At 30.3% G+C, this 144,179-nt stretch overlaps 2 protein-coding genes, 1 long non-coding RNA gene and 1 pseudogene across 5 annotated transcripts in view; 3 read left to right on the forward strand and 1 right to left on the reverse strand.

The window, feature by feature from the left end:
- The first annotated feature begins 14,569 nt into the window (after positions 1–14,569).
- On the forward strand, positions 14,570–70,612 carry LOC107436628 (constitutive coactivator of PPAR-gamma-like protein 1 homolog). 3 transcript variants are annotated; one of them, XM_087154695.1, is made up of 16 exons: positions 14,570–15,424; positions 18,206–18,370; positions 24,735–24,927; positions 28,820–29,041; positions 32,710–32,843; positions 36,380–36,512; positions 46,339–46,436; positions 51,084–51,227; positions 51,723–51,888; positions 52,398–52,650; positions 53,266–53,380; positions 53,672–53,878; positions 56,730–56,889; positions 58,267–58,411; positions 59,691–59,871; positions 68,039–70,612. In XM_087154695.1, exons 1-16 carry the CDS (start codon positions 14,768–14,770, stop codon positions 68,051–68,053), a joined length of 2,988 nt encoding a protein of 995 aa, XP_087010821.1. In that variant the 5' UTR covers positions 14,570–14,767; the 3' UTR covers positions 68,054–70,612. The 3 variants fall into 3 exon arrangements, with proteins under 3 accessions (XP_087010821.1, XP_087010822.1, XP_087010823.1); XM_087154696.1 differs by having other exon boundaries at positions 28,820–28,939; XM_087154697.1 differs by lacking the exon at positions 14,570–15,424 and adding an exon at positions 18,026–18,046.
- On the forward strand, positions 37,742–41,384 carry LOC139427117 (uncharacterized). Its single transcript, XM_071187800.2, has 2 exons — positions 37,742–37,820; positions 40,249–41,384. The coding sequence occupies exon 2, from the start codon at positions 40,268–40,270 to the stop codon at positions 41,195–41,197; it is 930 nt and encodes a 309-aa protein (XP_071043901.2). The 5' UTR covers positions 37,742–37,820; positions 40,249–40,267; the 3' UTR covers positions 41,198–41,384.
- Positions 65,586–67,604, forward strand: LOC147801861 (uncharacterized; annotated as a pseudogene).
- A 29,934-nt stretch (positions 70,613–100,546) lies between the features above and the next one.
- LOC107445981 (uncharacterized) overlaps positions 100,547–144,179 on the reverse strand; it is a 63,470-nt gene continuing 19,837 nt past the window's right edge. Inside the window, exons 3-9 of the long non-coding RNA XR_015430267.1 lie at positions 143,473–143,516; positions 134,638–134,689; positions 117,969–118,024; positions 109,961–110,095; positions 109,441–109,501; positions 108,641–108,700; positions 100,547–100,969 (exon numbers count right to left, since the gene is read on the reverse strand). This is a non-coding gene — a long non-coding RNA (uncharacterized LOC107445981). The remainder of the gene's footprint in view (positions 100,970–108,640; positions 108,701–109,440; positions 109,502–109,960; positions 110,096–117,968; positions 118,025–134,637; positions 134,690–143,472; positions 143,517–144,179) is intronic.

Below are 144,179 nucleotides of genomic sequence, written 5' to 3' on the forward strand. Positions count from 1 at the left end.
CTCCGGAGATACACACACGACTCACTACGTAACTCCCTTTCATATTAACTTATAATTTTCAAACTCTGCCAGAAATTAGAGTTTTATATACCAAACAATCGTAATAAAGGAAATTTTTATACACTAATTAGGGGGCACATAGTGGGCCAAAATAGATTTTGTTAATTAACGGGAAGGAAGTTCTTTAAGCTATATATTCGTGGAAGCAACGTGTGAGTCGTGGTGTGGTTGTTAGCGCCATGGGTAAAGAATTTTGTTGAATCGGTGATCAGGGGTTCGGTCCTGGTCACGTATTAATTTTTAATTTTTTTTGTCTATTTACCTTATTTTTCGTTTTAAAATTTATTTTTCGAAATTTCAACGTGAATAAAGTGTTATATATATAAAAGTAATTATTTTTCTTTGGAAAAGAGGGAATAATAGCTGAAAAACGGATAAATTTCGACTCCGGAGCTACGGACACTACTCACTCCGTAACTTCCTTTAATATTAACTTATAATTTTCAAACTCTGCAGGAAATTAGAGTTTTATATACCAAACAATCGCTATAAATGAAATTTTTATACACTAACCAGGGGGCACATAGTGGGCCAAAATTGATTTTGTTAATTAACGGGAAGGAAGTTCTTTAAGCTGTATATTCGTGGAAGAAACGTGTGAGACGTGGTGTGGTTGTTAGCGTTATGGGTAAAGAAGTTTGTTGACTCGGTGGTCAGGGGTTCGGCCCTGGTCACGGATTAATTTTTAATTTTTTTTTCTATTTATTTTCTTTTTTTTTTTTAAATTTATTTTTCGAAATTTCAACGTGAATAAAGTGTTATATATATAAAAGTAATTATTTTTCTTTGGAAAAGAGGGAATAATAGCTGAAAAACGGATAAATTTCGACTCCGGAGCTACGGACACTACTCACTCCGTAACTTCCTTTAATATTAACTTATAATTTTCAAACTCTGCAGGAAATTAGAGTTTTATATACCAAACAATCGTAATAAATGACATTTTTATACACTATATAGGGGGCACATAGTGGGCCAAAATAGATTTTGTTAATTAACGGGAAGGAAGTTCTTTAAGCTATATATTCGTGGAAGAAACGTGTTACTCGTGGTGTGGTTGTTAGCGCTATGGGTAAAGAAGTTTGTTGACTCGGTGGTCAGGGGTTCGGTCCTGGTCACGGATTAATTTTTAATTTTTTCTTTCTATTTACTTTATTTTATTTTTTAAAATTTATTTTTTGATATTTCAGCGTGAATAAAGTGTTATATATATAAAAATAATTATCTTTCTTTGGGAAAGAAGGAATAATAGCTGAAAAACGGATAAATTTCGACTCCGGAGATACACACACGATTCACTACGTAACTCCCTTTAATATTAACTTATAATTTTCAAACTCAGGTAGAAATTAGAGTTTTATATACCAAACAATCGTACTAAAGAAAATTTTTATACACTAATTAGGGGGCACATAGTGGGCCAAAATAGATTTTGTTAATTAACGGGAAGGAAGTTCTTTAAGCTATATATTCGTGGAAGCAACGTGTGAGTCGTGGTGTGGTTGTTAGCGCCATGGGTAAAGAATTTTGTTGAATCGGTGATCAGGGGTTCGGTCCTGGTCACGTATTAATTTTTAATTTTTTTTGTCTATTTACCTTATTTTTCGTTTTAAAATTTATTTTTCGAAATTTCAACGTGAATAAAGTGTTATATATATAAAAGTAATTATTTTTCTTTGGAAAAGAGGGAATAATAGCTGAAAAACGGATAAATTTCGACTCCGGAGCTACGGACACTACTCACTCCGTAACTTCCTTTAATATTAACTTATAATTTTCAAACTCTGCTGGAAATTAGAGTTTTATATACCAAACAATCGTACTAAAGGAAATTTTTATACACTAATTAGGGGGCACATAGTGGGCCAAAATAGATTCTGTTAATTAACGGGAAGGAAGTTCTTTAAGCTATATATTCGTGGCAGCAACGTATGAGATGAGTCGTGGTGTGGTTGTTAGCGCCATGGGTAAAGAATTTTGTTGAATCGGTGATCAGGGGTTCGGTCCTGGTCACGTATTAATTTTTAATTTTTTTTGTCTATTTACCTTATTTTTCGTTTTAAAATTTATTTTTCGAAATTTCAACGTGAATAAAGTGGTATATATATAAAAGTAATTATTTTTCTTTGGGAAAGAGGGAATATTTTGCTGAAAAACGGATACATTTCGACTCCGGAGTTTTGCACACGACTCACTACGCTACTCCCTTTAATATTAACTTATAATTTTCAAACTCTGCCAGAAATTAGAGTTTTATATACCAAACAATCGTAATAAAGGAAATTTTTATACACTAATTAGGGGGCACATAGTGGACCAAAATAGATTTTGTTAATTAACGGGAAGGAAGTCCTTTAAGCTATATATTCGTGGAAGCAACGTGTGAGTCGTCGTGTGGTTGTTAGCGCTATGGGCAATGAAGTTTCTTGACTCGGTGGTCAGGGGTTCGGTCCTGGTCACAGATTAATTTTAAATTTTTTTTTCTATTTACTTTATTTTTCTTTTTAAAATTTATTTTTCGAAATTTAAACGTGAATAAATTGTTATATATATAAAAATAATTATTTTTCTTTGGGAAAGCGGGAATAATAGCTGAAAAACGGATAAATTTCGACTCCGGAGTTTCGCACACGACTCACTACGTAACTCCCTTTAATATTAACTTATAATTTTCAAACTCTTCTAGAAATTAGAGTTTTATATACCAAACAATCGCTATAAATGAAATTTTTATACACTAACCAGGGGGCACATAGTGGGCCAAAATTGATTTTGTTAATTAACGGGAAGGAAGTTCTTTAAGCTGTATATTCGTGGAAGAAACGTGTGAGACGTGGTGTGGTTGTTAGCGTTATGGGTAAAGAAGTTTGTTGACTCGGTGGTCAGGGGTTCGGCCCTGGTCACGGATTAATTTTTAATTTTTTTTTCTATTTATTTTCTTTTTTTTTTTTAAACTTATTTTTCGAAATTTCAAAGTGAATAAAGTGCTATATATATAAAAATAATTATTTTTCTTTGGGAAAGAGGGAATAATAGCTGAAAAACGGATAAATTTCGACTCCGGAGTTACGCACACGACTCACTACGTAACTCCCTTTAATATTCACTTATAATTTTCAAACTCCTCCAGAAATTAGAGTTTTATATACCAAACAATCGTAATAAATGAAATTTTTATACACTAATTAGGGGGCACATAGTGGGCCAAAATAGATTTTGTTAATTAACGGGAAGGAAGTTCTTTAAGCTATATATTCGTGGAAGCAGCGTGAGAGTCGTGGTGTGGTTGTCAGCGCCATGGGTAAAGAAGTTTGTTGAATCGGTGATCAGGGGTTCGGTCCTGGTCACGGATTAATTTTTAATTTTTTTATATTTTCTTTATTTTACTTTTTAAAATTTATTTTTCGATAATTCAACGAGAATTAAGTGTTATATATGTAAAAGTAATTATTTTTCTTTGGGAAAGTGGGAATAATAGCTGAAAAACGGATAAATTTCGACTCCGGAGTTACGCACACGACTCATTACGTAACTCCCTTTAATATTAACTTATAATTTTCAAAATGTGCCAGAAATTAGAGTTTTATATACCAAACAATCGTAATAAAGGAAATTTTTATACACTAATTAGGGGGCACATAGTGGGCCAAAATAGATTTTGTTAATTAACGAGAAAGAAGTTCTTTAAGCTATATATTCGTGGGAGCACCGTGTGAGTCGTGTTGTGGTTGTTAGCGCCATGGGTAAAGAAGTTTGTTGAATCGGTGATCAGGGGCTCGGTCCTCGTCACGGATAAATTTTTAATTTTTTTTTTCTAATTACTTTATTATACATTTTAAAATTTATTTTTCGAAATTTCAACGAGAATAAAGTGTTATATATATAAAAATAATTGTTTTTCTTTGGGAAAGAGGGAATAATAGCTGAAAAACGGATAAATTTCGACTCCGGAGTTACGCACACGACTCACTACGTAACGCCCTTTAATATTCACTTATAATTTTCAAACTCCTCCAGAAATTAGAGTTTTATATACCAAACAATCGTTCTAAAGGAAATTTTTATACACTAATTAGGGGGCACATAGTGGGCCAAAATAGATTTTGTTAATTAGCAGGAAGGAAGTTCTTTAAGCTATATATTCGTGAAAGCAGCGTGAGAGTCGTGGTGTGGTTGTCAGCGCCATGGGTAAAGAAGTTTGTTGAATCGGTGATAAGGGGTTCGGTCCTGGTCACGGATTAATTTTTAATTTTTTTCTATTTTCTTTATTTTACTTTTTAAAATTTATTTTTCGATATTTCAACGAGAATTAAGTGTTATATATGTAAAAGTAATTATTTTTCTTTGGGAAAGTGGGAATAATAGCTGAAAAACGGATAAATTTCGACTCCGGAGTTACGCTCACGACTCATTACGTAACTCCCTTTAATATTAACTTATAATTTTCAAAATCTGCCAGAAATTAGAGTTTTATATACCAAACAGTCGTACTAAAGGAAATTTTTATACACTAATTAGGGGGCACATAGTGGGCGAAAATAGATTTTGTTAATTAACGAGAAGGAAGTTCTTTAAGCTATATATTCATGGAAGCTTCGTGTGAGTCTTGGTGTGGTTGTTAGCGCCATGGGTAAAGAAGTTTGTTGAATCGGGGATCAGGGGTTTGGTCCTGGTCACGGATTAATTTTTAATTTCTTTTTCTATTTACTTTATTTTTCTTTTTAAAATTTATTTTTCGATATTTCAGTGAGAATAAAGTGGTATATATATAAAAGTAATTATTTTTCTTTGGGAAAGAGGGAATAATAGCTGAAAAACGGATACATTTCGACTCCGGAGTTACGCACACGACTCACTACGCTACTCCCTTTAATATTAACTTATAATTTTCAAACTCTGCCAGAAATTAGAGTTTTATATACCAAACAATCGTAATAAAGGAAATTTTTATACACTAATTAGGGGGCACATAGTGGACCAAAATAGATTTTGTTAATTAACGGGAAGGAAGTTCTTTAAGCTATATATTCGTGGAAGCAACGTGTGAGTCGTCGTGTGGTTGTTAGCGCTATGGGCAATGAAGTTTCTTGACTCGGTGGTCAGGGGTTCGGTCCTGGTCACGGATTAATTTTAAATTTTTTTTTCTATTTACTTTATTTTTCTTTTTAAAATTTATTTTTCGAAATTTCAACGTGAATAAAGTGTTATATATATAAAAATAATTATTTTTCTTTGGGAAAGAGGGAATAATAGCTGAAAAACGGATAAATTTCGACTCCGGAGTTACGCACACGACTCAGTACGTAACTCCCTTTAATATTCACTTATAATTTTCAAACTCCTCCAGAAATTAGAGTTTTATATACCAAACAATCGTACTAAAGGAAATTTTTATACACTAATTAGGGGGCACATAGTGGGCCAAAATAGATTTTGTTAATTAGCGGGAAGGAAGTTCTTTAAGCTATATATTCGTGGAAGCAGCGTGAGAGTCGTGGTGTGGTTGTCAGCGCCATTGGTAAAGAAGTTTGTTGAATCGGTGATAAGGGGTTCGGTCCTGGTCACGGATTAATTTTTAATTTTTTTCTATTTTCTTTATTTTACTTTTTAAAATTTATTTTTCGATATTTCAACGAGAATTAAGTGTTATATATGTAAAAGTAATTATTTTTCTTTGGGAAAGTGGGAATAATAGCTGAAAAACGGATAAATTTCGACTCCGGAGTTACGCTCACGACTCATTACTTAACTCCCTTTAATATTAACTTATAATTTTCAAAATCTGCCAGAAATTAGAGTTTTATATACCAAACAATCGTAATAAAGGAAATTTTTATACACTAATTAGGGGGCACATAGTGGGCCTAAATAGATTTTGTTAATTAACGAGAAAGAAGTTCTTTAAGCTATATATTCGTGGGAGCAACGTGTGAGTCGTGTTGTGGTTGTTAGCGCCATGGGTAAAGAAGTTTGTTGAATCGGTGATCAGGGGTTCGGTTCTGGTCACGGATAATTTTAAATTTTTTTTTCTATTTACTTTATTTTACTTTTTAATATTTATTTTTCGAAATTTCAACGTGAATAAAGTGTTATATATATAAAAATAATTGCTTTTCTTTGGGAAAGAGGGAATAATAGCTGAAAAACGGATAAATTTCGACTCCGGAGTTACGCACACGACTCACTACGTAAATCCCCTTAATATTAACTTATAATTTTCAAACTCTGCCAGAAATTAGAGTTTTATATACCAAACAATCGTACTAAAGGAAATTTTTATACACTAATTAGGGGGCACATAGTGGGCCAAAATAGATTTTGTTAATTAACGGGAAGGAAGTTCTTTAAGCTATATATTCGTGGAAGCAACGTGAGAGTCGTGTTGTGGTTGCTAGCGCTATGGGAAAAGACGTTTGTAGACTCGGTGGTCACGAGTTCGGTCCTGGTCACGGTTTAAGTTTTAATTTAGTGACTCAAATATGTGATCTCAAATATGCTAATTAGTTAGTGCTGGCGATTTTTTAATTTTCGAAATTAAACACAAAAATGTGTTTTCTGAATAAACATACCTTTTTTCCGACGGATTCAGATTTTGAACCCCCAAAATAAAGGGGGTAGCCACAATCTGGGGAATATTGTGCCTATAGCTTGATCATGAGGGGGATCCAAAGTTTGGAATCCTCTATCTTAATTTTACATTTTGCTTACTTCACCATACATAGAGACCTTTTTAAGCGAGTTTAAAAAAATTTGAACATAATTTTAAAATTCGTTTATTCAAAGATATTGGCATGCAGAAAATAAACTTTAGTAAATATTTATTATTTTTTATTACGCTGTTAAATAATAGCTGGAAAATTTTTGAATTATAAGGCAGGCAACTTTTTATACAATTTTTATGTACGTAATTTTACATGGCAAAATACAAAATCGAGCTAAATCTATCGAATTGTTCCTGTGTATATTTAAAATTCGATTTCTCAGAAACTATTCAACCGATTATGCTCAAATTTTGCATTTTGTCTTGTGAATTTACACATTTTAAAAGGATGTTAAAATTTTATACCTCTCAATTTAAATTTTGTCACTGCTGTAATAGATTTTCTCGAAAAAGTTCGTAAGTAAGCAGGTATATTAATGTTCATTCATTCCTGAAATTTTGCAGCAGTTTTTTCGTGTCCCGAATTTTTTCTATACATTATCGGCAAAACATTTTTGAAAATAAAAATTTAAAATAAAAAAAAATGTAAAAGGAACTAATAAAAAGAAAAACAAGTTTTTCTAAAGGTCTGTTTAATATAAGTGTTTAATATTCGTCTGTTTAATATAAGTCTGTTTAATATACAAATATACGTCTAAAATACATAAAATTAAAATTGAAATGCGATAAATAAAATTTTAAACGAAGTTCTTTTAAAAACTAGAAAAACTTCTATTAGCCTTATTGTACCGAAACTTTGAGGCAATGCTTAATGTTCAAACTTCAATATTCTTATTCAATTAAAAATAATAATAAAAATAAAAGAAAATAAAAAAATAAAAGAAAATAAAAAAATAAAAGAAAAGAAAATAATAATCTCACTAAATTTAACTTTTGAAAATTATTGTAAACCACAGATTCTCCTCTCTCTCAAAATACTGTCTTAAAAATTGCTGCTTACGTCATGCGCAACTTTGCACTAATATTACGGCTTCTGATCATTTACACTTTTAGAGTTTACTTGCTTGATAATAGTTTAAAATTGAAATTTCTTAATGATATTCTGTTTTATTGTTCCACGTTTAAGATATTTCCTTGTTTTGATATAGAAAGTAGGTGCACGGTTTAATTGCATTTCATTTGCCTTATTAAGTATTTAATTTACGCATTGTTATTTGTTTTTTAAGATTATCAATTAATATTAACTCAATTTAAAACTTAAATTTATGCTTGGAACGGCCTTACCCAAAGGACATTAAACGGTTATTATGCTCCCTTCTTAATTTCAGTAAGTAAATTTTTTCTTCTCCGATGGATTTGAATTTTTGATCCTCAACATATGGAAGGTAGTCAATATTTTAAAAGTTTTCCAGCCTGAAAATATTGCCAAAGTTGTTGAGGCAGGAGAGCGATTGAATGTTTGGATCTCTTAAAGTTAACAAAACTTTTTGAGCATTTCGCTAGATTTGAAACACTTTTTTAAGCGAATCATGAAGTTTTTACACACTATTATAAGATTCGTTCATCCAAAGATAATTCTATGCAGAAAATAACCTTAAATAAATATTATTTTTTATTTTATTTGCTAATTGTCGAAAACACTTTTCATTGCAAAATATAGAAAAAAATTTCACAATTTTTAAGAAAGTAATTTTAAAGGCAAAATGAGAAATTTGAATGAAATCGGACTACTAGTTTCAAATTAGTCCAATTTAAAAAAAAAGTTATTTATGTAAAATTCGATTTCTGAAGAACTCTTCGATTGATTTCATTCAAATTTTAAATTTGCTTTAAAAGTTATACAAGGCGAACTTTGCAAAAAGGAATTTTAACATTAAGTGATTCAAACTTTCTACCGTTCTCCTTCATAAACTGTTGATACCATATTTTGCAGATGGCAGGTGCTTCTCCTGTTTTAAGGGTCTAGGAGCTGAATTCCTCATAAAGTTAGACATTCAAACAACTAAGATCGAGTTGTAGTATATACATTGAAGTCCAATCAATAGATAAAATATTTTCAGGGGTTTCCCTTTCTTGCGCCCTGTTTATACATAAATGCATACATCGTTATTACATAGCACATGAATACATGCGTACATATATTGAACATAAATTGTGTATATACGTACAAACATACGGGAATACAAATATACCCACATTTACATAGATACATACATTATACAGTATATTCATATAAAGTATATGTGTCCCGCAGTGGACTGATCGTTAAGACACGGTTCCCAGCAGATCACCGAAGTCGAGCATCACTGGTTACGGTCAGTGTGCGGATGGGTGACCACTTGGATCAGACTGCGTAGGGCCCGAGAGTGTGCGGTATTGGTCCTCGTTATACTGCTCTACCGTAAAGTGCTCGACTTCGAGTGCAGGTCGTCGGGTTACCGAAGCGGGGGTGCCATCCCCTCTGCAGAGGATCAAAATTGTGATGGCATGTCTTCGGATCATCCTCAGGGGTGTTTCCCAGATCGTCTCCAATAGCCCATCTTGCAGCTCTAGTGCGACGTTAATTAACTACAACTACAACAACAACAATAAAGTATGTGTGTATCTACATATATGTGAATTAACGTACATAAGATTATACATACTTATATGTACTACTTAAAGTATATATACGTATGTACGATACGCATAAAATAAATGGTCCATTCTAAATAATTTTTCATCTAATGATCGTATCTTCACATTTAAGGACTCAATCTTAAAGGTGCGAGTGGATGACATATATGCTAATTGATTTGTGCCCACGATATTTTAAGTTATGAAATCAGACACAAAAACATACTTTCTCTGAACAGACATACCTGTTTTATGGTGTTTCTTGGGTTTTTGTCTCTCAAATTATAGGGATGGCCGCAATCTGGAAAAATATAATCCCAATAGTTGTAGTCAGAAGAGCGGTTAAAAGTTTGTACCCCTTAATGTTAATATTTTTTACGTATGAGACCACATCTTGAGAGCATCTTATGTGAATTGAAAAAATTTTTGCACTCAATTAAAAAATTCGTTTGTCAAAAGCTAATTCCATGCAAAATATAAATTTTAGTCAAAATAATCATTTTTTATCATTTTATTCAATGATAGTCTAAAAAATTTTGAATTTAAGTTAAAGAATTTTAAATGACAAAGCGCAAAATTTGAACGAAATCAATCGAATAGCTCTTAAAAATACGACTTTTTCAAAATTCAATTTTTCAGGAACTATTCGATCCATTTTACTCAAATGTTGTATTTTGCCATTTAAAATTTCCTTCTTTAAAATGTTATAAAAAATTATATACTTAATAATCAAAAAATTTCGGCTATTACAAAATAAAATTTAAAAACAGTAAATATTTACTGAAAGTTATATTTTGCAAAGAATTATCTTTGGATAAACAAAATTTATATTCGTATGCAAAATTACTTTAATTCGTTTTAAAAGTTCTCAGGACATGGTGAAATACGCAAAAAGTAAAATTAACATTAAGGAGTCTAAGCTTTGGACTCAGACCTCACTATTGGGACGATTTATTTCGGATTGCGAATACCCGTTGGACGGCTCTTTTGATCAACCTATTATTACGACCATATTTCCCACAGTGCGGCTATCCCCTATATTTTGTGGGTCAGAAATGTGCATCCGTCGAGAAAAGGTATGTTTTTCAGAGAAAGTACGTTTTATTTTTGTCTAATTTCATAACTTAAAATATGGTTTGCATTAATTAATTAACATATTTGAGGTCCTTTTAACCCTTAAGATTAAGTTCAAAAACGTAAATATCCGATCATTAGATCAACTCGCAGTAGAGTGAACTTCAAGATACGGTTCCCAGTAGAACACCGAAGTCAAGGATCACTTGCTACGGTCAGTGTGTGGATGGGTGATCACTTTGATCAACCTACAAAGGAACCAAAGGTGTGCGGTATCTATCCTAATTAAGCTTTTCCACCATTAAGAGCTCGACTTCACGCGCAGGTCGTCAAGGAGAAGATCCATCCCCTCTGCAGAGGATCAAAATTGTGTTGACATGTCTTCGGATCATCCTCAAGAATGTTTCCCAACTCTACACCAATAGCCCATTGTTCATCGTTAGTACGACATAGACCAACAAAAATAACCGATCATTAGATCAAAAAATTTTCAGAGTAGTCTGCTTTTTGTTTTCAACAAGTAATTTATTCATTTTACGTCCATATGACATACAATGTACTCACGTGTGCAAGTACTATATGCATGTACTGTCTAATAACAATGTTATTCATACAACGATAGTTAAAGTAACCATAGATATATAATTATATACTGCGTGTGTATTCATGTATTTTTATTTATATGTGTGCATGCACCTGTATACATATAATGTAGGCATGTATTCCTGTACGTACAATATGTATGTACATACAATTCATATGCATATGCATAAAATTTCATTCAATATACGCAAGTACGCACACAAAAATTTCCTCTTATTTTTCAGAGAAAGGAGCATATCTGACGAGGAAGTCATTTATTTGAATGAAGATTGTTTCGCTAATTCCTTTATGTTGAATATGTTACGTATTCACTGGTGGTTATTATACCTATAATATCATTTGTTTATGTATTGACGAAATAGTTGATTTAATTATGGTACATCTGTTTTGTATTATTCAATAATGGTTATTATACAGATAATATTTTTATATATTAACAAAATACCTAATATAATTATGGCATATCTGATTTGTACAAATGCACTTGTCATATACTAATTGTTATGATAATCATAATATTTATTTGTTGATATGCATTAAAAAATATGTTTGGAATTTCTACATTCATTAAACGATTTTTTAAAAAAAAAATATTTTGTTATCATTAAATTTCCTACATTTATCATATCATGCATATTAAGTAAGAGATAATTAATCAGTTGCATTTTATTTATTTTGACAAAAGAAGATATTTCATATTAATTTTCTTTGATATACAAAAAACTGAACACTTTTGACTCATCAAAATTTCTCACACCGCATAAATTTCTGAATAAGAAAGAAGAAAATGCGCAGACCCTCTTTGAGTATTACATTGTTTGTTTGTTTGTTTTGTTCATTTACGTCGAATTAGAGCTGCGCAATGGGCTATTGGCGACGGTCTGGGAAACATCCCTGAGGATGATCCGAAGACATACCATAACAATTTTGATCCTCTGCAGAGGGGATGGCACCCCCGCTTCGGTAGCCCAACGACCTGCACGCGAAGTCGAGCACTTTACGGTAGCACAGTTTAGCGAGGACCAATACCGCACACCCTCGGTCCCTATGCAGACTGATCCAAGTGGGTCACCCATCCGCACACTGACCGCAGCCAGTGATGCTTGACTTCGGTGATCTGCTGGGAACCGTGTCTTAACGATCAGTCCACTGCGGGACTTGAGTATTACATATACTCTATTTATTTTGTGTTTTTATCAATCAAATCATTAAATAAAATAAAAAATTTCATATTAAACGATATTTTAACTTGTAAATCAATTTTCCTACATCAAAGTAAGTCAGACTGATAAAAAACGACTATTTCCCCCAAAATCAAGCAAAATTGATGGAAAGGAGAATTTTCCTCGGACTGGGAAAGCTATAAGAAGTAAAATATAAAACAAATAATGAAACGCGCCGTCATGCAATCGTGGGAGAGATGACATCAAAGATGACATCAGAATGACGTTTTACCCAACGTACACTAGCAATAGCATTAAATTGCATTGTCAATGAAAATCTTATGACAGGGTAGATTTTAGCTGAGCATACGAAAACGCTGCAAACGGAAACCTTATAATTATGTAGATTTAAGATGATTTTCATGTTAGAACTAGCTTTATTCAAGGTTTTTTTTTCCCGCTTGAGAACCCTAAGACAACCTCGTTTTAAGGTTGTTATGTTGAAGGTTGTTTTCCAAGGTTTTGGATTAGGGTAATGTGCGTAGAATAGAGCAAATTGTCGCAGACCTCGTTTTAAGGTTAGAAGGTTTACACGTAAACCGTGTAAAAAACCCTTTTTAGGTTTGCATGAAAAGATTTTTGTTGTGTTGAAAAAACCTTATATTGATATCTGGGTTGGTAGCCCAACATCTGTCAAAGCCAGGGCTAAAGAGAATAGAAGGGCTGGTTCACTCCTTTGAAGTATCTCTTGCCGCGCCGATCCTCCGACGTCACTCTAGTGACGTCACTTTGGCGCAAAGCTCGCACTTTTACTTCAAGAACGGAGCGTTTGGCCTTACTAGCTCTAACTAATATTGGATCATTTCTTTTTGCGAGATATTCTAAGACATTTGTTATTTTCTATAATGACTTTCGTCAGTTTTTGCAGTAAATTTACAAGAATTTAAAACTATTATCGAAATGCCAGTTTGCGCGATTGCAACTTGCAAAAATTCTGATATAAACACAAAAGGAAAAAGTATAATTTTTCTCGTGTTCCCTAAAGTAAATGAACAACTATGTAAAGAATGGATTCTGAAATGACACAGTTAATATAAAACCGCAATACGTTTATTCTGTCGTAAAGAACTTTTATAAAAATTAATTATCTAAATAGAAACCGCCTCGCTACTTCATAAAGAAAGGCAGGTGAAAAGAATTAAAAAATAGATAAAGTCAAAGAAAATTAAAATGTAAGTAAAAAGTATAAATAAAATATATAGTATATAGTTGAAATTCTCCTAATTTCATAACATATTTTTTAATGTAGTTATTCTAAATATTTATGATTTTTTTAAAAAATTATATTCTCTTCAATTTAAATATCTATATATTATATCATCGTAAATTTAAATGTCTATAAACAATTGTAAAATTTCTGATGTCATTATGAACCTAAATTATTATTTTGTTTCAGTAATTAGCGTTTAAGGTTGATGTTTCCTAATGATTAAGTATGAACAAATTGCTATTAACGACATATTTTAAAATCAGGGATTCTAAATTTAACTTAACTTATCTTTATAAAAGAATATGTAGATAAAAAAAGTGTCGATATATGCCTTCATTTTTCTTAATAGTTAAAGTTAAAACTGAACTTTTTAAAATAAAGTATTTATCGTGTCATTTTCACCAACTAGCAAAACATTTTTATAAGTTTAAAATGGTATTTTTTTAATATAATAACCAAGAAAGTTTTTTTTGAACTATGTTTATGAACGGAAATAATGTGTTAATTACGTAAAGTTTGAAGGCTAATAACCAGAAAAAGTCTAACTTATTTTTACAAGAGAAAGATGCAAAGTTATCATATCTTTGCTTGCAATCTCCGAGATCTGTAGACACAGTGACGTCATGAGGAGGGAAATCGTAGCTTCAGCTCTAAGAGCGGAGTGAACTAGCCCTTGTATTCTCTTTAGCCCTGTGTTACCTACACGTTCACTAGAGACCGTAGATATCAAGTTGGAATAAAATACTACACCAGTGATGTTAAAGCTCACAGTGATGTCTCCTTGCTCAAGTGATTTTGTTTTATGTTGCTCCTCTATTGGGGGTGTGGGGGGGGGGGTGAAATATATTCCTTCGCAAAAAAACTAGCCAGTTTCTACTTTCTCGGAGGTGCGTGAAACACATCCAGAGAGAACAGTCTCTGGATGCAATTCGTCAATTCGACGCAATTAAACTTCGATATGCAACTTTTTAACAAATTATTAAATAAAGCACAACTTATTTTTTCATAATACAAATTTAAAAAAACTCAATAGTTCCTGAAATTTTAAGTGTTCGGCATGTTCTTGTCTGCTCTTATTTTTAAAACAAACCGAAACTACGACTTACTTCTTTTTGGGGTGGCATTGGCGCTGCAGACGCAAGCGCTTTTCTTACCAATTTTTTTGCGGTGACAAAACACATGGAGTAATGGGTTGTATAGTGAAAAAGTTAAACAATAAATTTACATATTTTTTAACGTATTCAGCTAACAGAAGTTTTTACTTATGCGTATAACATTTAAATTTGTTTTTGACAATTAATTTCTAAATATTTTACAATCATGACAATTGAATCATTTCAAAGATTTATTGAGACTTTCTGCCCAAGTGCCTGTGTGCCGGTGGATTTAGTAAAAATAGCTAGAAATGTTATGTTGTCAAATATAGGCCCTAGAGTTGAACATGATTTTAGATACCAACCCCATGAAGTTATACCCAGTCCATTATGTCTTGTAATGGATGGTGAATGTTGTTTAGATAGACTTTATGGTGGTTATTTTGGTGATTGGGTGTGCGGGGGACAGTGGAATAGAATGGTAGATTTTCTTAGAACATTCTTTCAAGTAGTCAACAAACGTAATATTGAAATAACAGTTTTTTTTAATGGAACATCAGACCCACAAAGAATGACCAAGTGGGTTGAAAAACAAAAAGTTGAAAAGGAGAAAATAACTCAAGTTCTTAGACATGCCGCTTGTAAAGGTACGCCTCCTCCTAAAGTCTGGTGGGTTGCGCCAAACGCTCTTCGTACTTGTTTGAGAATATTATTACGACATTTGAAAGTTAATGTTGTTTTAACTACTACTGATCATCACCAAGAGGTAATCTCATATTTAAAAAAATATAACTATCATGGATTGCTAGCTGATGACCCAGAATACATCATTTTCGATCCTCATCGATATTTTTCATCAGTACAATTGAAACTGACCTTTAAGGTAAGTATTCAAAGCATGATAAGTGTACAAAACAATTTAAATTCATAGCTTCTCATGCTGTCATTCCTTCATTTTATATGAATTTTGAGGACATATTTTATTTGTTTACTTTGTTTATTTGTATTCATTAGTCAATCTTCTCTAGAATTTGAACCTAGATATCCTATTTTTTTTTTATGTGAAATGTCCGATTATTATTTCCGAACTGTGAAACTAAACAAAAAATTTCTCATTAGAGTTTATATTATAATAAGCTATTAATTTAAACTGTCAAGGTGCCATGAATGTAGTTATATAATATATATAGATTGTTTATATAATATTTAATAAATTGTTCCAGGTTTTAAACTTATGACCAGTTTGGCTAGTAGTGTTCTAATTCATATAAATTATGCTTTCATGAAAAAATAGCTTCAAAATAACAAGTTTAAATTGTATGACATATGTCACCAATTTTTCCTGTCAATGACATACATGATCAATTTAAATAAATTGAGAAATCAAATTGAAGTAAATAATTGTGTATGTCAAACACTTTTTGTGGTAGGGAAGTTTTTATTAATTTCCTTTTACTTTATTCGTAAAAGAGTAAAAAATGTAAATTTAAAAAACATTTAGTAGCCTGTGAGATCCGAAATAAAAAATATCACAGAAGAGCACAGTCTTAAAGGGTAAAACTTGTTGCCACCTCCGGGCAAAGCTCTAAATTTAAAAAAATATATATATATAGGGTCCGACTATCACAGAGATAAGAAAGTAACCTCTCCTAGAGAGAGAGAGCAATGAAGTGTATTATTTTTTAACTTAGACCTGTTAGGTTATATATCCATCGGTGAACAGGGTTTTTCAAAGATTCAAGTCTCTTTATTCTCCAAGATTAAAATTCATTTAGTGATTGTAGTTGACACAACACGAAAATATCCCCAAGCTTGTATTGGATTTTTAAATTTGTTTTAAAAAATGTTTATATTTATGCAGTTTAAAAAAGCTAAATTGTTTATAATCCTGACTCCTTGGTCACACATTAATTCATGAAACATTTTTTGATTGAAATTTTATTTGTTCCAAAAATATTGGAAGTATCTTTATCAATATCTATTTGCACACAATACAATCTCCAAGGTACCAAAAAGTTTTCTGAACTTGCAAAATTTTATAAAGAAATAGGTAGCCATGTATCGGTACTTATGCCAAGAAATTTTCCTTTGTGAATTTACAAGTAGAATTCTTCTGAATTAATGTTTTTTTTTGCAGTGCAGACACTAAATCAACACATAACCTTGACCTTAATCTACAGCATAGAGGATATGTTTGCAAACTGTATTTTATGTCCAATGTTCTGATATCATGAGCACTCTAGGGTATCATTCACTATAATTTTTTCGTAATTTTTAGTTTGGGGATATTTCTGTATCATGATCTGTCGCATTAACTACAATCGCCAAAATGCCAAATCTATTTTAAATTTGGATTTTTTTTAAGAAAAAAAACAAAAAAAAAACAAGTAGAAGTTTTCCCGGGGGTGGCTATGAATTATATAATTCAAGTTAGTTAGTTTCTGAGATATTTTTTTGAGATTTTGTCAGACAATTACACAGAAGTTGTTAAGACTTTGCCATTATTTTGCCATAAATCAGGAGGTGGAAATCTTCCTTTTTATTTTTAATTATGTAATTTATATGTTTTAATGTGTAACTCTTATTAGGTGTTTATTGTTTTTAGTACTTTTGGTATTTCAAGTCAGTTCTGTTTGTACCTATATTCTCTATTTTTCTTTTGTGAGTGCCTTGATGTAATGGATAAAGGTCCAGTTTTGCATTTATGTAGCAAACAATATTTAACATGCAAAAACACCCCGTGGCAGAATCACTGTGACATTGTCACAGAACGTTGCAGAGTTCTTGCAGAAAGATTTTTCTTTTGAAATGTAAAAAAAATTACTTTTCTCCTCTGCAAAAATTTACTGGTAATATTTAAATCTCTATTTTCGGCATTTATTAATATTGATTTTCACATAGTTTTTTAAATATTTCGATATTCGAATATTCCGAAATATTTCGATATATATAGAAAATTGGAATCGTGCTTTTGAGTATTTACTTTTTAAGGCAATAATTCTATCAAATTTTTGGTAGTTGTTGCTATTGATTTCACCATAGTTTTTAAATCTGATATTTTTTATACAATATTATTTATGACAACTACATCATCTCAAAAGGAAAAACTCATTTGAAGAATCCGATTCGCGTGATTTCGTCGTCGATCTTTTTTTCGACAATAACTACTGATTTTTTATTGTGTTGATTATTTACAAAATGCGAAGAAAGAAGCAATTTGTGCTTTCCTCCCAAGCAAAATGCAAGGATATCTCCCATACTATTAGACTAAAAAATTATGACATTTTCAATTCAAAACAATTATATATATTATTTTGTAAACACAGCGCTTTTGTTATTTTAAATGAGTAACATATATGCTTGTTATTATTGAAAGTATCTTGCAGAAAGATATTAGTGCTAGAGAGTTTTGTTGCAGATAGCTCTAAGAAATTCTGCCACAGGGTGAAAACATATTTTCTAAGTGTCTGTAAACTTGCAAACCAATGATTATTTGAAAATGCAGGTACGATTTTTTTCTCCCTTCAATTCTTGCCAAAATAGCTCAATCAAACTTTGTTTTTCTCTTTTAGGAGTTGTGAAAACTATTTTTCTTTTCTATCTATTATGTATTACAGCATCAATATTTAATTATAAAGTAATTAAATATAAATTTTATATGTAGGGTTGTTTGGAAACAAAAGAGTACATTTTAAATGAAGTTACCAGGTGCTTGAATCTTCATCCTAGTAGAATATGTGTAGTTGCAGCTCTTCTTGGTAATCATATTCTTGGAGATTCAGATTTATCAGTTTTTCATCGCTCCTTATGTCCTGATGCAAAAGGAAAAGTAATAAACTTTTATTGTACTTGTACTTCTTAAATATATATATATAATTATAATTAATTGTGATGTGTATAGTAAAAAATTTATTTTAGAGATAGATTTGTAGACTAATCTGTAGAGTTCACATGTCTTTTTTGGGATTTTTTTGTTTTGTTTCCTGACCAAAGTTTGAGGGAGTTTAAGAAAATATTAATTTTAATAGCAAAATTACATGCAGCTAATGTAATGTAAAAATATATATATGGGTCATTCTCACAAAAACAGTCATTTTCATGTCCCCAGTATATTTTATGTTTGTTTTACAACTTACGAAAAAAAAAATTTCAGGGAAAGTGTCCTTCAGAATGCAAGCTAACAAAAGAATAAAAATAAAATTATCAATTTTTATTTTTTATTAATTTTAGGTAATAAAAATATCCCCCGTGTGGTGTCCGGGGTAGAATTGCACCAACGTATTCCCGGCGTGTCGTAAAAGGCGACTAAATGGGTTGAGCGCAAGGCCAATCCCCTTGCCTCATTAAAAAAATCTACCGATTCAGAAAACTCAAAGAAAAACTTCCGGACCGGCACTTCGTAGACGACCTGGCACGAAATCGGACATGATTTTTGGAACATGGAATGTTAGAACATTATATAGAGGAGGTGCAGTGAAAAAACTAACTGATGTTTTCTTGGAGTACAAATTAGATGTACTGGCTGTTCAGGAAATGAGGTGGACTGGAAGTGGAGTAATGGACAAGCGAAATTGCAGTATCTACTATAGCTGCCACGACAGACTACACCAATTTGGAACAGGTTTCATCGTCAACAAAAGAATCAGAGACAAAGTGATTGAATTTAAGCCAGTGAATGAAAGAATTTGCAGAATACGAATCAAAGGAAGAACGCATAATATCTCAATTATTTGTGCCCATGCCCCCACGGAGGACAAGGCGGATGAAGTTAAGGATGGATTCTATGACCTTCTAGAAAAGACACAAAGTGAATGCTGTTCAAATGATGTGAAACTGCTCATGGGCGATTTCAACGCGAAGATTGGCCACGATACAAACATGGACAGATTTGCTGGAAATGAAAGCCTACATGAAGAGACAAGCAAAAATGGCATCCGACTTATTAACTTTGCCATTTCTACAAACATGGTAATAGGGAGTACAACTTTTAAACACAAAAACATACATAAAGCCACCTGGAGATCCCCAGATGGATTAACCCAAAATCAAATAGATCACATACTTATTGATTTAAGACATAGAAGCACTCTTCAAGACGTTCGGACATACCGCGGTGCAAATGTGGACTCCGATCACTTTTTGGTAGCCTCAAAAATACGTCACAAGGTAAATAGATATTATCATAAAGGGAGAGATAATAACGACAAAAAGATTGACATTGAGCAGCTAAAGAAGACAGAGGTAATGAAAGAGTACCGAAAAGAACTAAAAAGCAAGATTGAATCGAGTGTCGAAACTGAGACTGTGGAGACTGCGTGGCAGTCTCTTAAACAAACCATAATTAATGCGTCTGAAAAAACAATACCAGAAATGCAAGGAAAGAAAACCACCTCTTGGTTTGATGAAGAATGCTGTGCAATTACGAAAAAGAAGAATGAAGCGTATAAATTCATGATCCAGAAACGCTACACTAGGAGCGCAGAAGAAACATATAAAAAAGAATTCATAAGATGAAGAAACGAGAATATATGGAAGAGGTATATAAAGACATTGAAAACTTAAAAACTCAAAAGGAAGCAAGAAAATTTTACCAACTGATAAACAATGTCAGAGCAGACTTCAACCCCAGAACAATAACCTGTAAGAAGAAAAACGGAGAACTTACTCGAGACCCGGATGAAGTTCTAGCCCGTTGGCGTGAGCACTTCGTAGATCTACTAATGGGGAGAGATAGAGAAGATCTAAACACTTGTAACATGCTGCCAACCATGAGTACTGAAGGTGAAGCCATAGAACATAATACACCTACTCCTTACGACGTGGAAATAGCGTTGAGGAGGCTAAACAATAATAAATCAGCTGGACCTGATGGCTTAAAAGCCGAACTCTTTAAAATTGACGAAACGAAGCTAAGCAAAGCTATATATAGCTTGATTTGTTGTATATGGACAAAGGAACAAATGCCCACTGAGTGGGATGAAGGATCTATTTGCCCTATATACAAGAAAAGTGATAAACTCGAATGTGGAAACTACAGGGGAATTACCCTTCTAAATATTGCGTACAAGATCTTCTCCATTATTTTATGCAAGCGATTGGAGACCTACACCTCGGGAATCATTGGAAATTACCAATGCGGATTCCAGAAAGGAAAAACAACGACTGACCAATTGCATACTATCAGGCAGATCTTGGAGAAAACCAAAGAGTATAACATTGACACATACCACTTATTTATTGACTTTAAAGCTGCCTACGACAGCATCAACCGAAGAAAACTACTTGAGGCTATGTTGGAGTTTAACATCCCAAAGAAGCTAATCAGCCTCACAAGAATGACGCTCAAAAGAGTTTCGTGCAGAATAAAAATCTCGTCAAGTCTCTCTGAACCATTCTTCACCGAAAAAGGCCTCAGACAGGGTGATTCCCTTTCTTGCCTGCTATTTAACATAGCTTTGGAAAAGGCCATTAGAGACTCTGGTATCAACACAAATGGAACAATCTTACAAAGAACTGTCCAACTACTCTCTTTTGCTGATGATATCGACATAGTTGGAAGAACAAAACGCTCAGTCATTGACGCTTTTGTAGCGCTTGAGAGTGCGGCGAAGGAGATGGGACTAGTTATAAATGCAGACAAAACCAAGTTTTTGATCGCAACAAATAAAACTCCTGGTCGATCTCCTCTGGAGATAATGACTTACTCTTTTGAAACTGTTAACCAGTTCAAGTACCTAGGAACCTTGATCTCTAGCCACAACAACCTGAAAATCGAAATAAATAACAGAATTTCCATGGAAGTTTTTACGGCCTCAGAAACCAACTGAAATCCAAGTTCATCAGTGTGAAGACAAAGTTAAACATCTACAAAACTTTAATCAGGCCTATAGCTACGTATGGAAGTGAGTGCTGGACCCTAAGCAAAACAGAGGAGGAAAAACTGCTAATTTTTGAAAGAAAAATTTTGAGGAAAATCTTTGGATCTCTTCAAGAGAATAACGTATGGAGAATTCTTTACAACCACGAAATTTACAAAAAATATGACAAATTCGGTGGGACCGACATTGTGAGAACTATTAAAAAATCACGCATTAGGTGGCTGGGCCACCTCTTCAGAAATTCTGATGCCGTCCCTGCCAAAAAAGTGACTTTTTCCACAATTGAAGGGACGAGACGTAGGGGACGACCACCTACAAGATGGATAGACGACGTTGAAAAGGACCTCAAGCTATTGGGAGTCAACCGATGGCGGGCCGTCGCACCGGACAGGGCCAGATGGAGGAAAATCTGCGAGTCAGCCTTGGCCTGTGAAAGGCTGTTGCGCTTATGAAGAAGAAGAATAAAAATATACCAATATGTCATTCCCTCACTTGTCCCCACTGCTGATTTAAAAAAAGAAAAAAATTGTTTCTGAAAAATATTTTTTTTTTTTACAAATTTGTGTTTTTTATTTGAGAATATTGAAATATAGAATTCAGAAAATAAATTTTAAATTTAATTTCTGATAAAAATATTAACACAGCACTATTTTAAACTTTGTCCCCAGTGTTTCGCGTCATTCCCTCACAACAATGTTCTTATCATCTGCAATCATCTTAGAATAAAAATATTTTAATAAAAACTTCAGAAGTTAACAACTGGCATCATAGAACAAAATTGCAGTATGTTTCCATCTTCAACTTAAACAAACTTTGCTGTGGAATAAATTTGAATGAATCAAACCAGGTAAAATTTTTTACATTTGTCATTCCCTCGTGTCGTTTTTTAGAGTAAAATAAAATACAACTTCATCGAGAAAGTGGATAATTATATGTTGCTTTCTTGTATGAATATAATTGTATGTGATTGACTTCAGAAATTAATAAAGCCTAACTGTTATTTTTAAATTTTATTGAATTCGTCATTCCCTCACTAGTGTATAAAGTGAGGGAATGACGCTGAAGTGAGGGAATGATTCAAGATGAGTATATTATTAAATTTTTTTTTTGTTCAATCGTGCCAGCCAATTTTATTTCCCAAACCTGTAAAAACTATTAAATATATAAGACTAAATTATAATAAATATTAGATATACTTAGTATGTTATCATTTTCAAACTTTAGGTAGATGTAACTTAGATAAAAACATGTATTAAAATAAAATATCATTCCCTCACTATTAGTGTCAGTCCCTCACTTTTTAAATAGTGAAAATAATTAATTTACTTATTAATTAATTTGAAAAATAAATTAATAAATTGATTTATTAAACTAATTAATTTATTTATTAAATTAATTAATTAATTATTAATTATTATAAATTAATAATTATAAATTAATTATTAAAAAAATTAGTTAATTTAAATATTAAGTATAATTTATAGGATATATACTTTCTTTATAATTCCATTACATATTTCTATTAATATAGAAAGTTTCAGAGCTTTTTATTCACTTTACTTTTTTGGGATTTTATGAACTGAAAAATGACAGTTTTCGTGAGAATGACCCATATATATATATGTACATATATTTTTTTTTCTGTTACTAATTTGAAAATGTTAGTATATTTTGTCAAGATCTTGTATTTCATTTGTTCTTTTCTAAGTTTGATATTCATGGCATGCAAAAGCTTATATACTTAGCAATAGCTTACATCTTATGTAAATTAATAAAATTTGTCATTACAACGTGCAAGTATCACTTTCTGAGTGCATGATAAACTTGAATCAATGCTAAAAAAGTTCAACCTTTAGATCTGCAATCTGTTAATGAATGTATTGGTTCTCTCAGAAAATGTGTATTAGAAACTTTTAGTAACTTTTCATTGCTATATTCCTAATAGATGTAATCAATTCTTATCAAAGAATTCAGATACATAAACTTGCAATCTTGCTATAATTTTTTTTTCAAAAAATATACATTAATCATGATTACAGATCTCTCTTAACTTTATTTAAAAATGCAAAGCTATTTGAGTTGACTATTGATGGTTCTCAAAAAGCTAAAGAGCTTTTTTTAATTGACTTCTGCTTTTTAATAAGTATACTGTTAGGTCAAACTGAATGAAATGTAAGTATTGCATTATTTTTTTTCCTGTAATATATCTTAAATTTAACCTAAACTTATCTAAAAAATAAAGGGCACTCCCATGATACAAAGGACAATATAACTTTAAAATAAACACTTTTAACTGTTTATTAAAATGGCATTCCACCATTAACAAAAATCTTAGTTTTTTTGTTAACTGCTTCAGATATAAAATTAAAAATTTTAGTTTTTTATGTATTTTGTAATAATAGTAAAGGATACTTATTAAAATATTAATATAGTTTGTAACATCTGTCGCAAGAGCTTTAACTCTGTTTGCCACTTTCTATTTGTCATTTCGTATGTATTTTCAATGTTTCCTATTAATTTAATGTTTTTTTTAAATAAATTTTAAAAAATAATCTGATTTTTGCGTGTAGGAGAAGATGAATTTCAAAATAAAATATTTTTACTCTATTTCATATTTTATACTTATTTTTATTATTCTAAATAAAATGTTTATATTTTTCAACTTTTTTTCTTAGGTGCACAATGATATTAAGCTATTAAAAACATTTTATGTAATTTTTTAAAAAAAAATTATTAAATATTTATAAATGAAATAAAAGTTTACAAATGTAGAAACCATTTGAAACATAATGTCCGTCAGTAAGCAGGAAATTGCTTCAAAATGCAGAACCTGATCTGAGATTAGAACTGTCAAGAGTTTTTACTCTCATCATGCAATCGCAAACATCCCAATTAAGAGTAGTTTTTTTTTTCCAATTTAAAATATACACCTACTAAATACCAGTTGGTTTGTTAAATTTTTATTTGAGCTATTATTTTAATTGTAAAAAAGTTATAGTAAGATTTTTTTTTTCTTCTATGTTTTTATCTGTATAAATTTTTGTTTTTGGAAGGAAAACACATTCTCTACCAAATTTATTTTCTTTTTACCTGATCCTTCTGAATCTCTTATGTATTTTAGAAAGGATGTTTCAAGGAGAATTGAAAGCCACTGTTTTAAATTTTGTCATTGAAAGTATGTATTATCAAGCATTATGTCAATAAGCTGGGGTCATGAGGACTAATCCTTCCCTATATATCGCTTTTTGAAAAAGAAATAATGTTTTTAATAACTGAGTATGTTAATTTGAAATTTAACTTAAGTTTTTATTCTAGGTCATTCCCAATAATTTAATCAAAGCTGTTGTTGACTATGTTAGAAATTTACAGTCTGTTGATGATCTCGATGATGTAGCGTTACAAGTGTTTGGAAGCCACTCTGATGAGAGGTGTGAAAAATTCAAACAATCAGTTCTATACTATTGTAAAGGCAACAAAAATTTTGGCTCTCACCTCCCAAGTGTTATTGGTATGATAGTGTAGTATTTTTGTAAAATTTTTCTTTTCATTTTTAACTACTTATTATACTGTTTTCTTTACTGTTTCTTGAAAACTATTTTTTTTTAATTCTGAGTTTTTTATTTTTTTATTGTGGTATTACTTTCAAAATTTTTAGTGGTCTTATTTTGTTTTTGGAAAAAACTTAATATTTAGAGGCAAGATTTTAACTAAATATGAAGAAAGGGGCTTTCAGAATTTTTAAAGCAGCAAAAAGATCTTATGTTTTTCAGATTTGTCATTCAAAAATACTTTAATTCATCTCTTAATGATTTGATTTAAAACAATTGATATAAAATTTTTTAATTACCACAGATTTGTTAAATATTATGAGTGTAGGGACAATATAATAATTTACTTCTCGCAAAATTTTTTTAGCTTCAATACTCATTTTATTTGTATTTAAAAATTATAAAAAATTTTTTAATCATTTCATTAATGAAATACTGTAACAGGTAACCAATTTTAATTAAAAAAATTTAGGGGCCATCCACTAATTTGCATTTGTAATATAAATATTAAAGTTAGCTTAATTCTTTACATATTTTCATAAATTCGGTATGATCAATATTAATCTAGTTAATGTTTTGTTGAATACACTGTTACAAAAAACATTTATTTAAATTTTAAGAAAATTACCCTCAATAACCTTAAATAATAGTTAAATTAATTAGAGTTTTAAATTACCTTTTACAGAATTAAATAAAGTAATTATTAATTTAAAAAATAGTATGAGCCACTCAATATTGAATTTATTTAAATTGCTTTTGCCAAAAGCTCATTTTTAAGAAATATTTCGGCTATATTAAATAAGTTTTTAGGTCTTTTCCAAACTGAGACACCATTGATTCACTTGCTGTATGATGAAATTTTGTCTCTAGTTTAAGCATTGTTAGGGCGTTTTTTAAAGAGTTCTGCTTTTCTTAGTTTGACAGGAAAGGACTTGAAATCTTTGGATGTAGAAAACGCAGATATTTGGCAAAATTCAAATTTAATAGATGTTGGACTAGATACCACAAATGCGATGACATCCTTATCTTCTTCAGAAAAAAATTCTATGTATTTAGGTGCCAGGTCTATGGCATGTGCAAAAAAGTTGCCTTTTGAAAATATGTTACTATACCATCTTAAAGTGTTGCATCCTGTAATGAGAATGGAAGACACTTCTATTAAGTCAATAAGATATCTGGCAACAGTAATCCCATCCATTATAAATCCTGAAGAGGCATCTTTGTTACTGTTACATGGAGAACTGGAAGGTTATTCTTCTGACTCAAATGAATCTGAACCAAATATGTGTTTTGGAACTATATTGTGACTTGTGAATTGATGTGTTTTTGTGTGTACTTTAACTATTTTGTGAAGAAAGATAATTTGGGAAATATCAAATATCTTCTTATAACAAAGCTTTTTAAAGCTCTTTTGTGCATACCACATGGGAATGCCGATGTTGAAAGAGGTTTTAGTACTAGAGAGGTTTTAGTTTTGATCATATGTGTGAATAAAAAGCTACTTGACAATAGGGCAAGTTTAAATTTGCATAGTGTTAATGGTTTGCAACAAGTTGTGTATCATATCAGCTGGGGGTTTAAATGACTTTAAAGTTGACAAAGATATGATTAAAGGGACTCGTGCAGCATTTAAAATTTATTCTGCTTGATTAGAGGTTGAGAAAAAAGAATGTTTAAACACTGAAACTGAGGAAAGCAAATTGAAAGCTGCTGAAATTGATTTGCTAAAAAAATTGAAGGCTTCTCAAGATCTCTTAGACACAGCTGAAAAAATTATTAAAGATGGGTTAAATAATAAAGACATGTCGATTATAGAAAGCGGACTGATCCTCTTATCTGAGGCTAAGTCGAAGATAGCAGATTATTTAACAGCATTGGAAGATACCAGAAAGAAACTTATTTTGTTTATGCAAGGACCTTCGAAAAAGTGTAAAAAATAAGATGTCATTAATGAACAAAATTAAAAACTCTTTTTATTAAATTCTTGTTTTAATTCTTTTTATTAAATATGCTCCAAATCTTTGTTTCGCTGCTCCAAAATTGCTTTTTTTGTTGCTCCAAAGATACACCAAAACCATGTTTTGCTCCCTTCCCCCCAAATTTCATCCTGTTTCAAATATCTGAATTCCTAACAAAATCACCACTCAGGCATATTTTATTAGAATATAAAATTATTTTATCATGTTCTTTGAAAATGATGGTATTCTTTCAAGAAATGAAAGAAAAAACATCATTTCTAGTGAGAATTATCTTTTAAATTCTGTGATTTAAGAATTTTTATTATTTATTTTTTTAAATTCCGAAATGAGAACAGAAAAATCAGAAGTATTTCTTTCCTTTCAGATGAACAAGAAAAGTATCTTTAGAATATAATTCTACGGAAAAAAAAATTTTTGTTTTGCATTTTTTTCAGCTATTTTATTGTTTTAACTCTTTCTTTACTCTGTTTATTAAATTTAAAATCTATAAATATGAAGATGCAGAGAATAGCAGTTTTGGTTGTACCTATCATTTCAATTAATGTTATTATAATGCTTTTTTTAATTTATTGTTGCTTTCTTGTCGGAGAAAATAATAACTTCGTTAAGTCATGAAAACTTCTTGGAATTAGTCATGGAAAATCATGAATTTGAAAATCTAAAATGTAGCAGATACCCTGTTTTTCCCAACATTCAATAAATTGCATAGTAATTTGCGTAGTAGCTGAAATTAAGAAACAGAAAGCTGTTACAAAATTAAACAGTTATTTGACAACTATAAAACAAGAATTAAATTACTAATTTTTACAGTTAACTAATGATTATATTTTAATGGCTGCACATAACCGAGGCCGGTACCGAAGCACGCACTCCAATTCCTGAAAAATCTTACATGACTGTAGCTTTAAGAAAACAAAGAACGAGCAAGTATTCTGGTCAAGTCTCGGTCTTTAAACATCGAGATTAGGCGTCATTCATAATTACAAACTACCGAGTAATAACTGACTTTTCCCAGGAGGAAAACATTATCTAACGAGCGTTGTTTTGTTACTACTCCCTATGAACACCAGACATTGAACTTTTATGACGCCATCGAGACCAAACCAAAATTGACTGGCAAATCAAAATTGATTTATTTTTTCTTTGTTGCTAGCTCTAATAGTCTAGAAAATTTCAATTTTTTTTCCTGTTAATAGGGAACATTTAAGTGCATCTTTGGGTTTTTAAGTATTTGTATTTGAAAATTAATTTAAAAATGTTTAAAGATTGATCTGTTCCTGATTATTAGCCCATGTTTTAAAAAAGTGTGAAATATCTGTATTACAAGAATTCTATAAAATGCAAAGTCTCACATTTTAAAGTGCTCATTACAACGATCTTTTTAAAGAGAAGCGTCATAAATTAAGTAAAAACTTTTAAAATTTGGTAAATAGGTTCTGTAAAATACAATTCTATGAATAAAATTAATTAAAATATTATATGCTCAATGAGTAAGAAATCTGCAGCCATATGATTCGTCATGGGTTAACATGAGAGGCACGAGAAGTAGGATCCAACTCCTTGCATGTTTTTCATGTTCTCTCAATCTCGGGGCTGTTAATGTGTTAAGGCATTTCAGTTACTACAACTGTAAAAATTCTTATGTATTAATTAATGTATTCAAGGCATAAACTATACCTAAATAATTCAATTTGTTTAATATTAATAAATGCCATAAAAATTTTGAATATATTTTCAAAAACATGTGTTGCATTCATTGTCAAAAAACATGCAAACATTTATTTCTTTATTTGATTTTTTTATTGTATAATTACTTGTCTTTTTATTTATTTATTATTTATTTATTTTTGACATTTATTACTCTTTTATACAGGTAATTTAAAGTGTTCAGACACAGATAATCAAGATGCTACCAGTAACTCTAGTTTAAAAGGAGGAAAAATAGGCAAATCCCCTTTGCTTCCCACTCCAGGATCTGTTGTGGGCATGAAATGTAAGTGTATCCACCACATGCGAAAAACTCTCCAATCAGGTTCTTGTTCACATCTCCGAATACACATGCGTGATTTTTCACATCCAGTCTGGCTGCCTTCAGGTCTCGTTGTGCTCCTATATTTCCTATAAATTGTGAAAAGTTCCTTTACATCCTGTATTTTCATCCCACCTCCAATTCATTTGCAAATTTTCCTATTTTCCCCTGACCTTCATACTCACAATTTTCTCAAGTTTGATGTTCATCACTTAAACCACTAACATAAAATTCCTCCCAGAATTGTTATGTCAGTGGTTCCATTAATGTGCTCATTTTTTTTCCAACTTCTGTTTTAATGGGAGACTATTTTGTTACAAATATTGATTTGTAACAAAACAAATGTCTAAATAATGTAGTATATTGTTTTCCTTTTTTTAATTAGCTATAATTAGATCATATTAATATTTTTAGCATATTACTGCATGAAAATTTTGCATTGACTAATCACTCTAATGTGCTTGATTCCATATCCATATACCTTTAAACCGTAAATCCATATACCTTTTTTTTGGCAGTTATTGCCATTGAATTTTCTTATGGTTTTTAACACCCTGATATTATGATACTCGAAATTCGAATCCAGCATTTGAATCATCATCTTTTGACACGTCTGAATTGCACCTATACCATGTAAATCCTTGCATTGTTTTGGTCGTTTTTATCGTCAGTCATTGCTATGAATATTCAAAAAGTTTTTTAAAATCCTTTTTTTTCTTCATGCAATGTTACTAGGATAGGCAAACTCAAATAATTAATTTGTTTTGCCTATTTTTGAAGCACCTGATTATGGTTGAATTTATGTGAAATTATGATAATTTTTCGTCAGTTATTGCTGTTGATTTTAACATTATATTTTAAAATCCTGATATTTTCCACATGATATTTTTATAACAACAGAAATTAGAATAGCACATCTTAGTATTCAGTATGTGATGAGATGTTTTGAATGCTTTTTTGGCATTTATCGCTATTGATTTTTTAATGTTTTTTTTATTTAAAATCCTGATGTTATATTTATTACAACATGCGAATCTCAGAACGTACATTTGCTTAACTTCGTTTTCATGGTTTCCAGTTTGCAGGATGTGATCGTAAATATACATGGTTTTGTCAATACTTTTCCGCTGTTATTTCCATAAATTTCACTACTTTAAAAATACCTTTTATTTTGAAATTATTGCTATAGGGTTTTTAATATCATGAAGTTTTAAATTGTCATTTATGTTTAAAAAAAAATTTTTTCTTTCAAAATCTGACTTTTTTTGAAGTTTAAAATACTTTAATTATCTTTGCAAACTTTCATTTTTAGTTAAAGTTTTGTGTGAAAATGGTTTTTGCATAATACAGTACAGAACACCCGTTATCCGGAAACCAGAAAACCAAGAAACCAGAACGAAATTCGGTAAATTTTCCGCCATTTTTAAAAAAAAAAATTTTCCCTCATAAGATTTTAGGATTTTTTTTTTTTTTTAAAAGATGTTTATCATACCATCATTTTGGAAATAATAATTAGTGTATTACTTCATCGTTTTTTCTTCTTTTTAAGATTATTTCCAAATATTTTTTTTTTTCAGTTGGGTTTAACAATAAAAAAAACGGCTTTTTGTAGCGATTCAGAAAACCGCAAAAATCAGTTATCCGGAATAGCGATGATCCCGATCGTTCCGGATAAACGGTTCCCTACTGTATTAGTTTTTAATAATATCTATGTATTAAAATAGTACGTGTACAGTAGGGAACCGATTATCCGGAACGATCGGGACCATCGCTATTCCGGATAACTGATTTTTCCGGTTTTCTGAATCGCTGCAAAAAGCCGTTTTTTTTATTGTTAAACCCAACAAAAAAAAAATTGGAAATAATTTTAAAAAGAAGAAAAAACGATGAAGTAATACACTAATGATTATTACCAAAGTGATGGTAAGGTAAACATCTTTAAAAAAAGAACGAAAAATCCTAAAATCTTATGAGGAAAAAATTTTTTTTTTTAAAAAGTAGCGGGAAAATTTGTCGTATTTCGTTCCGGTTTTTTGGTTTTCTGATTTCCGGATAACGGGTTCTGTACTGTATTATAAAAAAATTGATTATTGTTATAAGAAAATTAGATCTATAATTTAAAATATTTTCCTTACACATTTCTATAATTTCTCAAAATAATTTCTATATTTCCTGTTATATTTCTGCAGGGTATCCATGCACCTGGAAAGTCATGGATTTTGGAATAGAACAAAATTTGTCATAAAATGTCATGATTTCAAGTGTTTTTTAAAATAATCATGAAAAGTCATGGATTTAGGTTGCCGAAAAATCTAATTTTTAAAATGGAACTTACCTTCCTCCCCCGAATTTTATGGTGTTCCGAATATCTGAATTTGTAACAAAATCCCCACTCACAGTCATATTTGATTAAGATAGAAATTGTTTTTATCGTGTTCTTTAAGAATTATTCTGAAATGAGAACAGAAAAATCAGGCATATTTCTTTCTTCTCCGAAGAACAAGAAAAGTATCTTCAGGATGTAATTCTGCTGAAAAAAGGAAAAACAATTATTTGCTTTTGTATTTTTTTCAGCTATTTCATTGCTTCAACTCTTTCTTTACACTGTTTTTTAAATTTAAAATCTATAAATATGAAAATGCAGAGTATGACAGTTTTTGGTTATACCTATCATTTCAATGAATGTTATAATAATGCTTTTTTAAATTTATTGTATTTTGTCAGAGAAAATAGTAACTTCGTTAAGTCATGGAAAGTCATGAATTTGAAAATCTAAAATGTAACAGATACCCTGTTTATGCAAAATGTCTCTTCTAGACCTGTGACACATAAACAAGCACCAAAAAAAATTTAGAAGACTAGATGCAGCCCAAAAATGCAAATTCAACTGTTGCTGGACATTAAACTTAATTTTAAGACCATTATGGAAAGGCAATGAAACATTTCATTCTTGATATTAGATATTTTCAAAATAATTATAAGCTTATTAATTAATATATTTACAATTGCTAATCAACTTCATTTATAAAGTCAAGGGTTTGTCAAAAGGAGATAGATTATTTAGAGTTCCATGATTATAAAAAATTGGGAATTGCTGCATTAGAGCATTGTTTTTAAACTGGTAGTTTGTGAAAACATTATTGTAATGACTGAATTTCAATTTGATAATGTAAACAAAAAGTTAAATAGTAAATTTGCAAGCATACATTTACAGCTCTATTGTTAATTCAAAAAGATTGTGTGCTTAGCAATAGTTTTATTAATATTTCCTTAAATATCCTTTTTCAATTAAAAAAATATTGCTAAAAGGCTGTGTGCATGATAAATTTGAAGCCATGCTTTAAGAAAAAATCATTTTGGATTAAATGTCAGCAGCTTGTTTTAAAATTCAATTAAACCTTGTAAACACAAAAAATATATTTTAACATCTGAAACTTAATAGACACAATATGTACCTACCTATAAAACGATTATATAAAAATCTTTTTTATGGGGTGTAAGTTTAGAGAATTCTCTAATTTACTGGAAAAAGAAAAACTCATTCAGCTATCCTATAAAATTTCTTTAAAAGTTATTTTTGAGATTTACTTTTTAAATTCTGGTTCTCTTTTACAATGTTTTTTTTTTTTCTTTAAATCCACTTCAATTTTTATTACTTAGTGCACAATATATAAGAACTTGCCTGAATGATAAATGATTACTATGAACTTACCTGAAAGATAAATGCTTTACAGCTTCTTCACCTTTACATGATTCAGAATGCGGAAAAAATTCTTCATTAGAAGATCAATATTCAAATAATTTGCAAATGAAAGATGATGACATTTCTTGTAGATCCAAGTTTGCCTCAGAGACTGATGAAAATGAAGTAATTATCCTTCTTGATATTGATATTCAATATAAATCTATGTTTGTTTTAAACTGCATTGTTTTTAAGCTTGTGTAAAAAAAAAAAAATTTTTTTTTTTTTTTTTTTTAACATTGCCTTGATTTTTAATGAATTTGAAAACAATTTAATGAACAAATTTACTTACCATATGAATAAAGTTCTTTTTTTTTTTTAATCTTAGTGACATGAAGCACTGTATTTTATCTCATGCTATCCCTATATACAGTACACAAAACAAAACCCCACCCTGTATGACTTTCGATCTAATGATCAGATCTGCCCTTATTAAGACTCAGTCCTAATGGTTCAAGGAAGTGACCTTAAATATGCTAAAAAGTTAGTGCAGTCAGTATTTTAAGTTATAAAGTTCGACTCAAAAACATATTTTCTCTAAATAAACTTACCTTTTTCTTGACAAATTTGGATTTCTGACCTCCAAAATATAGAGTGTAGTCATAATTTTGGCCCCTTAATGTTGATTTCACTTTTTTTACATAATTATAAAATTCGTTTATCTAACTATAAATCAAAAAATAATTTTCAATATTTTTTTTTATTTATTTAATAAAAATCTTAATGTTTTCGAATAATTATAAGTTATCCAAATTTTTGTTTCATTTTTAAGAATGTAATTTTAAATGGCAAAATACAAAATTTAAATGAAAGTGGACCAAATGGTTTTTAAGGAATCAAATTTTAAAAAAATGATAACTTTAAAATCAATTTCTCAAAAACCAATTACATTCAAATTTGATGTTTCTTTATTAAATTACATTCTTAAAAATGATGCAAAAATTTGTGTACCTTACAATTCAGAAATTTTTCAACTATGATTGAACTAAATAATAATAAATAATTATTATAAATGATTTTTTGTGTGGAATTATATTTGTGTTCAGAAATTTTTCAATTCGCTCAAAAATTTCTGGAAATTAACATTAAGCGGTCCAAACTTTCAGCTACTTTCCTGACCAAGATATTGAGACCATATTTCCCAGTTTATGGCTACCTCCTTTACTTTTGCGGTCAGAAATTCAAATTTGTCATAAAGGTATGTTCATTTAAAAAATACTATGTTTTTGTGTCTGACTTCATAACTTAAAATATTGTCTGCACTAACTAAGCATATTTAAGATCAGCCCTTCGAACCAATAAGATCTGGTTATTAGATCAAAAGTTATTCACAATTTTTTTTCTCACACTGCATATTTAATTATGTGTTAATTGGTAGTGCCATTTTTACTACTAATAGTTTTAAATTATAGTTATATATTCATGTATTTTTATTGCAGCTTTGTTGTGAAATAGTGTTATGACTAGGGCTCACACCAACAATGAAAATTCAGTGGTCCATTAGCACCACTTAGGTATTCATTTTGTGGTCTCAAAACTTATTATGGTAGACAAAATTGAACTTTTCAATTACATAATTCATGTTATTGTACACATCAAAAGTTATTAATTGCCATTTATAACATTCTAAAACTAATTAGGTTCATTAGCCATAAAGATTGAAGATTATTATTTATTAAAATTTAGTGTAAAAAAGCTAAAATAATATTAGTAAATAGAGTCAACATAGAGATTAGTATGCTGAGACCAAATATATAAATAACTGAGGAAAAGAGTAAGAACTGACAAAATATTACATTAAAAATTAATTATCTAGAAATTATAAAATTTTAAATAAACTCAATTCTAAAAGAACAAAATATGTAATTTTATTAATGAACAGTATCATGAATCCAAAGCACAGCATAACATGTAAATTTGAAATTTTGCTGTTTAAATTAAAAAAATTTGTATATGCACTCTCTGTTATTCCATTTTAATACCACACAATATGAATTCCATACCATGTGTAGAATAAAAAAATTAGTACAATAATTCTTTTTTAAATGCATGCAAAATCGTTGCAAAAAAATTCCTTTTCATAGCTATTTTGTATTCCAAAAATATTTCAAGGTGACAAATTTGTCTCCCATGTTTATGATTTTAACGACAATCCCTTTTTACAACATACATTTTTAGCGAGAGTTACCTAAGCATTCTAACATTAAATAAAAGCCGCTAATTGGCTTTAAGAGGTGCTAATTCCCAATATAAGTATTCCAGCTTTCTTTCTTTTCCCAACTTTTTGAGCTCTTCAAGAGTATTCAAAAATTTTTTCATTAGTTTACATAATAAGAGCATAAAATAATGCTATACCTTGAATAACCTAATCAAGCATAATTATCACTATAGAGATTTGAGTGTTCTACTTTAAAAATAGCCCACTCTTTCTCGTTCATTGATATTTATATTTTGGTGCAGATGCCCGACTAGATCAACTTTGTACAAGTTCATTTTCTGTAAAAAGGTATGCCTCCAGTTTACTTTTACTTGCCAAACTCCAAGAAATGTGTGCATATTTTATTTCAAATTTCTTGTAAACTATCCTATAGATGGTAAATTTGCATTTCCTTCTAAAAAATGGTAAAATTTTGTGAAAAACCCCTTTATTTTGTGTAACCCCCAGGAAAAGCTTAGAACAATCAATTAGCAGCTGTTGCCCAGTTAAATATTTTGCAAATTCATTCCATTTAAGTAAGCTTGATAAATTTGGATTAAAATGTTGGCCAGCTTAGAAATTTGAGACCAAATATTTTAATGATGGTTTTTTAATGGTTAAATATGTGTCGAGGTAAAGATGAAAGATAGCTATGTTTTTCAAAAGTTATGATGCCCTTGTTTTAATATTGTACTGTTAAAAACATTGAAATTTTTATAAATCCTTATAGCATTTACTGTAAAAAAATCATCTATACTATCATGTGAACCTGTGGTCTTATTCTGATGAAATAATCGCGAATGAAGTGCCACTTTAAAAAGTAATTGCTCAAAGGTAGAATTCTAAATTCAGCTTTTGTAATAGTGTATTAAAATATTGTATAACTGCTGGAAAAAAAAATACTGAAATGTATGCTTAAATTGAGCGTGTCAAAAAGCAATTACTTGAATGTGCAATGCAAAATTTACATGCTTTAATAATAGTTGTCTATGAAAATATCAAGATTTTAAAAACATAGTAGAAATGCATTCTATAAATATTGAAAAATAAACTACAAGAATGTGAAAAATTACAATGTTATCACCCATTGAGCATATATTTTTTTTACAAAAAATGAGACTCCAAATTTGCTTGTTGTAATATTTTAAAAAGCTTAGATTTTTGAAACCATGGGGAAATTCATTAAGTAACTGCCAAAGAAAAATGAGCAAAAAAAATTTTTTGAGTTTACTATAAATCAAGTACGTTTTTTTAATAATAGTTTTGAGTCCATAACTTTTACATCCCCACTGGCTTAGGTAAAATATTTAAAATCCAAAATTTTCCGAGTTCTGGACCTTCCCAGATTTTCAATGATACACAGTATTACTGAAATCAGGTTCTATGTCTTAAAATTACCTTGAAATATTAATGTTTTTTTATGATTTTGTTCGTTACTTATGCACATGTTATTATTGCATTTTAGCTCTCAAGTCTTCAGTCAATACGCCAAGTTCTAGGTAAAGCAAAACATGGAGCTTTTTATCAATTGCTTGCCAATCAAGAGGACTCAAACTGTGACATCACAGCAAACTTCACTAGAAACTTCAATTTATCAGGTAGTTTTTTCTAGTTATTTTCTGAAGTTGTAGAAATTAAGTTACATACAAATAATAGTAAAATATACTCTAGTGTCCAAAAGTTAAGAATAATTCATGTTCATGTGATTATTTAAAGAAATTTAAGTCAAAATGGTGGAAGATGTTATATCTAAATATTATACCATAAGTAAACAATAAAATTTATCAGGTAGTTTTTTCTAGTTATTTTCTGAAGTTGTAGAAATTAAGTTACATACAAATAGTAGTAAAATATACTCTAGTGTCCAAAAGTTAAAAATAATTCATGTTCGTGTGATTATTTAAAGAAATTTAAGTCAAAATGGTGGAAGATGTTATATCTAAATATTATACCATAAGAAAACAATACAAAAGATTATCAATGACTAATTTAAGAAAATGGTGTAAACTCATTGTTAATAATACTTAAGTGCGGAAAATTCATAAAAAGCTATTTTTTGGGGAGCAGTTTCATAAAGTATATGGTCACTTCTAGTAGACACATAGGCTGTACAATGGTTGCCCATAAGTGCTATGAGAGTGTAGCTGAGTTGTGGTCTCCAAGAGTTCCAAGCACTACATAGAGTTCTGGAACAGAATTTGGCAGGTGTAGAAGAGATGCTATTTATCTCCCGAGCATATCCCATTCATGCTTAGTAGGATTAAGACTAGGGAAAGAGAACTGTTGCTGCATGCACTCGATATTTTAAATTTCGGGAAGTCGTTGGTCAGGAACTCTGCCATTATCTTGTAACCACACTCTATAGTTTATTCAGAGTTAAGACAATTCAATATAAGATCACCCATATTCTATCATTCCAATATTTCTTCCTTTCAAAAAAGCATGTCTATTTGGAGTTTTTGTGGTGTCCATCAGCCTTTTTGCTCTTTACCTTGCTCCTCTGCATAGCAATTGACAGGGTGCGCACAGACTCCTTATACTCCTTAGAAACTCCTTGGAAATAAAAAAGTCCCCAAATAGTACTTGGAACTACTTAGATTTCCAAACTAGTCCTTAGAAACTCCTTAGATTATTGCGATAAGATTCAACCCTACCCAAGCTTTTAGACACGTGAATTATTATGGGGAGGGAGGGGAATTACTTCCTGTTGCTGGTGAAGGGTAGTATTTCAGGCGCCTCATTCATCTCTATGAGCATTGCAGTGATTGGCTTAGATTGATCGACTGTGCACCAATAGAAATGCGATCAACAAGATTTTCAAAAACAAGTTGCAGAGAGAGTGAGTGACATAGCAACGAAAGTCGGTCTGTTCAACGGAAGTGGGACGAAAGTTTTGCGTGTTACTGGTAAGTACATTTTTCTCTATTTTACAAGCCTTAAGTAGCACATGGACGAAGTTTCGTCTCCAAGATAATTTAATAAATTTCGCTAATAAAGTTTAATTAGCAAGTGTTTCAGAAATAAACAACAAACTAATTGATTAAGATGTTAATTTTTTTTTAAATTCAGGTTTTTTTTTTTTTTTTGTTAAAATTTTTGAGTTTTTTAAAAATGTTTGTTAAGTTATTCTTTTTTAGTAGAATAAATGTATTATATTTATCTTTTTCAACTCGTAATACTTGTTAAAATGTCTTTTTTTTTTTTTTTTTAATTTATTATTTTATATTTATTTATTTATTTTTAAAGTAAGACATAAATCTTATCCTTTTCTATTGAACGCGTTGAGTTTGATACACGTTTGGTATGTTCTGTCAAATTTTCAAATATTCTTTCGTTTGTTAAATATAACTTTTAATTACTTATTATTTGTGTTTGATTTGTTGAACACTTAGATTAAATAAAAGTTTATTTTTTGTGATATAATCGTTTGGTCTGTTTTATACTCATGCTCGCAATTTTGTTTTATGACTTCAATAAGTGGAGGGAAATTAGAAGCCGCAGAACAGAAATCTATATTAATCCGTTTCCCCCCCCCTTTTTTTTTCTTTCAATTCTTTACATTTTTGGGATCTTAGGTCATTAAGGTATGAAATTTTTTTTCGTTCCACGCTTCGCTCTTCATCTTTTTTTTATTCCCCCTTTTTTTTCTTCGTTAACTGCTTCATGTAGATTTACTTTAATCGTTCGATATATTTTCTTTTTGTTTTTAATAGATTTAATAATAGTTTTAAATTGAAAATAGATTTGATAATCTTAATAAAACAATTATTTGTTGGGAGGAAGAAACATAAAAAGGCACTATTCTATTTATTCTCTGTTAGTTTATCTTTGTTATCTGGAATAATTATAAATTTTATTTTTCAATTTATTGATAAATTTTATATAATTACCCCCCCTCCCGATCAGCTTAGTATTTTTTTCTATCTAACGTGTTACGTATGTGATACATTTTTAACGTTTTATTTATTTTTTAAATATTTCGTTTGTTAAATATAGTATAGCTTTTACTTACTTTAAACTTATTATTTTTGTTAATTTTGTTTTGCTCTCGAATGGCATGTACACCTAGATAAAATAATTTTTCAGTAAATAATTTTTTTTTTTTGTTAAAAAAATAGTAATGGTTATTGGTCCGTTTACCTATCCAGTGTTCATTTTTACAATTTTCCGAATTTAAGGGTACAGAGGACCTTCAAATTTGAAAAAAAGTGACCAAAATTTCGATTTTGAGATTTTTATTAATTCAAAAAAAAAAACGTTATAAGCAAGCAAACAAACAAAAAATGTTTGGAAATCAACCATTTTTTTACTGAGTTATGCGGATTTTAATTAGGCTATGCCCCTTTGTTTACATTCAGAAAACAGAAGTCGGTAGCTTGAAGCAGCCGATTTTTTTAGTTTCGTTTTGAGCTAAAAGCTAAAAGAGCTTTATATTATTCAAAATACAAGAAAATTAGTGTTGATCAATTTGTTTATAGTAAAAAAGTTTTAAGATTTTTAAAAATTTTCATGAAATACATAAAAAATGTGATTTTTGAGCTAGAGCAATATAATTAGCCACTGAATGGTGCTAACTTTTAGTTGGAAATCAAAAAGGAGTCATATAAAAAAAAATATGATTCTGCGGTGAATTTTAAGCCGCCTGGAGTGTTTTGACTTTATCGGATTTTATGCTATTTTAAAAGTTCAAAAACTATTAAAATTATAATTCTATTAAAGTTCAATAACAATAAAAATTATTAATCAAATTACTTGAAATTTTGTGTACAGCTTTTTAAAGATATTATAAGTAAATTCTGTGAGTTTCATAAATGTAGCATAAGAACTCTGAAAGTTGGTTTTTAAGGTGCCCTGTACCCTTAAAGGTTCGTAGTTGATTGGTTTAGGATACAATGGAAATAAAATAATCTTTTAAGTTCGTGGTGTTTGTTGAACGGTTTGGTGTTTTAGTATAACTACAATTAAAATTGTTTTGTGATCATTAATTTAGACTTTGTTTATGAAATAAAATGAAGTAAGCAAATTATGAAGTAAGCAAATAGGAAAACAATGGAAACAAATATAAATTACCTTAAACATTCATTCCGTTTCCAATGAGTTTTTTCTTTTTCTTTTTAAGTACTGAAATATTAAATAGTTGATCGGTGTTTATTAATTTTTAGGATAAATAATTAACAAGATTTGTAAGGTATCTAATCTTTGTAACACAAATATTTAGGGGGGTAATTTCCATTGTTCATAAAAAATTTATAAATATTAAATGATTTTTTACTTTCTACCATTTAAAAAGTGACTGGTAGTGTTTAGAAATTAATGGTTTTGTTTGTTTTTTAGGAGTATTGTCTCTGTGATAATGGCTCCACGTGGCAGATGTGTTTTCAACACTAAATGGTTAGAAGATGAAAAGTACAAGAAATGGCTCTTAGCTGATGGACAGGATAAGCACTCAGCCAGATGCAGGTCTTGTAATAAGACTTTTTCAATTGCCAGCATGGGGGAATCTGCTCTGAAGTCACACATGGGTTACAAAAGCCATTTAGAGTCATTGAGGGCACTACAACTTACAAAGAAAATTTCTTTTCCAAAAGAGTCAACTTCATCCCAGCAAAGGGATTCATCTTCAAATGAAGTTGGAAAGAATTTAGAAAGTTATTTTCAAAGTTCAAAAACACTAGATGCCGAGATACTCTGGGTTTTAAGGACTGTGAAGTGCCACCATTCATATAGGTCAAATACTAACATTGACCAAGTCTTTAAGCTTATGTTTCCTGATAGTGCCATTGCAGCTGACTTTTCATGCAGTGAAAAGAAAACTTCGTATATAGCTGTTTTTGGGCTTGCCCCATATTTCAAGGATCTTCTTCTGAAAGACTTGGAGGGGGAAAATTTTATCCTTCTTTTTGATGAAACCCTCAATTCTAAAAATTTAAAGAAGCAAATGGATATTTATGCAAAATTTTGGCTTGGTAATCACATTAAAACCTGCTTTTTAACATCGGTCTTCCTCGGGCATGCAACTGCTAATGACATGTTTACGAATCTTATAAATTCAGTTTCACCATTGAGTTTAAAAAATGCCTTGCAGCTATCCATGGATGGACCAAATGTTAATTTGAAATTGCATGGACTGTTGGATGAACATATTCGTAATGAGTTCAGCAAACAACTGATAAATATAGGGACATGTTCATTACATGTTGTACATAATGCCTTCCTTAAAGGTTTTGAAGCTTTAGATTGGGAAATAGAATTGTTTTTGTTTAATATATATCACTTTTTTTAAATATTCTCCTGCTAGGAGAGAGGATTTTGCGTCAATATCTGGGTCTCTTTATCCCTTGAAATTCGTTTCCCATAGATGGGTTGAGAATATAATAGTATGTGAAAGAGCATTGGACATTTTCTCTGCATTACATACTTATGTGAAAGACATGGAAAAGGGGAAATTTCAAGAGCCACCAACGAAATCATTTCAAAACATACGAAAAAATGTTAAAGATGTTTTATTTCCCGTGAAATTGAACATATTTTTAAGTGTAGCGAAAACCGTAGAGCCTTTTTTAAAAACCTATCAGTCGGACAAACCTTTGATCCCATTTATGGCTGAAGATCTCAAGAAACTTTTGGTTAGATTAATGCAAAGGTTTTTGAATCCTAAGCTTTTTAACGGCGTATCTGTTCTTAAGTTGCTACAGATAGAGCATGATAATCCCAAAACCCATATTCCTATTGAAAAAATTGATATTGGTTTTGTGGCCGAAAAACAAGTAATAGAGTTATATTCGGCGAAAAAAATTTCTGATGGCCAAATCTTATCCTTACGTAAAGATTTAAAGTCTGCTCTTGTAAAGATGGTATCTGTCATTATATCAAAGTCGCCAGCTAAGTTTAGTATTGTTCAAAACATGTTGTGTCTCACTCCAAAAAAATTAGCTGAAGATAAACAAGGGTGTTTGACGAAAATGAGAAGTCTTCTGCATAGCCTAGCAGATATAAATATTATAAAAATCTATGATTGTGATGAAATTCATGATGATTTTTCTGATTTCATCAATGAAACAGTTAGTCAAAATATTGCAGATTTTTTAAATTTTGATCAAGAAAAGATGAGGTTGGATGAATTTTTTTCTCATTATTTGGAAGAGAAACATTCGAAAGTTTGGCCATGCATCCAAAAGCTTCTTTTGTTGAGTCATGGACAAGCAACTGTTGAAAGAGGCTTCAGTGTAAATAAGAAAATAGAAGTGGAAAATTTGAAAGAGAACTCATATAACGCTCTGCAAACTATTTGTGATCAAATCAATGGTTTGGGTGGTGATATAACAAAGGTTATCATCAATAAAGACCTGAGAAAATCTGTTATGATGGCAAGGCAACGTACAACGAGTATCTTGAAGAAAATAAAAAAATTGAAAATTTAAAAAAAAGGAAATTTGATGACCAGGATTCTTTAAATGAAGTAAACAAAAAGAGGAAATATTTACAGCGATGTATTGATGAACTCACAAAATCCGCTGATGAATTTGCTGAGAAAGCAGAGAGACTGAACGACATGACTTTGCTGACGAAGTCTAATAGTTTGAGAAAAACTTGAAAGGAAAAAAAATATAGAATTGCTAGAGTTGGAAGAAATAAATAAAAAAAAATTAATTTTCCATGTTACAAGCAAACTTTGTTAATGATTTGTTATTTGTTTATTTATAATTTTTTGTACAAAATGTATATATTTTCTTATGTATTCAGATTGATTTCAAAACATGTGTTTGGTCAGATTTTTATGCTAATCTAAATCTTTAATTTCTCTTTATACACTTACTCTAGATTTATTAAAATATTTGAAATTGGAAAATTTATGAAGGTGTTGATTTTATTTATTTTTCTTGGTGAAGTTTGACAAAGTCTAAATTTGAGAGGGTGGGAAAAAAGTATCTTGTGCAAAATAAGAATTTTTATTTATTTTCTTCATAATAACTGCTTTTTAATTACAAAAAAATCTAGCTATCTTTTAAGTGAAATTTTTTAAATTATGACAAGTCCTTAATATTTTGGACTCCTTGGATTTTTTCTTCTGATCTCTGTATGAACCCTGAATTGAACATAATGTAATGATCTCCTTATGACACGTGAACCAATTTTATACTTTTTCTGATATACACACATGTTTTATGCATGTTGACCTGGACTAGGTTATTTTGCATATGCATACTGTTTCACCAGTGATTATGCGTAATTGGAACGATAATTTACGAATTAAGCTTAACTTTAAGACACCATTATTAAGTATTTTAGGGCTTATCTCAAAAGGGTATTGTGCGCATATATAAATGAAAATGTTTTTGTTCTTAGAGTTTTTTTAACTAAATTTTTAAAAGAAGTTTTTGATATTTGGGATGAATGTTAAGATGTAGAATAATTAACATAAGTTTTTGCTGTGAAGTGGGGACTTGAACTAATAGTGGATAATATTTAATTTCCCATTTCTTTTACTAAAATTGTCTATAGCATTTATTAATGTAGCTTCTGTTAAATGTACAATATTTTAAAAATATTTCTATAAACTGACAGTATATTGAATGAAAAATTATTTAACTATCAGGGTTTAATTTTTAATCTTTTGATAACTACACAATTTACATGAAATCAGATTTAGTTTTGTGCTATCTTTTAAGCTCCTTGATGCTTGGGGAGGAATTTTATCATATAACCAATGTTGAACAGAAGATATTGTTGAGAAATGTTGATGTTGAAGAAGACCGTATAGTTGTTTTGCAATCCTTAATGTTACGTTTCTATCTCTGTATCATAACACTTTTAAACCTCTAAAGTAACTTCTCGATCATGCAACAAACAAGGGGCAAATTTGCTTCCATGAAAAAAAAATTTCTGTGGATCTATCACCCATTTGCTTTTTACACTGAAAGAAAAACTACATAAAACCTCAAATGGTGATACCAACAGTAAGAAAACTTTAACCAAACTGTTTGGAAATTAAATTTATTGAATAGGTAAATAAGATACATGCTTTCTTGTAAAACTTAAGTTTAATATTACCAATAGCCAATTTTTATTCATGCCTGTTTCTTTTCATTGTAAATGTAAATCGACTTATACTGAAAATGCAATAAAATGCTTTCAAATAAATGTTTTGTTGAGTTATATAAAAGAAGAAAGGTTTTTGTATTTTTAAAATTAAAACTACCTTAAAAAAAATTTTTTTTAAATAATTATTTGATTTTATTGCTATGTGCTATTATTTACAAAAAAAAAAAAAAAAATAATAATAATCTTCAATAATGTCGAAATTATGAATAGCATTACAGTAATTATTGCATTTTTTGTAAGAAATTGTTTTCTTTCCAACTGTTATCCATTAAACTTTAATAAAATACTAAACCTACAAACACAAATATTAACATAATTTATTTATTCATTTGCTAAAAGCGAATTTTATATGAAAGTAATGCATATATATATCATATTTTTTTAGTTATTTTTTAATTTTATTCATTAAGATTTTATCAACTTTTAATAAATATCTATGCAACTCCATATTTCTAATTTCTCACTTTAGCAAACATGTCCTATAGGTGTCCACTTTATTGAGGTTTCCTTGAATTAAAATTCTGTACTTGTTGAAACTGATAGAAGACGTAGATTTCCAAAACTACAATTATTTTTATGAATAGCTTTAATATAGCTGTAAATATGAATAAGACTGCTTCAAACATAAAGTAGTGTAACCCAGTAAAATTGGCCTGGAACCCGGTAATGATTCATGAGACGAAAAACCAGTACAGTATGGGACCCTTAATCCGGCATCCCGAAATTCGGCACATAATCCGATCTAATTTTTTTTTTTTTTTTAAGGAAATTTTTATTAATAAGAGAAAAAAAATCAGTTATATTCTCTTTCTACTTGAAATTTTATTCTGTTGAAGTAAGTAACTTTATTTTATCTTTCTAAAAAAAAATTTCTCTAAAGCAGTTTAAAACATCTAAAGTGAAAGGGAAAAGTAAAAACACCTGCATTTTCAATGAACAAAATAAAGAAAAGCAAGTTGGAAGAAACTGATCAATCAATCTTGACAGCTGTGCAAGTGCTCTATTGTTTTTCCCCCCCTTCTTACTCCTTGGTTCCCACATTTCCCTCTCCAGTTTGACCATAAATTAGCCACACCCTTTTGATAATGAAGCTACCACTTGGGATACAAACTGAATTCTATCCCTTTTGTTGCTTTTCTTATTTGATGTAAATTATACTCTTTTGTTTTTTTATTAGTTATTAACTGCACGTTTTTCTTTTCTTTTTTTTTTTTTTTTTTTTTTTTTGTTAATTGATAGCTAGTTTTTTTTTATCATTATTTGTTGCTAGCTTATAAAAAATATATATTGTTAATTCTATTCTATAGATTATATTTTAATGAGATTTCTTAAGATGAGACAGTTTTAAATTCACCTACCACGATCAAAACTTAACTAAATTTATTGGAATGAATTAATTTTCTGAAATTAGCAGTATAATTGAATTTTGTAATATATGGGTGCCATATTGGAATTTCCGAAAGAGATCCGAAATTCGGCAAATTCCGAAATACGGAATTTCGTCGGTCCCGTGAGTGCCGGTTTTGGGGTCCTATACTGTAATGAAATTCTTTTGCCCCCGATCTGGGTAATGAAAATCTGGCAACAGTCCCTCATTGCCAACTATACATCCCTCATTGAAATTTGCACTATTATGAAATATAAATTCTTACACATAACTATAGCATACCGTAGCACATAAAACATTAATAAAGTATTAGGATCTAGTGTTGGTTGTTTTTGGTGTTTTTTGAATGAAGATAAGATTTGGTATTTGTTGAACGACACCAAAACTTACTTCAAGTGTAATATTCACCCGAAAAAGCTGATGGTTAGTATTTGCTTGTTCTAGTGCCAGTGTGATCCTTTAGGCTTTTATGAAACCTGACTATAGGTCACAATAAGAATATATACCAACTGACTAGACAAAGTGATGAAAAAACTTAAAGAAAAAAAAAACCTGGATTGGTTAACTGAGTGTCTCTCGTTGCCAGGGTTTTATCCCATTTGCTGGAACAACCTATCACTTACATAGCAAAGATGTCGAGAAAATATAGGTGCATACTTTGATGATTAAAATAGTTCCATATATCTCTAAGCAATCAACCAACTTTATCTTTTTTCTAAAAATTTCATTCTTGATGACCTAATAGGAGACCTATAAAGTGTGTTTGACAGGGTTACATTCTTGGAAATTTCATCTTCATAAATTTATTTTTTTTCTTTCCAAGTATTGCATCATGCTTGCTTATTTCTATCTTTTTGAAGTAAAAATTGTATATAAGGCAAATTACTTTCAATTTCTAAATTATTTTTTCTCATTATTTAATTTTTAATTTTCAGGTAACACGGAAAATGTTTCGAATCATCAAGATAGTACATTTAGAGTAGAATCTTTGGATAATGCTAATATTGAATCGGGGATGGATACATTGTCATTGGTGAGGAACCATCTATCTCTAATTCAGTGTTATTCTTTATTTACAGGCTTTAGCTTTCTTGCTTAAGCTGATAAAATTAAATTATTTTTGGTAAAAAAATTAAGTGTCCTCATTTGTTTCAAAGGTAAATCTTTAAAATAAACCTTCCAAAATGATTTTATAAGATATGTCCAATTTTATTTTTTCTCATACTAAAGACTTTAGTTGTGAGAAGAAAGTGCGTACATGCGTAACTCCATATATAGAGTAGTCTCATAATGTAGCTATATCTACTATAATTTTAAACTTATTATCTGCAATTACCTATTAAAATCTTGATGAGTTTGATTGTGGGGATTATAGGCCAGTGTAGACAATGCACCAAAAACTTTTCAGGGGACTACAAAAATTAGACATCTGTTCTTAACAATTGATAGCACCATATCAAATTCTTGTTTCCTTACAATGAAATGTAATTGGGTAGTAATAATTTGAAAATGAAAGTTGCATAAAAAAACAGGATTGGTTGGTTTAAACCAATGTCGTTTATAAACCATCGCTAAAACAAAGTAAAAATTTTTTAATAATTTGATTTTCCAATATCTATTTACACTACCCTGCAATAATAGAAGAGATATTTTCAGTTTTGAACATTTAAATTTCTTAAGAAATACTAAAGGATTATTTTGTAATTTTCGAGGTGTTTAGTTTATGTAATTTTTCATACTTACCAGTAAGATTTAGAGGTTTTGAAGACCTAATATAAATTACGAAAGAAAAGAACTATTTTTAAACTCCCTATACCAGAAAATCAAGCTTGATTTGATTACTTTAGTTACTTTTAATAACTGCTTAAAGATTCGAAAACCTAAAGTAAATATGTATGGAGATATTATTTTTTTCTTTTTTTTCTAACGGCAGGCACTGAACTTTTATGTTCTTTGCCTAGGAAGATGCCGGAAGTGTTACTCATTTAGCGTTACCCAGTGGGCACCTGTGAACCTAGGTCGCGAAGGCGAGCAACATTACCCACGCTACACTGCCACAGATACCCGTTTTACAGGATGGGCCACATTCACACATCACACAATAGAGAACAGCACACAGAGAGAAACCTCCATGCCCAGAGCGGTACTTGAACCTGCAGCCACTGGCTTCGCAGTCGGGCACGCTAACCACTCGACCTTCGGCCGGCGTGTGGAGATATGGACATTTATATAAAAAAAAATTAATTTTTTCGCCTTATGTTTTTTTGCTATAACTTCATAAATATTGAATGGAATAAAAAAAAATTTGGGGGGTAAATTTAAGATTTAATTACAAAATTGTTGATTTAAAATTTTAAAAAACTGCGCATGATATGAGTATTTAAGCTAGTTCTGTTATGCTATGCATGAGCAGAAAAAATTTTCATAATTTTGTTTTGAATCGTATTTGGCAATTAATGAAAAAAGCTTCATTTGAATATCATAAAAATTTCCAGCAATTTTCTAATTAGTTTTTTTTTTTTACTTTTTAATAGAAAACTCAAAACAATAAGAGGTTATCCACAAATTTAATCTTGTACTTATAAACAAGATTTATTAAAAATGAGACCGGCATTATAGGGATCACCCCTCATAAAAGTTTGTTTTGTTTTGTATGTTTTCTTTCTCTATACCATCAAAGTTTAGTTTCCGGACTATTATTGTAAGGTATTATCATTTGTTATTAAATGTTGTCTTATGATACTGAATAAAATTTGTGAAAACCCCCAGACCGTTTTGAGCTTTGTTTTGAAAAATACAAAAACTTCTTGAAACTTTTTAAATTTTTAAGATATTCTAATAAAAATAAATTTATTAGTTGCCAAATGTGACTCACTGCAAAACTATGAAAAAACTTTTTAAAATTTTTTCAGTGCATGCGCAGTATGAAAAAGTTAGCTTAAATGCTCATAACTTGCACAGTTTTTAGCAATTTTTTTTTAAATTTTATATCTATAATTTTTCAATTAGTCTTAAATTGCTAAAAAAATTTGTTTAATTCCATTGAATGTCTGTAAAGTTATAATGAAAAGAACATAAGGCGAAAAAAATGAATTTTTTATAAAAATAACAACTAAAGTAATTGATACAAGTTACCAGCTTATTGCAAGATTTGTAGGCATAGAGTGTTCAAAAACACTCGTTTCCTTTGGTAATTTGTTTTACATTTATTGCTAAGTATTAAAAACTGCGTGAGCTAAACATCTCTAAAGTTAAATAATCCTTTTGGTGTTTCTTGAGAAATTTCAAAAATTTAAAGTGTCTCTTCCATTTTTTAGGGTAGTGTATAAATATTTTTTATTTGTATCAAATGAAAAGGGAAGAAAATCAGTTTTCCTGTTAAAAATTTTCTGTTTTATGGAATCTATTTGCTAATTTGAATAACTGCAAATAAACATGAATATTTAATGTACCATGCCGTTTTTGCAAAAATATATACAGTGTAAAGTCGCGTATCCGGAATCGGTGGGACTTCCAGAAGTCCGTATAATAGATTTTTCCGTATAATACACCCCAAGGTAAACAAAGCTTAAAATGATTTAATAAACGATCTGAATCTAAGAAGCAAAAAATAAATAAACACTATTTTTAAGGGGAATAATATTTTAGCATTAAAATATCTAATCAATCAAATATAAAATATTAGAAAAAAATATTATTGCTGAAAATATGGAAAACGAAAAAAATTTAACAGTTACGAAAATATTAATCCGCCATTTTGAACTAGAACGATTCAAGCAGGAAGGGGAAATTCTGGAACAAAGCTTAAAATGATCTAAATCTAAAAAGCAAAAAATAAACATTATTTTTAAGGGGAATAATGTTTTAGTATTAGAATATCTAATCAATAAAATAGGAAATATTAGAAAAAAATATTATTGCTTAAAATATAGAAAACTAAAAAAAATTGACATATGAAAATAATAATCCGCCATTTTTAACTAGAATGATTCAAGCAAGAAAGGGAAATTCCCGTCATTCATTAAGGTGGGTAGATGGAGGAGAAAAATTCATTTCCTCCTTATTTGTGAAAGAAAATAAGTGTAAAGAGATCATTTAAGTTGACGGTGGGGAAGTAACAAATTATTGTTTTCTCTCCAATCATTGGCTATCAATCAAGCATAAAGACGGGTCACGCTGATCGGGTTCTCTTTATTTTTTCTTTTATGACTGAAAGAATCTGCTAAAGAAAGAATGTTACCCCCTTTTCCTCCCCGCCTCCTTAATATTACATGGTATGGGGAAGAACGAATGTTTTGTTTCTCAAGGACGTGTATCCTTTTAGACCTATTCAAATTTTCCGTTCTGACTCCCCCCACCTTAACGCTTGCCCCGTTTACCCTTTTCCACAGTATTTCTTCTTTCAATACAAAGGTTCCAGGAAATGCCTCTTTTACTAGCCACCTGCATGGGAAAGGAGAGGGGGAGGGGACTCAGTTGCCGTCTTTTGAAAACAAATCTCCCTCTTTTTCCTACATTCCAAGGGAGGAGCGTTACTGACGGTCACTCAATGGTCTTGGTAGATCTTCACTTCCCCTTTCTGGTGATTTATGGGTTCGATGCATAAATCAGAGGTTCAGTGCAAGCTAGAAAAAGAGAAAATGTGTCAAAAGATCTTTTTTTTTTTTTTTTTTTTTTTTTTTTTTTTTTTTTTTTAAAGGAAAGGGGAAGATGGAGAGATGTTTGTTTATTTTGATTGCTAAAAAGTGTCCGGGAAATCGACCCTTCCGGGAAAGGGACGTCCGGATATGGTACGTTACACTGTATATAAAAAAAAATTCATCTAAATTAACTATTCCCAATTCTATGCTTATAATTTTAGCGATTAGTCAAATAATGTAACTTGTGAATGAGTTAAGATCAAAGATTTCTCTTTTTTTTCTTTTTTTGGTCTTATTACTATCCTAGAATGGTAGGGCATTATGCTCTCATGCCACAAGTCCTGGGTTCTGTCCTCAGGCCAGGCAAGGTTGACTAAGCCTTTCATCCCTTCAGTAGGTCAATAAAATGAATACCAAGCATGACTAAAACTAAACACTAGGGCTTTCGTGTTCTGCTGACCACCCAACTGAAATACCTGTTCCTGCACTCCAGAGCCCAAGGTCAAGAAAACTTAGATGGGCACACTATACCTTATGGGCTGCCACACTACTAAGTTCAGCTTAAAAGCGACGGCATACTCACTACAATCAAATTGAATAAATCGGAATTAAATGCTCTTTTAAATGTTTTAATTTTTTCTTCATTTTTTTATTTATTTGGTTAACCATGTAAACGAATTTTTATTAAACCTATGCAGTATGTTCTTATTAATTAGTGTAATATTTTAAAAATAAATTTTTGTCTTTGAAAGGGAAATTTAACTAAAATCCTAGTATATTTGAAATATTTTGAAAGTATTATTTTATGTAATGCTCCATTATATTAATAAGCATATTGTTGTACTTAAAGCTTCATTATCTTAAAAAATTTGACAATATTTTATTCCTTATTTATTATTAAATCATTAGCCTTTACTATTTTTACATATAAGTTTACAAGGCCTATTTGCTATTTTTATAATTCAAGAAAGTTGAGAGCTCAGTTTTGAACTAAATGGTTATAATATAATATGTTATGGATGATCATGTGCTCTTTTTAGAAACAAGGGGAAAAAGCGAAGAAGATGCTAAAGTCTTCAGATGTGTCTCCATTGCCTAAAGTTTCGATAGAAGTAATGCGTATTTCTCGTGAAAGGCACCAAAAAGGTCTCATGCATCCATATATATTCCAAATTCTTTCTCAGGTAAAAAAAGTTATTTTTTTAGTATGTGTTTTTTTTTTTTTAAATTAAAAAAAGATCTATGATATATGAAAACTTTTTATACATTTCTATCAATAAATTCCATCTGTGCCTTAATATTCTAACCATTGACATGAAATTATTTAGGTTTATTAACTTCATTCATTGAAAATTAAAAACTGTAGGCTATTGCAAGCATCAGTAAGAAAATTTCATTAAATTCCTGGAAAAATATAATTTAAACATTAGTTGTTACATAACTTTTAAAAATGCAAAAAATCCTTTTCCAGTAGTTTCTGTTATTTTTTTTTTAAAAAAAAAGAAAACTCTAGAAATATTAAATTTTTTAAACATTAAATCACGTAACTTAAAAAATTATTTTGAAAGCATATGTTTAAAAAAAACTTCTGTAAAACATTAAACATTGTCAAAACTAATTTTATTGTATAATCTACCATTAAATTAATCAATAACGTTTTTTTTTTTTTTTCTTAATAGGGAGAAATAAAAATCCCTGTTACTTTTGAAGACGAGTCTGGACGTGAACTTCCATCACCTTCTTTGTTGTATCGACCTCTGCGCCAAATGATCTATGCTTTATTATTTAATCATCATCATCTTCAATACTTATCAGAATTAAAGAAGGAAAAAGAAGGCATTGATGGTTAGTGCATAACTTTAAAAAATAATTTTGTTTTCCTAATTTCATGTTTAAAGTCTGTTTTAGAATAATTTAAATAATAACTTTAAAGCAGTACTACCGGCCATATATGTCATTGAGTTCTTTTGTCATTACCTTTTAACTGTTGATCCTGAATGCAATTAGAAATAGGATATAGCTGCAATTCAATTTTTCTCTATTATTTAGTGAATAAGTGTAAATTTGCTTTAGCATTTCTGTATGACTTTGCATAAAGTAGTCAATAGCTAATGAGTAAATGATTCTATATTAATTTTTCTTAGCAATTTCTACCATTCTGTTATTATAAATAGAACCATGATATATCTTAAATCTAAAAATAAAACCATTCATCAAAGTTATTTTCTGTTAGAGTATTGTTTGTTAGGTACTTATTTTTTAGCATCTTTCTCCATTAGTTTTTAAACGTTATCTATGGTGAATATGCTTGCTGAACTTATACATTAAACTCAAATTTTGTGTTTTTATTACAGCAAAACCACCTGAAATATTAGTTAAAGAATGGATTTTTTCAAAATCAAACAAATACCATAAACCTGAAATTGTGCCTTCTCTACCTCTGGGATGGCCAGTTCCTACTATTACAAGATTGTGGTTCGGTTCTGGTCCAGATAATAATAAAAAACGGCTTCAAGCATTCCTGACATGTATGCGTAGTAATTCCACTTTAATGTGTGATCCTCTCGTTGTACCTCAACATCTCATTTTATTATGTTGTGTTTTAAGGTAAGTATTCAATATTAATCATATATCTTTAAGTTGTAATACCATTTTCTTGAAAACTTCAATACTGAGTATTTATCTTTAAGCTGCTTTAAATAATCTCAAAATTTAGCAATTTATGTCATTTCTTGTAGAAATATTCAGATCAAGTTTTTTTAGGAATGAGATAGGCTTTTATAGTTGTTTTTTTTGATTTTGTCAAAATTTTACTTCGCCAAAACTTATTGTAAACCATGTAAGGGAATCATGGCATTTGACAATTATTTTGTGTTCTACCTCTGCACTAACTATTGGGACATAAAAACTTATGGTTGGCTCAGAGGTCTTTTAAAATTCTAAAGTAGTAAAGTTTGATTTCTGAAAGCCCCAAAAAAATTTATAACTCGAATCAATGAACTTTAATGATGTAATGGCCAATTATTTTTATACTGTATTCGAATTTGATATGTGCTACACAGCATTTTTTTCGCCATGAACACATTAACGGGACATGAGGATTTCAGTTATTGCTGTATCTATGATGTGAAATATTAGGTCAAATTTGTTTCTTTTTAATTTCTGTATTTTAGAATTTAATTTATTTAATATGATTTCAATTTTTTGATTTGTCACTTACAGGTATTTGATAACCAGTTCTGAAATGCCTTTTCTGTACAAACATGAACTAGATGCATTTCTTGTACAGGCTGTTGATCCTCATTTAATGGATACTGAATACACTCAAAAGTTAGAAGTATGTGTACTAGAGATTTTTTAACTCTTTTTATTTATTTATTTATTTTTTGTTGATAAAATTGTATGTACTGTACGAAGAAAGTTTATTTTAGCTGATCTTTATAAAAAAATTATGTATATGCATCAACTTTGTATACTTTAAAATGTCCTTTTACAAAATTATGTTTGAAGGCATCTGCAAAAAATAAATTAAATGTTATTTAAATATTTTTAGATGCTCAAAGTAATTTCATTACTATTTTTATTTTTGATAATTTTCATAAACCCTAATGAACTTTTCTATTTTTAGATTCCAATTGTTTCTCCCCGTGGAGTAATGCTTGCAGCTCTATTTATGCAAGGTGTTGATCATGCTATTATGGCAAATGATGCTTGTGGTGCCCCAATCTCATGGCTTATGTGTTGCCCATGGTTATTTTTTGATGGTAAAATATTTCATCGTAAGTTACTTAAAGCTAATACAGCCAAGAATCTTCTTGATCTCTGTGATAATCGAGTAAGTAATAGAACTGAAAAGTAAAGTTTGTATGTTAAATTCAAAATGTTTAAAACTGCACTATCCATACATAGTTAGTCAAAAGTCTAAAATATAAAAATAACCTTTTAACTTAATAAGGACTGAATTAAGGTCTGTGAATTCTTTGTTGGGATAATTATTTGGTAATTTTCATTATGATTATAAATATGCATGGTTATATACTTAGTTATAAAAGGTAATTGAAAATTTCCTCTATAATACCTTCATTTTTTTAAGCAATAAGCATACAACTTATTTAAAATGACCCTTATTACTCTATCTTTGCTTGAGTGTCTAATAAGGTTATTGAATTCAAAAGTCTGCATTTCATAGATTAATTTGTTATAATATAAAATTTTTGCAAAGCTAACAAATGATTTAAAAAATATTGCAAATACGGGGGGGGGGGAGAGTAAAACCCTGCTATGATGAACTCAGAATATAGTAAACTGTCGATTGAACGTTTTTAGGGGTTCCTTCTGAGATCCCAATTAACTTATACTATTTCATAATTGACAATTGGGAAATTAGTAGTTTGTTTATAAGGAACTCGAGGTTCATTTCCACAGATTTATTTTCAGTTCTCCCTCTTAAAACTTGCATGAGTTCTGATTGCAAGTGCTGAACATTGTATGAAATTTCATACTTATTGTCTTAAACTAGGACAAACAAGTTGTTTAACAGCACATTCTTTTAGCCCTCAGTTGTAGGGGGGCTCCTCTCTTTTAATTCTACTGGTCAATTCTTTGTACTTCCTTCTGATTCTACAAATGCAATTATCTCTACAAGCCCTCATTTACATATTACCCTTTGAATGTCAGAAAATTGATCAGTTGAAGAATTTCTTTCATTTTACTCGGGTTCCTTTTATATTTTTATCTATTTAAGGATAGCAGATATTTTTCAACAAGCAGTAAAGGTGGCAGTTTTTTTTTAATGAGAGCATTTTTATTTGAAGATAAGGTTGAAACTATCGAAATTATTGAAGCTGGAACCACAATTGGCACTTTGTAGAACCTTTTCCCTCTCAAAATCTACTGTTTCAAATATTTAGGAAAATCAAAGTGGGACTCCAGGCGAAAAAAGTATGAATTTCCAAAGAAAACACGCTGAACTGAAGGAGAAAATTTGAAATAACCTCTTAAAATGTTTCACTATTCAGTGGGATAGAAATCTGCTTCTGCCTGGACCCATACTTCAAACTTAAGCAAATGAAGATGCCTAACTATTCAACAAAAAAGGTTTTGTGTGTTCTAAATAACTAGATAGATTTATAAGACAGAACAATATTTTTGGTAGAAAGATTATTTGTAAAGTAGTAATTGTTTGTGTGTTAGCTGAAGAAAGCTGAAGTGTGATTGGATATAATCCAAGATGGTAGTAAAACTACTTCTAGTCAAACTTTAAAATTTAAGGGAGAAAAATGCAACAAAGGTAAGCTCTCCAAAGTAAAAATACTTGTTCTTGCATATGCAAATATGAATGGTTCAAGAAAGCAAACATTAGTTGTAAGTAAATTTTAAAAGCCGCGGTGTTTTTTGAGAAAAAAAAACTGATCATCAAAGCCAGTTAAAAAGCATTTGAGGACGTTTTTGCAGTGGATGTTTTGCAAAGCAATGTTTTTGAAGAGGAACTTTAACAATGGGACACTTATTTGTTAAAACAAATATGTAAAAATGTTCTTATCAACAGTTTTAGAGCTCATCCCAACTTAAATTTGGAGTGCAATGAAATAGTTTTTTGCTTCTAAATATGACTGTCACAGCCCTTAAACCAAGACATTATCCTCTGCCTGAAGTCTGACTTTAGGAAATAATTGGTGATGTGTGTTTTAGTGAATAACACAAAATATAACATCTCTCTTTCAGAAGCAATAGTTTTCTTCGAAAAATCCTGGAGACAGGTGACATCAGCAATAATTTTAAATTGTTTCAAACTAATAAGTCTTTCAAAGTATGTGTTGTTGGAAGGAAAGAATTCCTCTCTGAAAGACAAAGACTACAAAAAAAAAAAAATTAAATAAATAACTCTGAATCTGGAAAAGCATGATGTGGACATTTTATGTAATGGAAGTTACTGAACACTTCAAATCTTGCGTTTAGGAAGTGGGTACTTTTAGAACCCGTACAAGCACTGTGCCTGAAGTTATACGAAAGAATGATGCTGACGAAAATTTAGAAGTCAATGTCAAAGCAGAATATGAAATTTCAGCTCCTTCTATCTGAGAAGTGACATTAGGGCTGAACATTTCCCTAGGAAATATAGACCAGAAATGTTCAATTCCTTACTAATTATTGATAATAAAAAATTTCGCCTTACTTATCAACTTGTGTTCAATCTAAAATCACTCTTTTCTTCAATTGAACAATAATAAATTAAGTTTTAGTTATTAAGATATTTTTCTTTTTTTAAACTTGTTAATTTATTTAATTTATAAGCAATATGATGTATTGATATATATATATACTATTTCAATTAGTATTTCTAACAATGCCATGTGCAAAAAAAAATTTGGACATTTTGAACATTTGTTTACTTTTTGCTGGATCTGCAAAAGAATCACTATAGCTGGATTTGATTGTATCACAAAAAAATATAAAGTGCTAAGAATAAAAATTTATTGTTCTTATGTTTCTTAATGTTAGAAAGTAAGTACATTGCGTAAATTGTGTGTTAAAATTCTTTAATGATTATGTTTTAATAACACCACAGTTTTCTCCTGTATCTACATTGCTCATTTTTCAGTAAAAATATTTATTTTTACCTTCGTGGATTTATAAGTTGAATAACTTTTTCTGAAATAATTTAATATGTTTATTTCTTTGAGTAGTATGATGAAGTGAGTGCTGTTGAGCATATGAAAAGTGCTATTGTTGAAGGATTATCAGTAAAATTCTTAACGCCCTCAATAACAGCACCAACTAGACCTCCTCATCCTTTTCCGAATTTTCCAGTCCCTGTTCAACCTCTTCCTCAAGGACGTGGTAGAGGTAAGTACTGACTTTTCTACACAGAGATACTAGGATTATTCATTTTATTAGCAAATAATGTGTTTGTCAAGAGAGTTGATAAAACTGACAAAAAATATTTACTCAACATAGCAACTGAATAATAATCTTTTATATATTCAGAAAACAGATTAACACTTTACTTATGCCTGGAACTATTCATAGACCAGTATAACAAGCCCGTGGCAGAATTGCAGCATTGTCACAGTACGGAGTTCTTGCAGGAAGATTTTTCACTTGAAAAGTTTTTTAAAATGTTGCTTTTCTTTTCTACTGAAATTTTCATGTAATATTTGAATCATGCATTTAAATAATAACTTTTTGACGTGCTCGTTTTACGCCTATAGTATCGTAAATTGATGTAATGTTTCGATTGTATTTTTGGCAGTTATTGATTTCACACGGATTTAAAATATCCCAATATATTTCAAACAATATGAAAAATTCAAATCATGCATTTGAGTATTTTTTTTAAGGCAATAATTTATCAAATTTTTAGCAGCTATTGATTTGATAGTTTTTAAATCTGATATTTTTTATACGATATTATTTATAATAACCTAATCTAGAAATGAAACAAGCATTTCAGGAGTCCAATTTGCGTGATTTCGTTGTCTATCTTTTTTTTTCGGCAATTTCTACTACGGATTTCATGATTTTTAATTTTCTTTATTGTGATTATTTACAAAATGTGAAGAAGGAAATAATTGTGCATCTCCCCCCCCCCAACAAAATGGGAGAATATCAACCACAATCGAATAAAAATTATTACATGGTTGATTAAAAATATATATAGTTTTTTTTTCTTTTTGTAAACACGGCACTTTTTTTATTTTGAATTACTAACATATATGTTATTATTAAAGGTATCATGCAGAAAGATAATAGTGTGCTAGAGATTTTTGTCCCAGATAGCTCGAAAAAATTCTGCCATAGGGAAAACAGGTATCACGATGTTTTTCACCAAAAGCAAAAGGTTGAAAACATCAATGCAATAACAATTTTTATTATAATATATATAAATAAATTTAAAAATACTTCTACTGATTAAATTTAGATCATGCATAAATCAGATTTTGTGCAGAGTAACTCAGATTTATACTGAGTAGGGATTTTTAGAACCATCGTAATTAATTTCAGTGTTCTATTTTGTTATATTGAAAGCTAGAAAGCAAAACAAATTTTCTCTGTTGTCTGAAGCATGTGAAAATAACTTGTTATCAAAGGCTGTTTACACATTTAGTTGGGCCTTTACTTTCAAAGATTTTGTATGAATTCTTTACTTTCATAAATATTTTAAAAAATGCCAAGAAACAAAAGTTTCCATTGTTTAAAATGTATAACTCTTATCATTAACAGGTCACCAACGTGTTGTTCCACGGGGTGGACAATTAGAAGTCGCTGGTGTAGTTGTTGGAAGTTGGGGCCCTAATTATGGCCAGGGACCTAGATCACCTAGTCGTAACATACCACCTCAAATTGTTTCTGTAGGGGGAGCAGGAAGGTAAATTGTACTCTCTTGATTTTAATTGTACAGGTTGCAAGTGTTAATTAAATTAAAATTTTACATTGTTATTTGATATTTTACAATTATTGATAGAATGTTTGCTTGCTTGAAGGTTTTTATATTTGGATTTCATTTCCAAGGACTCTTAAATCAATATATTCATCAGGTAAGAACTGTTTAAAATCTGATGATGCAAAACGCTGATGTGCCACCTTTTCTTCATTTTGTACGACATTAATTTTCTGACTTCATCTCAAACCCTACAGAAATAGAGTTAAAAATCCTGTTATTTCTGCCAATTTTGTTAACCAAATTTTTTTCCCAAAAGAAAATTTTATTTTCCGGATAATTTCTTCACTAGTGACGTTCCAACCTTAACCTTTACTTTGAATTATATTATTTACTTTGAAATAATTAATTTACTTTGAACCGAACCAACATTCTTTAGTCATCACCCCACTCATTGATGATGTAACATTGTCTTTGACTGATCAAAAATTAGCTTTATCACATTATATTTTAATATATAAATAGGAAAAAAAAGAATATTAGAGTTAGCAATTTTTTGATTTATTCATGATTTAAAATAATTTTAAAACTAAAGTTTATATCATCAGATAAGTGGAATTCACCCATAAATTGCACTTAGTAGTAAATTAACTTTCATATACCAATTATAGTGCTATAACTTATTCACTGGAACACAGTTTTTCATATTTGATTACAGATAACAGATGATCAAGGTATTAATTTTAAGCATTCAGGGTTTTTTTTTTCTTTTTGTATGAGATGAAACTAAAATTGTTTTGTAACTATGTATTTTGTATTAAAATAAAATTACTGATTGAAATAATTGTAGGGGTATGCCATAATTTATTTCTTATGTAAATTCACTTTAGAATTTGCAACAGCATGAAATTCTGTATTTTAAAAAAAAAATCTGAAGTTTTATTGTAAATCTTAAAAATTTTAGATAATATCTTCTGAAATTTTTTACCTTTGATTGGTATACTGTGGGCGATTCGCTAATTTTGCTAAACATTTAAATTGACTTGTTGCATTTGTGAATTTTATAAATTTTCAGTGCTCTTGCTTTTAATGTAAAAAGTCATCTGTTCTTGCTTAGCTAAGGAAATTTTTTAGCTGCAATTTTCATTTTAGTTCTATTGGAATTCATCCAGAAAAATTAAATTACTTGGACTGACATTTCTTTTCAAACAAATTGTGAAAAAAACATTATTTTATTTTGCAACATCTTGTGCCATTTCTTATTTAGAGGACGTGGTGTTTTAGCCAATCCTGTTGTTGGAAGAGGTATCACTGCTACTAGAACAGTTTCTCCTCCTGGTAGACCACGAGTTCAGTCTCCTCCTACTGGAAATAGAAATCCTGCTCGTTTGGGTGTGGGGCGAGGAGCTATGCTTCTGCATGATACAAAAACAAATTCTCATAGTATGGTGAGTTTATTACTAACTATTTAACAGTAAAAAACTATCCAGAATACTCAATATTTAGCAAATTTCAGGTATGGAAACTAAAAATATCTATATTTTAATGTTACCTTGTTTTACGGAAAACGATACCAGGCCTTAATAAAATCAAAAAAATATCACAATCGAAGCTTATTAAAAAAAAAAATGTGGAAAAAATGCAATAAACATAAAGTTAAAATAACTCTTATAATTTTTCGCTTTACAGCTGAAAATCCAAGTTTTTCATTTAATCGAAAAGTGCTGCACCACAATAAATGAAGACAATTGATATATAAAAATATAGGAATAAAAAAACATCCATTATAGTTGCTGAAAAAATAATCTCTTTTTAATAATAAAAAAACGCTTTTGAAACTTGACCATTAATGAAAAAATATAAAAATGTAAAAAAGCTGTTTCATTGCCTTAAAATATTTAGAAATGAAAGAAGATTATTAGAAACACCTTCAAATTTTATCACTCGATTGAACTGGTTTTGTCATTTTCAATATCACCTATTTTAATAATATTTCATCAGAGTATAATAGCTTTTTGATTTTCCTTGCTGAAATATCAAATTAAAACCTACATTCTGGGTTTTCTGACTTCATGTTTAAAAAAAAAATTCTAAAAAATATGCATTAAAGGTATTGATTGCAGAGCACCCTATATAAGAAATAATCTTTTAAATTAGTCGACACATTGAAGCTTGCAGATTAGGGCCCTGAACTCATAGTTAACACGTAAACTCTTGCAAGCAAATCATATAAAAGCTCTTTAAATTAAATAAAACAGGATAAACTAAGCCTGAAGTACAATTTAGACTAATTTTAATCAGTCAATTTTTCATTTTTATAATTTATTATTTTACAATAGTGTGAAAGCAAATTATTTTTTTAGTTAGATATTTGTTATTTCTAATTTTCTTAAAAATATTTTAAAATTATAATATACTACTATATATTAATGATTTAAAAAATTATTAACACTAAATTCCATTTTCTCTCCCTTTTTTTTCTTTTTTATATATCAGAAAAAACATAAAAAGAAAATACAGTGGAACCTGTATAAGTGACCACCTGGGTAAAGTGATCACCTGAGTATGGGGACCATTTTCTATAAGTTTTATTTAAAGAGTCTTCATAAAGTGACCACTTCTATATAGTGACCATTTGACTTGGTCCCGAGGGTGGTCAATTTAGACAGGTATTTTATCTACAATTGTATTTTATCTTTCAAACGGTACCATTTTAAGAACTACCATGAGCACCGCTTTCTGCAGATACGTCTCTGTTAGTTTTTTAGACCCTGGACTTCTTAATTTTATCTAAAAACAATATTACTATAATAGTTAGTATTTCTAATTGTTAAAATTTACAAATTAATCATGGAATAAGAAAAAAACTAATTTTTATTCCAACTCAACATTATCCTGAATTTGTAAAGTCAGAGACACAATTTTTCAGCAAATTGTTAAATGCTAAATAAATTGCTTTAGATCAGGAAGAAAAAAAAATTATTCTAAATTATTTTGGCCATATCTTTTAATTATCTACACAAATTTATTTGAATAAGCGTAAAATAAAATGAATAAAGTATGTGTGGCAAACTGCTAATTATTTTACATACCATTACATTTTTAGTCTATTTTATTTCTTTTATCAGTTTATTTGAACATCAAATAATTAATTTTTTAAATTAAATGACAAAACTTTTAGATAAAGGGAAAAGCTATAATATTTTTTTATTAAGTATATTAAAGGAGAATAAAAAGCTGATTTAATAGCAAAATAATATTCAAACAAAACAATTAAAATTTTAATTTTTATATTTCCATTAAAATAAATTTTGGGTAAACAATGAGTGAGTTAAGTCACAAGAAGAACATGTTCTGAATTGTTGAAACTATTACCTTACGTAAACGGTTCAATCTGCTTGAACGCCAGATATGGAAAAAATCCCCTTTCTGTATTACGTACAAAAACTATTAGGTTTTTAATAAAATATTTTTTTAAATATGAATCATTTATATTGAAAATTACAGTAGAGCGCCGATTATCTAAACATCTAATTATCCGAACTATGTCCAAATTCATTTTTCTTTTAAGTTTAGAATACTTTTTAACTTATCGGCAATTTTTTTAAATTTAGAAGAATAAATAATATCCACTACATCTGAAGACCATATTTAATTTGCAACCTTTTTAGCAGTTTACTTATAGTAGCCATACATACAAGTATTGTTATACAGTTAAACCTACTTACCCCTTTAGCCCTCTTCAACTGAAAATTATCTTCCAAGAATGCAAGCTTCATTTTGACAATTTACAATGGTTGGAATGCGGAAGGAGTTTATGAATAGATAAGTGCTGAAGTTCTACAATTGGGGGATGGGTAGTTGTCACTTATGGTTAATGATTAGTGATTACAGTGCACTTCTCAGAGCTGTTTACTTTTTGATGTTGCTGTAGACCAGTAGAATGACTATGTTTTTATGATGTCACTTCCAAAATGCATTCTTGAACAACAGGTTTTCTGCTGTCAAGATTACAATCAGTTGAAAAGTTGAGTTACCTGAGTAAAGTGCTTTTCATAAGAATCTAGAAAGATGTCATGTGAACGTAAGAGAATCGTTCTTTCCTTAAGTGATGAAACGAAAATTTGAAAATATTAGCTTCAGAATATGGCGTAAGAAAATCGACAGTATTGGAATTGAAAAAAAGTGAAGAATCAGTTATGAATTATGTTTCAGTAATGGACAAAAACAATGGATATTTAATAGAAAATGCATGAAAAAGGCAAGCAATCATGAAGTGGACAAAGCATTTTATTTGTGGTTCCTGCAAAAAAGATCATTAGGCCAACCAATATCTGGCCACTTATTATGTTTAACTCCATAGTCTTGTAATTTTGAACCAATCCAGAAGACAAGAAAACTCCTGGATCAGTACCCCCAGAGGTATTGATTTGTTATAGGAACATGAAGGACTTTGCAACTCGACAGATTTAATGTGCATCAGTCACCATTTTACTACACGGGGAGTCTTCGACCGGCCTGGGATGGAACCCACAAACTCTTGCACATAGGCCCAGTGCCCTACCGACCAGGCTATACCCGTCCATCATGAGAAATTTGGTGGAAAAGGTACTTTTCAGGCTAGTTTGGGATGGTTAAGCATACCCTCCAACTTATGAAGATTTTGAAAATAATTCTTTCTAGTGGTAGCGAACCAAAGTAGAAATTTTTAAAGCAAATGGATCTCTCATAAAACTTTTATTAGAACTTAAGAATCTAGCCATATGGCCTGCACTTTTATAAGTAATAGTGAACAAGTTACGCTAAAATTAATTTCTTTTAAATATTAAGACATTAATTTTGCTACCGTCTGAAAAGAAGCTTTCTGAAACTACGGAAATTCCGTAGCAGTTGGAGGGTGTGGTTAAGGAACTTTAAACATCGACATGGAATACGCGAGTTAGAAATTCATGGCGAAAAACTTTCCGCTTCCAACGAAGCCGCTTCAAATTTTGTAAAGGAATTCGAAAGCATTATTGAAACTGAAGGATATGAAGAAGAATTTATTTATAATGCTGATGAAAGTGGACTGAATTAGAAATCTCTACCGCGAAAAACTTTGGCTTCGGGGAGCAAGATAATTAAAGAGTCATAAATAACTTATGCGCAAATGCAACTGGAAATAATCGAATGCCTTTAATGATCATTGGAAAATCCAGAAATTCAAGAGCCTTCAAAAATATTAAAACATTGCCTGTCATTTATGCACCTCAAAACAAAGAGTGGATGAACACCAAAATTTTTATTGAGCGGTACGATAAGACTCATTCCAAATTTGAAGAAACATCAAAAGAATTTGGGAAAAACAGGAAAAGTGTTACTCCTCTTGGACAATTCTCCGCCACGCCAAATCCTGATTTCTTATATCGGGAGAATGGAAAGTTTCATGTTGTTTTCCTGCCACCTAATGTGACACCTTTGATTCAGCCGATGGATCCAAGTGTCATTGAAACCGTAAAATGTCTTTATAGAAAGCAACTTTTAAGGAAGATTTTATTATCGGATGAACAAAATGAGGAGGATTTCTGAGACTCGATCAAAGCTAAAAAGTGTGAAGGGAAGTTACTGCATAAATAATAATCATTTAAACTAGATTTTAAATAACTTTCCAATTATCTGAACCACGCTCGGTACCGAGCAGTTCGGATAATCGGCGTTCTACTGTATATATAAGCTATGTATTGTAATGAGTAGACTTTTTTATTTTAACTTTTCCAGGGGTGTTTGTGCTCCGGGATAACCCCGGAATTCCGGGGATTTTGAACTTCGATACCCGGAAATTCCGGGGATCGTCGTTCAAAAGGAAGTAGGAATAATAATGAATTATTTATTTTGATCTGGGTAATTTTGTTTGCTTTGAAAGCAGAAAACGCAAGGTCAGTGTGTGTGGTGAAAACTTTTCCTTTCTTTCTCCAAAGGCAGTGATAATGCGTGAAAAGGGGGGGGGGACTTCTTTTTGTTCTTTCCTTATTGCGAGTTATGACTCATTCCCCCTTTTCTCGGACATTCTCTTCTGGATTCTTTTCGGCAAGTAGGCGCGGCAGAAAAAAAAGGAGAGACTTCGTTCAACCAGATGTGCGATCACGGGACTCTGGGTTCAAAGGTCTTATCTCTCCTGGCGTGGCGCCAATAAGTAGAGAAGGGGGATTTTTTGCCGTATTAGCTATTTGTCATTGATCGCTTCGCAACTTTTTTTCTCCGCTGTGTAAAACTTTCGTTTCATTTATTGATGCACGTGTAAATTTTTCGTTTCGTTTATTGAAATATTTTTTTTATTTATGTACGCAAGAGAATTTCACTATGAAATTTCTCGATATAAGTAGTGATATTATACAATTAGAAGAAGGTGTCCGGAATGCATTTAGGTGGAATTGGATTGAACGGAGAGATGGTAATGGGGATACCATCGGCACATAGTGCAAGAAAATAAATGTTGCTGGACAAGCATATTGTGTTTTTTGTAACTCATTGCTGAAGTATGGTGGGGAAGGATTCAAGGCTTTCACAAATCATTCTAAAACTGTGACGCACATAAAATATTCAAAGTGCATTAGACATTCAATGACTTTAAGTAATTATGCTAATTCAAGAAATACTGATGACTTACTGGAGGCTGATGCTCGGCCATTGGATATAGTGACAAGAAAAGCACGCCAAGAGGTATTAATAATTTCGTTTATCGCCGAGAATTCTCTTTCTTTCAATGTAGCTCCCAACTTAACTGAACTCTGCAAACAGTTGAGCCACGATCAGACGGCACTAAACTCGTTGGCTATGTCCAGGACTACTGCATGTTATAAGATGAAATATGGGGTCGCAAAAACTATTAAGGAAAATATCATTAAAACTTTAAAGGAGACTCCATTTTCTCTAAATTTGGATGAAAGTACTAGCAATGCTCAAGAAAGTATACTGGCAATATTGGTGCAGTTTTATGACAACAATCAAAATGAAGTTGTAGTTCATCATTTTGCATCTCTAAAGATGGAATCTTGCAATTCAGAAGCTGTTTTTAAAGCAGTTGTTAATACTATTGAAGATAATAATATTCCATGGGCAAACTTAATTAGTGTATTAATGGACTCATGTAACACCATGCGTGGAAAAAAAAAAGGGTGTCGAAACCAGACTACGATCAAACAAAGCACCCCACTTATTAGATATTGATGGTGACACATGTCACACAGCTAATAACTGTGCAAAAAAATTTGCGTCATGTTTTAATAGATACTTAGAATATTTGTTTGATGACATCTATTTTGACATGAAAAGCTGCAGTAAAAGAGAATATTTTTTCAAAATCTGTGAATCCCTTGCCATTAAAAAACTTAAGCCCTTGAGGAGACCAGACCATAGGTGGGTGTACATTTTATGTGTTTTAGAAAGAATCAAAGATCTGTGGGATGCTCTTATTGCATTTTATTTTCACTACTTGGATAAAACTGATAAAGGGGATTATTTTTCTTATGTTGAAACTGTATACAATAAAAGAAATATTTCTGCAGCTCAGAAAAAAATTGTTGAAGGGGTGTATTCTTGCTTGCATTCCCAACAACTCAAAAAGGATGATTTAGCTCGGAAAAAAAGAATACTAAATGGGTTATTTGCTATGCAAAACAAAACTTTATTGCATATGGCATTATATTCAGCAGTATTACCAGAGTTCAACACATATATTAAATTATTTGAAACAAAAAAACCAATGCTTCATTTAATACATTCCAGTATTTATAAATTGATGGCAAGATTTTTCTCTTTTTTTATGAAGCCAGAAAATATCGAGTGCACATCTTATAATGATTTATTAAAGGTTGATGTCACAAATCCAGAATTTCATCTACCTAGCAAAGTAATATTTACTGGGGCAGAAGCTTCCACTCTCCTGAAGAAATTATCAAAAAATCATCCAATAGCAAAAGAATTCCAAATTTCTCTGATGAAAGCTTATACTAATACTGCACAGCATATGAAACAGAAATTACCCCTTAAAAATTCATATCTAATTAGTTTTACAGCATTAGATCCAGAGCTAAGAGGTAAAACCAGTACAATATTAGCTTTTGAAAAATTATCATCTTTTATGTCCCATATTTTTAGTGATAATGAAAAGTCAAAAGTAGAAGCTGAAATAAGGTTATACCAGAGAGATATTGATATCACCAAAGAAATGCTCTACACATCTGATGAAAGTGGAAATCAAGTCAAGTGTACAATTGATAAATATTGGTCTAAAGTTTTTAATTTAAAAGATGATTTCACAAATGATTATAAGTATCCAACATTGGCTAAATTGGTCAAAGCCTGCCTTAGCTGCTTCCATGGTCCATTAGTGGAAAGTGCATTCAACTTAATGGATACAGTTGTCACTGACTATAGAACCTCTCTTAAGATTGATTCCCTAGATGCAGTGCAGACTATTAAATATGATTTAATGGCTTCTAAAGAAACCTCTTGTGAAAAATATGGCTCAAAAAATCCAATGACTGATCCAATTCACAAAGATCTCTTACTGAATATGAACAGAAGTTGGAAAACATATCAAGAGGACTGAAAAACATGTATTTCAGATGAGTCACCTATAAAAGTCTCTGAAAAACCTTCTACATTAGCAGAAAAGCAAGCTGCTTCTACCTCTGCATGTGCAGTTCTCGAGGAAATTTCTTCAACTTTAAATGAGGAAAATAAATGTCAACCTTCCTGCAATTATGAAGTTCACCACAAAAGAAAGACAAGCCCGCAAACATCAGAAAATAAAAAAAAGCAGCAGAAATTAGATAATTTTTTTTTTAAAGAATTAATTCAGGTAATTTAAAATATTTACATAAAATGTAGTAGTTTATATGTTTGAAAATTTGTGGTTATTAATTTTGCAAAAAAAGTAATTCATTTACTCACATCTTCAAACTTTTATAATTAGGTCATTCAATACTTCATAATTGTAATTTTTCATTTCTCCCCCCCCCCTTCTCGAAACTCCAAAATGTCGGTAGTAAGTCCGTAAAAGTTTCAGGGGATTTTTTGGGGTCCCACAAACACCCCTGCTTTTCACCTTGAAGAAAATATTTTTATGAAATATGTATTGGGAAAGTGAGAGTCTGAATGATCCAGTTTAGGTAGACTGGTTAAATCAGATGCAATGAAAATGGGCCCTAAAATTCAGAAAATAAATAATCATTATTATACCTTTGTTAGATTTTTAATCTGTAATATTTGTTTCTTTTTAGCGAATTATTTGAATTATCGAATAAATATTACCAGATAAATAATTTTAAGTAATTTGAAAACTATGAAATGATTTGGATAGACAACAGATGTTTTGCATTTTGTGATATAGCAAAGTTGACTGCTTACTGCCTCAGTCTGTTTCAAAATCAAAGCATAATTTACTCTGTTGAGGGATTAGAATGAGGTTGCTAATTGAACTTGTTTTGTAGTGAAAATAGTTCAAAATTTTTCCTAGGTATCAAGAATGTACCTATTTATTAATTGAACCTACACAAAATTGAAGTCTTGTTTACCAAACTTGCCCATTGTAACATGATGTATAATTTATTTTTAATTTTAAAATTTTTTTAGGGATTTGAACTTTGATTATGATACTTCTTACACAAAAGGAATTTGTTGGTAATCTACTATGCTGTGGTATGCAGGACAACTGACAGCAGATGTTTGATGAAACTAGGTGTTATGTGAAGTCATATTATGAATGACTTAAGCAAGTAGCTTGACTGTAAAGCAGTGCTTCTTTTTTGTTAGATAAAATCATGGTGGCTAGCATGAATACACTGAAAACTTATAGCTTATTTTATTTTTCGAAAACATTCAAAATGACTTATTTTGTTATTGTAAAGTAGTTTGGTTTTTCATCCAAGCTAAGAAATGAATTCATTCTGCATATTAAAAGGTGTTTTTATATGCATGGTATTAGGTTCAATTGTATTTTAGTTCATTCAATTTTAAAAATTCTGGTCTTGTAAGATTAATTTGTCGCATTTAAGTGTGTGTTTAAAATTCAATGATTATAGCTTATTTTATTTTTCGAAAACATTCAAAATGATTTATTTTGTTATTGTAAAGTAGTTTGGTTTTTCATCCAAGCTAAGAAATGAATTCATTCTGCATATTAAAAGGTGTTTTTATATGCATGGTATTAGGTTCAATTGTATTTTAGTTCATTCAATTTTAAAAATTCTGGTCTTGTAAGATTAATTTGTCGCATTTAAGTGTGTGTTTAAAATTCAAAGATAACAAAAAGTTATTTCTGTAGTTTAATATTATAAAAAAAGTATTTTTATGTTAATATATATTTATAGTGTAAGGACAAGTTAGAATTCCAGATGGTCTTTTTTTATTTAAAATAAAGATATAAATAAAGATACTGTTAGTATTTAATTTTATACAAAAATTTAAAAGTGCAAGAATCAAATTATTGCTTACAAAATAATTAAATTTCATTTGTTGAGTTATAGATTTGCAGTATAATTTCATTTTAAAATAATTGTGTACAAAAGTACTGTATTTCTATTTTGATGTTGCAGCATTTGTTTCAAGTTAAGAGTCACCAAAAAGTTTCGATTTGGGGAAAAAATGCATTTTTGTTCTCAATGTAAGATAATACAGTCTATGCTCTTCAGTACAACCCTCAGACCCTTCTATTATAACGACCATACACATGATTGCTGTTCTTTAAATGCATTGTATTTTAATGTCCAACAGAACCATTCATTTCAGTATAGCAATCAAAAAAATTTTCAAATCTTGGAAAATCACTCCAAATACAGATAAAAAGTTTTGCACTTTCCTACTACAACAGCAAATATTTCCCCACAAACAATCATAGGTCATACACAAAAATTGGATTGTAAAAGGTTCAAACATATGATTTAAACCACTATTTCTTCTGATGTAAGCACTCAATAGACATGAAACAATTTGTATTCTCTATAAGTGTGACTGGCAGGACCACCCATTCTTATTAAACATGGTCCTGGGATAAGAATAGGTTTATAATTAAATATCTATTTTCACTATTGAGAATAAGAAGTGTCTTACAGCCTTCTTTAGAAATAGGAGTCGCCTGTATCCACTTATATTCTTTGTTAAATTTCTTTTCAAAGAGTTAAATCATCATCCAGGGCATCAATCTTATTTTTCTTGTTTGAAAGCTGTATTCAGTCTTTTTAGGAAGAGGTTTAATAGATAGTTTATTCTAGAGATACTTTATTTAATTTTTGCTGGATGTTATTCAGTAGAATTGGCACTCTTTAATCGGTGTCACACCATAAGCTTAAAACAGAAATTAAAAGTTTTGTAGGAAGAGGCTAGAAGAATTATGTTTTTGTCAAAATAAGTCCAGTGTCGCGACAATACAACCTCACATTATAACACCCATTTTTGTTTGAACCACAAAAGTTGTTATATCGAGTGTCGACTGTAGTATATTACGACCAATTAGAATAAATAAGTCTAACAATATTTTTAGAAATTTATTTTGGGCATAAATTTAAAAATTTAAGTAAAAAGATTCTTGTGTATAAAAAATATTGTACTACTAAATTGATGTTATTTAAACTGTCTCTAAAAATTAGACATGTTAAGCATTTTTTCGTGCTGTTTTCTACTTAATTAATGTCTCTTGTATTGTATTACTTAAATTTACTTGAAAATTTGTTAACGTACTCTTGAAAATAGTAATTGTATTGATTAATATAAAATTTTGTTTGTTTCTATGTACAAAGACTATGGTGGTGTTAGTGTATCACAGTGGTTTAACTTCAATAATGTGTATGTTTTTTCCCCTCACAAAAATTGGCTTTCTGCTGAAAAAAAATTTTTTTTTTTAATTTAATCAAGTGGCTGTTTACATTGTTATAAATTTATACTTTTTTAAAAATTTCTGTTCTTTTTATTAATCTTTACTGTGTAGTCTTAGAACATTGTTAATTAAAGTAAAACTCATGTTATGGGTAAAGCTTTTAATTTAAAATTCCGGAAAGTGCGGTAGTGTATTTTTAATATAGTAAGTCTGAAAATTAATATTGCACTTTTTAAAAAATTTTTTATCATAGTATTGATATCCTCTTCATTTTTGCTACGTGTCATTGAAGATAATTTGTTTTTAAATAAATTCATATTATTTTTAGAAAAAAAGTATTTAAAAATTTCTTCACATTATTTATTAAAATAATGGTTAGGTTAATTTAGTTTCCCTTTTAAATGTATTCTGTATATTTTATGTTAATTCCGTTGTAGGAAGAAAAAAAAAAAAAGCTATTTCATGTGAAAATACTGTTCATTATAATCCTATTAAAATAGAGATATTAAATAACATTTGTACTTTTTTGCTTTTAATGTAAGATTTAAAATAGATCTTAAGTAAGGGGAATTAGTTATAGTGTACTACAATTGTTTTACTATTGCACTATTTGTTTTATTAGAATAATTACTCACATGTATTTGGGAAAGCTATTGATAATATTGCGGTATTTATTTTGAAGCACACTTGTTTTTTTACTGTCATAGATTTAATCTGCAATGTTTTTGTTAATTTCAGTTCATCAATAAATAATGTATTATAAAAGAAACTAATTTATATCTGTGTGAATATACAAATGTAATAAAACTAGTATAGCAAAATTTAACATTTTAGCGAAAGGTACTAAGCTGTTGCATTCCCTTTTCTTTGACAACTGTCATTTACTGAATTACTGATTTAAATTGATATATATATATATATATATATATATATATATATATATATATATATATATATATATATATATATATATATATATATATATATATATCTTTTATTATAGTTAAAACTTCCTGTCATATAAGTGCTTAAAAATTTGCACTTGTCTTTCTTCTCAAATATATAAACTTCATTTAACTAATAATTGTAAATTTTTTTTTTATCTCATTTAGAATATTTGTTAGCAAAATTTTTTAATAAAAAGTACCTCTAAAATTATCACTCCACAACACTTGATCTATATGAGCAAATAGCTATTGTGATTTTATGTAAAATATACTCTAAACCAGGACTCTTCAAGCTCTAAACATTTTGACACATTCTTTGGAATGTGAATCTATAGTGATCTGTTTCATAGTCTGCACATCGAATTTTTTCAGAGATGAAAACAAACATTATTTTCAAAAAAAGGTTTGAAAACTGAAAAAAGTTATCTGAATAACTACAAACTTAAATAATTCATTTTATGCCTTTTCTTGTTTTTTTTTTCCATTTGTTAAATGTATTTGAATGAACAAATTTATAAAACATTTTAACATAATATGAAGTACACTCACAAATGTAATTTGTTGCATCCCTAATAATATTGACTCACAATCCAGTTTAGGGAACATACCATTCAAACACTTTTTCTTTCTTTCTTTTTTTTTTTTTTTTTTTTTTTTAATATTTCAACATCATATGCATAATTTTTCATTCAAAGCAGGATTTTTTAAATTCTTGTAAGTAGTTTACCTTAATTTCTTTTTATCTTTCATTTATATTTATTACCTGAGAAATTAAGTTTATATTTTATAGTATTTAACTTTTAGCTTCTCAAAATAAAAGTTTTATTTACTTTGTCTGCCAAGAAATCCTATGTTTTGTTAGGTTTTAATGAGTTTTAATATATTTCAATAAACTAGAATATTCACAATTTATTATGAGTTCTGAAACTTTAGTCTGCCTTCTTGCCTCTTAAAAATAGTATGTGTTGTATAATTTTCAAGTTGGTGAAAAAAATTGTTTTAGTTTTTTGAATTGCTCCTGAGCCTCTTTAATTGTTACCACTGCAGACGAAAAAATTGTAGCTTTTTAATGCAAAAATTTAGGTAAAGGATTATCTAAGATTTCTATAAAAAATAGCTTATGTTTTACCTCAAACTTAATTATAATCATTAAAAATCTAATAATAAATGGGCTTTATTAAATAAAAAAGTTTACTACCAAATTTGACAATGTTTGAAAAATTATAAAATGAAACAGGTAGAAATTTTACAAAAATAACTATTGCATTCAGTTGAATTAATCTTTAGTCATTTTTATTTTTGATCGTCTAGAATCTAAATGTATTCTTTTTATTTACAAAGTTAAGAATAATATTTCAGTTAACTCAGCCAACTTTGTTAAGTATGTGATTCTTGAGAATATAATGTACTTATTAGGGATTACTGAAGTTAAATTATAATAGGTGTTAACATTGTATTTAGCTTATTTCTTTGTGTCTAAATGCTTAAGATTCATGTAAGAATATATAGTATTAAAACTATGTATTTATGCATTATGCACTTATGTAATTTTAACATTTATTGCGTTTCTTTGTTCTTTTTTATAAAATAAAAATAAAATCTGTATCATTTGAAAAAATATTTTTATTCAAACCTTAAAGGCTGTCTATAAATGTGTATATTAGAATTACTGTTGTAAATTAGAAATTTATCAAATGGAAACAGATTTTTTTTTTATAATTATAAAATATACTTCTCATGTATCAAACTTTTTAAAGCTTTGCATAATTTGTCTAACTTTTTACAACTAAATAAAATATTAACTATAAGTAATTCAAGATATTTAAGTTTATTTCTGGTATTGTATTTATATTTTTTGCATGTAGTTGCTCCATTGTTTAAGGTGTATTACCAGTAGCTTATTATTTATTTTTTAAAAGAAGAATGACAGACTTATTTTATTTACCTTGAACAAACAAATAAATTTACCAATTTCATTAGAAATTGTATATTCTATGGTGAATTTTTTGTAAGTTGTTAATACCTTACTGCTTATATTGTAAAACCTATAATAAAAAGTGTTTCTTAATCCCAAAATTAGTTCATTTGTTGCTGTCATCACATTTCAATCATATTAAGTATACATTTAATAAAGAATAAATTCTTTGTTATTGTTTACACGAATAAAGAATTATACAAAAATATTTTTACATCAATTTAACCAAGTGCTCAGCATTCGTGCTGGAGCTATATAGCTTTTTCATTCAGGGGACTTGGTTTGTTTAGAAGAACCATACCTTAAAAATTTGCAGTGACTTAATACCAATTGGTATTATGCAGAGGCATGTAAAATTACCAAAGCGTTTGGTCTGCTAACATTTAAAAATTGTGCATGTTGTCTGTATAAGAGCTAGTTTTATTTAAGAATAAAGCAGGGTTTTGTTCTTAATATTTTTAATTTTGTTAAAATTTTCAGGGCATATTTTTTATGTGAAACTATTAAGAAACTTATAGTTACTTAACTAAATTGTGTACTATTATATGTAAACTTATACTGTTATAATTTTTAGTTTTGCAGAAGGTCAAAACTGACAATCCCCTGGAATTTTGAAAAATATTCGTCAATTTACGTAAGGTAAAATATTTTGTGAAACAAATAGACCACAGCGCAGACAATTATATTTTATTTTTTGCCATGAAGGTTAAAGGTAATTTAAAAATCTTTGAAATAAAGCTACTTTCTTCGTATGCCAAAAGCTACTTCTACAAGTAACCACAATAGTATATGTTGGTGAATATCTTAGAATAATATCATCATAATACATATTTAGATCCTCAAAAATTCTCTTTTCGAAAAATTTAATTCCTATTGGATAAAGAGTAGGTCAGTCATCATGGGTATGCATATGTTTACCTTGATAATCTCAAAATATTTGCTCTAATACCTCAGACAATTAAAAAAAAATATGAATTATCATTGATTTGAATTTAGTTTACTTAAAAAAAAAAAAAAAAAACTTTTAAAAAATGAATAATTTCGAAAAAAATTTAGCTGATGAAAAAACTTTTCTGTTAGCCGGGTGCAAAGAAATTCAACTATTTTTATTTTTTAAATTTTATTTAATTTTTTTTTATGCTGTTTAATTTTTTCGTTATTAAAATATAAATGAAAAAAATATATAAGTTGTCGGAGTTCTTCATTTTTTGCCGATTTCACACTTTATTCCGGCGTGCCAAATTTTTACAATTTCTTTTCAAGTGTGAAGCCTTTAGAGATACTGTAACTGCATGATTATTTCGTCAACCTCAAAAATCGGATGATGATAATAAAATCATAATAAAAATATATAAGCCATAAATAAAAATATAATAAACTCTGAATATTTCGTGAGTTGAATGTATTTTTATTGTCATACAGAATGATAAGATTCTTGCAACCGTATAAAGATTGTCATATAACAAAACAAAAGTACTGTTCCATTTCTCTGGTGCAGTGGCGTACGCAGATTTTTTTCAAGGGTTCGTAATTTTCAGAAATTACTAAAAGAAATTCGAGTATGTAATAAATCACTATTACTTCCCTAATTTAGACAGCTAGACAATTTTGACTCTTTATTTCGACAACATTGTTTAGTTAAATTTTGTTTTTATTTTTTAAATTTAAGAGTATAATTTTTTTTATAATAAGAGGTAAAATATTTTATTTTTATTAAAAAGTAGGAATAAATCAGGCCAGAAAAAACTACTCGTACTGTAACAGCTACCTAAATAATAACCATATAAATGTGAATATTCCATAGAAAACCAATAAATTTAACTAAAAAATGACTTACCAACAAATAGGGAATTAAACCAGTATACAAACACGCTAAAAATTTATTGATTTATACTGTAATATCCAAACGACGGTTTTTTTTTGCAAGTTCGTTTAAAATATCTTCGACAGCTGGGGTAAATTTTCTATGAATGCTTAAGAGCGCCAATCCATTCATTCTATTATTTCCCGTTGAGTTGCGTAAATAAATCTTCAAACGGCGCAAAGTCGAAAAGGATCTTTCGTTTGAACTCGTTGAAACAGGTAGAACGACCAATATTTCTAGGAGTTTGAAAATGTTTGGTGTTATATCTTTATTGCACATTCCAAGAGCATCCGCCGTAGTTTTTGGAACACTACCTCCGTCTTCACTAATCCTTTTTAATCTTTTATACCAGAGTTTTAGTTAAGACTTAAGGCTTTCTTTACAGGTATCCAAATCTCCAGCGTAAAATTCCTCTAATGCTTCAAAAGCCTTTATGTTTGAAGGTTGGCAAATGAAAGGATCGGCAGGTAGAAGACACTGAAATCCTTTCAAAATGTCACGATGCGATACAAATCTTAAGTTTAATTGTGTTATAAAATTTTGTATAAATGGAATAAAAACACTAACTCTGAAATATGTTTCCGGTGTCGATGAGGGAAAATTATCGCGATTTTTCTGTCTTCCTGTTATTCTAGGGATTTGCATGGAAGTGGAAGATCCAATGCTTGTTAGCATAAGAGAAGAAGAGCTGAATATTTCAGAGAATGTTTCAGTGGCATTTTCACGCATTAATTTTAGATCTTTAATGACATCTTCTGCAAGACTCACTGCCTCTATCAAATCTATGCTTGTTTTTTGTAGGTATCTACAGAGATGGATTATTATGGTGAAAACTTTGTAAATGCACAAAAGAGATATTACGAACTGGCAATTAGATACTGTGCACAGTAAAGAATTAGCCTGGGTAGCTGATTCCTTATCCTTCCATTCTGATATTTTTTGTAGTGTTTCGGCGATAGGCTCGAAAAGTTCCACCACAGCGGTTACTGAGTCGTATCTTTCCATCCAACGGGTTGCACATAGCTGTTTAATTTTCTCCCTCTTAGAGCTGGTTTCCATCTCCTCTATTGCTGAAGATAGGACATACTGTCTTTTTGGCGTATTTAAAAAGTCGTATAATGTTTTAATTGTCCCTAAGCAATTTCTAATGCCAGTTATTTCGCATGCATTTGATACAGACAAATTGAGGCTATGAGCAGAGCAATGTGCATAGAGTGCTGATGGGACAATACTTCTTACGTGGGCTTGTTCACCATTAATTTTTCCACTCATTGTCCCAGCAGTTTCGATCGATTTTTTGTGATAAAGACATTTCTCGTGTTCAGAAAATCGCTCTACAGCATTTTTCCAGCTGTCAAATTTTACATTGCACAGTTGGCCTAAAGGTTGCTTTCCAGAACCGGCACCACTTGGGGCGAAAAGTACACAAAATTTGCAAAAAGCACCACCCTTCACCTCTGAATATGCAAGCCATTTCCAGCGATAAAGCCATTTGTACTGAAATTTCAATTTTCTTTTTCCTTCTTCAGGAGAAACAAATACTGGATTGGGTTCCCAAACATTTTTAAGTATATCCAGTTTTTTATCCTCGCATGTATTATCTTCTGAAAAAAGTCCAATGTCATATGGGTGGGAAGTAACACTTTGAGGGCCGCTTTCACATTCATCAGATTCTGTTACGCTAGAAACGTTTTCTTCAACGGAAGTATCACATTTCTGTTCAACAGAAAAACTTACATTGGTACTAGATGCTGTCACCTCACTAATTTCAGGTCGTGATTTTTTCTCAAAGTAATTAAAAATTGTTAAATTCTTGCGTTTAGACATCCTAAAGATCCAAGAACAGCAAAAATATATACATATATATTGGCCCAGAAATATCCACTAAGCTACGATCTCAAAGTTTCGAGCTGGAATGAATAACTTCAACGAGCACAGAGTCTCCAAAACAAAACAGATTTAGAAACAAGCTCCGAAGGACAAGCGGCAGAGATAACTCTTAGTCTGACTAAAATCGAAAATAAATGTAACCCCCTTTCATATAATTTTTTTAACCGCATCTACAAAATTCTCGAATTGTCTCAAAGGCGACAGAACGTCTAGGATTCCAGACCTCGCGAATGCCAGCCAGTCTCGAAAACTATCGCGACTGGCAGGTCAGAAAGGAACCAGTGATCGGGGCTCGCCCGTAACAGTATCACGTGAATTTGGTTTCAAAAATACAACCCTATTATAGTAAATGTTTTATCAGTATTCTGAGAAATACCGTGAGAAAAAAAAAGTAGGCATAAGGCAAATAAAAATATATAGTCTTAAAAAATACTAACCCGCATAATTTCTACTAAAATTTTTATTTTTGTCTGTATTATTTTGTAAATTCACTTTGTCTGAGCTCAAGGGGGGGGGGGTTAAACCCCTAAACCCCCCCCCTTGCGTACGCCCCTGCTCTGGTGATAGAGATAAAGTTGCAAATGAAAATCACCGAATTAATTTAAATTCAAGTTTGCTTTTTTATTTTTTGGTAATGTCTATTGAAAAAGCTGAATTTACTTGCATCAGCCAAATGGTAGAGTACCAACAAAAATGGCAAAACTCACTAAAAAAAAGCAATACATTTGCTCACAAAAAAATTATTTTATAGCAATGATTAATCTATATTTAATGTTTCAAATTCTTTCATGAAAGTTTCTCAATGTTTAAATTTTTCGTACATCAAGAGTTTCTATTATCGAACAAGAAAGAAAAAATACATATAAATATCGAAATTTTAAATAAAGTTTTGATTTACTCTTACACAATCTTTGAGATCCACTTCAGCATTTTATTTGATTTGAATCAATGATTAGATGTTTAAAAATATATCAAAAAGTTATGAAAACTTTTTCACTTCTCTAATATCAAATTACACACTAAAAATTGATCGAACACAGAGTTGAGTTGTTAGTGAGAAGTCACTTCTTTAAAATGACGTCATAGTAGTTATTTTTTTATTAAGCTGGTATTTGTTTGTAATTGCTGTTGCGAGCCAGTTTAAAATGACTTAAAAATAGAAACATATTTATACATTGATACGACTTTGTTTATTGGTACCGGATAGAAGAGTTTAGTATGTTTGAAAATCCAATGGGGTATTTTTAGATAATCCTTATTATTAAGTGCATTCATTTCATAACAAAATTTGAAAATAAAATCTCACAACAATTTGAAATAACTGCAAAGACTAAAATAAAATGTTATGAACGAAACTTTTTAAGTGGACTACAAAATGGGAAAATATTATATTTTTGTCAGACCAATAATGCGGCATTTTCGGAAGATCTGAGGGAGTTAAGCAAGTTATAGAAAATTATTTCGAAAGTAAAACAAGTAATACTACACTTTCTACTTTTGATCTTACAAAAGGAGAATTACTCTCCGCCTTCCGGTACGTTTGTTAATGGAAATCAGTTTTTTATTGACATCATTCTAGACCGTGTTTTGTGTTTACTATTGTATGGTTTGGAGACAGTATTTGCAGATGTTTCAACTTCCTGTAGGAGATTCACTTGCATTGACTTATAAATTATTTTTTTTTTTCGTTTTATTTGTTTCCGATGGCGAAAATTCCGATCTTCGTTCGTTCTGCTTTTGGGTGCACTGTGCGTCGAAGCTCTAATTTGTTCTCCTGCAATTTTTAATTAAATTATCTTTTACCAATAATGAATGTTTTTAATTTTATAAAAATAAATTGTAAATATGACATTGAATAACTTTTTTTTAATGGCGGGCACTGGGAACTATTGTCCATTGGCCACAGAAAGTGCCAGAACTGCTAACTCTCTTTTCGTTACCCAGTGGGCACCTATGGCGAAGCCACGGCGGTGGAGCAGCGTCGCCCACGTCACACTACCACAACTCGCTTATAGGGCGGGTCACATTCACACACAAAGGAGAAAGGACATCGAACACAGATAGAGAGAAAGAAACATCCATGCCTTGCCCGGGATTCGAACCCAGAACCTTTCTGATGCAAGGACAGTTCCATATGACATTGAAAATTGTCTTATATTTAAAAAAAAATTACAAGAAATTGGAAAAAATAATTTTCATAAAATTCCTGATATGCAATGTGTAGATCAGGGTCCCTAAGGGGTCATATTTTGCGGGTCTGCCAACTTCTCCTAATTTTTAAAACATTTGGATCAATAATATTTAAATAACATTGATTTTTTTTCTGAAAAGTTAAAATACATATTTGAAACTAGGTGATCGAGATACCCCAAATTCAGTGCGGACTGCACACAGTCCTCTAATATCCCTGTCATATTTTTAACAAAATCCAATCACCGACTTTCAGTTTGCACCATCAGGGGCAACCCCTTGATCACTGTGCTATTTTTATTTATTATTTTTATAAATGCTACGTACATTTGACACCTTGTCCAGGTTACTATATCCAGAATTTTTCACTAAGAAGAAAGCCCAGTTTTTGAAATCTGGAACATTAAACAAACTTGCATTTGGTACTCCACAAAAACCTCTGTTTGAGTCAGCTCTCAAAGTTGCATATCGTAATGCCAAAAGCAAGAAACCGTTTATTATTAGAGAGACGTTAATTCAGCCATGTGTGCTGGAAATGGTTGAATTAGTTTGTGAACTGAAACAGAGAAAAAAACTTGAGGCTATTCCAATGTCAAATGATGTGATACATTCAAGAATAGTTTAAATTTCTTGCAATATCTTGAAACAGATCATCGATAAATTGAAAGCATCGACATTTCCCTTTAGTATGCAACTGGAATAAACTGCAGGCATCTCGAATTGTAGTCAACTTCTTGTTTTTGTTCGTTACGTGTCTCTTGATACCATCAAAGAAGAATTTTTATTTTGTAAGTCTCTTTTGCGAACTACAAAGTCAGTTGATACAGGGCCGTCTTAATAGCAAGCAGGGCCCCCGGGCACAGAAATGCTTTGGGCCCCTATTACATTTCATACTGTTTAAAATAGAACTAAAAAACTTTACATGCATAAAATTAAGCATTTTTTAGATATGCAATAATTTTGACAAAGATAAAACACATTTTTATAGCCCCAAAAACTCAATGCACATAAAATAAAGCATTTTTAAACTAGGCATAATTTTTCTTAAAAAAATGAGATGCTAACAAATTGAAATCCTCAAATAGTAAGTAATTTTCAAAACGAAGAAGCTAATTAAAATAAGTAAATTAAAAAGCATAGGGGTATAGAAAAAATTTCTTGTATTTTATTTTGTAACCGTCGCTGAACAGCCGACCCAACTTTTGGGTTTACGACTACTAATGTTCAATTACGCAGCCTTGCAATTTTGAATCAATCCAGAAGATAAGGAAACTCCTGGATCAGTACCCCCTGAGGTATGACTTGTTAGGGGAACATGGAGGACTTTGTGACTCGACAGACTTAGCGTGTATCAGTCACCATTTACTACACGGGGAATTTTCGGTCGGCGGAGATCGAACCCACGAACTCTGGCCCAGTGCCCTACCAACCAGGCTATCCCGGCCAAGGGTTAAACAATTTCTTCATTTTTTATTATAACCGTCATTGAACAGCCGACCCAATTTTTGGGTTTACGACTTCTAATGTTCAACTCTGTAGCCTTTTCCTTTTGAACTCAATATAGAAAACAAAGGAGCTCTTGTATCAAGTATCGGGAGAAATTTTGCATTCGTGGAGTACTTTTTCAGTGGAACTAACCCACATTTACATTACAAGGAGATGAAGACCACGAGAGCCTCCCACGGTTAGTCTGACGACAAAGGAACTCTAACCCATGATCCGTCTGCCAGTGAGGATATTTCACGTCAGCACTGTGGTCTGTGCAAGCCGGATGCAGATTCGTATCGACCAGCCATCATTGAATTCGTACCCGGTTCACCTCATTGGAAGGCGAACGCTCTATCCCCTGAGCCATCGCGGCTAGGGTATAGTAATTAAAAAAATTCAAAAGGTATGAATTGTTTCGTCAAACTATTAAAAAATCAGTTATTATAATATTAATATTTAAGCAATGCACATCAGACATAACCAGTTTAAAAGTTGCTGTCGTATGATTCGAAACATTTTCAATTATTACTTTAATTAACTATAAATACTAAACAGAGTTGGTTGCGAAGCATATTTAGTTGTTGTTGTAGTTCATTTACGCCACACTGGAGCTGCACAACAGGCTATTGGCGACGGTCTGGGAAACATCCCTGAGAATGATCCGAAGACATGCCATCACAATTTTGATCCTCTGATGAGGGGATGGCACCCCCACTTCGGTAGCCCAATAACCTGCACGCGAAGTCGAGCACTTTACGGTAGAACAGTTTAGCGAGGACCCATATCGCACATCCTCGGTCCCTACGCAGACTGATCCAAGTGATTACCCACCCTCACACTGACCGTAGCCAGTGATGCTTGACTTCGGTGATCTCAAGCATATTCAGGGACATTATCACTTAGGGAGTTGAGCACCTAAAAACTTCATTTTAACGAATAAAAATAGATTTCGGCTGACTTTTTATTTTTCCTAGTGATAAACTATTCAAACTATTGGTGTTTGCATGGTAATCAATCACTATTCTTAGAAAAAAAAATGCGCACTTTTTACACTAGTATATATCTCAGAAAGCATGCAACCTTACGGCTACCTTCTGTCAGAATTTTCTTCTTATTGTCAAACGAAAGTGTTTGTACTAAAAACCTTTTTTTAATAAGGCAAAAATATTGCAGTTTTTAAACCTTTCACCCTAAAAGGATGACAAATTATTTTTTAAGACCTTTTTTTAAAATAAATGCTGTCTCTTAAGTAAAATGGTCACTTAGGTCCATAATGACGTTTCAGCTGACGTCACACACTAACGATAGGATCAAACTGCATTGCTCATTAAAATTTCATGACAAGGTGGATTATAGCTGAGCATGCAAGACTTAGTGAAAAGAAACCTTATACTAATTACCTAGGTTTAAGAGTATTTTCACCTTGAGACTAGCTTTATTAAAGGATTTGTTTCACGCTTAAAAACTCTAAGTCAACCTCGATTTAAGGTTTTTATATAGAAGGTTGTTTTTCAAGGTTTTGGACTAGGGTAATGTGCGTAGAATAGAGCAGATTGTCACAGATCTCCTTTTAAGGTTAGAAGATTTACACGTAAGCCGCATAACCAACCTTTTTAGGTTTACATTAAAAGGTTTTTGCAGAGTGAAAATAAACCATATTTTGCTATCTGGGATTTATTTTAAAAATTATATGATGCAAAGTTGTTAATTCTTAGTTGCTGTTTTTTTAATACAATTTATAAAAAGTAAGATTCTCGAGGGCCCCCTGAGTGCCTGGGGCCCCTGGGCACTGCCCGGGTGTGCCCATGCGTAAAGACGGTACTGAGTTGATATTTTACCAATGTTAAATGTTTTCTTTATCGCTCATTATCCTGTTGAAGTATGGTTGTGGGCAAGCTCTGAAGGTAAGGAAGGACAACTGGCTCCATCACCTCGGAGATGTAGTGCTGGCTGTTTAAAGTACTTGCAATACGTACTAGAGGAGTGCGAGAGTGATATCCAATACCGCCCCATAACATAATACCCGGTGCAGGACCAGTGTGGTGGTGCATAACGCAGCTGTTCAGCGTCCTCTCTCCACGGTGTCTTCAGACTCGAATGCGACCATCTTGGTGTTGGTTGCAGACAGAAGCGTGACTCGTCAGTAAAGGCAATTTGATTCCATTCTGTCGTCCACATCCTTCTTTCATCGCACCATTGGCTGCGGAGACGTCTATGGTTCTGCGTCAAGGGTAGACGAAGCAATGGACGTCTTGCGGACAGACCACTCTGCTGTAAACGCCGTCGAATGTTACGCTCAGACACTGGATGACTCGTTACAGACTGAATGTGCTGTGCTGTGGTTTGTGTTGTGATCAGTCATTGTCATGCGCACAATTTGTCTATCATCACGTGAAGTGGTGCACTGAGGTGGATGCAATCGAACACGTCGGTCCGTCGTACCCTCCTGTATCCAACGATCACATATCCGCATTACAGTTGTTTGGTTTCGTCCAACACGACTACTGATTTCCCTGAAAGATAATCCACGATCTCGGTAGGCCACTATCCTTCCTCGGTCGAACTCGGATACTAGATCAACAATTGATCGTTTTTTGAAAAAACCACAATTGCCACACAATTTTGAAAAACACAATTGCCAACTTGAAATCGTCAAAATCTTCAAGCCTTAAATAGCGCTTTGAAGTGGTGCCACAGGCGCGAAATGTGCGTCTAAGCAGAAATTCTAATTATTTGCATATCTCACCTCCGCTAATGCATGTGGTAAATTTCCTGTTATTTACATGCTTCCTTCAGATTGTTGCATTTACGGTGGCCAGCAGTGTATTATCAATAGTTATTAAAACTGTGAATTTTATTCCAAGTAGAGCTCTAAATAATCGTCTTTTTAAGACACTGTGTCAAGAAATGGACGCAGAACATGAGGTACTTCACGGAAGTGCGCTGGCTGTCACGAAGGTAGGTTTTGAAACGAATTTTCATGTAGACGACAGAAGTATAAAAAGAAAATAGTTTAAATAATGTCTAAAACTTTTACTTTTTTACTACATAATGTTGAAGATATTTCATCATAATTTTTTTTTGTATATTTATATTTTTTTTTCATAATTACTCTTTTGAGATTTCATGACTGATGCTTTAAACCAGACACTCTTGCTTGCCGACTTCAATATTTATATTTGATACTTGAATATTCTTAACTCTTTTGTGTGTGTGTGTTTTTTTTTAAGTGTGTGTTTACTTTTTTATTTGTCAGTCTCATTTCTATACTTATCTAGATACTCGAAAGTGACTCGTTCAATTAATTCTGCTTTTTTCCCCTTTGTATCGTATTGCATAGTCTTGAATAAAAGTTTTTGGAATTAATTAAAAAACAAACTTGAAATTTTTTTTTTTATTATTCGTCACTCTTTAACGAAAATGTCAAAATATTATGCCGTTCTTTTAACATTTTTCTTACATTTCTTTCTTTTCCTTTTTTTCTGGACTAATTTAAAATTTTAAAAAATTGGTTCTGGATTCGCAGTTTGTTATGTGCATCACAAGATATACCTTAAAAATGGTGTTTAACTTAATAGTTAACTTAAGTATTTATGGGGCAATTGCTCTATATGGGAGAAATCAAGTGTAGAATCTACAAATAAAAAAAACATTCGATTGGTTTAGTTGATTAATTTAGGTAATTAAAATCTTCCTCCTCATCGTCTGTCGAAGCTTTTTACACACTGTTTTGGTCAAATTTATTTCGTAATTTTTAAAAATGGATCAATTTTTTTAATTAGTAAAAAAGTTCCTTTAACTATGAAAAATTTCATTATTTCGCGGAAAACAAGTCCTCTTTTATGGACAATTTGCTAACATTTTGTGGACAACAGCATTTCTTTTCAATAACTGACTCCTATATTTTCAGTCAGAAAAAATTGCTTCATTAGTTCTTTGTCATTGAGTCATTACTTTTATTGACATTTATTCGGCCAACTACACTTCTACAATGTCTTAAAAATATTGCACCATTAATAAATGTACTATTAAAAAGTTATTTGGCTATTACGAGCAGTGCCGTAACTTCACCCCTCGGGGCCCTGGGGCAAAAATCTTTGGCGGAGGCCCTTTCAAAAACTTTCACTACTCCATCTCTAATCGTCATTTTAGCTATTTATGTATTATGTTAGCGAATATGTTTATGAAAACAAGTTATTTGTTCGCATATAAATTGGATAACAAAACATTGTAAGTTTTCCACATGGCAAAATACAAAATTTCAGCGAAATCGATTAATCCTGAGAAATTAAATTAAAAAAAAGTCGTACTTATAAAACTCAATTTCTCAAGCACTAATCAACCAATTTCGCTCAAATTTTGTATTTTCCATGTGGAATTAGATACTTTAAAATGATTAAAAAAAATATATGCCTTGCGATTCAAAAGTTTTCAGACTATTATTGTCCCGTAGTGGACTGATCGTTAAGACACGGTTCCCAGCAGATCACCGAAGTCAAGCCTCACTGGCTGCTGTCAGTGTGCGGGAGTGTGACCACTTGGATCAGTCTGCGTAGGGACCGAGGGTATGCGGTATTGGTCCTCGTTAAACTGTTCTACCATAAAATGCTCGACTTCGCGTGCAGGTCGCCAGGCTACCGAAGCGGGGGTGCCATCCCCTCTGCAGAGCATCAAACCTCAAGGGATGTTTCCCAGACCGTCGCCAATAGCCTATTTTGTAGCACTAGTGCAACGTAAATGATCAACAACATCAGACTATTATTAAATAAAAAATACTAAATATTTACTAAAAGTTATTTTTTGCATGGAGTTATCTTTAGATAAAAGAATTTTATAATAGTGTGCAAAATTTTTTCAATTCCCTTAACATTTGGGGGTCCAAACTTTGGATAGCTCACCCGACCCAACTATTGGGACCATATTTCCCAGATTACAGCTACCTATATTACGGGGGTTAGAAAATCGAATCGGTTGAACAAAAGTTATGTTTATTCAGGGAAAGTATGTTTTTGTGCAAGATTACGTAACTTAAAATAAAATATCGTGCACTAATTAATTTGCATATTTGAAGTCACACCCTCGAATTATTAAGATGGAGTCCTAGAACGTGAAGATCCGATCATTAAATTAAAAGTTATTCAGCATGGTACGTTTTTGGTTCACTGCACGTAAATGTTAGCAATTTACGGCATCTCACCCAAGAAATGACTAGGGGGGGGAAAAGGCTATTCATGTTGTCTCCTCTTGTCCCCCATGCCCACAGTAGCCTCCTTTTCCTCTAAATATAATGCTAATCATAAAATACCAATTTTATAAACCTGTTGAATCCGGTTACTATACCGTTAGGAAGGTCTTTTCAAGACAAAATCATTATAATAATTAAAATTATTTTTTAATTTCAAATCTAAAAGTTTTTGATCGCGTTATGGAAACTGAAGGAAATTATAGACTTTTTTTTCTATCGGCACATATATCCACATTTTAAAAAGTCCTAATTGAAAAAATAAACAGAAATTTTTTCTCTATATACATCGATTAACAAAAAACGAAGTTGCTTTACTCCAATATGGACAGGTCCCTAGAAAATATAGCTATATTTTGAAAAGAATTCGTTCTTGAATATTTGGCCTATGTATTCATGACGCCATGTAATCATATCTCTGGTTCAAAGCTAAAACGACACTTCTGCACTCACTTCTCATTCAAATAACATGAGAAGATAGTGCAGAAGGGTCGTTTTAGTTTTGAACTAACGATATGTGGCAAAATTATGACAAAGAGTAGTAGTTTTTTTTTTTTTTTTTTTTTTTTTTTTTTTTTTTTTTTTTTTTTTTATGAAAGAAAAATGAGAAAAAATCAAAGCATATTTGCTAATTAAAAAAAAATTATTTTTAATGGTTTATCATGGCAATGAATTTTAATTGCTACGGATTTCTAAGCTGATGTTCATAGCTTTTTTATTAAATTAAGTATGATTTTCTTTATATAAAATAAAGATTGCATTTCATTTTTTATTGAAAACAAAGTTGTTAAAAACCCTAAAAATTCGAAGTTCCAATTTAAAAAATTTATAGGTCTTAATAATTTAAAAAATATAAGATCAGAACAAAATCCATGCACACAATAAACAGTAAAATTATCAATTAAAGTACTATACAAATTAAATTTTATATACGAACATAAAAAAAAGCAATTTTTATGTTACCACTCTTATAAAAGAATTCTAACAGTATATAAATATAAAATTTAAATGTATTAAATGAGTTAATGCAAACATTTACTTACCTCCTTATAAATAAATTTACATTTGGTTTTCTTGTTTTCCAAAGAAAATTTTTATAAGAATGGGAATTATTGATATCACGATTTATGTTAGAAAAAATGAAGTTGCAAATAATTTCAAAAACTCTTAATTAAAGTTAAATTTCAATTTCAAAAATTGAACAAAACAAAAGGTAACAGAAAATTTATATCTCAATTAAGAATGGTTAATTTAAATGACGCAATTAAATGAGTTAAAAACTGGAATTTAACTGCAACGTTTTACGTTTGTCTCAGAAAAAATCTCTTGACAAAATGACCTAAGTAAATGTTAACAAGAGTCATCCCCTTGGATCCCTTAAAAGCTTACATCCGTTTTCCTTGAACATCTAGATAATTTCTAGTTTAAGACAACTTAAGGGACATATAGATGGTACTGTAAATATATGACATTTTAATAAAAGCACAAAAGAGCCCAGGGTCATAAAAATTATTAAGGCAATTTAAAGAAGGAAAAGGTCATTTTCCCATGGTGTAAAAGGAGATGGCTATTTTTTGAGGAGTCAGATAACTGTGGGTCAACTGTGTGGGGGGTATGAAGGTTTTAACACCTTCATACCACCCACAGTCAAAAGATGCTTTCAAATATATCTATTTGTCTCAGTGTAGAATGCATTTTTCAGGATGCAAAACAGTGGTGCTTATTTTAGTTTTCTAAACACTTGTTATGTTTTTTTATGATGTGCTCCTCTTCTCTTTTCGTGTTTCTGTTTTAAATTTTTTTAATAAATTAAAAGTTGTAATATGTAGAAAAAAATTTAAACAAAACCGAAGCATTTTTCTTGGGGGGGGGGATTTCTATTTCAATTTGAAAAATAGCTATCAAATTGGGAAAAAAAATAAATTTCTTTTTCTGAAATTCTCAATTCTGTTTTACTTTATTATAGCGAATGTCAAATTTTCAGAAGGGGAGGCTAAAGTTTTCGATTTGGAAAATAGCTTTAAAGTCGAAAATAAGAGTTAAATATAAATTTCACTCGACTTTATTCTTGCGAATGTCTGAAATTCAGAAGGGGTGAAGTATATTCTTCACCCCCTCACTTTAAGAAGAAAATAAAATTTTCTTTTTGAAAAATAGCTTCAAAGTTTTTTTTTCCTTTTTTTTTTAAACAATTTTACTGGACTTTATTATTTCAAATGTCTAAATTTCTGAAGATACAAAATTTTTTTTAGCCCCCCTTACTTTATATCAGAAGAAATTAAACTTTTCTATCCCCTTACTATAATTTAAGAGGAAAATGAAGTTTTTTATTTGGAAAATATCGTCGAAGTTATGAAACAAAACAATTCTATTAATGTCTAAATTTCAGAAAATGAGAAGCAAATTTTTCGCCCCCTTACTTTTATTTCAGAAGAAAATAAAGCTTTCTATTTGGAAAATAGATTCAAAGATGACATTTTTTTTTTTTTTAGTTACCAATTTTTATTATTTTTGAGCACTTTGAAATTTCAGAAGGGGCGAAAAACTATGTTCGCCCCCTCATTACTATTTCGGTAGAAAATAGAGTAAAAGTTGGAAATAAAATACTTTTTCTACTTTTACTTTACTTTTTCAAAAGTCAAAAAACATATTAATCGCCCATAACAGAATAACTTGATGTATATCTTCAAAGCTGAAAAAGAATAGCTTTTTTTTTCCTCTAAAATTACCTATTTTACTAGACTTCGTCTTGGCGAATAACTAAATATCAGAAGAGGCAAGGCACATAAATGTTAGAGGAATATAAAGTTTTCTATTTCAAAAATAGCTTCATAATTTGTGAAAAGGTGTTTTACCGTTTTTTACCCTTCCCTTTATGTTATAGTAGGTACGCAATTACAAAAAAGAAAATTTTCATCAACACTATCTTAACACAATTTCTTTCCTACATATATATAATTAGAGTGCTTTATTTTGAAAAAAAAAAAACATGATGTGGTCTCTTCATATGAGGCCCCCTTGACCGTCGGGGCCCCGGGGCGGTGCCCTGACGTAGTTACGGCACTGATTACGAGACATAATCCTGTGAGAACTTCTTTCTTAAATATGAAAACACAATTATTTTAAAACTAAGAGTCTTTTCCGAAAACACAGGAGCCGTAAAATACTGCGATGTTAGCAACAGTTCCTATTTTTTGCTCCTAGTCCTTTAACTCCTCTCACATATTTTCTATTCATATTACTAACAGCAATAAAACTTTATTTTTTTACCTTTCTTAGAGTTTCTATCAGTAAAGCCTTTAAACCGAAATTTCTAGTAAAACAACATTATAAAGCATTGATGATAAAGTTGCATTAAAGACATTAACGCATCTATTCATAAACTGATAACTGCAATGAAATGCATGCATATTACTTAACATGGGGGAGGGGGGAAAATACCCGGAGTTTTTTTTCGCTCAGGCAAGAATTGATTCGACATTGAAATAGAAATAGTTTTTTTTTCGATCTCTCTCACTCCTAGTAAACGCCAACAAAATATTCTAAGAAAACAAACGTGAAACTAAGACATTTTTATCATAAAATGCCACATAAGGGATGGTTGTAAAGGGTTTTTATAAAATTTATTTCAATTAATCTTTTTTCCCCCCAGTTTTGTATATCGTGTTGGCCCTTGCGGGACCCTCCGATAATCCGACCCTGAATATTTCAAAAACAGAATAAGGATTTCGTTTCCTGCAAAAATGTACGCATCTGAAAGCGTAAAACAGTTTATAATTACGCATTTTAGCACTTCATTGATTACAGTTGTCTTTCGATACTTCTCATATGTGTCTCCTTAGAGTTATAATCGAAAATCATCAACGAATAACTCTCCATTAATTGATGTGTTTGGTAAAACTGATGAAAATCTGGTTAATTTTAATTCTCTTCTCCCTTTTATTTCTGTTTCTAATAGTAAAATCTCATCTAGTGTATCACGGCATTTTCACTATCTATGAGATAAAATGTTGCTACTCTCAATCAAATAATTTAGTCAAGCATCCTTTCAGACAGGCTATTTTTTCTAATAATTTACATGGGACTTAATAATTTAACTTTTTTTGTCAATGCCCACCTGGATAATGACCTAGGTTATACAGGCATGTAAAGGGCCGATTTGATGGTCACTCTTTCAGAGGCACCATAATAGGTGGGCCTACGTTGCCCCCACAGTAAGGACAGATAGTACAGAGAAGGAAAGAACATCCATACCTTGCTCGGGATTCGAACCCAGAACCTTTCTGATGCAAGGGCAGTTCCCTAACCCCTACACAGGCCGACCGGCTTAATTATTTACATAAAACACTCTATTTTGCAGATTATATGTCATGAGTTTCAAGCAAAAGCCAGAGGACTATTTAAGAAGTCTGGTTTAGATTGATGTTAGAACATAATAAAGTGAATATCGTCATGTCCAAGATTTTTTTTTACTTCACTCTAAGGCTGTTTTTAATTCATTTATGTTCAGTGGTGCATTGCATTCATCCAAAGGTTTTAATGGGCTATTTAAGAATAATTTTTTTTTTTCAATTGCAGAATCTGAATTTATAATTTGATGTCATTTTGTGGACATATTATATTTAGGAGGCTTTTTGGGTTTAGCTGCAAATGTTTCTTGGTCGAGTCATTTTAAAAGTAATTAAATTTTCAAGTGTTGGTGTGCGATGAAATTTTCTCCAGTCACGCTTCTGCGTGGTGGCATTCCTTCTTGACTAAAGGCTAGTTGAGGGAATGACATTCTGTTTTGAGTCACTTCTCAAAGACATTATTGCTTCGTTAAATTCAACTGTTATGCTTGAGATGTGACAAGTTTGCTTGAGATGGCTTTAAATAATATGTGATCATCCTTCATTTTTTTACATGTATGTATTTCTTGAAGAGGGAAAGTCATTCTATAATTACATCTTTACTTGTTATAGACACAATCGTACTAATACATAAAACTCTTATAACATGTAAATAAATTTTAAAAGCTATCTCATATTACAACCCTTTTTTCAATTTATGCATCTACAAAACTAAGAATTTCATAAGTATAAGTCTTTGAAATGTTAATTCATTTTAGTTTTAAACTATCTTATTTGAGTTGTAAATAAATACTTATTTTTTCAGATTTATAAACTCATTCTTTGCTCTTAGGGCATAATAAAGAGGCATAATTTTGCTACATATATTGCTGCTTAAAAAATAATTATTTATCTATTCGCTATAGTGTGTAGTATTTCTTTCAATAATTAAGTAGGTAAAAGTTAGCTTGATGAGTGCTGACGAAATGTCAGAAGAATTTTGCAGATGTGCATGAGTAAAAATTATTAAGCTCCTCAATTTCAATTATTACTGGTTAACGAGCGAAGTGGTCGTAAAAGATACACGGAAGTAATTTAAAGATTGTAGAGCATTAGTTTGCAGGGTGTGATAACTATCCAGTTATATCATGAATAATTAACAATCCTAATTAAATAATGCACATATCTTATTTAATCGTGTTCAGGTGTAAAAGCGTTTTCTCTCTTTTTTTAATTTAAGAAAAATTCTTTTAAACATATAGGGGAGAGTCGGGTAGCCCCGCTCACTTAAGGAGTATTGCTTATATTTCTGTATAATATTGAGTAATAATCAACATTTTTGTATGTTTCTATTGTTTTATCATCCAATTAAATAATGCAAAAAGAATAAACCAAAAAAAGAATAGTTAAACTTAAAAAAATAGAAATTTAAAAAAACATGTTTTTCAGCTCTTTTCAAAATGTGTCGGGTAGACCCGCCCAGTTACAAAAATTGTGTTTTTTGGCTATTTTTTCAGGTGTAAATGAGAATGACCAATGTATTGACAATAGATAAACCTCATTTATCATTTTTATCACAAAATTATTTTATTTATTACATATTTATATACTTTTAGTGAATTCTATCATTCAATAAAAACAAATGTCATACTTTTTATCATTATTAATGTATATTAATATATTATAATATTAATATATATTTTTATTAAATATTTAACCAAAATAATTTAATTTAAGTAACAATAATTAATAACAATAGTTGTTTTTCAATATAAACTTATTTGATTGATCTCTTCTTATAAACTTAATATAAAATACTTCTTATAAAATTACAAATTCACTTTGTATTTTGATTGCATTCAAATGCTTCTGTAGATTGATTCGTTCACAAATAAGTAAGCAAATAGCTTATCATAATATTTATGATTTCTTGATATTAATTTTAATTTAGATATATCAATTACATTTTAAAAATATTTAATTTTTCATTCTTAAATATATAAATTTATGCTTCATAATATGCTTATTAAAACATATATTTGTTGTTAAAAATGCATATAACATTCAAATTTGAAGCAATAAAATAATAATCTTTGCAACCGTACATTTATCGACGAAATAAAATTGGGCGGTGATACCCGACATTCATGTGAGCGGGGCTACCCGAAATCCAATTTTTTTGTAAATTTGTAATTACTCGAACAATTTTTTATATACAAATTTCTTTCTTTGTGCAAATTAAACTTAAGACTACATACTTTATTGCTGTATGTATAGAAAAAATTATTTTTTTAGTATTAAAATGAAGTTTAATCGAAACATTCAACCAAATTTTCTTAATTTCATGACTACTGTATTCAACATATTTTCAAAACTATTGTTTACCATGTTAACAGCTGCATAAATACTTGAAACTTTGAAAATTATCTTTTTTTAATTCAACAATTAATGTCCGATGACCCATTGACTTGAAAAAATATTCTATACACATGAAATTGACTGTGGGCGGGGGTACCCGACTCTCCCCTACTGCATGTTGTGTCATCCAACAATAGAAACTAGCATTTAAATCAAAATCACTTTAATTTCTTAAATCATTATAGGCGCACGAAATTTTATCCTCAATTCATTTTTTTTAAACATATTGTTTTCCTCCAACAACAAATTTGTTAAAATTCTTTTTAATTTTAAATTTTGACTTTACTGCTACTACGTCAATAAGTGGAACGAGAAGTATAGAGATTGGATACCCCTTGACACACAAGGCAAACGATTACCGCTGCCCAACGTAGATACAATCAAAATATGGCTACTGGCCATAATCACGACATAATGGTCATTCCTCATTAAACTCGTTATCAATCAACTCACACTAATTCTTATCAATCTAAATCATTACTCCTTTATTACTGTTCTCAAAATTTTTTTGAAAATTTGACCGTCCCTGGGATTCGAACCCAGGACCCCTCCCTCCTGCAGCGAGCTTGCTTGTCTGGTGGCTTACTTTCCAGTCCACAGTGATACGTGAAGCCTACCACAGTTTCGCTTTAAAAGCTCTATCCTCTCATCTTCGCAATATACCTTTAGGGGCCCACTGCGATCCCCCCCCCCTAATTGGCCTATAAAAATTCTCTTCAGTAGCCTTGTTTGGATCATAGACCCCTACCTAGGGTCCAAGTTTGAAAATTATACCTTGATATTAAAGGGAGCTAGGGGGTCTTGAAATTTGAACCTTTCTCGAGTCAATTTATTTTTTTATTCTTTTTTTTTTTTTTTCCTTTGCGCTTTCTTTGCTGGACTTCACACACAGAAAACACCCCATGCATGCTAGAATATCCAAAATGTTACAATAGAAGTCGAGAAAGAGCAAAAAAAAAATGATTTTCCTGGATTTTTCCCATTTTCCCAATAGAAATTTTTTTTCCTACATGCTGGAACCTCCAGAATATCGAAAAACACATAAAAAAATAATATTATTTAAAATGAACAACAACAAAAAGAAACATTTTTGAAAATTTGACTGTCCCTGGGATTCGAACCCAGGACCCCTCCCTCCTTCAGCAAACTTGCTTGTCTGGTGGCTTACCTTCCAGTCCACGGTGATACGTGAAGCCTACCACAGTTTCGCTTTAAAAGCTCTCTCCTCTCATCTTCGCAATATACCTTTAGGGGCCCACTGTGACCTCCCTAATTGGCCTATAAAAATTCTCTTTAGCAGCCTTGTTTGGACTATAGACCCATACCTAGGGTCCGAGTTTGAAAATTATACCTTGATATTAAAGGGTATTGCCGTATTGCGAGACTAGAGGTGAATTCCTTGCACCGCCGCAAGACGAACTACTGCGAGAGCATTTACAAGAAAGCTAAAGGATAACGCCCGTAAAAGGTGCCAGCCAGCTGTGTTCCTCAAACCACACTTCCGGGAAAATAAAACTTTTATGGTCTCGTGCGAAGCAAGCCTTTCTGGAATTGCTAACGCGCATTTCAGGGGTTCGAAAGTAATACGGGCTATGTCGGGAGCAACGCGACCGACATAGATGTGTGCCGCAGGGAGGACCACGATCGCGTGCGCAAGACTAGGGAGACCCTCTTTTTAGCATCAGTTCCAGCGCAAATGCGCCTTATAATTTTTTCCCGCTCAAGCAGTGTTTCTCAAAGCGTGGAAGTTGATTTTCTTTTTCATCGAATTATGTTCTTCAGTCTGAGATGCCAACTGCTGCGGACGCGCCAAAATTATTTTTAAAACTAGTGAGCTGCGCCCCCTGCTCGCTATTCCCCGAAAATTGCTACGCAATCTTATATAGTTTGCTTCGCTCGCTACTAACTTACGTACATTGCAAATGCACAAAATTCTAAGAATTCAAAACAATCATTCAAATCCATATAACAACTTTTTTTTAAAAAAATTAAATCTTTTTAATAAATACTAAGTCATTAAAATAAATTTGAATTCAGATAAATGACATGTAATTCGTTAAACCTATTAGAAATGTGCTGTATTATAAAATCTTAAAGCGTAACAGCACGGCTGAGACTCATTTTTCAGTGAATAACTAATAACAATAATAAAACAAATTCGCGATATAAATCAAAAATTGTCAAATAAATTCGTGAAAAAAAGCGCTTTCAACAAAATTCTAAAATAGAGATCTATCGACAAAGACTACTCACTTCTGCCTAGCTTAATAGTATGAGATTATCGCAGCTGATAGGGTGAATTTTGGAAGAGATCACATTTGGTAAGAATGCTATCTGATTATTTCAGTTTCCGTTTTTAAAAGCGCTATATGTTGAGCCACCTCAACTAGATTTGGCATGTGACATTTTTAGCGGCAATCATTGGTTGATTTTCTAGTGTTGCCATTCGGGGAGTTGTAATGAGGCTTTTTTTGTCGCCGTGTAAGAGAAATATATATATAGATGGTAAATAACCACAATTTAAATCTCAAATATTTGACTAATTTTGTTTGCTTTTTTAAAAGGTATAGCATGACATATGTATTATAATATATAGTGGTGAATATATAAGCCTACGAATTACTTAGAAACAGTGGTAGATAGCAATCTCATCATCATCATAGTTGGCCAGACAGCGCAATGTGAGCCAATGCCTTCCTCTGATGATTTCTCCATGACGACTTCCGATTTATCTTTGATCTCCAATTTGTTTCATTAACTGCGAGAAAATCAGACTCCACTGAGTCAGCCCATATCAATCGCGGCCTTCCCCACTTTCTTGTTCCAGTGGGTTTAAAAAGCAGCATCTTTTTAATTGAGTTGTCATCACTCATTCGAATCACGTGGGCGATCCAATTCATTCTATTTATTTTTATGTATTTAATTATATCAGGTTGTTTATAAATCTTGTACAGTTCAAAGTTAAATCTCCTTCTCCAGTTATTGTTTTCATTTACACCACCAAGTATACTCCGCAAAATCTTTCTCTCAAATATTGCGATACAATTTTCCTCCAGTTTTGTCATTGTCCAAGCTACTGAGGCGTACGCCAAAACAGGCCGGACAAGAGTTTTGTAGATTAAGAACTTTGTTTTCCTAGAAAAAAACCTAGATTCAATCAATATACTCAGCCCATAGACAGTCCTATTCGCCAAATAGAGTCGGTTTTTTATTTCAGGAGTAATTCTGTTGTTAATGGTAATAATTGATCCTAAGTAAGTAAAACTCCTCTCTGTTTCAAATCTATAAAAATTTATTTCAAGATAGGGGTCTGGGACTCTGGTTTTTGAGAGTAACGTATATTTTGTTTTATCTACATTTATGACCAAGCCCATTTGTCTTGCAGCCAATTCAAGGGAAAGAAATGCCTCTTTCAGAGCAGGAAGGGAACGAACAATTATTTCAATATCATCAGCATATGCAAGTTGTTGTACTGATCTAGTAAAAATGTGACCACTGGTATTGATGCCTGAATCACGAATAACTCTCTCAAGTGCAATATTAAAAAGTAGACAGGAGAGAGAATCTCCTTGTCGAACACCTGTGAATGTGTCAAGATTTTCTGACAGAGACCTCAGAAACTTAATCTTACACTTTGTATCTTTCAATGTAAGTCTTGTCAACTTAATGAGTTTTGAAGGTATTTTAAAAGTATTCATTGTTTCAAAAAGATAATTTCTATTGATACTATCAAAAACAGCCTTGAAATCAATAAAAAGATGTGTCTCAATGTTAAATTCCATTGTTTTCTCTGAAATCTGACGGAGACAAAATATCTGATCTTTAGTTGATTTTCCAGCACGGAATCCACATTGATATTTTCCTATTTTTGAGTCAATGAATGGTAACTGCCTGAGATATAAAATTCTAAATAGTATTTTGTATGAAGACTAATGCCACGATAGTTGGCACAGGTCATAGGATCTCCTTTCTTGTGAATTGGGCACAAAATGCTAATATTCCAAACCGTTGGCATCTACTAAATTGAATTTATTAAACAAAGAATCACAATTAATAAACTACCACTAGATAATATTTATTCGCTGTCCGAAGCAAGTTAGCATCACTGTTTCAAGAATTTAAATTTACGATTGGCTATTTTTTGCAGAGTTAACAGTTAATAATTATAGGTGTCCACATCTGGTTGTGATTTTTAACTTTTGTGCAATTTTTTTTATAGTGTAATAAATTCCACTTATTTTTATAAAGTATAATTTCAGAAAAATTTACGAAATAAAAAATGCGAAAAATTTAGAAAGGGTACACAAAAGTCATAAATTTGAGAAACACTGCCCTAAAAGACGGTAAAACCTACCTTTCCCGCAAAAAGTTGGGTGATATCGTAGTTATTTGTCAAGAAGTCAAAGAGATCACTAGGAATATGGAAGTTGATATAAATAATAAGTTTGTTGTATTTGTTTATTACATCGACCTTGAATTTTATGTCTTTTTTTGCTTTAATTTGATAAAAAAAATTCTGTAATAAATTATTATTTCCAATATAAGATTAAATATAGTTGTTAACTATTTTGTAAAAGTCTAGGTTACGGGAGGATCCTCATATTCTTCATCACTCTCAGCAGTTAAAATATCATTAGTACCAGTAATAATTTTATCAGTTGAATTATGACTTTACAGTTTCTTCATTTTTTAAGAGGTTGAATTTTCTTGGATTGTGACAAAATTCGATTCTGCAATTAGCACAGTGCTTGGAATATCAACTGGTTTCTTAAAATGATGATTTTTTTCATCCTCTGACTTTCCTCCCTGGATACAAGAGCAAATTTTACACTCTTCCCAACACTATTTGAATTTAATACCAAATTTTCTTGTACCAATTGACTTATTTCACTTGTATTGCCAAAAGCGAAATACAGTGAACTGTCAATTATGCACCGGTGTAAGGGGCCCCAACAGAAAAAAGCGCATAAGTAAAAGAGACGCAACGCAAATTGAAGTGACAACATCAATAAATATGTTTCTTAAGATTAAATGTTAATATTTATACTGTTTTGGTATTTACTATAATTATGCAAAGAAAAAATTTAACATACCTAAGGACAATTTATTTTCTTACAAAATAATCACATGTTTGTATTTGCCCACGTATTTAAAAAAAAAGTTTTTCCAGTCCATATGAATGGTTCGAATCCCGCCGTAACCCTGGATGTATTCTTTGTGATGTCTTTCTCTGAATTGTTCTATCTGTATTTTCTACTTGACAATGACTTATAAGCCTATATATTGAGCACACAAGTCAGCAAATGTATGTAATTTCAATAAAATAAAATTCAATAAAATCCATATGAATGGGATAAGGGAGTTTCGGGAGCAGAATTAAATTGTAAATAGTATCATCCACCACGTTCTCATCATCCATTTCATTAGCGATGTCATTAATGTCTTTTACTTCCGTTGTTAATAGATTATCACCAAAGACAATAAATTCATTAAGAGAAACATGTCCATTAGATACAACTTTGCATTCGTTATCACTAAGATCGATATACCAATCATCTTCTACTTCGTTAATTTGATTTTTATCTGAAAATAGAAATTCAGGTTTTTTGAAGCAATTCCTTATACCATATTCATATAATCGAGAATTGAAATCTTTACGTCAACTGCTGCTGATTTGCCTTTTTTCAGTTCTGCTAGATATCGACGAATCAATGTTTTACCCAAGTAGCACAATTCACAAAAACGATATAGTAAAAACTTAGCTTTGAACACTGTACAATATAGTAGCGAAACATTGTACTATATAAAAATGGACTTTTATAACGTATATTCAATATCGCGAAACAATATCGTTCTATATTGTAAAAACGTTGGGGGAACGTCGATCGATATCTCTCAACATTTACAAACACTGTACAATGTTGACCGACATCGTCAACACGATATTCAAGAAACAAATGCTGTGGAATGCCGACAATCGCCAAAATGACGTTATTTGAGAAAATAGAAATTAGTTTTTAAAAATATTCATACCTGTTTGTAACCTGAAAAAAACTGATAACAAAACCGTTCTAGCTTGTATAAAATTAAATTATTTGTTATTACCAAAACTTATAGAATTTTAAAGTCTGCAGCTTAGTTATTAATATTTAATAAGTTTGGGTAGGCAGGTATATTTTACTATTATTCTAGAAAATAAGCTAGAAAGTAAATAGTTTTGTTAAGATATTTCTTCTCTTTTTTAGGGTACAAGTAGCCATTGAAACTGTGAAATAATTTTAAGTGATTTGTGCTATAATTTTTACAGCATCTATATTTTACTATGTAGATTAAAATTACAATACGTTTAATTTAAATCGATAAACTTTTTTGCTATGACGTTTTAGTATTATATAATCTGTATTTTACTAAAATAGTATGTATGGAAAACAAAATACCTTGTCTTCACAGCATCAGGTTCGATTTTAAGATAACTGATTAAAAAGAAGGGGGAAAAAAAGCATATTTACACTGATATTGTCATAATAAAATCCGACTTTTTCAAAAAGTTTGGTATATTTTTTTTTATTCAATACCAAAAGGGTAAGAAATAGTGCGTATTTATTTATTTAGCGAACCTTGACCAAGTATTTGAGTTATTTTAATTAGGAAACTAATATTGGCAATTTTTCTGCTTTTGCCGCATGGTACGTGGCGTCGCGTGTGTGATGACGTCAATAAGAGTATAATTCCCTGCTCCTTCATTGGCAAGGAATTATTTTAAAATTTAGAAGTTTAGTTATTTTGATTTTTTAACATATTTAGGTATATGCGGAATTTCAAATTTTCCTTCAGGTTGAATTTTATTTTTCAAGAGTATTGCCTAACAGGTAAAAATTTAAAAAAAAGTCAATTAACAACCATTAAAATTTTTCCAATTGAGTTCCTATTTTGTTTTTAATTTGAATAGTTTTTAATATCATTTCTATATGTTGCATTTAATAATTCAAACCAAGAATAATTAAATGAAAAAATAAGTCAAAATAACGATTTTTTCGAATGAATTCCAAAACCTTATAGAATACTGAATTGAATCGAGTGTATTAATACTTCAGTAATTTCTCTAACTGGAGTAAAATATGAGTTCAACAAACTTTTAATTGTTCAATTTTCTTGACGTTTAACATGTATCAGTTTATTTCGATGGCTGCCGTGATGACTAAAGAATGAATTTCCATTAAAAAGTCGACTTTTTTTAACATTTTAAGAACAGCTGTCTTAGTTCTTTGAAAACATTATGTAGGCCTTCTAAAAAATTTTTTTTTTAAATATAAATATTGTAATTTTAGTGCTTAATAATATGTTTCAATTTTTTGTACTATGTATTAGATTTGTACGTTGTTTTACTTACAATTTTTTTGGCAGGTTAAGTTAAAATTTTACTGACATAATTAAATGGATCCTTATCTTTGTGCACTGTTTTTAAGTATTTAACTTCAGCTTTTTTTGTATGTCTTATTATTTCGCGTTTACTACTACAATTTTCTCTTTGTTTACAGAAATGGCAATTTTCCAATATTTAATATATCGTTTATATAAGTAATTGCTAGATTTAGTATTTTATAGGGACCCTTTTTAAGCTGCAATAAGTCAATTTATAATTTATGTTCAGTTGTAATTAATGTTTGATATAGTATATCCCTTATCTAACTAAGCTTGATTACTTGTAATAAAGCTACAAAATAAAGTGATTGCCAAATAATTATTGCCTATTATGTTCATGCAAGTTAAAAAAACGACTTTTATCACGCCATCAGAAATTTAACTCCTACTTCGATAAAATTAAGATGCTGATTTTAGGATATGTTACTTCAAGAATATATTAAAGAGTAAAAATATTCTTGTTTTCAATACCTTATTTCATGTTTTAGGGGTAAAGGAAGAAACACACACGCAATACATTTTAATTAAATTCACAAGAATCAGAAGATCAAATATATAGTATAAATAATAATAATAAAAATATAAGTATAAACAAAATATAAAGTATAAACAAAAATTTTAATAAGTTATCTTGGCTGCCTTTACAGACTTCGGTCTTTATATGCACGAAAGTTGTTCACGTTTAACCTCATAGTTAATGATCCTTTTTCAATGAAAGTTTCGCAATCAAATCTCTCCGGTGAAGTGAATTGAATGTTCACACTTTCAGTTTCATGAAAATTTTAAATTGAATTGTTCTTAGATAAATAGAAATAACGCAACGACAAAGGTGGCATACGTAGAATTATAGCAAACCATAATCTTCTGAATACTTCTGCGACTTATCGATTTCAGCAATCACTGTTACAAGTCTATTCCGTTTAAGATCCTGTAATGAAAATACACTATATTACCTCTTTGTAACATGCTCTTACAATTCATAATGTTTGCAAAAACCATTATTTCTTATTTATAGAGTAGAGAGAGGAAAAGAGAACTTCAGAAAAGTGAAGCCATACTTGAGACCACCATACTGTGTGGTGCAAGGCCATGGTCAAATGCTTTCCCTCTACCTTAACGGAATAAAGGTACTTTTAATCGTAATTGTACCATTAAGCATTTCAAAATTTTATTAGCAAGTGTAGGGGAGAGTGGGGTCAATTGTAACAGGGTACGATTGTAACAGAGCAAAAATTTCGAGTGTCGGGTTCTAGATTTGGTTCCTAGGTGGCGCACAAGGTGTATTTAATAAATCTACATGTACACCCCTGATGGCAACCATTTTTATGTACTTTTGAAAGAGTTACATCACAAAAGATATTTTCACGCCACGCAAGTACTTTTTTTGGTATTAGAATATTATATTGTAACAAAGTAATTTTGTTTAAACAAATAAAAATTAGTAACCGAATATGTAAGTGGACACTTTAATTAACATTTCAATAAAAAAAAAGATTAGTTTCGCTAATTAACTAGCATTGTTTTTAACAAATGAAGCTGAAATGGCGTCTTGGGGACAATTGTAACAATAAGTAAAGGGACGATTGTAACAGCTGAAAATAAATAATCTTATGTTTACAAACCATTACTTAACTCTTTAAGAACCACCAATAGTTTCCTATATCATTTATATTATGTTGAATGTGCATTATTTTATTTGTCACCTTTCACAGCATAAATTAAAATTTTTAACCCCTTAAAGTTAAAAGTTTAACCCTTTAGGTTTCTGCTCATTATTATTTTTACTCCTAAAATATCACTACTATTTTGATCAATAAAAAAATATATCACAACTATGATAATATGTATAATTAACTATGTTTTAGTTGAATTTATGAACTGTTACAATTGACCCCGTAAGTGGGGACAATTGTAACAACTGCACGACTGTCAAAAATTGTTAATAACTAATATAATAATATTTAAAATCAGGTATTTATTTTTTTTCTAGTAGAGGATAGTCTACTTTACTCGTCTGTCAATTAATACTAATAATATATTGGATTTTTTGTTAGTTAAAAATAGTTAAGTAAAAAATGTTACAATTGACCCCACTCTCCCCTACTCGAAATTTTTTTTAATTCTTAACTGCAACATTAGTTTAATAATGATCTGTTTGAAAACCATTTACTAAATTATATAAAAACAATTAAACATGAATATGAAATGTATAACAAATCATTATCGAAAAACTTTTACTGTTAAACCATCAGTTTGAAATGTTTTTTTTAAAAAAAACTAAAACAATTCTTTTTAAAAAGATGTAAATTTGTAATTTATTTTTGTCTGGTTAAATGTAGTGATTGTTGCTATGAGCATAATTACGCTTGTTCAAAAGACTAACAATTTTTGTATGTTTAACTAATTATTCACTAAATTTAATTCAATATATTCTTTCATAATACCTTAAAGTGACTTAATTTGTGAAATCTAAAAATTATTCCCCTAACTGAACTCTAATCTCAGGTATCCACAATTTTTTTTAAAAGTTGGCAGATGCAATATAGATTATTCTCTCATACTTTGATGTTTGTGTTCATTAATTAAATTCTTTATTATTTCAATGACATCGACTCTCTACGATAAGAAAAAAAATGACTGATTCCTTCACAGGCATATAAAAGGGCGTGAAAAAAGATTCTATATAACCAAACATCACAAGTTTAAGTCTAACATTGTACATTTAATTTATTGTTTAATTATTCAGTTTAGATGTCAATGCTGATTCTCTTTTTATTTATATCAATAGATATCAACATTTGAAATAAAGAAATCTTTATACACGATTTTTCTTTTCAATCCTTATTTACTTTAACATATGAATGAGTAACGATATAGTTTTTCTTTTGTTTCATATGCGTTATTTTTACATGTTTGCTTTTCTTATGCGTTACTTTTAAGCGCTTAATACTATGCGTTATTTATAATTTTCTTATGCGTCAATTTAGTTAGTTTTCTTATATTGCACATTAAACTTAATTTTGCGAGTTATTATGTTTACTTTTCTTTGTGGTGAGACTTCTACGCGTTTAATTTTTTATGTGTTACTTTTACAAACTTATTACATGCATTACATTTTACATTCTACTTTTTTGTTGTTGATTTTTTCTTATAAATTAATTTTTACTTTTTTTATGCCTTACTTTTCCACTTTTACTTCCTTTTTATTTTAAGCGTAAATATGTATTACGCTTTACTTTTCTTTCAGCGTTAGACGACAGTGTTTTAGTTACAGACAATGTAAACTTTACTTTTTTACGCGTTATATATTATTTTTTACCTATTATACGCTTTTAACTTGACTTTTTTTTTCTCTGTAGGTTACTTTTACTTGTTTATTTCTCTTATCTGTTGCTTTTACTTTTTTCCGTTTTTCTACTCTATTCTTTAATAAATAGTTTACGCTTTCCATTACTCTGCATATTTCCAGTTACTTCTCTCAATGCGTTATAATTTTACCCATGATTCCCGCGTTTACCTTACAAAATATTTATATATATTTCTTTGCTTTACTTCTAGTGTATGCTTTTCTTAAGCGTTTATTTTATATTATATAGTTGCTTTCATGCGTTACTAAATTGACCGCGTTTTCAATTGCACGTTATTTTTAATTTCTTGTATTTTTTATGCCTTCGTTTTCTTTATGCGTTTGCTATTCGTTTAATCTTCCTATGCATTACTTTTTAGCTTCATATTTTTCTAAGTGTTCCTTTTAATAACCGTTAAATTTGCATGCCTTAGGCGGTGTTTTTGTGCATTTATTTTCCTCATGCGTTTTTTCCACGTTTCTCTACTTCTTTCTTTACTCTATATTTCATCTCACTTTTCTTAACCTTTTGTGAGCTAAGCATTGATTTCCTTAAGCATGACTTTAACGCGTTTATTTTAATTATACGTAATTTTTACTCGAATGCGTTTCTCATTGCTTACAAATTCTTTCTAAATAACGCATTACTTTTCTGATTGCATTACTTCAGTGTAACTTTTTTATGCTTTTATTTGCAAACTTCTCATGTTAACTTTCACACGTTACTTTTTTAATGCGTTACTTTTCGCGTTTACTGCTTTTATTTATACTCAATGTTAAATTAACGCGTTCATTTTACTATGCATTACTTTTATCTCAACACTTATATCATATTTTACGCGTTATATCATATTATGCGCTGTTTACTTTAGTATTGTTTACTTTTCATTACATGTTATATTTACGCTTCTACTTGTCTCGTGTGGCACATTAATTTTTACGCATTACTTTTACGCGTAGATATATATATATTTATGTCCTATTTTTCTTGCTTTACATTTATGCTTTTTAAGTTCTTTTTATGCGTTTACTTCCTTAATGCGTTACTTTTACTTTTCTAATGTCTTTTTCTCATTAAATGCAATCTAATTTACTCGATAGATTTATTTTTAGTTTTAGTATCCTTAAAGAGTTTATTCTTCTAATGCGTTACTTTTACTTATCCTATGCGTCATGTTTACGCGTTTCATTTTGTAAGGCAATTCTTTCACGCGTTATTTTCTCTTATGTGTTATTTTTACTTACATGCGTTGCTCTATTCTTTACTCCAGATTTTACAATATATTTTACGCGTCATTTTTCTCTTTGAGTTCATTTTACGCATTACATTTACTTTATATTTTACGAGTTTTTTTTTAGGTGGTACTCTTCTTATGCATGCATAAACTTTATTTTTTACACTTATTATTTTTTTTAATCTTTATCTTTAGACTCAACTTTTAATTCTTATACGCTTCAAACTTAGTTTACTTAACATATCTACTTTGTACTTTAATTTACACTACTATTCATATCCACTTTACACCCATTTTACAATTCATTACGCTTTTTTCCTAGACCAGACTAAATTTAGATTAAATGAAGATCTAATTTTAACTTTATATTATGTTTTACATCACACTTTGCGCTTCGTTTGCAAAACGCTTCTTTTTCAAAATTTACCTCAAACTATACGCTTTACTTTATACGATATTGTATTCTATTAACTTTTTATACTTTATACTTCACTCAATCTTTTTACTATATTTTATAGGTTACACTTACATTTTAAGCCTTACATTATTTTATATTATGCTATTATTAACATTATTATTTTATATCTCTTTACACGTTTTATAATATTTACAGTATGATTACATTATTTTATACTGCTTTACGTTATTCTATAATTTACTTTATTAACGTTTATTCCATATTTTACTTTATTTATCGCTTTGCTTTACACTTTCCTATCCTATATACTTCACGCTATCTGACCCTTTATTTGCTTCGCGCTTTTAAACATGCTTTATATTTTTCGCTATATTTTATTCATTACGTTACTTTATATTATGTTTAACTTTTTTATATACTTTGCATTTTATACTTTTCGCTTTACTTTACTCATGTTTTACTTTATACTTCATATTTTCTCTTTTACTTTGCCCGGTACATTACTCTTTACTACTCTTTTCATTATAATTTCTACTTTTTAATTTATTCGTTTATTTTTACTTAAAATGTTTAGAAAGAAAAGAGTAAAATGTTTAGTAAAGAAAAAGTGTCCATACTTTATATTTTAAGCATTACTAATATATGCAATTCTTATTTTACTCTTTATATTAAATTTTACTTTATTTTACTTAAATTTGATTTGCGCACGATTAATATCGGGATGATTCAGTAAAACATTTATGCCTTAAATTCACTAATTTATTATTTTTTTAATGAAAATTAGATCTTAATCGAGGATACGACAAAGAAAATTCTACTTAGTTGCTCATGATTAAATCATATCTATTTTACGCTTTATAATTATTTTTTTTTTCACCTCAGTTTAGGACTATGTCGAAATACAACAATTTTTAATCACAGTTCTATAAATTTAATGATTTGCTTCATTGAGATTTATTTTAAAAATTTTATTTTACTTGGATAATGTACCATTCTTTAACGAGACATTTCAATTAAACGTTTATTCTTTTATTTCCACCGGATATTAATCTGGAGATGGTTTTATTATCATTATTAGAAAACACAGTTCCCTATCAGGTTCTGTTACATTGATCAAAAAATTTCAATCAATTTTTCTCAAAACCTTGAACGCTTTCAGCAGGAAAATTAATAATTTTACAGGGTGGTTACAAAATACTGTTAGATTTAAAAAAATTGGAATTAATTTTAATCGTTTGGTAAAACAGTTTTTCTCTGACTATACCTGCGATTGGCGCTTTCTGCAAGTGCAGACGATTCTTGATTAAAGCAAAACATTTAGAATAACTTTAAAAGATGGAATAGAAAGGATTGATGGTTAAACAGCTTCTCGATCACGGATTTTCTGCAGGTAGAAATCCTCAAGCGCTTGAAATCTCTTGGGTTAAATAGAACATTTATATTATATAGAACTATAAATCGTTTTTGGATTCTAATAGTTGGAAAGTTCGATCTAGATCTGGTAGTTCACTCTCATTTCTTACAAAAATGAACACTTAAAGAATTCATGAAAAGATACAAAGAAATTCACAGCTCTCTACTAATAAAATGGCTACAGAAGAGAAGGTGAGTCAAAGAACTATGCAAGTTATATCAAATAGAGACCTGAGTTTCCGTCCTCATCTCAAAAGAAATGTTCATGGTTTGACAACTGATCAAAAATTAAGAAGGTTGCAAAAAGCAAGAAATCGCTGATCTAACAGTAACAAACTGGTGATTAGTTTCTGATGAGTAAATATTTTGCACACAACTAAGTTATAATACTAAAAATAATGTTGTATATTCAGCAACCTTCGACGCTATACTTGAAAGTGTAAGAACTGTTCAACGCTTTCAGTACAAGAATTCTGTAATGGTTTGGGTTGCAATGTCAAATAACGGAAAATTTTCTCTGGAATTCATCGATAAAAAGGTAAAAAACGATGTTGAATATTGCAAATACTTATTACTACATGCTGACAGATTGCATGCCAAAAAAAAAGGATATTTAAGCAAGATTCTGCATCATCACACGGAGCCAAACCAACATAAGCTTGGCTCCATGTCAATTGTCTGAAATTTATTAAGCAAGAAGATTGGCCCCCTTCACCAGATCTAAATCCTCTAGAGCAGTGATTCTCAACCACTGTGCCGCGGCACTTTTGGGTGCCGCCGAATTCTTAAAATGTGCCGCCAAATATTAGAACTGATACAATAAAAATTATAATGCTTTTTTTATTATAAGTAAAGTTTAAACTAAAGAAAAGTGTATAGATATATAATATTATATATATATATATACCTACTTTTTATAATTTTTCTACGCTTTAACCACGTGAACATCTCTTTGTGGTCGATTGTCTTGTCTCTGACAATCTTAAAATAAGAAGGAAGTGTTTAAATTGTCTTTGACACACAATTCTAAAAAATGTTGAAATTAGTAGGAAATTTAATGACTATTAAAATTATTAATTAACAAAGGCAATTAATTACATGCTAATTACAAGCTAATTACAAGCTTAATTACAAGCTAAATACTAACTTCCAAGCGAAAATAAAAGCTAATCATTAAAGTAAGCTATGCAATTGATAATTATAAAAACAAATTAACAAAGGATAACTAGCAAAAAAAAAAAAGCTAAGAATTAATAATTAGCAAAAAACTAACTAACAAGAAATCACAAAAAATAATAATTAATGTAAAAAAACTAACAGTTAATAACTATGGAAAACAAGCTAACAATTAATAAGTAGCAAAAAAAAACTGTTACTAATAAAAAATTAGTCGAAAGAAATAATTAATCCCTTAATAAATGTGCTTTTGTAGTACATATTTTATTTCACATTCAAAATTATTATCACAAACTATTTAACACAGTGTATTATAGGTAAGTAAACAACTTTTAAACAAATTTTTTTCATTGTGTGCCATCAAATTTCGAAATCGTTAAAAGTGTGCTGCAACAAAAAAAAGGTTGAGAATCACTGCTCTAGAGTATTGCGTTTGGGGGATTCTAGTCTAAAAATATTGAGCAGCACAGACTCCCTCAAAGCTTCTTTATTGCGTAAAGGGGACCAATTACCTCTTAAAATGATTCGGGCGGTCATCTGACAATGGCGTAAGAGATTATCTTTTGTAATCGATAAAGATGATGGTCGATTGAAATAAATTTTTTTTAAGGTGAACTTACATTTATAGTGTTCCTCATATTTGTGTATTTATCATTTTCTATTTAATGTGTATACAGCAAAATGCTTTGATATTTGTAACACTATTTCGCAGCCATTTGCATGCATTGCTGATTTTTATTTATGTAATAAAAGCCTTTTCTTTTTTTTAAATTGGCTTTAACATAATTCGAAGGTCTAAAAATTATTCTGAATGAAAACTGCTGCTTTATTATTGACATATATGTTGCCCAGGTTAAGTTTTGAATGCCATTTCTTTTTAGTATATGAAATGATGTTTGTTATTAATGTATGCCTTTATATAGCGTATTCTTTTTCATTTCTTAAAAATTTATATAAATGGCGGTTGATATGGTCTCGAAAATTGTTAAACTCTTCTTTTATATTACTTACCCTTAAAAAGCTAAGATGTCGAATCATGGTTGAAATCGTATTTCAGGAAGTTTTCGAAAGCTGAAAATATATCACATATTGATTATTATTATATTAATACTTATGCAACATTATAGGGATCTTTCAAGCATTATGCAAACATAAAAGGAATTGGGGCTTGTGATTCACTTATTTTTTCTGAAAAATAGCAGATGGGGTATGAGCCATGCATGCGTAAGACATTTAAATAAAAAAAATTTAAAAAATTTTCTTAAAAAAAATAGCAGTTAAAATAACTTCAAATTTAAAATAAAAGTTCGACAACAATTGCTGTTATGTGCTTAATAGTTCAAGAGTTTTAACAGAAATAATGAATATTCTTCTCAAAATTTCATAAAATGAATTGAAATATTCACTGATTTTATTTTTTGAAAAATTACCTTATTTATTTGAATTCTAAACTTCGATTACTTCAAGAAGAGCTACAATTAGAGCAAGATGGTGCGTTGTTACTTTTTTACTTAAGCATAGGATGTGATTTGCTTATTTTCGGTGACTAAGTGTCCAAAATTGAAGGAAAAAAAAACACTTTAAATGAACGGCCCCATATAGTTAGAAATATATCCTCTTTTTGATGTTAAAGATAACGCACATTTTATTCATAAATTACAAAATGCTACAAAATTGGAAATTCATAACTAATTTCAGTTCATTCTTAAAGAGGAGAATTTAATCTTAAGGGATGAAAGACACAAACAATGAAAAATACAGACTCAAAATTGTTAATGATATAAAAGTTAACAAGTTTATATTGCACTAACTTTTTTTTTCAATGTTATTCTCCTTGGTAATTTTGAAGTGGTTTCTGCACTATTTCTTTACCTGAAAAAGGTGTCAAACATGTTAAGGATGGAACATTTTCTGGGATCACGTTATTTTATAAAGAATAGGGAATTCCAGTTTTAATCTACTCTGTTATTAGTAAACTAAATTATTCTTTATTGTTTGTTTTCTCAATTTGACCTTTATGAAAATATAAAAAATGAGAATGCTGCTGGCACTTCCAACTTTTATAAATTCTTTGGAATATGGCTTTTTATTCGACACAGAGAAAGATTTATTTTTGAATTAGAGAGGATTTTATCAGAACAGAATAATGCAGATAATTATATCGGATTTTGACCTATACAAGAAGGGTCAGAAGTAAACTATTCCACTGCCGTGCAGCCTAAGGCTGCAAAAATCGGTTTCAACCGCATATAAATATAGTTTAATTAATAGTCTACAGCAAAAAAATAAAGCAGTTAAAAAAATAAGAAGGAACAAAAATGCTATACTTACAGCAAAAGTTTTAAGAGTCGTCAAAATTGTTCCAATTTGATATGTCAGCATCTAAATATGTCTAGCAGTTCTCACACTCGATTAACCATGTTAAAAACATCCAAACGGGCCCTCGGACAACTGAGCAAAATAATCCTATAAAAACAAAAATATGTTGCATTAAAATAATGTGTAAAAAATTATTCATTTCTCCGGAGATTGAAAGCAAACTTGCAAAAATTACATGATTTAAAAATTAAGTGTGAGAAACATGCAAAAAGATACACTTTTTTCTTAAGATCCTGAAAAATAACCACTTTTATGATAATTGAAAACTTTCAAATAAAATCAGTATAACTCATTAAAACTTAAGAGTAATAATAAAACTCATTAAACAATAGATCAATAAAAGTTTAACCTGAATAAAAGAATATAATTTAACTATTCTTGTGGTAAAGCATATCGTTAAGATTTACCGAGGCTTGTTTACACCATTCCTTCAAAGTTTGCCAAATAATGCATTGTATTGCTGAATTTGATATCTTTTTAAAATCAAAAATAATTTACAGAATACTTAGTTAGAGCATAACACTTGAACCAAATTATTGTCAAAAATAAATATTTATAATTATTACATTCGTAGGAAGTTGCTTTTTACCTATTGGCAAAATGGGTCTTGTTTTGGGTTTTATAGCGTGCGCACTTTATTTGGACGTCATCACACTTTTCAACTGCGTTCAAGAATAATAGTCAACAGTGCGCATGCGTCGTCATTGCACGCGTTGCTATGGCGACCGCTGCTGTTTGATAATTTTTCCTAGATTTCTTTTTGTTTTCACCAGCAGTCATTCTCAATGCATTTACATGATATTAATTTAAAGTATTTTTATATTCTTTTTATTATTAACTTATAATTACTGCCTTGACGGTGATTTCAATATAAATATAAATACTGAAGAAGTATTTTGTGACGTCTTGAAACACGTATATAGGCAGGATTTGAAAACCAAATCGACGACAAACATCAATTGATGACAGTTTTTGCCATCCATGATATGGAATATTGCAAACCAGAAAAAAAAGCATTTGACCGAAGGGTCTCCAGTTAATATTGCGATCAAAATTTCTAATTTTTCTTTTAAATATTAGAAACAGTCTAATAGTTGCTAAAAAAATCTGTTAGATAATCGGAATTATATTTGTGCTAAAATATATATAAAAAAAAAAGTAGTTTGAAAAAAACATTTTTGCTATTGTTTTCTATTGCTAATTTTTTTTTTACATCATACTTAAAATATGTGAAGCCTAATAATTCTGTTAAATGGCTCTGTCGAGAATGAAGCCAAATTCTACAATAATTCTAGCCAAAATTACTTGAAGGTTGAATGTAATATCTTCACTGCACGTGATGGTCACATAAAATATTGCCGGTAAACCAAAGAAAAGTTTTATTCCTGATTTCTATTCTTCTAATAAACTAACTTAATTTACGATAAATTCCAAACATGTTTCTCGATTTTTAAACATATTTATGTTTCTCAGTGTAAGATTGTTATAGTATTAATTTGTTGCTATAAATAAATATTTCACTAAGAATTTTTTTTTTTTAATTCTAATCAATGAAGTAACTAAAGCAATGTATCAGAGCAGGGGTCGGCCAAGTGGTCCATACGATATAGGAGGTCGATGAATTAATACCAATGCTATTTAAAAGCAAATGTTTTAATAGTAACTCAGTATAAATAATTTTCGCCTGCAGATTCGACAGAAAGCAGCAGAATCGAGTCATTCGCAGCAATACCTGGGAGCCGTCTAAAATGAAAGTCCTTGTACTAAGTTGAGTTTGTGGCTATGTGAGAATAGTATAGCTTGTCTGTGGTAAGAACTCCCCCCGCCACAAAGTTTCAGGCCGGCTGCCGCTATGGAAAAAAGGATAGCGCATCTCAGGGAGGGTTGCTTTGCTTTATTCTGGGGCTAACACAATAGATCGAAGAAAAAGATTCCCATTCTCTCACCTAAAAGACCGAGCCAAAATCTGTTCTAAAGAATGACCCTACTCGAAATTTACAGCTCGTTGCCATAGTCACCGCCACGAGTCCAGACGAATGACTAGGGGAGTTCTTACTTTAGACAAACTATACCAAAACTGCGGTTGTTGACTTTTATGAGAAATTAAAACATTTAAGTCATATTACCGTTTGATACGGGATGCTTAAACGCGTTTAATTTTCTGATGCGTTACTTTTTCACTTGTTATACGCATTATATTTTAAACGTTATTTTATGATTTGCTTTTACGTAATCACTCTTTTTAAACATTGCTTTCACGCGTATACATTTCTTATAATTTTACACGCTACTTTTTTATTTGCTATTATTTAATTCAACATTTTTTACTTAATTTATATTTTCCTTTTTTTAATGAGTTACTTTTACCTTTTGTTATGCATAACTTTAATACATAGTGCATGTTTCTCGTTACTTTAGTCGTTTACTTTTACATTTCGCATGCGTTATTTACTAGTTATATGCGTTATGTTTTGCGCGTTAGTATTTTCTTTGCGGTACTTTTCTTATGCGATACTTTTGCCTTTCTTATACGCTAATTTTTGTGTTACAGCATTTTGCGTTTTTATATTTTATGCATTAGTCCTCTTTGTGATGTTTTTAAGCCTTGCTTTTCCTTAACAGTTACTTTAACGCCTTCTTATTTCCTTATGCTTTACTTTTCCGTGTTATATTTTATGCGTTATTTTTTCCTAAGCGATATTTTTTTAGCGATACTGTTACATTTTGTATGCACTATTTTTACGAGCTGCACTTGTTAATTTATGCGTTATATTTTGTTTTTCTTCATGCGTTACTTATACGCTTTACTTCTCTTTATGTATCGACTTATACACATTTTATTTTATATTTTAAGATTTACATTTCTTTGTACGTTACTTTTTCGCGTTTACTCTTTTAAGCGTTACTTTTTGAGCGTTTATATTTCAAACGCATACTTTTACTTGTTACGTTTCTTTATGCGTTGCTTTTAAGAGTTTACTATTCACATGCATTATTTTAGATTTTTTTTATACGTTACTCCTGCTACTTTATCTTTTAATTCGTCACTTAAACACTTTATTGCAACTCCTTACTTCTCTTTTACTAGATTACGTACTGCATGTATTACTTTTACTCGCTTATTTTACTTTTCCTATTCGTTACTTATACAGGTTTACTTTTTCATACGTTATTTTTAAGCATTTAAATTTATTATGCATAATTTTAACGCGTTTTCTTATCTTGAAAGTTGCTTTTTATGTTATGCGTTATAAAATTTTTCTCCCTTACTCTTCTTATGCATTACTTTTTCACGTACTTTTTTTAAACATTACATTTAGACGTCCAGTTTTCTTGTGGATTATACTTAATTCAACACGTAATTATATTGGGTTGTTCGGAAAGTAATTTCGTTTTTCTTTGGGAAAATGAAAGACAATTTTCGCATAATGAATAAATATGTTATTAAATTATATATTGGCCATTCTGGTCCAACACCTTTAGCCATCTTTCTGGTAGTAGCATGATTCCACGCTCATAAAATGTTTGGTCTTTGCTGGCAAAAAACTTATCCAGCTGATTTTAGACCTCTTCATTTGAAGTAAAGGTTTCACAGTCCAAAAAATTTTTAACTGACCGGAATAAACTATAATCCGAAAGCTCCAGATCTGGAGAAAATGGTGGGTGTGGCGGCGTATCCCATTCAAGATGTAAAAGCTTTTGGCGAGTGGCCAAACTTGTATGGAATCTCGCATTATCTTGGTGGAACACTATACCTTTTCTGTTGATTAATTCTGGCCTTTTCTGTTGAAGTGCATCATTCAGTTTGTCCAGCTTGCGACAGCAGACTTCCGAATTAATTGTTGTGTTATCCAGTAAAAGCTCAAATAAAAAATCTTTTAAAATCCCACCAAACAGACAGCATCTTTTTTTTTGTTGATGGATATTGGCTTTCGAAATGCTTTGAGCCGGTTCATCTTCGTTGCTCCATGATCTCTTGCGTTTGACATTGTTATAAACAACTCATTTTTCGTCCCCAGTAATGATGCGCTTCAAAAATGGATAATTTTCGTGACGTTTGAGAAGCGAATCACAGACGTCAATGCGACGACACAAATTTCTCTCCGTGAGAACATGGGGAACCCTTATATCGACCTTCGAGGTTAAACCCAGGCCTTTCAAGTGGTTTTAAACAGTTGAATTCGACTATCACCGATCTCACGTGTTGTTATTTGCCGATTTGCATCAACTAATGTCTTTATCGTGTCATTATCAGCTTCAACCAGCCTTCCAGAACGTGGTGCATCTTCATCAAAATTGCCAGATCGAAATTTTGCAAACCAGTTCTGGTACTGGCGTACTGTCAACACATCTTCTCCATACACATCAGTTAATTTCTTTCGGGCATGAACAGCATTTTTACCTTTTCTATAGCACAAAAGTAAAATATGACGGCTGCTTATTACTCTTCATATTTAGAAGGGCACCAACCAAAAACTACTGCGTAGAATTAATTGAACTTTTGCACACACAAGCCTTTACTATGTCAGCTCTCAAAACATATAATGATAATGCTTCTTAACTGTGAAGTTGGGTTCGAAAAAATACAACTAAATCCTCGGTTCGAAAAACGAAATTACTTTCCGAACAACACGATATTATAATTTTACTTTTCTTTATGTGTTACATTTTATTGTTAATTTTACGTATTACTCTCTTAAGCGTATAACATAGCAATGCATAACCTTTCTTTTACACGTTCTTAAATTTTGCAAGTTACGTCTTGAGGTGTTACTTTTATGTGCTATTTAATATTACGTGTTAATTTTTTAGACGTTTGACTTACGCTTTCTATACTTTAATTTGTTCCTTTACTCCTGCGTTAAATTTACTTTTTATGCGTTATTTTCACAAGTATTGAAGTATCATATTCATACCTGCCAACTTAATACGCATTTGGCGTAAAATTGTATTTCTATGTTTCGAGTGGTAGTAAAATGTATGCTTTCAAGATATTCCTTGCATTTATAAACTTAATTTATAAACTTTTTGACCACCACTATTTTTTAGAAAATTAAGCATAATATGTAATGCAGTCGGGGTCGTCTGCATAAACTTTTTTTAAATGCAGCGTATGTTTCTGCCTAAAATTGCGATTTAAATTCCATTTTACTACCATTGGGGAAAATCATCCTCATAAGGATTAAAAGTTGTCAGGTATGCATATTTATTACTTTTGTTTCATTCTTCTTATGAAATTTGTGCGCTACTTTCTTAAACGTAACTTTTACGTGCTAATTTTGATTACGTGTTTTTTACTTTCATGCATTTTTTGATTAATAAATTCTCGCTATTTTTACGCGTTTTCTTTTTTCGTAATGCTTTAATGTTACTTTTGAGTGTTTTCTTGTTTATGCGCTCTTTTACTTTTTCTGCATTCATTTTACACACTTACTTTACACTAATCTTCAACGCATTCATATTACCCGAATACTTCGCATTATCTTGTTAATTTACGCGTTACTTTTTTTATTTTACACGCTTTTTACTGTATATTTTTATTTTTATTTGTTACATTTACTCTCCTTTTTCATTAATTTTTACACCTTTGCATATTTAAGGTTTATAATTTTTTTAGTGTTACTTTTCTTTATGCATTGCTTTCAAGCGGTTTCTTTAAATTTACACGTTTTTATTACTTTTAAGCGTTTTACGTTTATTTTTATTATTTTAGCGTTTATTTTTTATGGATTACTTTTGCCCGTATGCGTTATACGTACTGTATTTTACGCTTTAACTTTCATCATGCGTTTCATTTAAGTGTTCTATGCTATAATTCGTCGCATTAATTTTCTATGAACTTGCTTTTCCTTATGCCTCAATTTCCAAAATTTCTTACAAATATTTTATGCTTTAATGCGTTAAATTTTCTTTTTTCTGCGTTTACTTTTCTTAAGCGTTAATTATATTTTTCGCACTACTTTTTTCCCCTTTAATTAACACACTTTTAAGTTTATATTTCACGTTTTTTTTTTATTCTTTAGTTCATGCGCAACGTTTTACGCTTTCCTTTAAACTTCACGCCTTACTTTACTTCATACTTCGCTGTAAGCGCTTCATATTTCTTTTTATTTTATCTTTTGGCCTACTTCATTTTCTACTATACTTTACTTTTTACTACATTGTATTTTTTTCTCTAATTTATATTTTACGCTTTAATTTACTTTCTCGTTGTATCTTTTATTTAACTCGCCATTTAATTTGAATGCGTTTTACTTTTCTCTCTACTTAATATTGTAAGATATATATTTTTTGTTTTATACTTTATCTTATACTTAACGTTTTTTATTTCACTCTTTACTTTACTTCACACTTGCTATTTTTTTTACACTTAACTTAATATTTTCTCTTATTTTTACTTTTATATTTCAAATGTTTAACATCACTCTTCAAAATTTACGTTATACTTAGCGCTTAACTTTATGCTTTACATTACACTTTTTCTTACGTTTTACTTTACATTTTACTCTTTAGTTTAATTATATACTTTACGCACCACTTCTTACATTATGCATCATTTTATGTTTTACGTTTTACTTTATATCTTACGCTGTAATTTATACTTCACGTTTTACTTAACCTTCTAATTTCCACTTGGCACGCATTTCATTTTACATTTAATTCTACGCTTACTTTTTAGTTTATAAAATTTTTGCACTGTTTCCCACTTTTTACTTTACGCATTACTTTATTAATTGTTTCCTTTACATTTTATGAATTAGTTTATACTCCTCATTCCATTTTACTTCATACATTTATTTATGCTTGGTTTACTTGATGCTTCAACTTTATACTTAACTTTAAGCTATGCTGTATTTTTTACTATATTATATTTTAGAGTCTTCATTACTTTACACTTTACTTTTTACTAAATTTTACATTTTATTATAACTTCTACTTTACGCATTACTTTATACTTCAAGCTACATGATAAAGTTTTTTAAATTTCTTGCTTTTTATTATTCGATATTTTATTTTTTTCGATATTTCATTTTATACTTAACATTTTATTTTAAACTTTACTGTATATTACACTCTTCACTTGAAATTACCTTTATTTGCTTTACATGTTTCTTAATATTTTACAAATTTTATTTAGCTATACTTTCTACTTTGCTTTATTTTTTTCTATGCTTCACCTTTCGTACTTTTCGATTTTTACTTTCAGCTTTACTTTTTTATATTACGCTTTCATTTAACCCTTTATTTCATACTTATGCTCAACTTTTTTTTCTTCACTTTATCACACTCTTTACGTACTATTTTACATTATACTTCATATTTTATACACTTTACCTTTTCCTGATATTTCACTTTCTACTACTCTTTATTCTTTGCTATAATTTTTACTAAAAATATTCTAAGTTTTACTTCATTTTACGTTTTATTGTGTACTATACACACATTCTACATCATTAAATATTTCACTTTTTTCACCTTCTATTTCCACTTTACGTTTTATGCATTACTGCGAGCAATTTTTATTTTACGCTTTACTTTAAATTTTATGCTTTACTTAATTTGATTCCGCATCATTTATTATTTAGACGCTTCAGTATAACATTTGCATCAATAATTTACTAATCTTTTTTCACGCAAAATTAAACCATATTCAAATATACGAGAAAGAGAATTCTACAGAACTATTTATAAACAAAACAGAAACTAAACTAAGCTAAATTGAGTTTAAATTTACACGTTATTTATAAACCAGATACATTTGAAGTATTCATAATATAAGTAAATTCTGATATTTTAGTAAATTTGAGGTTGAATTTATTTAAATTTTTATTATCAGACATCGCGCATAACCTTCCACCCACTTTGCCCGAAAAAGTGAGTAAATCACAAATCCCTTTCCGACTTTCGTTAGATTTGAACGGCTTAAAAATTTATTGAGGCACTACAATACAATTCTTACCAGAGCTATGATGAATCACACAATACTATTTTCCTTCATAAAGACAACATCCTGTCCTATAAAATTCAAAGTAATCAATAAAATATAAAATATCAGCCTTTTAAAATAATAATAAATTTGCGATACATATGAATAAGTGGTCACTATTGCTTCTTTGATCGAAGAAAAATTTTACTGCAATACTATTTTACAATACTGTATTAACCTCTGTCAACTAAAGTTGGCCTTCTAAATGTAGGGATTAATTATTAGTGGACACGGGAAAATAGGGAGACTAAATATATGGATATAAAACAATTGCCTGCCATTCGCCACCTGACGCAACTTTTCCCCGCCGAAATTGCACCATGTATTCCAAAATCAGTGACTTCGACTTTTTGTATAAAGCAAGAAAGATGCTATTTTCACCGAAAATTTCATTGCCCACATTCTTGTTGTTATTTCTTCCAATTCCACTTGCCCATACCAGCAAGCCTGCTGGGTGAAACCAAGCGAATTTTAAGCAGAGGGTGTGCTTCTTGTTTCTCAGTGGCACCTTCTATGGCCAAGAATTCGACTTCAGACACACATACGCCATAGCACGTTTAAAGGGTTAACCCATTCATTTATTCATCCATAGATCATAACTTTGACCTGAACCAGAGAACAATCTAGCTGCAATTCATTTCCCCCAGAAGTTTCATTTGTTGTGGAAACATTGAAGATTTTGTGACCCGACCGAGATAACGTACACCAATCACCATTTACTAAACGGGGAGTCTTCGGTGGACGAGGATCAAACTCACGGCCACTTAAACATGGTGTTAACGCTCTACCATTCAGGCTATCCTGGTCTCCGAAGAATTCTTTCATTCTTGGATGTTACAAAATTACCAAATAATATTTCAATGACGAATAAAAAAAAATTTTTATCTCCTCCACTTCAGGCAATACGAAAAACCGAGATTTACAGTGATAAAGGTTTCTTTTAAGAATTAAAAAAATATGATTTTTTTTATTAGAATTAAATTTTAAATTGTTTTTGACGGCGATTTTATTCAGGGGCATTTTTAAGTGTTTTTAATAGACTCTTTCTATCGTCGTTTTTTTCGAAAATTTCCTGGTTTTGAGTTTTGTTTTACGAATAAGTAACTATTTTTTTTCAGTTTTATATTTCTCACTAATTTTCTTTAAACATTTTCAATATTTTCTTCATTTTTGAATAATGAAACTCTAAATAATTTTATTTTACACTAGATCAATATTTCAGGGGAACAGAATTTCGTTGTCAAAGATTCATTTAGAAATAAACTTAATTACACATCAAATTTTAATTTATGGTTGATAAAAAATAATTTAATATAATATATTGCGCTAGATTTATCCTAATAATATCAGTTTTGTTCAGTATCTAATAAACTTTACGAATCTAAACTAACACTTATTGCATCTAGCATTACTGATTTAAAAGATTAAGAGCTAATGTTTATAAAATAAAAACGTTATTTATACTATGCTTAAATTTTAAATAAAATTACTTAAAAGGTACAGAAAATTTTTTCTGCATTTTAGAAATGAATCGTGTAGTGTAAATTATATTTTGAGAAGTGCTTTATTTAAATAATATGAATAGCTATTTTAATCGCTTTAAATTTCCAATTTTTGAAAAAGTGGCCCCCTTAAAAAATGACACTGGCACACCTAAAAAATGACACACAATTTGTTACTAATTTTTCCTATTTCGCTTAGCAAAAAAATCATAAAAAGTTTCAGCAAAATTTACTTTTGGTTAAATTTTTCATCGATCCTCCAAGTTCGAATTGTGCTTCAAAACGTTATCGAATTATAGCAAATAGCTTGCCGAAACTTTTCGCGAAGGAAGCCACAACATAAAAAGGATATAGTGCAAAAAGAAAAATATATGAAATGTAGCGACTTGATGAAGTAGGAAAAAGTTTGAACCTTGCCACCAATCTTCAGCAAAAATAGATTCTCAACGTGGATGCTTCTACTGGATCAATTATAAGTTACAGAAAAAAATATTAAACATTGAGTTATACAATATAAAAAACATTTTTCTACAAAAATATTATATATATTTTTATCTCTGCGCATATCTCGTGTAATTATCTCATGTTATATCTCATGTCATATCTCATGTCATGTCAATTTTAAGAGCGGACGATTGCCCTTTCTGGAAATTGTTAGCCCAAGTATATGCTATTTTACCTACCAGAGACTTCTGGGAAAAGAAATTTTTCGTTTTCTTATGTTTAGAAAGTTTGAATTTTGTCTTCATAAGATAGCTACCGTGCTTTTTAGAGAAGCCATCTACGGCCAATAATGTGACTTCAGACACACACACGTCGCAGCCCATTAAAATGGTAGACCCATTTATTCATCCACCGATCATAATTTTGATCTGAACCAGGGAACGATTTAGCGAACAGTTCCCACCAAAGTTTGATTTGTAATGGAAACATGGAGGACTTAATGACCTGACCGAGTTAAAGTGCACTAGTTACCATTTGCTAAATGGGGAGTCTTCGGCCGGCGAGGATCGAACTCGAGACCATTTAAACATGGTCCCAGCTCCTTACTAACCACGATATCCCGGTCTTTGACGAATTCTCTCGTTTTATGATGTTAATAAGAAAAAAATGACGAATAAAACTAATTTTTTCATCTTCTCCACTTGCGGCAATGCGAAAAACAGAGATTTATAGCGAATATGGTTTCTTTTGAAAATTTTAGAAATAAACCGCGTAGTGTATATGATGTTTGGAGAAATGCCTTACATAAATAATATGAATTAAATATATTTTGAAAAAGTGGCCCCTATATTTCACACGTTATTTTAATTTTAGTTTACTCTTGTCTTATATTAGTTTTAGTCAAAACTATATATATATATATATATATATATATATATATATATATATATATATATATATATATATATATATATATATATATATATATATATATATATATTAGTCAAAACTTACATTATTCTTTAATTTACTCTATAATTTATATTCTATGGTTTACTATACTTGCTACTTGACATGCATTTTACTTTACATTTAATTCTACGGTTACTTTCCAGTTACCACAATTTTTAATTAGGCTTTCCACTCTTTACTTTAAGCTTTACTTTACTAGCTGTTTTCTTTCCTTTATATTTTGTGATTTAATTTGCACTCCACATTTTGTTTTACTTCATGCTTTACTTTATGCTTAGTTTACTTGACGCTTCTACTTTATACTTTACTTTAAGCTATGCTGCGCTTTTTACTATATTTTATTTTAGTGCCTTCTTTACTTTACACTTTACTTTTTACTGTATTTTACATTTTTTTATACTTTCTAATTTATGCATTGCTTTATAATTCAACCTTATTTTCATTTTTACATAATACACTTTTATATAATTTCTTGCCTTATATTATTCTATATTTAATATGATATTTAACGCTTAATTTTACACATTACTGTATATAACACACCTCGCTTGAATTTACGCTTTATTTGCTTTACACGTTTCTTAATATTTTGCACATTACTTTACGCTCTACATTCCACCATGCTTAACTTTTTTCTATATTTAACTTTCTATACTTTCCGATTTTTACCTTCCTCTCTTTACTTTACGCTTTACTTTTATATTTTCCGCCTTCATTTAATTCTATTTTTTACATACGCTTGACTATTTTTCAAATTTACTTTATGCTTCACTTTATATCTCACTCTTTACGTAATACTTTACCTTATACTTCATGTTTTACGCTTTAACTATTCCTGATATTTTACATTTTTCTACTCTTTTATTCTCTCCTGTAATTTCTAGTTAATATTTTAAGTTTTACTTCATTTTCTCCTTATTTTTATTTTACTCACAGTAAACATTTTAATTTTTGCACCTTATATTTTCGCTTTGCCTGGTTTTTTATGCATTTCTGTACGCAATTTTTATTTTACTCTTTATTTTAAATTTTAAGATTTACTTTATTCTATGCTTATTTTTTAATTTCGATTACGCGTAATTCATTATTTGAACGCTTCAGTAAAGCATTTGCATCTTAAATTCATTAATTTAATCCTTATTCACACAAAATTAAAGCATATTCGAAGATACGAAAAAAAGTAATTTCTACTTAACTATTTATAAACAAAACAGAAATATTTAGCTTATTGTACGATATTTAATTTTATTTTTTTGTCGCAATTTGGCAAGGTTTACCCTTAGTTCAATAAATTTAATTCTTCTCTACATTGAGATTTATTAAGAAACTCTTATTTTAAATGCAAAATGTTTCATTCTTAATCGAGACATTTCAATAAAACGATATATATTTAATATTACAGGAAATTAATCTAGAAATGTTTTTATTATCATTATTAGCAAACAATCCCTATCAGGACGTTACGGAATTCTTTTTCTGATATAGATTTCACGTTTTCATTACATTCGAAACCGCATGCTTACAGTCTTGATCACGTTGCGAGTCAAATGGCTTTAAAATACAACGGAAACAGAAACCCGGGAGTATAGGTGGTATAGTGCTTGCAGCAATCTCTAATGTAGAAAATACCATCCGTATGATAAATATATTTCAAATTAAGTTACAGCAAGTTTCCTTTATTAGTTTAAAGAATTTTGATCTTTTGAAGTTAGTTTATTATTAGTTTTAGTGCCACTTGTAATTAATTCATAGTTGATTTTAAAATCCCAAAAATTCAGTTAAATTGTATTGTATTAGAAGTTTGAAACTAACTGTAAATCTATGCGTAACTCGGATAAATCATGTTTTTGCGCTTAGTTGTTTTTTCTTCTTTCCATTTATGGTGCAAATACAGTTATTTAATTCACGTTATATATTACTTAATAAGTAGTAAATAAAGTATTTTCCGTTAACTATTTCTCTTCTTAAATTATAATTTCATTTAGAATTATCAATCTATCTATAAGTCTGAAATTAAGATTCCGTTATTCCTTATTAAATTGTCGGTATCAATAAAAAAAAATTTTTAGACTTACGCGGTAGGAATCGATTTAAGTTTAATGTTGTTTAAATACAAAAATGATTTTCTTATAAATGCGAAATATTGCAAAATCTCGGAGAGCCGTAGTGGTTCAAGGGATTGAGCGTTTCACCTCAATTGAGGAGAACCGGGTTCGAGTTCCAGCTATGGCTGGTCGAATTCTGCACCCGGCTTGCACCGACCGCAGTTCCGACGTAAAAATATCCTCAGAGGTAGACGTATCATGGGATTAAGTCCCCTTACCGTCAGACTAACCATGGGTGGTTTTCCTGTTCATGTTTTCCTGTTCATTCATAAATTTATTTTTAAAGTCATTTGAATCGATTTACAATAAACGTATGGTTTAAATTCTGTTCAAACAATATTAGTAACAATCAGGTAAGTATTAAAAACGATTCAACCGGAAAAAATATTTCAAAAATCATGTTTCAAATTTGTTTCTGTAATTTTAGAAATTAAAAAAAAGCAATTTCAATAATGTATTCCTTGTGAATAAAACAGAAAATTTCAAAAAATTTTAACAATATTCAAATTTTAAAGAAGGGAAATTTAAAATCTCACACTTATTTTTTATTCTTCGCGATGTAGTACTTTTTTTACTTCACATTTTAAATTCTTTAAACTACCCATGATATAAACACATACAAAAAATTGCTTTTGTGATTTTATATTTATTTTGAAAAAAAATTTGTATGAATTTTATTTTGCAAAATGCATTTTGCTTACTTATTTTAGCTAATAATAGCATAAAATTTAAAAATACAACTCTCGTGTTCAGTTTATTATTCGGAATTAATTCAATATTATACTCAAGAAAAGTTATTATAAATGAATAAGTATTTATTTTTTGCAGTTTTTAGGGATAAAGGTTTTGAGAATTAAAAAAAAGATAAGCAAAAATAAATGAAGAGTTAGGGGCCGCTCAAAAAGTACGTACATCCCGATGGGGGGGGAGGGGATTTGATATTTTGTACGGTGCGGTACGATGGGGAGGGGGGGGAGTTAATATACAAAGTACGTACATTATAAGCATACACCAAATTTAAATTTGACTTTTTCCTACACATGTATTATACATATGTTTGTTCTTTTATTTTTTTTCACACGGTGACCACTTGTTAGAATGAGTAAATCAGTTCTCAAAAAAAGTTGTCTCGCAAAATAAAAAATTGCAAATTATTATTGTAGAAATTGACAAGTTTCCAGTTATGAGTGAATACATTCACCCGGAAAACTCAGAACTGTGTTCTTCACAAATGCGAGAAAAAGATCTGACTTGGCAAGCTAAGCACGTGAGAAACAGCAAATAACTACTGCAAATCGTTAAGTGTAACGATGAATCCTGTTGTTCTAAATTTCAGAGTTCAATTCTTTAGCTTGTGCCTAACAGATTTTTATCAGTACCTGTGCCCATAGCACAAACTGATGATGGACTTCATATTAATCAACCACGAGGAACTTTTCCATCATTATTTTTATCTCAAACGTTGGAGCCAATTTTAAAAGCAGCTGTTAATTAAAAAAATAGGTTTGAACTCCATCACAGAAATACCATACGATGCAGCATGTTCATCGGTAGAGGGTGATATTAAAAGCAAAATTTGTCCTACTTGTGGTACATATTTTGCATTTTTAACTTGTTTGAAAGATCACAAGAAAATATGTAAATCTTCTTCGCAAATCAACAAAGTAAGACCAGTTCGTCGGCAGAAAGAACTTTTGGTTATCCTCCGAAACCAGGAAAACGAAGATGATGCAGAGTGGATCGAAGATGATCTCGTTGATGAAGATAATCTAAATTTTTCATCAGTCGCAGACAAGAGTAACGCTGAATTGGTGTCTCTCGAGAAGCATTTGGAATATCTTTGGGAAAATACTGTAAATTAATTGTATTGATTGTAGGAAATTATTATGTTGATCAGATAAGATTGTTTTATTTATTGATTCAAAGATAAAGTTGGGTGTTATTGTTTAAATCATTTAAATGAATCAAATATTTTAAATAAATATTTAATTTAATTTAAAGCATAATTATTTTAATTTTTATGAAAAAGGGGGGTAGACTAATAAAATGTATATACTCTAAGGGGGGGGGGGAGTAAGACCTTATGTACGGTAATGTACGAAGGGGGGAGGGGGTTCAAATTTCTCCTTTTTGGAGTACGTACTTTCTGAACGGCCCCTTAAAAATTATTTGCATCTCCAGTAAAAACTAAAATGTTCTTGTTGTAGCAAGCTTGCTCGGTGAACTAAGCGAATTTAAGGCAAAGACGGGTTTCTTGTACTTCAGTGGTGCCATCTATGGCCAAAAATACCAATTCTGTCACACACACACATCATAGCCCATTTACAGGGCATATATCCATTTATTCATCCACATATCGTAAATTTGACCTGAACTAGAGAACGATCAATCTCCTATTCAGTACCCCCAGATTTATGATATGTTTTGGGAACATAGACATGATTGGGAATTACATGTTTTGGGAACATAGACATGATTGGGAACATAGACATGATTGGGAATTATATGTTTTGAGAAGACTTTGTGACCTGTCAGAATTAACTTGCACCAGTCACCATTTACTACACGGAGAATCTTTGGCCTGCGGTGATCGAACTTACGATCAGTTGGACATGGGCCGAACGCTCTATTACAGCCTATCCTGGCAGTAATTAAAATTCTAAATCTAAAATATTTCCATTTCTTATTTGGGATCTAACTTTTAGGGGAAAGAAATTTAAAAAAGTTCTTATGTATGTATATATAATTCTTATGTATTACTCAGTTTACTTATAATGCAAAATGAAATAGCAAAATTTTAATTTTTGAATGCCCATAAGGATGATTTTTGCATTATTGTGGAAAAAATTATACTCTTAATATTAAATTTGCTTTTAGGTTTATTGATAATTTAATTATCTTTAATTTGCAAGATTATACTATTTTATTAAGTAATATTTACCTCGAGGAATTAATCTTGCTTCGTAATCATGATCATAATATTAATTTTAATTATTTGTATTTGGGTATTATAAGAGAAGAAAATATCTGGTTTGTTGATTTATGCGATAAAAGAAAGGATTTTAATTTTAAAATATATAAACTAATTACTTGGATTTCTAATGTTTCTGGGAACATCTATTTAAATAACATTTTCAATGAAATGAATAGAATTAAAAGAATATGCAATAATATTTATTTATCCTAAGAACAAATAGATAAAGTCTCAAAATTTGATAAAAAAACAATGGATACCAAACTAAAGTAATTAAATTCTATTTAAAATCATTGAGTTTATTGTGCATTATTGTAAATAAATTAACTAAAAAATTTCCTTGCTAATTTATACAATTTTTACCATTTGCAAATTCATTTCGGGCGAATCCGTGGCTAAAATTATGTCCAAAACAGGCAATTCATGTTTCTTTCTCTTTTCTATTTTTTTTTCTTAAATAAATATTAATTTTCTAAAATTATTGTCAACTTCTTATTCTATATCCATATCTTTTTATCCAGTATAATATTACCTTGCGCACATACATTTTTGGGCCCATCCTTCTTAACTAACAAATCAAACGCACTTCAGTACTGCAGTAAGAACGAACTTTAATACAAAACCCCTCTGTTTACGCTTTAACCTCAGTTTGCGCTTTTGGTTTTATATTTTACAATCTGGCAATCTTGTTACGAAACTATTTTGATTCAATTTTAAAAAATTCCCCTTTCATGCTAGTTCATTTGAATTCGCTACTCACTTTATAGATTTCGTTTCACGTTTTATTCTGCTTTTTCTTCATATTTTATTTTCCGTTTTTACGTGATATTTTTACTTAATGTGTTTTATTTTCTTTGTTGTAAATTTTTAAAAAAAAGTTTTTGAGTGCTCCTTACTCTATTGTATTGGTATATTTTGCTTCGGCTATATTGATACAATATTAGAAAGCACTCCTTTCTGCGGATATAATCGTGTGAGCTGACGGAAAGATTATATCTTTTATTTTCCAGATTCTTATAAGTGTGTGTGCGTGCGTGTGTGTGTGCGCGCGTGTGCGTCAAGACGCAAAATGTTATTACAAATTCTTATCAAATACTGGAAAGAAACATAAACGAATAGTTATTAATACGAAGCATTCATCAAAATTTTTAAATTTCGCGTATTTCTCTATAAAAATTTAGTTTCGTGGCCTCCCCACTCCAACGAACAATTCCTAAGCCCACCTAAGACTTAATGGATCATCTTTGTTTTTCAGAATATTAAATGTGATATACTATATGATAAATATACTTCAAATTATGATGTCAAGCAGGTTTCCTTTATCAGTATAAAGTATGTTGTTCTTTTGAAGTTAGTTTATAATTAGTCTTAGTGTCAGTTGCAGTTAATTCATACTTTATTTTAAAGTCTCAAAAATTCCTTTAAATAAGAATTGTCTTAGAAGTTTAAGACAAACTGCGAGCCTCTGCATAATTAGGATAAATCATGTTTTTGATCTTACTTGGTTCTTTTTCATTTACGGTGCAAATACAATTATTTAATTTATGTTATGAATCATGGTATTATACGTTAATTATTTTTCCTCTTTATTCATAATTTTATTTAATTCTATTATTCCTTATAAAGTTATTGGTATCAATTAAAAAAAATGACAGAAGTACGCGTATTAGAATCGATTTAACATTAATATTGTTTAAAGGAAATATCACAAAATCTTGCAGAGAGTCGTGGCTCAGAGGATAGAGCATTCGTCTTCTTATGAGGTAAACCGGATTCGAATCCCAGCAATGGCTGGTCGATGTGAATTCCGCACCCGGCTTGCACCGACCGCAGTGCTGACGTAAAGATATCCTCTGAGGTATGCGGATCGCATGTAAACTCTCTTTACACACATAGTATCCCCAAGAGATTTTGAGAGCGCTGATTGGCTTTCTCGGCATTGCCTTCTGTTAAGTCTTTTTGTAGCTTCTCCTCAATAACATTTCTCCGTAGTTTGTTCCCAAAATGTAAATCAATCATAAATCAGTTCCAGTACATTTCTCATACTAATTTTATGACAAATGTTAAAGTTTTGTTCAAAAAATTAAACAGCGTTATTAATTGTATTTTAATAATAACACATTTATTTAAATCTAATTTGCTTTAAATTTTATGCTAATATTTTTTAACATTAATGTTATGAATTTTAGTTAAATGCAAGGTAAACAATCATGTTTTGGTAAAACATCAAATTAGTATAATAAAAATTAATAATAATATTAGTATAATTATAATAATAATAATAATAATTATCATAAATGAAAGTTTTATTAGCTAGCTTTTATGTAATATATATATAATAATTGATTAATATTCAAATTGAGTAGCATTGTGAATATAGTTATGCACTTAGAAATTAAAAACTCTTACTTAAATTTATTAAGTATGATTGCAGAACCACTCAGTTAAGTTTGAATTTATTATATGAGATTTTAAAATGTATATAAAAACTTTCAAAATTATGTTTGATTACTTAAAAAAGATTTTATCATATCTTAGGAAAATATTCTAAAATGTTTAAAAAATTTAATTATAATTCAGCAAAAAAATTTTAAAAGTTTTTGAAAAACTTCTTTTACATTTCTCCTGTGGCACTTTCATAAACGCACTGTGGTGACAAACAAATAATTTCCTGCAATTAAATAATAAAAAAATATTTACAATCCAATGGAAATGTACTAGAATTAAGAGAGAGAATTATTGTAAATTTATTCTCTAATTACTTATGGTATTAATTTAATGGACAATTCATAATCATTGACTTTTATTTTGATGGGAATTATGCAATCAAAAAATAATAAAAGCGGCATCTTAAAAGACAACTGCTTGATTTCTTAGATGCCAATTAATAGTTTTTCGGTATTATAAAACATTCAACAACAAAAAAAACATTAAAAATGAGTTCTAAATAAGTAGGCATAATGCACATCTCTTAGTTTTAATTTATAATAATAGATGACGCCATTAAAAAAATCTTAAATTAAAAATTTCATAATTTAATTTTAGTAATCCACAAAAAATAAATAAAATATTAATCTAATTCGATGAACATTAATTTAATGAAATAAATATCAAGTGAAAACTATTCAATTCTCATTTTATAGTGAGTATAAGAATTAAGCAAGGCAATTAAATTCGATTTCAATGTTATTTAATAAATTAGAAGAATATTAGCTTCATAAGAATTCATGCATGTAATAATCATAAATTTAACGAAGAAAGCATTTCCCATAAAAATTAAATACAATTTTTTTTTAAAAATAACTAAACTAGTTATTTACCTACAAACAAACCTTTTTCCATGAGGTTTGGATGTTCTAGAATTCCATTTCGTATTGGTAAGTTCCCCAAATGCCCTTACCCACCTATTGCAATCGTCTAAATTTAGAACATTACTTCTAAGGGTAATGGTATTTGAGGAACTATTTTTTACTTCATTTTTCAATGAAGAAGGCAGTTTCTCTGTTGAAAAAACTGACATTTGAAGTTTGTACACAAAAGCTGGAGTATAGAAATCACTCTATGCTGAAAATAACAAGCATGGCAGAATGAAATAGCCATACGTCACAGATGGCGTTGCCGAGAAAGCCAATTAGCGCGCTCAAAATCTCTTGGGGATACTATGTGTGTAAAGAGAGTTTACATGCAGACGGATCATGGGTTTACGCCCCCTTGCCGTCAGCCTAACCATGGGAGGTTTTCCTCTTTATGTAACGCAAATGCGGGTTAATTCTATCAAAAATCCATCATCCTCCGCTAAGGCAAAATTTCTCCCAATACCTTATCCATGATATTCTTTTTTACTGGATTGGGTTCGAAATTACAAGGCTATGGAGTTCATTATCATTAGTCGTAAACCCATAATTGGGTCAGCTGTTCATAGATGGTTATAAAATAAAATAAAAATCTTGTAGAATTATGTATGAAAAAAGCACTGTAAAGAAGCATGCTTACGGTTTTTTTTAAAGACATTTTCTTTTATTTGTATTAGGGTCATTCTCACAAAAAGGTGATTTTTTAAGTCCCTTAGTAATAAATATTAGGAAATACAGCAGATTTCTTAATATTTTTCTTCACCATTTTTCGTAAAGTTCTAACTAACAAATCATATGCATTTCTGCTAAATGTATTTAATATTTCATTCTTATTTTTTAATAAACATAACTTCAAAATCTGTGGACGTCCCTACGCATGTGACACAAAATAATTTTTAATGGCTGTTATGCAATTTAAATGTTATTTTAATGATTTTTATAGTTTTATCTAGTTAAATGATTATAGTAACTTTTTATTTAATATTTTTAAAAATTTTTTTTTATTTTTATAAAATAATTGACTAGCAAACTTTGTCCATCAAAAATGAAATCTTCCTCCATGGACAATTAATATAGTTCGGTAAATATGCAATAAAGGGCAACACATGCGAAATCCCGATAAGACAGCTGCTGGGAAAGGTAGCCATTCTATTTTCTAATGTTAACTATCAGTTGTTTTTGTTCTCTTTGGTGTCAGTTTTGGATTGTGTGTTCAACTGGGGTTTGGGCAAAGTTCTCCAAGTCCGTATACTCCGTGGACATCATAAAGAAGGTAAGAGAAAATTATTTTATTTTTGCTAGATGAATTTTAGATTGCAAAAATAGTATATTTAATAAAAAGAACTGCGCCATTTTAGTAACTTTAAAATCAAAAATCAGTAAAATTCAAGAACTAGTTTTTGTCTCCTCCGTGGACATAACAAGTCCACGGAGGCGAAGACACAGTCAATGGAAGAGACAATGTGTTAGATAACTATAATACAATTTTAATAATTAAATTTTTTATTTCTTTTAATTGATATTTTTTAAAATGGAACAAATGTGTTAATTTGTTTGTATTTTTAAAGAAAATCAATTAAGTTTAACTTTTTCTTATCGGAGAAGTAAATATTGGAAATTTTTCTAAATAATTTCTGTGATGTTTAACATTTTTTTTCTCTTCAAATTTTAGGAAAAAAATGGCAAAACCGAAATGTAAAAAAAGAAAGCAATCAAATTTTCAAATGCAAAAGAGAAGGGAACAGAAAAAACTTAGTATGAGACAAGATAGACGGAAATTAAAAGAAAACCCTATATTGCTTGAAGAGAGTAAACAAAAAAAAACAAAAAAAAGCAAGAAACTTTAAAATCGGTATCAGAAAAAGGTTTAGCAGAAAAATCGTGATTAAATGTACTTAAATTTTTAGAAATTGATAGAGCAAGCCGTTTGCGCCCAGGAAAAAAAGAAACAATAACAAGAAGAAAAGAGAAAAAACAAAAACGTTATTTGGATGACAGTATGTTTAACTTGAATAAAATGTTCATTAAAGAGTACCCTCAACACTCAACTTTCATGTGGAGTCTGAATTTTTATTTCAATAAACTTTACATTTTAATTTATTAATATTCAGTAAGAGTTACTTAAAAAATTGTACACAGAGGTTAAAAATGAATGTTTCCTTTCATAGCAGCATGATTAATCGGAAGTAGCTCTATCTCTAATAATGAAATATTTTATTATTTACTTATTAATGTTAAACTCATATCAGTTGAACCCAATAATTAATGAATTAGTCTTCATTGACATTTTATATTTTATAACATAAAATGTCTCCTCCGTTGACTATTACATCACCTCCGTGGACAAGGCAGAAATTAAAATATTTTAAACCTTGTAAAAAATAAAATAGAAAACTTGACCATTATTATAAGGACATATAACAAAAATAAATAAAGGCATTTATGTAATTTTTATCACTTGTTTAATTACCTTAATTTAAGAAAATCTTTTAGTCTATTTATACCTTTTCAGTGAGAATGACCCATTAAATAATGTGTTTTTATGCCTTTACTTCCTTCAAGTTATTTTGGTATTAAACGAAGTTAGTGAAATATGTTTGAAGTGAGTGTAATGCACTAATAGTCAATTTTACGTTGCATTTCGTAAATTAATTGGAAAATGAAATATTTTCTATCAAATGTCAATTCTGCATTCATAATTTTATTTTAAGTTATTTGAATTGATTTAAAATAAACGTATGGTTTAAATTCTGTTCAAACAATATTAGTAACAATCATGTAAGCATTAAAAACAATTCAACCGGAAAAAATATTTCAAAAATCATGTTTCAAATTTGTTTCCTTCATTTTTGAAATTTTGAAAACAAATTTCAATAATGTATTTCTTGTCAATAAACCAGCAAATTTCACAACAAAATTTGCAATTTTAACTATATTCAAATTTTGACAAAGGAAAATTTAAAAATCACAATCCGCTTTAATTCTTCGAGATATAGTAGTACTTTTTTTACGTCACATTTTAAATTCTTTAAACTACCTATGATATAAACACATGCAAAAAATTGCTTTTGTGATTTTATATTTATTTTTAAAAAAATTTTTTATGACTTTTATTTTTTAAAATGCATTTTGCTTACATATTTTAGTTAATTATAGCATAAGATTGAAAAATACAACTTTCGTGTTCAGTTTATTATCCTGAATCAATTCAAAATTATACTTAAGAAAAGTTATTATAAATGAATAAGTATTTATTTTTTGCAGTTTTTCGGGGAGAAAGGTTTAAAAAAAAATAAGCCTTTATTTATGTTTGCTTAATTAATTTTTTAATTTGCTTAAAATTCTGTTGTTGTTTCTAATGCCACCTGCTTGGTGAAACTAAGCGAATTTTAGGCAGAGGTTTATCTTGCGCTTCAGTGGAGCCATCTATGGCCAAAAATACTTATTCAGTCACGCATACGTCACAGTCCATTTACAGGGCGAACCCATTCATATATCCATTTATGCATCCACGGATCGTAATTTTCACCTGAACCCGAGAATCTCCAATTCAGTACCCCTGAAATATGATTTGTTTTGTGAACATAGAAGACTTTGTGACCCGACAGATTTAACGAGCACCAGTCACCATTTACTACACGGAGTCTTCGGCCAGCGGTGATCGAACTCACGATCACTTGAACAAGGGCTCAACAACCTAACAAGCAGGCTATCCTGGCAATACTTAAAATTCTAAATCTTAATTGCATCCATTTCCTATTTGGAATCAAATCTTTATGTGAAAAAACTTATGTATATATAGATACTTCTTATGTATAAACAGTTTACTTATAATGCAAAATGACGTGACAAAATTGTAATTTTTGAATAAAAAATATCAATTCTCAAACCAAATATCCTTCTCAGTTTGCATTATATTCAAAAAATGTAAATCAGTTTTTTCAAAAATAAGAATAGAATAAAACAGCTTTGTAAGCAACATTACTTTAGTGTAAGATAAGTTTTGGTTTGGCATAACCCGTTTACCAAGGAAATGGATTCTGACGTCATAATCCCGCCTCATTTTGAGTCACGTGAAGCTGTTTTCGATTTAAAGCTAATTTTGAGTTATGATTTTAATAAATTCAAGTTAATTTTGAACATCCTCAGTTGATTTTTGAAAGTTTTAAGTTATAGACTTGTCAAAATAATCAACATTACTCGATTACTCTATGTTTGCAGGTTGCTCGTTCTTAATATTAATTTTACCTCTTTGCGCATTCCGCTATATCTCAAGAGCTTTGAATGAAAATTAAAAAGATTCCGTACAAAATTATAAAATTTGTTTATCCATAGATAATTCAATGCAAAAGTGTTTAATTTTTCTTATTTATTATTTTGTTTAAAAATGACCGAAGAAACTTTTAATTGCAAGGTATACATTTTTTGCATCATTTTAAATAATGCAGTTTTAAATGGTGAAATACAAAATTTAGTGAAATCGGAAGAATAGTTCCTAAGAATTTTAAAAATACGTAAGTCATATTGTTTGAAAAAGTCTTATATTTAAAAATTTATTTCTCAGGAAGTATTCGGTCAACATCGCTCAAATGCTGTATTTGACCATTTAAAGTATTAGCAACATTTAAAATGATGCAAAAATTATTTACCTTAGAATTCATTTTTTTACCATTAATAAACAAAAAAATAAAAGATAAAAAGTATTTACTAAAGGTTTTATTTTGCTTGAAATTCTTTCTGGATAAACGGAGCTCATGTGAAGCTTTATGTGAAAAATCTCTTAATTCGCTTAAAAAATTCAAGATATGATGAAATACGTAAAAAGTAAAATTAACATAAAGGGGTCCAAATTCTGGACCATTCTTGAGTACAAATTACTCGAACCTTATTTGTCAGATTGCGGCTACCCCCTATTCGAATCCGTCGAGAAAACGATACGTTTATTCAAAGAAAGTACTTTTTTGTGTCTTGATTTCGTAACTTAAAGTATCGTTCGTACAATTAATTAGCATGTTGTACATAACCTCCTCGAATCATTCAGCTTGAGACCAAGAACGTAAGATCCAATCGTTAGATCAAAAATTACTTATGGTGGTAAATTTATTATTTTTCTTTATGCACTGTCAAGCAAAATTCATGTTTATAGCAGCTGTAGTTTCAATTTGTGCTGCAGTATTGAAAAAGAAAATCCAGAGAATGAGACAGGGAATAACAGGCATTAAAAAATTAAAATTTTTGGACAAAACTAGCGAAGATTTTCAAATTGAAAAGATATAAGAATTTTAATCTTACCTGTATTTTAATGTACTTTATTATACTGATCATTTAACACCATAGCTCTTTCCTATAAGAAAAATAGTTGCTTTAGTAAAACCATAGTTAAAAAAAGACAGCTGTGTAAATATTGCAATCAGAAATGAAGGGTATGTTACTACTCCCTCTGGGGTTGGGAAAAATTTGGTTCCATATCCAGACGTAACCTCCTATGTGTTTTTCGAATTCCAATATTTTGATTAAGATATTACAATACACATACTCTAAATTTAATTTACCGCTTTATGAGGTCAATGCGTGACAATTTAAACGAAAAACCATATAGTTTTTCTTTTACTTTTATAACCTTTTTATTGACAGTTTTTTTTCTTAGGTTTTTCATACTAGACATATCGCATTAAGTCACCGCTTTTTTTATTGTACCAACTTCATCGTTGTTGTTGCTGTTGTTGTTTCTAATACCACCTTCCACACGGGCAAGCCTGCTTGGTGAAACTGAGCAAATTTAAGGCAGAGTGTGCGTTTCTTGTTTTTCAGTGGCACCATCTATGGCTAAGAATTCGACTTCTGCCACACCATACGTTGCACCCGTTTATAGGGCGAACCCATTCATACATCCATTCATTCATCCACAATTCGTAAGTTTGACCTGAATCAGAGAATGATCAATCTCCAATCCAGTACCCACAAAGGTATTGATTTGTTATGAGAAGATGGAGAACTTTTGCGACTCGACAGATTTAACGTGCATCAGTCACTTTACTACACGGGGAGACCTTGGCCGGTGGGGTTCGAACCCACGAACTCTCGGACTTTGGCATGAATTTCACCGAACCCAGCTCAGTAGACGCACATGCGAATTCGTAAGTATTTCATCAAATATGTAAAATGATTGGCGCTTTCATACGCTATGGACCAACGGTACGTCATGGTTCTCAGCAGATCGCCGATGTCAAGCATCACTGTCTGCTGTCAGTGAGCGGGTGGGTGACCACTTGGATCCGTCTGCGTATGAACCGAGGGCGTGCAATATTGGTCCTCGTTAGGCTGCACTACCGTGAAGTGCTCGACTTCGCGCATAGGTCACCGGGCTACCAAAGCAGGGTAGCCATCCCCTCTGCAGAGGATCAAAATTGCGATGGCATGTCTTCGGATCATCCTCAGGGATGTTTCCACAGTTCGTCGCCAATAGCTCATTGAGCAGCTCTAGTGCGACGTAAATGAACAATAACAACGACTGACGGTAAGCCGAAATAGCTTGTGGTTGAATGAATTGTTAAAATGTTGAATAGAACAAAGTGAAAAATACGGTTTTGTATAATACGTGGCGAAAATTGACATGGTTAAGAAAAAAAATCTCATATTCGAAAAGGAAAAATTAAGCACTTTCTAAAAACACCCAATGAAAAAAGCACCTTTAAGAGCTTTTCATAAACGAAAATCGAAAATAAGCACCTTTAAGCACTTTTTAAAAACGCTACACACCTTTATAGCACAAAATTCCTGTTCGAGCCATATTTCAAAAATTAACCGAATATGCTTTAACGGTAAGGGTATCAAAATGTCTGTTTGGTGTGTCAGAAATGTCAATTTTTGGATACTTAATAACTAAGGAGGGCAAGAAACCATTACCTGATAAAGTAGACACGATTTTAAGTTACCCGCAGTCAAAAAGAATTGGGAAGATTTCTTCTCTTTTTTTTCTTTTTCTACCTCGTGCAGCTTATAACTAAACTCATTTTTAAGCGATTTTTTGAAAAGCTCAAAGAGCGCAATGATAATCATATGATTAACTGGTCAGAACAGTCCATGAGCGAATTTCAAAATTGCAAAACCCTTTCAGCAAACGCTACGCTGCTTACGCATCCTTACCTCGATGCAAATTTAGAATTGCTCGTGGTTGCCTCGGATTTTGCAACAGGAAAATCTTTATTTTAAACCGAAAACGAATTTCTTCAACTGTAGGGAGTTATAATAAAAAAATTCTCGAAATTATGTTTTGATCACAGATCACAAACCACTCACCTATGCATTCAAGTTAGATAAATTTTCACTTCAATTAGATTTTTTACCTCAGTTTACAACAGATATAGGATACCCAAATGGTTCTTATAATGTAACAGCATATGAGTTATCAAAAATAGTTCCTATAAACATGCCAAATCCTGTAGATTAGAGCAAAATAGCAGAATCTCAGGAAAATGATAAAGAATTAAATCGTTTAATCAATATTTCCCACGATTTAGATTTTAAAAATGAAAATATGGCTGATACGAATTTTTTTTTTAATATTGAGACATGTCTACTAAAACTGTTCGACCTTTTATTTCAAAACAATTACGTACGCAAATATTTGACACTATTCATAACCTATCACACTCCGGTACAAAAGCAATTAATAAATTAATTTGTAATAGATTTATTTAGCCTAACTTAAATAGAGATTGCAATACGTGGTCTAGTTACTGCATTCCATGTCAAAAATCATAAGGCATACTAAATTCCCTATTTTATTTCTTTTCCAGTAAAGTCCAAACGCTTTGACCATATTCATCTTGATATCATTGATCCTTTACCACCATCTAACTGATTTTCATACTCAGGGTTCCCACTCTTTTAACAAAGCAAAAATTAAGCACTTTTTTTGAAAAAATTAAGGACTTTTTTAAAAAAATTAAGGAATTAAAAATAGTATGATTGTTTATCATCGAATAAATATATACCACCAGTGACAGTGCTAATTATTTAACTTTCTTAAAAAAAAATCAATAATAAAAAAAAATAATAATAACAATTATATTATGAATTAAGTACTGATAAAATTATTTCAATAATTGTTTCAGGGCTCGTCAAAGTAGGAACCAGACAATTTTTAAAAAAAAATTCAGATTGTTAAGGATTAACAACATCTATGAAAATTATCTGTTTTCCCTTTTTAATCATTTTATTGAAATTGAATTGTAAAATTAGGTGCAGAAATATATTAAAAAAAGAGTGAATAAAGAAATTTTGGAAAAATATTGAAAAAATTATTACAAGTTTTTATACACTGAGTGGCCAAATTATTATGACCACCCCTTCAGTCGTCCGTTTCCATACCCTATACGGCGCAATGTGCGCCGAACAGTACGTTCAGAGACGTTCACAGTTGCTCCTTGAGTAAGATCACTTGCAATTTGTCGCACTGTTGCTCTCCTGTTGCGCTGCACAACCCTGGCCAGCCATCTCTCTGATCGAGCATTCAGTACCCTGTGACGACCACAGGTCTGACGTTGAGATCCGGTTTTTTGCTTGATTGTCCATTTTTTGTACACATTAACAACTGCTGCTCTAGAACACTTCACAAGTGCAGCCGTTTTGCTGATGCTCGTTTCGACACATCTCGCACCTACAATCATTCTACGTTGAAAGTCAGTTAAATCACTTTTCTTTCCCATATCTGAGCAAGCAACACAGTATAACTGATGACTCACTTGTCCAGCATTCCCGTGTTATGGTTATCTTGCCCTCTAGCGGCAAAGCTGTGACGCAATAACTCATTTGCAACTCTGAGGTGGTCATAATAATTTGGCCACTCAGTGTATTTCGCTACTAGACATGCATCACATATTCAGCTGTGGGCCAATCTTGGTAAATATTCAGTTACGCCAAAAAAAATTCTTTTTCTCTATTAGCAAAATGTTTCATTTATAATGGTATATATTTAAAAAATATTAATACTAAGAAGTTGAATTACAGTTATGCATGAGAGTAGTTTTCTTAACTATGTCACGTCAAATTAAGTCCTATTTTAAGTAAAAACGGGTCATACTAATATCTAAGCACCTTGAATCATTCCACTTTTTTTCATGTACAGATATTTTTAAATTCATTGCAATAAATATTTTTATAAAATTTTTATAGAATAAAAATACAATTATGTTTAAGATTTATAATTTTCAAACTAGATTGTTCAAACTATAATGTTCTAAATATGCTTAATAGTTCTCGGTTAAACATATTAATAATAGGATCCAGAAAGATTTTTCAAAGGTATCAACGCATTCCTATGGCTAGAAAATTGATAATGTTACTTAATTAACAAATATTTATAAATTATTTATTTTTTCATAATTTATAGACATTTACTTGTAATATTTCTTCATCATCCTGTATAATTCTTAATATTATTCTCTAATATTATTATGATTTGATATTTTATTTTTATGGTGAATTAATAGTTTTGAAAAACTCGATTGAAAAATTTTATGAAAAACATATTGAAAGTAATGTGTAACTTAACCACTTTGAAATTATTCCTCAACAGCAAATGTGTTATATTTACTTTTAAGATGAGCTTTACAATTATTTCCAGCCAAAACTGATATTAGGAATTAACTTTAATATTAATAAACAATCTGACAAAAAACATTTACTAAAGTTAAAGCAACCAAAAGTTGAATAGAAACTTTAAAAAAATATATTAAAAAGAAAAAAAGAAACAGTATATTAAGTTGCAATGTTAACTGAGAAAAATGATTATTAAAATCTAAGTTTGAATTTTATTCTAATCGACATTAATAACAAAAAGTTTGTGATCTTTTAATTGAGTAGATTTAAATTTTTATGTAACAATCCGCTTATCCTTAAGAAACAAAAACAATCTAACTGTGTAACAATCCAAAACTTTAAAAAAAAAAATTTGCATTGCGGCAAAACAAGTTATAAATAGTTACCTAATATTTAACTTTCTTGTTAGGAGAAAATCATGCATTATTTAGAACTCAGAAATGAAAATTAAAAATATTTCTGAAAAAACTCGAGGTTTTTCTTCAAAAACTCAATAAATCTCAGGTTTTTGACATAAAACCTAGGTGGGATAGGATTTTTCAAACCCTGTTTATTACATATCTGTCTAATTTTTAGTACAATCAAGAATTTTGAAAAATGCTGCTGCTTTACAGTTAAAGTTACTTATTACACACTGAAATATTATACAAATTTATTTAATTCTTTCAAGATTTATGGAAATAATTTTCATTATGGATTCTAGATCAAAATTTTTTTCTCATACTTCTTTTCTTAGGGTTTTACTTTATTCCTATTAGCAGATTCATTACCAGTAGAACTGAATTTCTTGAATTCTGTAAATTTTGAAGGTCAGTGTGGGTCTCCTACTTAAGTACCTTAGAACTACCCCTCAAAAAAGCACTATCTCTTCCATCTGCAGTATTTCCCTTGTCCACACTCTATTCTTTTCTTTTAGAATGTCACTCTTTTCTTAGAGTATCATTCGAGGCAAAAGGCAGAATATATTAATGAAAGAACCAATATATTAATAAAAAGACATGTTTTCTTCTCCTTGCCAGTAGCCATCTCACACACATCACTTCTTATCTCTCTAAAATGCTTTACTCTCCGTGCATGATCTAATTCTAGGTGATAAAAGAACGACTTTTTGTTTTAAAACATTGAACTGAAAAATTGTCCCTATCAACTATAGTGATGCTGAGAAATTAAGCACTTCTAAGAACCAAAACTAAGTACTTTTAAGGGCCCTTATTTTCCAAAATAAAAGTTAAGCAGTTTTTAAGGACTTTTAAGGACCCTGATACTGCTTAACGATGATGGACAGACATACTAGATGGGTTCCGAATACAGGGAAGCCGAGGCTTTCTTGTATTACCCACTTTGTAAGGTAGGCAGAAACTTTATTTATATCGCTGCACAATGGGCTATTGGCAGGAAAACATCCCTGAGGATGATCCGAAGACAAGCCATCACAATTTTGATCCTCTGAAGAAGGGATGGCTCCCCTGCTTTGGCAGCCCGACGACCTGCTCGCGAAGTCGAGCACTTTACGGTAGAACACTTTAACGAGACCGATACCGCGCACCCTCAGTCCCTACGCATGCTGATCAAAGTAATCACCCACCCGCTTTCTGATCACAGACAGTGATGCTTGACTTCTGTGTTCTACTGGGAACCGTGTCTTTACGATCAGTCCTCTGCGGGACTGCCCGCTTAAGATCACCTTCAGTGATAACGACCGACTAGGGTCGTCAGTTCGAGAGTAAATCCTTCAAAACTCTAGCACATCTCATGGGCATCAAAAGAGTTTGATCCTCACCTTACCATCCTCAAAGTAAAGGAATGATAGAAAGATGGCACCGATCCTTGAAAGCTGCACTGATGTATATATTCCTGTTGCACTTCAATTGATGTATAACAATCGTAGTGCCATCCTACTCCGCCACCAAAATTTCATCAAGGATAGAATTCGATGAATGGATACTACTAGTTGCCTTATTTGCCAAAGACCGGAAATGCTGTGTTAAGTTTACCGGATTTTGAGCATTTGTGGTGAGAGTTGTATTAAGTTCATGGTAGTGTATGTGGTCTCTCCTGTGTTGCTATTAACAGTCTAGTGTGTGCAGCATCACGTTGCGCATAAATGAAACGGAGAAGCAACAGCGTGAGGAGGACGATGACTCAGTAACAAATAGAAAGTCAACTTTTTAATGAGTACCATACATGAAAGCAAGTATCTTCATAGCACGTCCGCAGGTCACAAATGTAGGGAAAGTAGAAATCGACAATGTCAACCTTCATCTATCAAAAGTACCTCAAGACTGAATCGAGTTAACATGTATTACAGTGAATTGATGCTTAATAAACGTAGTTATAGTTATGCAACAAGACAATTGGTCAGCCTTTTTACCGGCTATCCTCTTGAGCTGTATATATGGAAGATCTACAGTCACCATCTGCAGAGCTCGTCTGCAGAACAACACTTTGCACCCCAGTTGAGCTTTTCGATTCTACTCCAATGAACTCGCCCCAACTCCAGCTTGTCTATTATTGACAAAAACATTTCTCTACCATCAGAACTTCTCCAGCTTCCTGCCATTTTTAAAAGTGAGCGCGTCCAGCCTTAAAAGTCACGTCTTCATCAGCAATGAACCTTTGCAGGCTCCTTTAGATGAACCTTTTTTAGTGCTTCAGCGAGCTGATAAAATTTTTTATGTTGATTATTAGAGGTCAACAATCTCTACTTCTTTCATCAGTAGTTGACACTTGACTCCATCTCCTCGGAGTTGATTTCAGAGCGGAAAGTAAGAGGAGAAACTTCTCCGCTCTTGAAATTGAAACAGCCCTTAATGCGCAAACAGCGTATTCTTTTTCAGTCATTTACTTCGCTTTATCATCTGCTTTTATACCTTTCCTTACTCTAACTAATTAAATATATTTGTCTCAAAAAGGACAAACTATTCACTCAAAATCAAAAAATATCAAATTTATGAAATATTAAATGTTAAAAAAATGCACCTAACGATTGCGAAATAAATATTTTAGTCATACGATCGCCAAATAGCAACCTTGTTGAGAATTGTTCACACCCTTCTCCCAAAAATAGAGAAATAGTTATATCGGATACCACGAGATGAAGGGGGGTGAAGTGCCAACTCCTGGGGAAAGAACTATAGGTGGGTGAAACCTGCCTTCTTTTAAAGTGAATTTCTACAACCTTCTGGAATATCTAAGACTGTATAGTGTGAAATACGGTGTACTCATGTAAATTAGGAAGCCAAAAAAAATATTTGGAAGAACTGTGCGTTTTCCAAAAAAAGTATAGCAAGTGAAACATGTGGGGGGAGTGTGCTGTGCTCGATACTCTCACCCATTTTAAACAGCAATGTTCCCCAGTCTTTTTCACCAGTTTTAACCAAGTAATTTTCACCAGTTTCTCAGCTGTATTTTTACTCCCAAAATGGACACAAATTAAATATTTTTATCGCTAACGAAACAGCAAATTAATTTTCACACTGCAATGAGTACTTTAAATTATGAAAAGTATAGATATGATGAAAAAATTTCGAATAGTAAGGTACATACATTTTTTATATCATTTTAAATAATTCAATTTTGAATGGTAAAAAAGAAAATCGGTCGAATAGTTCCAGAGCGATTGAATTTTGAAAAAGTAGCATTGTTCGAAAAAGTCTTATATTTAAAAATTGATTTCTCAGGAACTATTCAGTCGATTTAGCTCAGAATTTATACTTCTCCATTTCAAGTTGCATTCGCTGAAATGTAGCTCAAATTGCGTACCTTAGAATTTTTTTTTTACTATCACTGAATAAAATAAAAATATATAACAAATATTTACTAAAGGTTTTACTTCGGTAGAAATTATTTCTTGAAAAACAAAGTTTATAATTGCGCGAAAAATCTTTCAATTCGCTTAAAACGTTCTCAAGTTATGATAAAATGCGCAAAAAATAAAATTAACATCAAGGGGTACAAAATCAGGACCACTCTTCAGCCCTAGGACCTTCTTTCTCAGATTGCGGCTACCTCCTATTCAAATCAGACGATATGTTTGTTCAAAGAAAGTACGTTTTTGTGTCTGATCTCGTAACTTAAAATATCGTTTGAACAAATTAATTAGCATGTTTGAAGTTACCCCCTCAAATCATTCAAATTGAGATCAAGAGAGTAAAGATCCACTCATTAGATCAAAAATTATTTGTGGTGGTCCATTTATTATTTTTTTGTAAACTGCAAATCAGAATTCATGTTAATAGCAATAGTAGTTATCCATTTGTGCTGCAGTTTACAAAAAAATAATAAATAGGTTTAAATATATAAATGGATTAAAAAATAATAAATGGATTAATTTAAATTTTTCAATGCCTGTTTCATATTTTTTTTTCAAAACTGCAAATCAGAATTCATGTTAATAGCAATAGTAATTATTCATTTGTGCTGCAGTTTTGAAAAAAAAATGAAACAGATATTGAAAAATTTAAACTTTTGGTCAAAACAAGTAAAGGTGTCAAAATAAATAAAAAATGAGAATTGCATTCTTACCTATAATTTGTTGCACTACGTTATACAGCTGGATTAACTCTTTCCTATAACAAAAATAGGTGCTATAGTAGAACAACAATACCTCAAAAAAGCAGTCTGAACTGCACAATAAAAAGATGCATTTATAATTGAAAAGTTGCATTTTTATCTGCTTTTAAGATCTTAAACAAAAAAATATTTTGTTTCTTAATTTATTAACTTATTCCTTTGCAGTGATCGCCGATCTCACCAGTTTTAACCTGTAATTTTCACTGAACCCAATCCAGAAGGCAAGGGAACTCCTGGATCAAATATTGGGAGAAATTTTCCTTCGTGGAGGACTATTTAATAAAACTAACACGCATTTGTGTTACATGGAGAGGAAGATCACGAGAACCTCCCACGGTTAGCATGACGGCAAGGGGACTCTGGCCCATGATCCATCTACCCCTGAGGACACGTCAGCACTGTGGTCGATGCAAGCCGGATGCGAAATTCGTATCTATCAGTCATCGCCGCTTCGAACCCCGGTTCACCTCATTGGAAGGCGAACGCTCTATCCCCAGAGCCATCACGACTCGAGTAAAGGTTTTTATTTTTTTATTTTATGACCGCCGTTGAACAGTCGACCCAATTTTTGGGTTTACGACTACAAATGTTCAACGCCGTAGCTTTGTAATTTTGAACCAATCCAGAAGACAAGGAAACTCCTGGATCGGTACCCCCAG

The sequence above is a fragment of the Parasteatoda tepidariorum genome, chromosome 11, assembly GCF_982258835.1.
Source record: "Parasteatoda tepidariorum strain Cologne lab strain chromosome 11, Ptep-v5.0, whole genome shotgun sequence".
Classification (NCBI taxonomy): Eukaryota; Metazoa; Arthropoda; class Arachnida; order Araneae; family Theridiidae; genus Parasteatoda; species Parasteatoda tepidariorum.

Coding starts and splice junctions, on each gene's coding strand:
- LOC107436628 (XM_087154695.1), top strand. CDS start 14,768: ATGACAATTGAATCATTTCAAAGATTTATTGAGACTTTCTGCCCAAGT. Junction 53,381..53,671: donor AATACACTCAAAAGTTAGAA/GTATGTGTACTA, acceptor TTCTATTTTTAG/ATTCCAATTGTTTCTCCCCG. Junction 56,890..58,266: donor TCCTCAAGGACGTGGTAGAG/GTAAGTACTGAC, acceptor TATCATTAACAG/GTCACCAACGTGTTGTTCCA.
- LOC139427117 (XM_071187800.2), top strand. CDS start 40,268: ATGGCTCCACGTGGCAGATGTGTTTTCAACACTAAATGGTTAGAAGAT.